Source organism: Bubalus kerabau, chromosome 7 (assembly GCF_029407905.1).
Source record: "Bubalus kerabau isolate K-KA32 ecotype Philippines breed swamp buffalo chromosome 7, PCC_UOA_SB_1v2, whole genome shotgun sequence".
Lineage (NCBI taxonomy): Eukaryota > Metazoa > Chordata > Mammalia > Artiodactyla > Bovidae > Bubalus > Bubalus kerabau.
The window spans coordinates 83,191,705-83,335,883 of NC_073630.1; positions in this window are offsets into that span (position 1 = coordinate 83,191,705).

The window sequence follows — 144,179 nt, forward strand, 5'->3', positions numbered from 1 at the left end:
TCATTTCATTAGCTTTATCTGAGAATTTTTCTTCAAAACTGTTTGATCAAAAATTCAGTATGATAAATAGCAGGGAATAAGCATCCATTTCAAAGTCCCCTTAAATTGCACCTTATGGGAACACACTGCTCAAGACAAAGGTGAAGAAATCACAAAGACTGGATCTACGTTCTTTGTTGATCATCTTAAATTTTCTGTTAGAAAATAAAATGGCAGATTGCCATGCTAAGTGCTTGGAAGATACTTTGACTCAGAAAAAAAAGAAAAATCACATACAAAATTAATAGCACTTAAGATCAAGTAATCAGCTGAACCCAGGAAGAGGACATTGCTATACCTAGGCTGGGCTTCCCTGGTGGCTCAGAGGGTAAAGAATCTGCCTGCAGTGCAGGAGACCTGGGTTCAATCATTGGTTTGGGAAGATTCCCTAGAGAAGGGAACACCTAGCTGCTCCAGTATTCTGGCCTAGAGAATGTCGTGGACAGAGGAACCTGGCAGGCTACAATCCACAAGGTCGCAAAGAATGAGACACGACTGAGTGACTCTCGGTTTTCTTTCATGTCTAGGCTAGAAAAAATACACCATCAAAATTGTAAGGAAAATAAACACTGAAAGAAAAATTATCCAATAGGATGACTCTTCTTTAAAGAAGTCGCCCCTCTTGTCTGCTCATAAATTCCTTAATGTAAAAGAAATGTAACTATAATATTAAAATCTGTTTTGCCTTTTGAAAAACATCAGTGAATAAATTGACCGTGGGGCTAGCCAAGTGAATTTCACACTTTAAATACCATGTCATAAATGAATTCCTTTTTTTATCTTGGCCAAGAGTCAAAGCTATACATACTGGCATTCCCAGAGATAAGATAGTTTATCAGTTCAGCTGTAAATTAACTCTCTACTATAGAATGAACCTCCTGACACTAAAACAATTTTTCTTAATTGTGAACTTCTATGGGCTTCCCTGGTGACACTGACAGTAAAGGATTGCCTGCAATGCAGGGACCTGGATTCCATCCTTGGGTCAGGAAGATCACCTGGAGAAAGGAATGACTACCCATTCCATTATTCTTGCATGGAGAATTCCATGGACAAACGAGCCTGGCAGGCTCCGGTTCATGGGGTCACAAAGAGTCGGACACAACTGAGTGAGTAACACTTTCATGATCATTTCTTCCAATGTATCTTTTGCAATACTTGTAGAACAAAAAAGGAAAAAGACAATTTTCAAGTACTATTTTTGCATCATCAAATGAGGTGTAGGTAAATCAGTCAAATTATCCTTACTTAATTACATCAATATTACACAAATAGAAATCACATTATTAATCTAAAATTATTACAGAACATGTCATTGAGAATTATAATAATATTTTTAGAGTTTCTTAATACATTTGATAATACAGTTCCTGCCCGTAATAACAAATGTTTTCATGGATTGTGATATAAGTCAGTAATCAACTTTTTGTTAATTTTGGATTCCAGGTCTCTTGTAGGGCATAGCCATAATACTGATATCATACTGCAAGATTGTATTGATGAGGTTTCATGATGAGCCTTGTCAGTTCAGTTCAGTTTAGTCACTCAGTCATGTTCGACTCTTTGCGACCCCATGAATCGCAGCACGCCAGGCCTCCCTGTCCATCACCATCTCCCAGAGTTCACTCAAACTCACGTCCATCGAATCAGTGATGCCATCCAGCCGTCTCATCCTCTGTTGTCCCCTTTTCCTCCTGCCCCCAATCGCTCCCAGCATGAGTCTTTTCCAATGAGTCAACTCTTCCCACGAGGTGGCCAAAGTACTGGAGTTTCAGCTTTAGCATCATTCCTTCCAAAGAAAACCCAGGGCTGATCTCCTTTAGAATGGACTGGTTGGATCTCCTTGCAGTCCAAGGGACTTTCAAGAGTCTTCTCCAACACCACAGTTCAAAAGCATCAATTCTTCTGCCCTCAGCTTTCTTCACATTCCAACTCTCACATCCATACATGACTACTGGAAAAACCATAGCCTTGACTAAACAGACCTTTGTTGGCAAAGTAGTGTCTCTGCTTTTCAGTATGCTATCTAGGTTGAGCCTTATACTTAAGTTTAATCCTTCAACCACCCCCCAGCCCCATTACTCAAAACACACACACACTCAAGTAAATTCCTGGTTAAACTTAATATGTTTCCAATTTCAACTCCTATTGTAGGTATATTTGTTTGTTTATACATGGGGCCTTGTCATTAGGGGGTCATCTATGCAAATTACATTCTCCTTTTAGGAATTCCCATGGGCTAACTGGACAATAAATCTTTCAATAAAGTCGATTGTTTTTACTTCTGTTTCCAAGATCCAGACCACTGCCCTTGAACTACCTCTGTTTTCATCTAACTGGGCATTCTTAATAGCCCCTCTTGCTTGGCTCAGTGTTTATACTGTTTTCCATCATTATTCCTATCATGCTATTTATTCTCTGAGGTTATTTTATTCATTTTCCAAAGAAGCATAATATGTCTAGTCTGGTGCATTCTTTTAATTTCTCCTAAAATAAATTCCCTTTTTGTGGCCAATAAAGGCCAATAAGACTTTTTACTCAGTATCTCTCTCCATAGTGAAGGAAAATCCAGCTTGCCCAAGGACTTTACCTGCCTTCTGAGAAACCTGTATGCAGGTTAAGAAACAATAATTAGAACTGGACATGGGAACAATGGACTGGTTCAAAGTTGGGAAAGGAGTTCATCATAGCTTTATTATCATCACCCTGCTTATTTAACTTATGAGTACATCATACGAAATGCTGGGCTGAATGAAGCTCCAGCTGGAATCAAGACAGCTGGGAAAAATATCAACAACCTCAGATATGCAGATGACGCCATCCTCATGGCAGAAAGCAAAGAGGAACTAAAGATCTTCTTGATGAAAATGAAAGAGGAAAGTGAAAAAGCTGGTGTAAAATCACATTCAAAAAAAGATCATGGCATCCAGTCCTATCACTTCATGGCAAATAGATGGGGAACAAATGGAAACAGTGAGAAACTCTATTTTCTTGGGCTCCAAAATCACTGTGGATGGTGACTGCATCCATTAAAAGGCCCTTGCTCCTTTGAAGAAAAGCTATGACAAATCTAGACAGTGTATTAAAAAGCAGAGATATCACTTTGCTGACAAAGGTCCATTTAGTCAAAGCTATGGTTTTTTCTAATAGTCATACATGAATGTGAGAGTTGGACTATAAAGAATGCTGAGTGCCAAAAAAATTGATGTTTTCAAAGTGTGGTATTGGAGAAAATTCTTGAGATTCCCTTGGGCAGCAAGGAGATCAAACCAGTAAATCCTAAAGAAAATCAACTCTGAATACTCATTGGAAGAACTGATGCTGAAGCTGAATCTCCAATAATTTGGCCACCTTATGAGAAGACTCAATTCATTGGAAAAGACCCTGATGCTGGGACTCCAGATATGCAGATGACACCACCCTTATGGCAGAAAGTGAAGAAGAACTAAAGAGCCTTTTGATGAAAGTGAAAGAGGAGAGTGAAAAATTTGGCTTAAAGTGCAACATTCAGAACACTAAGATCATAGCATTTGGTCCCAACACTTCATGGCAAATAGATGGGGAAACAGTGGAAACAGTGACTGACTTTATTTTTCTGGGCTCCAAAATCACTGTAGATGATGATTGCAGCCATAAAATTAAAAGACGCTTACTCCTTGGAAGGAAAGTTATGACCAACCTAGACAGCATATTAAAAAGCAGAGTCATTACTTTGCCAACAAAGGTCTGTCTAGTCAAGGCTATGGTTTTTTCAGTGGTCATGTATGGATGTGAGAGTTAGACTATAAGGAAAGCTGAATTGATGCTTTTGAACTGTGGTGTTGGAGAAGATTCTTGAGAGTCCCTTGGACTGCAAGGAGATCAGACCTGGGTGTTCATTGGAAGGACTGATGTTGAAGCTGAAACTCCAATACTTTGGCCACCTGATGCAGAGAGCTGACTCATTGAAAAGACCCTGATGCTGGGAAAGATTGAAGGCAGGAGGAGAAGGGGACGACAGAGGATGAGATGGTTAGGTGGCATCATCGACTCGATGGACATGGGTTTGGGTGGACTCCAGAAGTTGGTGATGGACAGGGAGGCCTGGCGTGCTGCGGTTCATAGGGTCACAAAGAATCGGACATGACTGAGTGACTGAACTTAATACTGAATATGTGAAGAGTTGATTCATTGGAAAAGAACCTGTTGCTGGGAAAGGTTGAAGGCAGAAGGAAAAGGGGATGACAGAGGATGAGATGGTTGGATGGTATCACGGATTCAACGGAAATGAGTTTGAGCCAACTCTGGTAGATAGTGAAGGATAGGGAAGCCTTGTGTGTGCCAGTCCATGGGGTTACAAAGAGTTGGACATGATTGAGTGACTGAACAACAAAGGACTCTTAGATTTGCCAGTTTCTCCTAGATTCCTTTTTTTTTTTTTCACTTTTATTTTTTTTTACTATTTTATTTTTCTTTAATTTTTAATATAAATTTATTTATTTTAATTGGGGGCTAATTACTTTACAATATTGTATTGGTTTTGCCATACATCAACATGAATCCACCATAGGTGTACACGTGTTCCCCATCCTGAAGCCCCCTCCCACCTCCCTCCCCATACCATCCCTCTGGCCCTTTTTGGTAGGATATTTTGGTAAATGTTGGTTTGGTTTATCTACTAAACATTTTGTTGCCTTAAAGTGTTTCTCTGATAATTGCAAATTTAGTACATATTTGGGACTAAAAATTGTTGAATTGTCCAGTGCAATATCACATGGAATACTGACATCAAAATATAAGTCAATTTGAGCATGTACAAGAGTTTCTTATAGGCATCTTTGGCAACCATTTAAACTATTAGAAGCAAAGAATACATGCCACCACACCATCCCTAAACTAATGCTGGCCTGTTTTCCAAGTGTCCTTTACCCTAAGTATTTTCCCTCTATCCACACACAAAAAATGGTCTATATGCAGTAAGACAGTGTTGATAAATCAGAAATGGAGCAGGTGATTTGACACAATGAGCATCTAGTGTGCTAAGTTAATTTCTGCCCTTCTATAACAGAAGCAGTTGCAACTAAATTGCAGTTTGAAAGTAGCAATTGCCCTTTAAATAGTGCATAACTTGAAGCTCACAATAAATTTTCCAAAATCAGGATGATTTTGGCTGGGTGGCAGTAACAGGCTCTCACTCAATGTCTGATCATTATGGACATAAGTTTTAGACACTTTCAAAGTCATTTAAGTATGGAGTTGGTAAATGCTGAATTATACTGTGTGTGTATTTGTGTGTGTGTGTGTGTGTATTTAATGCTATAAGGAAGCTTATTCTTGGAAGGGCAGAATCAAACTTAACTGTTTTCCTGGTAACTTTGTGAACAGATGCTAATAATATACCCAAATTTGTCATGCAATATCTTTAGAAACCAAACATCAATAAATCCGTATGCCTCTTAACTGACTTTAGAGATAGCAGAGAAAATAACTTATTATTTGTTGAGCAGTATCTCTACTGTCCCCCTATTTAAATACCAAGGAATTTTATCATTTGCTATGTGCTCCGTACTTATTGTGATTAATTAGCCATTCTCCAATGGTCACAGGATTAGTAAATATTTTAAATTATTCCTTGGATTAGTTTTCAAACCGAGATTAACATTTTATGATAGTTTACTGAATAATAGTACTTTCCAACTAAGCTTCAACTTTCTTCTAAACAGAGGTGGAAAAGAAGGCAAGTGCCAACTAAGCTATGTGCTTCAGTGTGTAACATATATTGAATTTTTGAAGTGTTTATACCATGTTGGTACAGCTGATACTTTTGAAGGCATAACTTTATGCTACCCTCTATGATCTACATTTCTTTTGCAAAATTCATTAGCTTACTATGGGCCATCCTGGACTATTAAACAAGGACTTTTGTGATACTAATTAATATATTTGCATCTAATAGTCCCTTTATTAAACTAGAATATTTATATCTCCCAGTTATCCTAGGTTATTTTAAAGGAAGCACTTGAGTACATTTATATTACTCTAAATGTTCCCCTGCAGGTTTTTCAATCAAAACAGCTTGAAAAGCAGATTTGTGTATCATCCCTTTCCTCTATATTTTGGATAAGGAATAACTACTCCATTTAAACATCACAAATATTCCAATATTACACTCTGGCAATAGTAAGCCAACACCCATAAATAACTTTTGTTTATAAATTCCTAATTTGAGCCATATTTTTTCCTGAAAACTTCCTATAATTGTATCACCAGATCCCACGACATTTGCTATCTTCTAACTTTTCATCGTGAGAAGGCAATGGCAACCTACTCCAGTACTCTTGCCTGGAAAATCCCATGGACGGAGGAGCCTGGTAGGCTGCAGTCCATGGGATCCCAAAGAGTCAGGCACGACTGAGCGACTTCTCTTTCACTTTTCACTTTCATGCATTGGAGAAGGAAATGGCAACCCACTCCAGTGTTCTTGCCTGGAGAATCCCAGGGATGGGGGAGCCTGGTGGGCTTCCGTCTATGGAGTCGCATAGAGTCGGACAGGACTGAAGCGACTTAGCAGCAGCAGCAACTTTTCATCAGCAGAGTTATAAAGGACAGTACACTAATACGAGTGTCAATCAATTCTAATAAATTTCCTTTGCCAGCTGAAGGCTATTGTGCCCATATCAAGGCAAATGACCTCTAGTCCCCATCGGGGATTGTCACAAGACCCTGACCCTCTTGTCAGTTAGAATTCTAATTCTCTCCTATTTTAATTGGCATTGACTCTGAAAGGATTGTAGACTTCAGTTTTCAGTAATAAGATTTTTTTTTTAATATATTAAGGCCAAGATGAAGTAAGTGAATTTGTCATAGTCTTTTTACAACCTGAACAGTTGGTAAGGCTGAATGACCTGGTCTCTTATAGTCATCCATTAAAATTTTAGTAGCTACTCCATCTACTTCTATTTCATGTCATTTTTAATTAAGCCTCTGAAGAATTCCACATAGTTTAATTCTACATTGTAAGTTTTTCTCGTATTTTCCTTTCCAATTGTTCCATTGTTTTTGGCATAACTCTGAATAATTTCCTGTCATTTAGTTCCATGCGGAGGCTTAAAATCCCTAACAGCTTTCTGCACATCATTTCTTCTCCTCAACAATAAAGTCAATGGGGGGCTCAAACAATTAGAGTCCCATTTATCAGAGCATCAGTCATTACTTGGTGAGGGGTATGGAGATAGTGGAAACCTTAATACAAGAAGTACAGGCCATAGTTTTACAGTTCTACAGCCTCCAGCTACCTGTTATCTTTAGTTTTACTAGGACATATTTTTAAAAAAATACATCACATTCTTGGCTGATGTATCATTTTTAAAAATTTATTTTGTAATACATTAGCTGTCCACCTTGCCCTGGATCCATAAACTTCCAGACTCATTTACAGTTTTCTTCCTGTCAGTGGATGTAATGCTTGTGCACCCAAAATCCAGAAATGGACAGGAAGTCAACCTGAAAACAATGATTCCTCCCCTTTGGCTCTATTTCTCTCCAATAGTATTATTTAAATTGTATTGTCAGAGATGGTTTCAGATATCCCATTCCCACTGCCAACTGCAAAGATTCCATATATTTTGATCTTTAAAAGGTCTCAAAAGTTGTACAGAGCATCCTTACACAAAGTCTTATTTAAAACAACAAAAGGAGTACAGCAATGGGATTCAAGAGGCATCCAGGTGCAAGCTCTCAGGACTCTTATTCACAAATATATTTTTTTGTCTCCAAATTGAGCCACCAATAATTGTATTACAATGAATCCTGACTTCAGAAAAATTAAATCAAGAATGAATTTCACTGTGAGGTTTTTATGTTCCTCTGTTCACATATTCAAGCCAAACTGCTTAAGCAGTTACTCAGGCAGAAAACTATCAGCAAACAACAACAACAAAAACAAAAACTAGTCCCTGTTGTCCCAGGGCAATGCCTTGGGAGGTATGCAATGGTGATCCCTCAGCATCTGGAGTAGAGCGTGACCTTGGGGAGCGATCTGGGGAGGCACTAGAGTAGTCAATGTGAAAGTTGAAAGTGTTAATTTCTCAGTCATGTCTGACTCTTTGTAACCCCATGGACTGTAGCACACCAGGCTTCTCCGTCCACAGGATTCTCCAGGCAAGAATACAGGAGTGGGTAGCCATTCCCTTCTCCAGAGGATATTCCTGACCCAGGAATTGAACCTAGGTCTCCTGCATTGCAGGCAGATTCTTTACCATCTGAGCCACATGGGAAAGCCCATGGTATTCATTACAAGTTGTCAATATTATCAATACTTCTAGGTTATGTCCTGAGATCAATATTTTTGCAGTATAAAGTGAGAAAAAGAAGATATTTGTTTAGTGCATCCTATGTGGCAGATGATACTATACTAAGGGCTTTATATTCATCATCCCTGATCCTAACACAGTAATTATTAGTTTCATTTTGTAAATGAGGACATTAAGGCTCATAAACCTGACTGGTAACTACTTGTCTCAGTCCCTCCAGCTAGATAAGTGGTAGAGCCAATTCTGATATCAAAACCAGCCCCTATAATCCCCAGTTCACCACACAGCACATGGAGCACATTCTCAGAATGCTTAGAAAGGAATTAAGGTTCAAAAACATTAATCTGATATTTCAAGATTCTTAGTCCTCAAAGAAAAAATTGTATTCACTAAACTGAGCTTCTTAAATAGGTAAAAAATTGCCAGGGCCAATTGATAAAATATTAAACAAGGACAAAAATGAAAAAGAACCTCTGGTGGCCCAGAAGTGGCTGAATAGATCAGCATGTTCACTGTGCATTATAGATGAAAGATAATTATTTTTTACTCTATTATTTTTAAGCAAACAGCAAAACAAAACAAAAACTAACTTTGGGACATCTTGAAGTCATCAGGGAGGTTTGGAGCTCAAATGGCACATCACAAATGACCTTACCCTTATCACGGACAAGAGCTAAAAGCTAGACATTTTGACATCTCCAGAGAAAAAGATAGCTTTCTCAGTCTCACTGAATTCACTCTCCCTTAAACAGGAAGGTTAAAAATTATCTATATTAAAACCAAAGATACTTTTTTTATCCAAATAGAGCATAATGGAAGAGAATATTAACCTTAAAATAGAAATAATATTGAATATAAAATTGAAAGAGTAATAGTTTCCATTATATAATTTGGATGCCTGCAAATAACTAAGAATAAGGCAAACAAATAATTTTATGTAAAATTAAAAAAAAAAAAACCTTAATACTTTATTCAAGAAGAAACTTGAAGAGCTAATGGGTATACAAAGAGATGCTTATCATCATTAGAAATAAATAAAATCAAAGTAAGTGATAAAAATTTTATCAACAGGAGATAGAGAAAATATTAAGTCTGAGAGTATCAATCATTGTCAAGAATTTGACACAATCAAAACTGTGTATCTCTGTTATAAATGCAAACTTATTATAGTGTATGTTATAAATAATTTATGCCAGTATTTTAGATGGCAATATAGACTTTTATAGTAAATTTAAAAATATGTATATTCTATTACTCAGCAATTCCACTTCTGGATATATACACTAGAACTGTTTTTTCTTTTTTTATTTTTCAAAATTTATAGTGAATTATGCTGCTGCTGCTACATCGCTTCAGTCGTGTCCGACTCTGTGCGACCCCATAGACGGCAGCCCACCAGGCTTTTATTTAATATTGCAACATTATAAACACATACATGCTTATAAGAATTTGTGTTCATGTATATGAAAACAAATGAAAATATTCCCCACAATATTTGTATGTATAAACAAAAGTCTAATGAAGTAATATTTATCACAACAATATGAGATGAACAATGAAACTAATGTATCCTGTTTACTTTTTTCTGTTCCTTTCTAATCCACCTCATTACGTTCACCAATGTAGAACATAATCCTCTATACCAACTTTATGACCCTCTGCAGTGCTGAGACTCAGACTGAAAAACATTACTCTGTATATGTGCATGGGATATGATAGTCTCGTACAAGTGTACTAGACAACATACATGATAATGTTACATGAGCAATGTTATAGTAAAAATGGTAAAGCATCTTTCAAAAGAGGTAAATTCTTATGACTACTATAGTATACCATGCATAATGAAAATAAAACACCTGGATCTAAACTACACATATGAATTTCACATATACACTATAGAGCAAAAAAGAAAGTTGCTAAAGTATGAAGAAAGTATAATTCCATTTATGATTTAAAATTTATATAAAACCAACCAGCATTTGTGTGTGTATATGTGAGAGAGAGAAAAAAAGAGCCAGGGGGAGGGCAGGAGAAAGATTTAGGAAAAAACAAAGGAGTGGTAGACAGCATATTGGATACATCAGTTGCTTTCTAGTGAGCCCTGGGTGGGGAAGATCCGCTGGAGAAGGAAATGGCAACTCACTCTAGTATTCTTGCCTAGAGAATCTCATGGACAGAGGAGCCTGGCAGGCAACAGGCAATGGGGCTACAAGAGTAGGACACCAGTTAGTGACTAAACCACTACCACCACCAAGAGCGTATATGTGATTTCAAAGACACAGTAGCCCAATTGTAAATTTTGATGTGTTTATCTGTGTAACTGGTATATCAGTGTTAATTGTAACCTTAATTGTAATATGTGATTTACATTTATCACCTTTGGTATTCAATAATAAAATAATTTTATGAATATATAATTTAACCATATATATATATATATATATATATGATTTTAAAGTAAATTTAGATGTGAAAGAAATAACAGATGTAAAAAGTGATGTCTGCTATAAAGAATATCATTAGCCAAGGACAAAACTGTTTCCTTTTTCTGACTATTAAAAGCATTCTACCTCAAATTAATCTCTTCTTTCTAATTATTCATCAAAAGACACAATGCTCCTTTATATATTCCTGAAAAAATGAATATGATTTCAAATATATATATTCTAGTACTATGATAAAAGGGAGATTTTATGCATTCAATAACAACAAGCATCCCTATTTAATATTTGTCATATGTCTTAAGTACATTAACTCATTTGAGCCTCAAGAACTCTGTGACATAAAGCTTATCTCCATAGCACAGAGAAGAAATTTAAGGCACAGAACAGTTAAGTAATTTATGCAAGTACACACAGCAAGTAAATTGAGGAATGATGGCTTGCTGCTGCTGCTAAGTCGCTTCAGTCGTGTCCGACTCTGTGCGACCCCATAGACGGCAGCCCACCAGGCTCCCCCGTCCCTGGGATTCTCCAGGCAAGAACACTGGAGTGGGTTGCCATTTCTTTCTCCAATGCATGAAAGTGAAAAGTGAAAGCGGAGTCGCTCAGTCGTGCCCGACTCTTAGCAACCCAATGGACTGCAGCCTACCAGGCTCCTGCGTCCATGGGATTTTCCAGGCAAGAGTACTGGAGTGGGGTGCCATTGTCTTCTCCAATGATGGCTTAAATGACTCCAAATTTCAGTTATAGAAAGAAAAAGCATAGGACACACTCTCACCCGGACTTTATATATTGCTAATAAAAAATTAGAAAACATTTGTAACTGATTGGGTTGTATGACCAATTTACATACTTGTAGTGATTAAATATGCTCTACTATTAAATATTCTAATATAATGTCCTTAAAATTTGCCTTATGCAAATACTTCTTATTTGACGTTAATCATATACATGAGCATGTCTACTTCTTTAGACATAGTATCATTTGTAAATATTTTTCTATAATACATACATATGCATACACATGTGATTCTCCTAATGAATGCAAAGTAAGAAGTTAAGAGATACCTGGAGAAACAGGCAAGTTTGGCCTTCAAGTGCAAAATGAAGCAGGGAAAAAGGTAAACAGAGCTTTGGTAAGACAACACACTGGTCATAGAAAACACCCTTTAATCAGCAATATAACAGATGACTCTACACATGGACATCACCAGAGGATCAATAGAGAAATGAAAAAGAGTATATTCTTTGCAGACAAAGATGGAGAAGCTCTATATAGCAATACCTGAAGTGGACTCTGGCTCAGATCAACAACTCTTTATTGCAAAATTCAGCTTGAATTGAAGAAAGTAGTGAAAACCAGTAGACCATTCATGTATGACTTAAGTCAAATCCCTTACAATTATACTGTGGAAGTAACAAATAAATTCAAGGGATCAGATCTGATTAAGTGCCTGAAGAACTATGGGCAGAGGTTTATAACTTTGTACAGAAGGCAGTAATCAAAACCATCCCTAGGAAAAAGAAATGCAAAAAGGCAAAATGGTTGTCTGAGGAGGCCTTAAAAATTGAGAAAAGAAGAAAAGTGAAAAGGCAAAGGAGAAAAGGAAAAATATACCCATTTGAAGGCAGAATTCCAAACAATAGCAAGGAGAATAAGAATGCCTTCTTCCGTGATTTAAAAAAAAAAAAATAGAGGAAAACAAGAGAATGGAAAAGACTCGAGATTCTTCAAGAAAATTAGAGATATCAAGGGAACATTTCATGCAAAGATGAGCACAATAAAGGACAGGTGGCAAGAATAAACAGAAGCAACTGTATAAAAAAAGGTCTTAATGACTCAAATAACCATGATGGTGTTGTCATTCACGTAGAGCCAGATATCCTGGAGTGTGAAGACAAGTGGTCTTTAGGAAGCATCACTAAGAATAAAGCTAGTGGAGGTGATGGAATTCCAGCTGAGCTATTTCAAATCTTATAAGATGATGCTGTGAAACTGCTGCACTCAATATGCCAGCAAATTTGGAAAACTCAGCAGTGGCCACAGGACTGGAAGAGGTCAGTTTTCATTCCAGTCCCAAAGAAGACCTATGCCAAAAAAAATGCTCAAACTAATACAATTACACTCATTTCACATGATAGCAAGATAATGCACAAAACCCTTCAGGCTAGGCTTCAGTAATCAAGAACTTCCAGATGTACAAGCTGGATTTAGAAAAGGCAGAGGAATGAGAGATCAGGTTCCCAACATCTGTTGGATCATAGAAAAAGTAAGGGAATTCCAGAAAACAAAAATCTACTGCTGTTTCACTGACTACACTAAAGCCTTTGTGTGAATCACTACAAACTGTGGAAAATTTTTCAACAGATGGGACTACCAGACCACCTTACCTGCCTCCTGAGAAACCTTATGCAGGCCAAGAAGCAGCAGTTAGAACTGGACATGGAAAAAACAGACTGGTTCAAAATTGGTAAAGGAGAACATCAAGGCTGTATATTGTCACCTGCTTATTTAACTTATATACAGAATACATTATGCAAAATCCAGGGCTGGATGAAGTACAAGCTGAAATCGATATTGCCAGGAGAAATAGCAATAATCTCAGACATGCAGTTGACACCACCCTAATGGCAGAAAGTTCAAGAAACTAAAGAGCCTATTGATGAAGGTCAAAGAGGAGGGTGAAAATCTAGCTTGACACTCACATTCAAAAAACGAACATTGTGGCATCTAGTCCTATCACTTCATGGCAAATAGATGGGGAAACAATGGAAACAGTGACAGACTTTATATTTTTTCACTCCAAAATCACTGCAGATGGTGACTGCAGCCATGAAATTAAAAGACACTTGCTTCTTGGAAGAAAAGTTATGACAACCTAGACAGAATATTAAAAAGCAGAAACATTACTTCGCCAAGAAAGGTCCATCTAGTCAAAGCTATGGTTTTTCCAGTAGTCATGTATGGATGTGAGAGTTGGACTATAAAGAAGGCTGAGCACAGAAGAATTGATGCCTTTGAACTGTGGTGTTGGAGAAGACTCTTGAGAGTCCCTTGGACTGCAAGGAGATCCAACCAGTCCATCCTAAAGAAAATCAGTCCTGAATATTCATTGGAAGGACTGATGCTGAAGCTGAAACTCCAATACTTTGGCCACCTGATGCAAAGAACTGACTCATTGGAAAAGACCCTGATGCTAGGAAAGAATGAAGGAAAGAGGAAAAGGGAATGACAGAAGATAAGATAGTTGGATGGCATCACCAACTCAATGGACACGAGTTTGGGTAAGCTCTGGATCTTGGTGATGGACAGGGAAGCCTGGTGTGTTGCAGTCCACCGGGTCGCAAAGAGTCAGACATGACTGAGTGACTGGACTGAACTGAACTGAACTGGAAGAAGAGTTATGACAAACATAGATGGTGTATTAGAAAGCAGAGTCATCACTTTGCTGACAAAGGTCTGTCTACTCAAATCTATGGTTTTTCCAGTAGTCATGTATGGATGTGACAGTTGGACCATAAAGCTACGTGAGTGCTGAAGAATTGATGTTTTTGAATTTGGTGCTCGAGAAGACTCTGGAGAGTCCCTTGGACAGCAAGGAGATCAAACCAGTCAGTCCTCAAGGAAATTAACCCTGAATACTCATTGGAAGGACTGATGCTGAAGCTGAAGGTCCAAAACTTTGGCCACAGGATGTGAAGAGCTGACACATTGGAAATTACCTGGATGCTGGGAAAGACTGAGGGCAGAAGGAGAATGGGGTGACAGCAGACAAGATGGTTGGATGGTATCATTGACTCAATGGGCACGAGTTTGAGCAAACTCCAAGAGATAGTGAAGGACAGGGAAGGCTGGCACGCTGCAGTCAATGGAGTCACAAAGAGTCAGACATGACTGAGTGACTGATTACCAACTACAATGAATGAAATGATGAATTCTCTCACGTTATTATTATATTGTTTTAGAGTATACCTTCCTCATGTGTATAATACATCAAATAGTATTTGATTTTTTAAAAATATTTTTAATTTAAAATGTCCAAACTGAATGATTTTGTTTCATAACAATATTTACCAATGGCTTAACCTGTAGCATAGGAAGATCACAAATACCATTTAAACACATATCTTATAATACAAAATTGTCACAAAACTATGAATTTGAAATCAGACCATGGAAATATAAGGTTAAAATTAAGGATTTTAAGAGAAAAACAAAAAACAAACAAACAAACAAACAAAAAAAGGTCTCGTGAAAACAGAAGTGAAGAGAGAAATACCAGTATTGTTTCCTGAATATTTGCATGTGAAAATGAAACCACAGATTTTTCCCCAAGAATTTTCTGCCCTCTCAAGTTTAAATGAAGGTGAAATATACTTGCTGCATGTGTGTATCTGTGAGTCAAATTAGCATCAATATTATTTTTGTCAACTGTGTTTTGTGTTTGCTTGCATGGATATTGATGGCATCTGTTGTGGAACCAATGAGAACAGGGACCTGGTGAGTCAAGATTTTGCCTTTTGTTCTGAATGTGTGTGCTTATGATCAGTCATCCCACAAAATAATAAGTTTCTTTTAAGCAGAATAGACCCTACTGTTTTTGGGCTTTGCTGTCTTAACACATTATTTTTTAAAGACATTTCAAGAAAAGATCCCTTTGAAGAAAAATAATTTAATATATACTATGCCGAGTAAAAGAAGTGTCTGTTACTGTAATTCAGTTTTTTAATAACTGTGAACAAACCAAACTTCTACTGTCTAAAAAATTTGAAATATAAAATAAAAGATCTCTCTCTCACCACACCATGCATATATTGTAAAAATGAAGGCAATTTCCATCAGCGTTACATGATAACATCTTTTGATAAACTGTCTTTCTTAAGTGTCAAAGCCCAAGAAAGAGTAAATTATCCAGAGGAAAATTCTGTAATGCAAAAAAAATTCCATAAGTTAATAAATTACTTACCTGTTTAATAAAAGAGTTTGAAGGATCCATAAGATGAATATTATGTGTTTTTTTTTGTTTGTTCTTTTTTTTTTTTTTTTTTTTGGCTTTTAGTTTGTCAGATTCTGGAAATCTTTCCTTATGCATAGTGTCCCCAGATCCAGAGGCATTCCAGTTTTCTCAGTCAATGGGGTCATCAGATTTTGCTAGGTACAGACTTATTAAATAACTTTTGATTCTAATCTATTCCTGTATGGGTTTGCCTATGTCAGTTTGACACCTTACCCTGCTTCCTGAGATGACTTAAACCCATAGTTTGTAATCCTGTCTGGATCTCTTTAGGATATACGTCTTGAGTCACAAGATATTTACTGTGGCCAGCATTTAGGTTTCAGCTCTTTCTGCTCTCCCAGGTGACATGCTGATTCTTCTAATTTCACTTAAACCTTCATCACCTATTGTCTCCTTTATCCTCTTTGTCCTTTAAAGTGAAATTCAGAAGGAAGAATGTATTAATTTTTCATGTTTAATTAGAAGTCTGTGCATGTTATTCCATGTTACTAACCCACTGGCCCTAAATTAAAAATCCCTCAGAAAAGTTGTTAAAATTTCTAGTATATATAGAATAATGCAATATAACAAATTTTAACCTTTCTATGCTGGTGCAAGTTAAGAGAATGAAAAATGATCTACTGACTAGCAGTGTGTAGTCCTCACTGGCTGAAATTCTGATAAACTCATATTGCTAGACCTAAAGCCTCTGAAAGAGACTTGTTATGTGCAATGGAGAAAAGAGTCTTTATTTTTCCCTCTTTATTTTAAAGGGTTCTAAGGTCCCCACTTTTATGTCACTGCTTAGCAAAGAATACTGTACTTTGGATTTCAGCTAAATCACATTGACATATTCAAACTGTACTACAACCAATAACATTCACATAGTTTGTTGTAATACAAAACCTTCCTGGCTGCCTTAATAATACTCAAGCATAAAGTTATATCAGTGTCATTAAAGAAATACATTTATGATTATTTATATTCAACACACATTATTTATATTCATTACTATTTAATATTCCATTACTGCTATAAACATTTAAATTATGAATTCAAACTGATTCATTTGAAATAATCTACTAAAGTAACTCATAGTTCAGTTGGTAAAGAATCTGCCTGCAATTCATGAGACCTGGGTTTGATCCCTGGGTCAGGAAGATATCCTGGAGAAGGAAATGGAAACTCATTCCAGAATTCTTGCTTGGAGAATCCCATGGACAGAGAAGTCTAGACCGCTACAGTCCATAGGGTCGCAAGAGTCAGATATGACTTAATGACTAAACCACCACTTAAGTATCTGCTAAAGTAAACTCCTGAAACTAATCAGATGGTGGAGAAATATTTTATTTTGCACATTTCTAAGGATAATCTGATATGTAAGATTACTTTCAGGTTACATTAATCAAAAATTCTTTATTCATTAATTACTGTGATATTTTGGTTTTCTTGTCTTCCCTAGTGCCTCAGACAGTAAAGAATCTGCCTGCAATACAGGAGTTTCAGATTCAGTCCCTGGGTTGGGAGGGTCTCCTGCAGAAGGGAATGGCAACCCACTCCAGTATTCTTGCCTGGAGAATTCCATGGACAGAGGAGCCTGGCCGGCTACAGTCCATGGAGCAGCAAAGAGTCAGACCTGACTGAATGACTAACACACACACACACACATATTCTGGTTTTCATTTATCTGGATTTACTATAATCACTGTACTTCATTATTAAATATCACAAAATAAGTAAGATCCCTTGCCTGTCGTTTGATCACTGATTTGACACACAAATTATGTGAAAACCATAATACCTTTAAAAATGCACTAAAGCAATATATTCTCTGTACTTCTAAACACTCTTCTTCCTCTAAATGGAGACTATCCTAGTGGTGAATGATTAGGTTTTTCACTGTACATAGAAAAAGGTAGTAAGACAATATTAAGAAGAAATAATAGTATAAAGTACTGAATTTAAATTCAAAAGGCTTAATTCTTATTGAGAGTGAAATAGAGAGTTTGAACATGCTGATGTAAAATATTTATTGTCCTTACACTTAGTGCAACTGAAGTCAGAGAATAATACTGACAAATATTGTGTGAACCACATGTGAAACAGTGAACAAGACTCCATAGATATTCAAATAAGTATACTATAACCTTCCTGCTATTTCATAACCCATACTACTGGTAGAACAATATTTTTCTAATATTAATATAAATCTTATAGTTATACTCTGCATAAAATCTTTCTTTTGCTTCTCATTCAAGAAAATACGTAAAATCCAAACCTCTTAAGATAGTGGAAAGAAGGCTGCACAATTTGGCCATTTGCTGTAACCAACTTTCTCAATCTCATTTGTTAAACTACTACCCCACCATTATATGCTCAAGGTACACAGCTATAACTACTTAGTCCATTAAATATCTTAAATACTTTCCTAACTGAAAATCTTAAATTATTACTGTTTTCTCAGTCTAGAACACTCTTCCAATCCTCCTGATATTTTTTAAGTCACTAACTCCTATTCATTTTTTTTAATGGTTTTATTTTTTATTTATTTTTTAAATTTTTTTAAATTTTTTCAATGTTTAACAAAAATGTATCTTTAAAAATAACATGAAAATACACAGTTTATTTGGGAAAAAAAACAAAACACCACATTATCCATGTTTCAAAATAAACCATTCATATTTTATCTCTTGTTAAAGCATAATCTTTTAAAATTATTACACTCAGGATATGGTGGTTTTTGAGCTCTTATTTATACTTTAGGATTCTATAATACTTTTTTGGAGAGGCTTAACTGGTGCTTCCACACTAAATCAGTCTTCATTGCCATTATGTCTTTATTTTCCTTCTTTTCCTTCATAGCACTTCTCAGTCCATAATGAAATAATTATTAGTGTGACTACTTGTTTATGCTTATTTCTTCTACTGAACTACGAGTGTTCAGGAGAAGTATATTTTTGTTCATTGCTGTATCACTAGTGATCTGGTCAGTGTCTGGTACTTCATAGGCACTTGATTATATGTGAAATAATAATAGTAAAGAAACACACAAATGCAATATCACTTGGATGATTTAAATATCTGAGTAGGTACTGTGTGGCAGGCTCACATGCTAGATTCTGATGGATTCTGATAGATTCTGATTTACTTACCAGGTAAAGAAAAATTTTTTACAATAATAATAAAAAAAAAAACTGTCCCTTTAAAAAGAAAAGAAAATCATATTCAAGTTTTGCATAGTCATTATTGATACTAAAGCTCATTGTTGATAACCAACAAGGACACACTGGGTAGCACAGGGAACTATACTCAATATCTTATTATAATCTATAATGGGAAAAAAATCTAAAAAAGAGCAGATATATATGTATGTATAACTGAATCACTTTTCTGTACACCTGTAACTAATGTGACATTTTAAATTAACTATATTTTAATAAAATTAAAAATTAAGCTTATAATTTAAATGTTTTAATAACTCATTTATTTTTTGCCATGTTGACCACACAAAATAAGACTTCCTCTTTCTCTCTCCCCAATTATCTAAATCTGTTTAGATTTTTGTCCCTTATTTTTAGACAATCATTAAATACCTTTAAACAAGGACAAAAACTACTATAAAGTATCATTTGAGACTTAGAACATATAATCAAACAAATGTACAAATTCATCATGTAGAGAATGAAAAATGGAGTGGCTAGGTTGTCTGGTGGCATTATGGTATTTATAGGCATATGAGCTCCCTCTGGAAGAATGAACCAGTGTTTGCTAATTAAAAATGAAGGAAACAGCAAAGAGATTCTATCTAACATTGTGAGAAGCTCCATGGAAAAAGGAGTGAAGAAAATGTGTGCAATTGAATTTTCCTTGTAATTAGTAGGGACGCAATTTAAAAAATTAGAGACTTAATGAGCTCATTTGTGTGTGTGCATGTATTAGAAAGACACTTCTGAAAACAGGATAAAGTCTTACTAATTCAATGTGGGGCCACATACCTCAACATAAGCATCTTCTGGGAGTTGGATAGATGAAGAATTTCAGTGTTGCCCCAAATTACTGAATTGGAAATCACATTTTAAGAAGATGCCAGGTGACTTTTATACATTCTAAAGTTTGAAAGTCACTGCTATAGAGGTTAGGGTAAGGCATATTTCTTTCTCATTATAGTAGTCTTGAAATATTTGCATTTAGTTTCTTGAATATGAAAGATATACATACAAAATCTTTTTTTTTTTTGGTGAGGACAAACTATGCACCTTCTATATTTCAAACTATATAACAAAGTATTGAAGGTTCTGAGAATATTTCACATATCCCATGATAACTTTATTTGAGTGGATATCTCCAAATTGTTTTGGTAAAAAAATCCTGCTAAGCTCCTTATCTTAGAAAAGGATAACATATGTTTGATCAGAGCTGTCAAACATTATAAACAATTAGCAGAACAGATTAATTTATTTTTAGTTTTTTAACTACTTAACTATTTAATGATGGCAACACTATTCAAAGTCATCACATAATCACTGTGCTGTGAAAATAAAAGTTAAACCCACAGTTAAATGTGTTGATCAGTAACCCTAAGTGTGAAAGAGGAGAAGTATTACAGGGACAAAGATCAGCTACTTTCTCAGGAAAGAGAGTTCAGTTCAGTTCAGTTGCTCAGCCATGTCCGACTCGTTGCAACCCCATGAACTGCAGCTCGCCAGGCCTCCCTGTCCATCACCACCTCCCGTAGTTTACCCAAACTCATGTCCATTGAGTCGGTGATGCCATCCAACCATCTCATCCTCTGTCGTCCCCTTCTCCTCCTGCCCTCAATCTTTCCCAGCATCAGGGTCTTTTCAAATGAGTCAGCTCTTCGCATCAGGTGGCCAAAGTATTGGAGTCTCAACTTCAACATCAGTCCTTCCAATGAATATTCAGGACTGATCTCTTTTAGGATGGACTGGTTGGATCTCCTTGCAGTCCAAGGGACTCTCAAAAGTCTTATCCAACATCACAGTTGAAAAGCATCAATTCTTCTGTGCTCAGCTTTCTTTATAGTCCAACTCTCACAGCCAATAGAAAGAACAAGAGGCAGGAGAGAGAGGAGGTGAAAGGATGAAAGGACGAAGAGTGAGATGGTGAGAGACAGAGAAAAGCAGGTCTGTTTATTGAACATGTGGCGTTCCCAAGAGAAAACTGTAAACATATCCCACTTTGCATTATGCAGCATTCTAATATGTGTAAACACTCTAATAAAATTAGCATGTATACTCTATGTATAAAATGTTAATTTTATGTCAAAGATGGTTCCTAAAAACACAATTAAGTCATTAAAATATACATTTTCATTATCATATTCAGAGTCTCAATTCTTACAGACTTGTTTAAGTTAACTGTCCAAGATTCACTAGCTTAAAATTCTGCTACTCATTTTCATCAGCATTTGAATTCTAAATTGAGAGGTGATAATTCACTCCTGCTACTATGTCAATTTGGAATCTTTTCAGAAATGAATTAAAAATTTAAATCCTTATTGAATAAAATAATTTATGGTATATTAATTAGTCTCAAGTTAACATCAAACTGTCTCTGTCTTTGCAGATAATTGTAACTCAACCCTCTTGGTCCAGGCTTTTAAAAATCGATGATATTTCTGCACTTTAAACCTAGAACAGGAAGGAGGAATGTTAAAGTGTTACAGTATGGAATAAAATCTTATTTACAGAAAAGATTATGTCAGTGTCCTCTGTTAATCTGATGTACCTAGTAATAGTTTACTATTTAAAACCAGTGTTTTATCCCAATAAATAATATTTTATATTGCTATTCAAAGCTTTTCTCAAATGCCAGTCTTACTTGGATATTTAAATCTGACAGAAACCATGTAGTTATTTCAGAAAATTATTTTCCCTTAAATATACAGGAAAACTGTATTGTCTACACTTCAGAACATGTCTACATGGTCAGGTAGGACCTTATGACTGAGTTCTGGACTCAGAATTTGAAAGTGGATGTAAATTACGTAGACCAATTATATCTCCTAAAATCTCTATAGCACACTTCATGTTTACTCTCTCCTTTGAGATAAATGTGCTTGCCTGTTAAGTTGCTTCAGTCATGTCTGACTCTTTGCAACCCATGGACTGTAGCCTACCATGTTCCAATGTCCATGGGATTTTCCAGGCAAGAATACTAGAGTGGGTTGCCATGCCCTTCTCCAGGGGATCTTTCTGATGCAGGGATTGAACCCACATCTCTTACGCCTCCTGCATTGGCAAGTGGGTTCTTTACCACTAGCATCACCTGGCAACATCAGGCTAACCCTGAAGCCATGTATTAGCAATAGCCGTGAGTGCTTGCTATGTCACTTCAGTTGTCTCCAACTCCTTGAGAGCCCTTGCACTGAAGCCCGCCAGACTCCTCTGTCCATGGGATTCTCCAGGCAAGAATACTGGAGTGGATTGCCTTTTCCTTCTCCAGGGGATCTTCATGACCAAGGGATTAAACCCAGGTCTCTTGCGGCTCCTGCACTGCAGGTGGATTCTTTACTGCTGAGCCAAAGGGGAAGCCATATACATGACCACTAGAAATGTAATGAATGAATGATTATGGATTATTAAATTATTTAATTATTCTCCAGGATAACAAAATTAGATTGTATAAAAGTAAAATTAAAACAAATCTAGAGATTACTTAAATATAGAAGTTATATAAAAGGAAGTTAAAAACTTCACTTTCATTGAATTTAAAAACAGCAGTAATAAGAAATTAAAATATGACAAGTGGTGGGATCAAGACGGCAAAATAGATCCTGAGATCACCTCCTCCCAGAAACATATCAAAGTACAACTATATATAGATCAACTCTCTCTGAGAACAGCCTGAAGACTAGAGAAACATCTCTTCTATAATTAAAGATATAAAGAAAAGAACACATTGAGGATACAATGGACAGAGACTCAGTCTAATCTGGATCCAAGGCCTATGTGTCATGACTACATTCAGCAGGGGTTATCACAGACATGGCAGTCCTCCCTAACCAGTAAGGGGCAACTTAACCCTGGAGATCTACAACAGGGAACTCAGCTCATAAAACATCTGGGTTTGAAAACCAATGGGATTTATAGTCCAGGAGAGCCAGAGGGCTATAGGAAACCAAGTGTATACATAAAATCTTACTTACTCTGAGTCCCAACCCAGAGGCATCTGGCACTCCAGCAAGCCTCTGGTGAGGTCCACTCCAGTTCCAGCCACCCCAAGTCAACTTCAGAGTGGTCCAGTGCACCCCAGGAATAACTTGCCATGTACAAACTCCAGATCCAGTCATCTAGCCAAGGCAGCCTCAGTTCGGCATACTCCAGGACACTCCAGGTTGTTTCTGTTCCAGGCCCAGTCCACCTGCCAAAGCTATCCAACACCTAGAGTCTACATAGGAAACATTCCTACATAAGGTCATTGCTTCCAAGATCAGGAGAGGTAACTGTTTTGCCTAATTTATAGAAAAAGAACACAGAAAGTCAAATTAAATGAGGAGGTAAATATATTCCAAATGAGATAAGATAAAATATCAGAAAATAACAATAATGAAACAAGTAATATATCTTATGAAGAGTTCAAGGTAAAGGTCATAAAAATATTCATTGAACTCTGCAGAATGAAGGAACACAGTGAGAATTTCAGTAGGAGTTAGAAAAAAATGTGTATATATATATATATATATATATATATAAACCTATCAGATCTGAAGACTGATAGTTAAAATTACACAGCAAGTAATAAGAAGATTAAGTGATACAGAAGAATGCAAAAGTGATCTAAAAGATAGACTTGTGGAAATCACCCAATCATAATAGCAAAATTAAAATAAACTAAAAATATATAGTATAAGGGACCTCTGGAACACTATAGGCATACTAACATTTCCATTTTAGAAGTCCTAGAAGGTGAAGAGAGAGAGAAAGATACAGAAAATTATTTGAAGAAACAATGGCTGAAATTTCTCTAGCCTGGGGAAGAAAACAGATACCAGGCCCAGGAAGCACAGGGAGGGAAACACCCCCCTCCCACCCCTCCCCCCCCAAAAAAAATCAAAGAGATTCACTTCAAGATATGTCATAGTTAAGATGAAAAAATTTCAAATTAAGAAAGAAATTTAAAGGCAGCAAGGTGGAAAAAAAAAAAAAATCTCACAGAAGAACCTCCATAAGGCTATAAGCAGAGTTTTCAGGCCAGAAGCAGTGGCATAATATATTTAAAGTGCTGAAAGGAAAACAATGCAATACAAAACAAAATTACACAACAAAGAATACTCTACCCAGAAAAGTTATCACTCATAATTGAAGCCAATTTAGGGTTTCCCAGATAAGCAAAAGCTAAAGAATTCATCATGAAACCAAAATAACAAGAAATGTTAAAGAGCCTTCCTTAAATTGAATAGTAAAAGCTATAATCAGACATAATAAAATATATAGAATAAAAAAATCTGCTAATACAGGCAAATATATAGTAAAGGAAGTGAATCAGTCATTTAAAAATTGCCATGAAGGTTAAAAGAAAAAATGTATAAAATCAACTATAATTGAAATAAGTGGTTAAGGGATACATTAAGTTGAAAGATTTAAAATACATTATCAGAAACAAAATATGGAGGGAAAGAGTAAAACTGCAGTGCTTTTAGAATGTATTTCAACTTAAGGGACTATTAGCTTAAAATAAACTGCTATATATACAGGTTGATGTGTATGAACTTTATTATACCCAAAGCAAAAACTTGCAATAAATTCTCAAAAATATAAAAAGAAAGGATACCAAATATACCACTAAAGTTAATCAAACTATACAGGAAGATAATACAAGAAGAAGGGAACAGAAAAGATATTAAAAAAAAATTAGAAAACAATGAACAAAACAGTAATAAGTACATCAGTTCACTTCAGTTCAGTTCAGGAGCTCAGTCGTGTCTGACTCTTTGAAACCCCATGAATCGCAGCATGCCTGGCCTCCCTGTCCATCATCAACTCCCGGAGTTCATTCAGACTTATATCCATCGAGTCAGTGATGCCATCCAGCCATCTCATCCTCTGTTGTCCCCTTCTCCTCCTGCCCCCAATCCCTCCCAGCATCAGAGTCTTTTCCAATAAGTCAACTCTTCGGATGAGGTGGCCAAAGTACTGGAGTTTCAGCTTCAGCATCATTCCCTTCAAAGAAATCCCAGGGCTGATCTCCTTCAGAATGGACTGGTTGGATCTCCTTGCAGTCCAGGGGACTCTCAAGAGTCTTCTCCAACACCACAGTTGAAAAGCATCAATTCTTCAGCACTCAGCCTTCTTCACAGTCCAACTCTCACATCCATATAGGACAACAGGATAAACCATAGCTGGACCTTTGTTGGCAAAGTAATGTCTCTGCTTTTGAATATGCTATCTAGGTTGGTCATAACTTTCCTTCCAAGGAGTAAGCATCTTTTAATTTCATGGCTGCAGTCACCATCTGCAGTGATTTTGGAGCCCCCAAAAATAAAGTCTGACATTGTTTCCACTGTTTCCCCATCTATTTCCCATGAAGTGGTGGGACCGAATGCCATGATCTTTGTTTTCTGAATGTTGAGCATTAAGCCAACTTTTTCACTCTCCAGTTTAACTTTCATCAAGAGGCTTTTTAGTTCCTCTTCACTTTCTGCCATAGGGTGGTGTCATCTGCATATCTGAGGTAATTGATATTCCTCCCGGCAATCTTGAGACCAGTTTGTGCTTCTTCCAGCCCAGCGTTTCTCATGATGTTCTCTGCATAGAAGTTAAATAAGCAGGGTGACAATATACAGCCTTGACGGACTCCTTTTTCTATTTGTAACCAGTCTGTTGTTCCATGTCCAGTTCTAACTGTTGCTTCCCAACATGCATACAGATTTCTCAAGTGGCAGGTCAGGTGGTCTGGTATTCCCAAATCTTTCAGAATTTTTCACTGGATGTGACTGGTGATAGAAGCAAGGTCCCATGCTGTAAAGAGCAATATTGCATAGGAACCTGGACTGTCAGGTCCATGAATCAAGGCAAATTGAAAGTGGTCAAACAAGAGATGGCAAGAGTGAATGTCGACATTCTAGGAATTAGAGAACTCAAATGGACTGGAATGGGTGAATTTAACTCAGATGACCATTATATCTACTACTGCGGGCAGAAATCCCTCAGAAGAAATGGAGTAGCCGTCATCGTCAACAAAAGAGTTCGAAATGCAGTACTTGGATGCAATCTCAAAAACAACAGAATGATCTCTGTTCGTTTCCAAGGCAAACCATTCAATATCACAGTAATCCAAGTCTATGCCCCAACCAGTAACGCTGAAGAAGCTGAAGTTGAACGCTTCTATGAAGACCTACAAGACCTTTTAGAACTAACACCCCAAAAAGATGTCCTTTTCATTATAGGGGACTTGAATGCAAAAGTAGGAAGTCAAGAAACACCTGGAGTAACAGGCAAATTTGGCCTTGGAATACAGAATGAAGCAGGGCAAAGACTACTAGAGTTTTGCCAAGAAAGTGCACTGGTCATAGCAAACACCCTCTTCCAACAAAAGAGAAGACTCTATATGAGGACATCACCAGATGGTCAACACCAAAAACAGATTGATAATATTTTTTGCAGCCAAAGATGGAGAAGCTCTATATAGTCAACAAAAACAAGACCAGGAGCTGACTGTGGCTCAGATCATGAACTCCTTATTGCCAAATTCAGACTGAAATTGGAGAAAATAGGGAAAACCACTACACCATTCAGGTATGACCTAAATCAAATCCCTTATGATTATACAGTGGAAGTGAGAAATAGATTTAAGGGCCTAGATCTGATAGATAGAGTGCCTGATGAACTATGGAATGAGGTTCATGACACTGTACAGAAGACAGGGATCAAGACCATTGCCATGGAAAAGAAATGCAAAAAAAGCAAAATGGCTGTCTGAGGAGGCCTTATAAACAGCTGTGAAAAGAAGAGAAGTGAAAATCAAGGGAGAAAATGAAAGATATAAGCATCTTAATGCAGAGTTCCAAAGAATAGCAAGAAGAGATAAGAAAGCCTTCCTCAGCGATCAATGCAAAGAACTAGAGGAAAACAACAGAATAGGAAAGACTAGAGATCTCTTCGAGAAAATTAGAGATACCAAGGGAACATTGCATGCAAAGATGGGCTCAAGAAAGGACAGAAATGGTATGGACCTAATAGAACCAGAAGATATTAAGAAGAGGCGGCAAGAACACAGAAGAACTGTACAAAAAAATCTTCATGACCCAGATAATCACGATGGTGTAATCACTGACCTAGAGCCAGACATCCTGGAGTGTGAAGTCAAGTGGGCCTTAGAAAGCATCACTACAAACAAAACTAGAGGAGGTTATGGAATTCCAGTTGAGCTATTTCGAATCCTGAAAGGTCATGCTGTGAAAGTGCTGCACTCAATATGCCAGCAAATTTGGAAAACTCAGTGTGGCCACAGGACTGCTAAAGGTCAGTTTTCATTCCAATCCCAAAGAAAGGCAATGCCAAAGAATGCTCAAGCTACTGCACAATTGCACGCATCTCACATGCTAGTAAAGTAATGCTCAAAATTCTCCAAGCCAGGCTTCAGCAATGCGTGAACTTTGAACTTCCTGATGTTCAAGCTGGTTTTAGAAAAGACAGAGGAACCAGAGATCAAATTGCCAACATCCGCTGGAATCAAGGAAAAAGCAAAGAGAGTTTCCGAAAAACATCTATTTCTGCTTTATTGACTATGCCAAGGCCTTTGACTGTGTGGACAACAATAAACTGTGGAAAATTCCAAGGAGTAAGCATCTTTAATTTCATGGCTGCAGTCACCATCTGCAGTGATTTTGGAGCCCCAAAAAATAAAGTCTGACACTGTTTCCACTGTTTCCCCATGTATTTCCCATGAAATGATGGGACCGGATGCCATGATCTTCGTTTTCTGAATGTTAAGCTTTAAGCCAACTTCTTCACTCTCCACTTTCAGTTTTATCAAGAGGCTTTTTAGTTCCTCTTCACTTTCTGTCATAAGCGTGGTGTCATCTGCATATCTAAGGTTATTGGTATTTCTCCCGGCAATCTTGAGTCCAGTTTGTGCTTCTTCCAGCCCAGCGTTTCTCATGATGTTCTCTGCATAGAAGTTAAATAAGCCGGGTGACAATATACAGCCTTGACGAACTCCTTTTCCTATTTGGAATCAGTCTGTTGTTCCATGTCCAGTTCTTACTGTTGCTTCCTGACCTGCATACAAATTTTTCAAGAGCCAGGTCAGGTGGTCTGGTATTCCCAGCTCTTTCAGTATTTTCCACAGTTTACTGTGACCCACACAGTCAAAGGCTTTGGCATAGTCAATAAAGCAGAAATAGATGTTTTTCTGGAACTCTCCTGCTTTTTCGATGATCCAGCAGATGTTGGCAATTTGATCTCTGGTTCCTCTGCCTTTTCTAAAACAAGCTCGAACATCTGGAAGTTCACGGTTCATGTATTGCTGAAGCCTGGCTTGGAGAATTTTGAGCATTACTTTACTAGCGTGTGAGATGCGTGCAATTGTGCAGTAGCTTGAGCATTCTTTGGCATTGCCTTTCTTTGGGATTGGCATGAAAACTGACCTTTTCCAGTCTGTGGCCACTGTTGAGTTTTCCAAATTTGCTGGCATATTGAGTGCAGTACTTTCACAGCATCATCTTTCAGGATTTGAAAGAGCTCAACTGGAATTGCATCACCTCCACTAGCTTTGTTCATAGTGATGCTTTCTAAGGCCCACTTGTCTTCGCATTCCAGGATGTCTGGCTCTAGGTCAGTGATCACACCATCATGATTATCTGAGTCGTGAAGATCTTTTTTGTACAGTTCTTCTGTGTATTCCTGCCACCTCTTCTTAATATCTTCTGCTTCTGTTAGGTCCATACCATTTCTGTCACTTCTCTTCTTTTCACAGCTATTTGTAAGGCCTCCTCAGACAGCCATTTTGCTTTTTTGCATTTCTTTTCCATGGGGATGGTGTTGATCCCTGTCTCCTGTACAATGTCACGACCTCATTCCATAGTTCATCAGGCATTCTATCTGTCAGATCTAGGCGCTTAAATCTATTTCTCACTTCCACTGTATAATCATAAGGGATTTGATTTAGGTCATACCAGAATCGTCTAGTGGTTTTCCCTACTTTTCAATTTCAGTCTGAATTAGGTAATAAGGAGTTCATGATCTGAGCCACAGTCAGCTCCTAGTCTTGTTTTATTGACTGTATAGAGCATCTCCATTTTTGCTGCAAAGAATATAATCAATCTGATTTCAGTGTTGACCATCTAGTGATGTCCATGTGTAGAGTCTTGTGTTGTTGGAAGAGGGTATGCTACGACCAGTGCATTTTCTTGGCAAAACTCTATTAGTGTTTGCCCTGCTTCATTCCATACTCCAAAGCCAAATTTGCCTTTTACTCCAGGTGTCTCTTGACTTCCTATTTTGCATTCCTGTACCCTATAGTGAAAAAAACATCTTTTTTGATTGTTAGTTCTAAAAGGTCTTGTAGGACTTCATAGAAACGTTCAACTTCTCCTTGTTCAGTGTTACTGGTTGGGACATAGACTTGGATTACTGTGATATTGAATGGTTTGCCTTGGAAACGAACAGAGATCATTCCGTCGTTTTTGAAATTGCATCCAAGTACTGCATTTCAGACTCTTTTGTTGACCATGGTGGCTATTCCATTTCTTCTGAGGGATTCCTGCCCTCAGTAGTAGATATAATGGTCATTGAGTTAAATTCACCCATTCCAGTCCAGTTTATTTCACTAATTCCTAGAATGTCTAGGTTCACTCTAGCTATCTCCTGTTTTACCACTTCCAATTTGCCTTGATTCATGGACCTGACATTCCAGGTTCCTATGCAATATTGCTCCTTACAGTATTGGACCTTGCTTCTATCATCAGTCACATCCACTACTGGGTATTGTTTTTGCTTTGGCTCCATCCCTTCATTCTTTCTGGAGTTATTTCTCCACTGATCTCCAGTGGCATAATGGGCACCTACTGACCTGGGGAGCTCCTCTTTCAGTATCCCATCTTTTTTCCTTTTCGTACTGTTCATGGGGTTCTCAAGGCAAGAATACTGAAGTGGTTTGCCATTCCCTTCTCCAGTGGACCACATTCTGTCAGCCCTCTCCACCATGACCTCCCCGTCTTGGGTGTCCCCACAGGCATGGCTTAGTTTCATTGAGTTAGACAAGGCTGTGGTCCTAGTGTGATTAGATTGACTAGTTTTCTATGATTATGGTTTCAGTGTGTCTGCTCTCTGATGCCCTCTTGCAACACCTACTGTCTTACTTGGGTTTCTCTTACCTTGGATGTGGGGTATCTCTTCACGGCTGCTCCAGCAAAGTGCAGCCACAGCTCCATACCTTGGACAAGGGGTATATCCTCACCGCCGCCCCTCCTGACCTTGAAAGTGGACTAGCTCCTCTAGGCCCTCCTGCGTCTGTGCAGCCACTGCCCCTTGGAAGTGGGGTTGCTCCTTCCAGCCGCCACCCCTGGCCTCAGGCAGGGGGTAGTGGCCACTGCCCCTGACCTCGGACATAGGGTAACTCGTTTTGCCCACTCCTGTGCTGTTGCAGCCCGGCACTCTCAGCCGCTGTACCTGACCTCGGACGTGGGGTAGCTCCTCTCAGCCATGCTAACAGGTCAAACCCAGTTACAAAATAAGTCATGAGGCTGTAATGAATAGCATATTCAATAAGTCAGTAATATTGTAATAACTTTGTATGTTGAGAGATAGTAACTAGTCTTATCATGGTAATCATTCCCCAATGTATAAACATATTGATTCACTATATTGTACATCTGAAACTAATATTGTAAGTTAACTATACTTTATCAGAAAAGAGCTTAATGCTGGGAAAGATTAAGGCAAGAGAAGAAGGGTGTGACAGAGGATGAGATATTTGGATGGCATCACTGACTCGATGGATGAAAGTTTGAGCAAACTCGTGGAGACAGTGAAGAACATTGAAGCCTGATGAGCTGTAGTTCATGAGTCAAAAAGAGTGGGACATGACTAAGCAACCAAATATCAACTACTATACTTCAATGAAAAAAAATATTATTTTACTTCCTCATTTTTTGTTTCATTGTAGATATGGGAAGGGAGGTGGGTGGGGGGTTCAGGATTGGGAACATGTGTACACCCATGGAAGATTCATATTGATGTATGGCAAAACCAATACAATATTGTAAAGTAATTAGCCTCTAATTAAAATAAATAAATTTAAATTAAAAAAAAGCCAGTAGACATATATAACACAAAAGAGAAGAAATTAAAAAAATATATTATGCAAAGATTTATGTAGTAACATTAATCATTAAGCCATATTATTGTAAAATACACCAATGTGTATACTTTTAGACTGAACAGAAATAGCTAATGTCCAGTTAAGTGCAATCATTTAATAGCTATTAAGCAATACTAGAAAATAGTATCAGTGTGATAAAAGGGATTATAAACTAAAATGTATATTATCAAATTTAACTTGAAAAACTAGATAAAACTATATTGTTAAAAAATAACAACAGTGCTTTTAACTACTGTGTATGAAAAACACGAATTGTCAGAGTTATTAACATGTTATAGAAAACACATGTCTCTAGGGTTAGAACATAAAACAAGTAAAAGGGCACTAAAAATTACATTTTGGGGGAGTTAGATTTCAGTCAGATAATAAAAGGCTTTGAAAGTTAATATGAAGAAGTTTTTACTTCGTTTTGAAAGCAATAAGGAAAGAGAATAATTTCAAAGATAACTTGAAATAATCATTTAAAAATATGAAAAATAATGTCTGCATATGGGTGATTAATACACTGAAGAAGTATGGGAGATGGGGAATTATGACCTTTAAAAGACTAGGACAGTAATGTCAATTTGATTTAGGTGAAGTTAACAAATTCAGGATAGCTGAATATTAATAGTAGATAGTGTATGCATTTTTGAAACATGTAACATTTATTAATTCATCAAATACTTGAGCAGCTACATTGTTCCAGCAAACACATGCTATTTTGGAGAGACAATGAGGGGACAACATCCTCTGCTCCAAATATGCTTAACAGAAAAAGGGAAAAATATTATCTTGAAAACCATTATATTGACACTGGGGACTGTTTTGATAAAGTAGATATGTGTAAGTACTATGCTTGAGTCACTTTCTTGTGTGATTAAATTATGGTAACTAATTTGGCTAAAGAAACAGAACTTTCCATAAATCATATTTGCAAAGTAGGTTTTCCTAGAAATGCAAAAGACTTGGAAATTAATATATCCTGTAAGAGGAAAGTATCTAATAAAGTATATCTATCTATATAGGATAGAAAGTATATCCTAATAAAGAAATGCTAGCTCTTCAGTGGTGCAGGAGTTGGAGGAAATATATCTCAAATAATAATAACAGCAATAGCCAATATTAAAACTCAATCATTAAAAGATGCTATAAAATGATGGTCCTCAAACTATCTGTTCTTGGGAACTCTTTATAATCTTAGAAAATATTGAGAGTCCAAAGAACTTTATGCATGTTAGATCTCTTATAATTTATAATAATACTAGAAGGTAATTCTGAAACAATTCAATTAAAACAACAGTAATAAAACCATTGCATACATAGAATATTCTATTAAAAATACTTACAATTTCCAAAGATACTAAAAGAGTGACATTGCTTTACATTTCAGCAAATTTCTTAATAAATTGCCCAATTAATAACTGGCATAGAGATTCATGTTTTCTTGCATTAAATCTGTGGCAATATCACTAGTCAGAAGTCTTTTGAAAAACCCATCATACACTCATGATGGAATACAAGTGAAAAAATAATTACCATGACAGTAGTTTTGACATCTGGTGGTCCCTGGGAATATAATTTGAGAGCCATTACTATAAAATATACCATAATGATACCATAAAAGGGAACATAAATCTCAGGAGATAGGTCACCTGTTTTGTAGGCTAGATAGAAACTGAAAAGATGACTGTAACTAGAATTAGTCCATGTTATTTGACATTACTTCATGCTGCTTATCACAATAGTCTCAGAATTCAATGCTTAATATTGACATATTTCCTCTGTTGTCTCATATAAGAGCGTGATTCACTATCTTATCTAGAAATCCTTTTCAGAAACCTTCCCATCTTGATGGGCATGGTTAAATATCAGTTTTATTAACACACTGCAGCCCTGTTTTATTCTTATGGAGGGAATTAAGATTTCAATGGCAGAAATTTAGGTTTGGTAAAATAACTAGCTGAACTATAATCCACCCCAAGTTCCTTACAGATCTGGATATATAGTTCATAAACATTTTGTAAAAAGTATTCTCTAAGGTATCCTCCCCCAAAACATTTTCTAATTAAAAATGAAGTTAATTATTCTTGTGACTTTTGCCCCTCATTTTCATTGAATTATTAGTAAAAATTATATAAACATTGTGCATCCACAGGACTGGAAAAGGTCAGTTTTCATTCCAATCGCAAAGAAAGGCAATGTCAAAGAATGTTCAAACTATCGCACAATTGCACTCATCTCACATGCTAGTAAAGTAATGCTCAAAATTCTCCAAGCCAGGCTTCAGCAATATGTGAACCGTGAACTTCCTGATGTTGAAGCTGGTTTTAGAAAAGACAGAGGAACCAGAGATCAAATTGCCAACATCTGCTGGATCATCGAAAAAGCAAGAGAGTTTCAGAAAATCATCTATTTCTGCTTTCTTGTCTATGCCAAAGCCTTTGACTGTGTGGATCACAATAAACTGTGGGAAATTCTGAAAGAGATGGGAATACCAGACCACCTGATCTTCATCTTGAGATATTTGTATGCAGGTCGCGAAGCAACAGTTAGAACTGGACATGGAACAACAGACTGGTTCCAAATAGGAAAAGGAGTTCGTCAAGGCTGTATATTGTCACCCTGTTTATTTAACTTATATGAAGAGTACATCATGAGAAACACTGGATTGGTGGAAGCACAAGCTGGAGTCAAGATTGCCAGGAGAAATATCAATAACCTCAGATATGCAGATGATACCACCCTTATGGCAGAAAGTGAAGAGGAACTAAAAAGCCTCTTGGTGAAAGTGGAGAGTGAAAAAGATGGCTTAAAGCTCAACATTCAGAAAACGAAGATCATGGCATCCGTTTCCATCACTTCATGGGAAATAGATGGGGAAACACTAGAAACAGTGTCAGACTTTATTTTTTGAGGCTCCAAAATCACTGCAGATGGTGACTGCAGCCATGAAATTAAAAGACGCTTACTCCTTGGAAGGAAAGTTATGACCAACTTAGATAGCATATTCAAAAGCAGAGACATTACTTTGCCAACAAAGGTCCGTCTAGTCAAGGCTATGGTTTTTCCTGTGGTCATGTATGGATGTGAGAGTTGGACTGTGAAGAAGGCTAAGCGCTGAAGAATTGATGCTTTTGAACTGTGGTGTTGGAGAAGACTCTTGAGAGTCCCTTGGACTGCAAGGAGATCCAACCAGTCAATTCTGAAGGAGATCAGTCCTGGGTGTTCATTGGAAGGAATGATGCTGAAGCTGAAACTCCAGTACTTTGGCCACCTGATGCGAAGAGTTGACTCATTGGAAAAGACTCTGATGCTGGGAGGAATTGGGGGCAGGAGGAGAAGGGGACGACAGAGGATGAGATGGCTGGATGGCATCATTGACTCGATGGACGTGAGTCTGAGTGAACTCCGGGAGTTGGTGATGGACAGGGAGGCCTGGTGTGTTGCGATTCATGGGGTCACAAAGAGTCGGACATGACTGAGTGACTGATCTGATCTGATCTGATATAATATACTGATCTATCATTCAGTTACCTTTCAACCATGCTAATTAATGATTAACTTTCTTAATACCGAGTGGACATTGTTTTAGCACTATATACATTTTTTTTTGCATATGCCTACTAATATGTCCACTAATATAAATTAACTTTATTAAACATCCTGTTTAACTAGGAAAAGATCAACTCTATAATACAGGTGAATAATAAATACATGAAAAGATGCTCAACATCACTTATTATTAGAGAAATGCGAATCAAACCACAGCGAGGTATCATTTCACACCAGTCAGAATGACCATTATCAAAAAATCTACAAACAATAAATTCTGGAGAGGATGGAGAGAAAAAGGAACCCTCTCACACTGTTGGTGGGAATGCAAGCTGGTACAGCCACTACAGAGAACAGTGTGGAGATTCCTTAAAAAACTGGGAATAGAACTGCCATATGACCCAGCAATCCCATTGCTGGGCATACACCTCAAGAAAATCAAAAGTGAAAGAGACACATGTACCACAGTGTTCATTGTAGCACTATTTACAATAGCTAGGACATGGAAGCAACCTAGATGTCCACTGACAGATGAAAGGATAAGTTGTGGTACATATACACAATGGAATATTACTCAGCTATAAAAAGGAACACATTTGAGTCAGTTCTAATGAGGTGGATAAAACTGGAGCCTATTATACAGGGTGAAGTAAGTCAGAAAGAGAAACATAAATACTGTATATAAAGGCAGAGGAACCAGAGATCAAATTGCCAACATCTGCTGGATCATCGAAAAAGCAAGAGAGTTTCAGAAAAACATCTATTTCTGCTTTATTGACTATGCCAAAGCCTTTGACTGTGGGGATCACAATAAACTGTGGAAAATTCTGAAAGACATGGGAATACCAGACCACCTGATCTGCCTCTTGAGAAAGCTATATGCAGGTCACAAAGCAACAGTTAGAACTGGATATGGAACAACAGAATGGTTCCAAATACGAAAAGGAGTACATCAAGGCTGTATATGGTCACCCTGCTAATTTAACTTCTATGCAGAGAACATCATGAGAAACGCTGGACAGGAAGAAGCACAAGCTGGAATCAAGATTGCTCGGAGAAATATCAATAACCTCAGATATTCAGATGACACCACCCTTATGGCAGAAAGTGAAGAGGAATTAAAAAGCCTCTTGATGAAAGTGAAAGTGGAGAGTGAAAAAGTTGGCTTAAAGCTCAACATTCAGAAAACGAAGATCATGACATCTTGTCCCATCACCTCATGGGAAATAGATGGGGAAACAGTGGAAACAGTGTCAGACTTTATTTTCTGGGGCTCCAAAATCACTGCAGTCATGAAATTAAAAGAGGCTTACTCCTTGGGAGAAAACTTATGACCAACCTAGATAGCATATTCAAAAGCAGAGACATTACTTTGCCATCTAGTCAAGGCTATGGTTTTTCCAGTGGTTATGTGTGGATGTGAGACTTGGACTGTGAAGAAAGCTGAACACCAAAGAATTGATGCTTTTGAACTGTGGTATTGGAGAAGACTCTTGAGAGTCCCTTGGACTGCAAGGAGACCCAACCAGTCAGTTCTGAAGGAGATCAGCCCTGGGATTTCTTTGAAGAGAATGATGCTGAAACTGAAACTCCAGTACTTTGGCCACCTCATGCGAAGTGTTGACTCATTGGAAAAGTCTCTGATGGTGGGAGGGATTGGGGGCAGGAGGAGAAGGGGATGACAGAGGATGAGATGGCTGGATGGCATCATTGACTCGATGGACCTGAGTCTGAGTGAACTCCGGGAGTTGGTGATGGACAGGGAGGCCTGGCGTGCTGTGATTCATGGGGTCGCAAAGAATCGGAAACGACTGAACAACTGAACCTAACTTAACTGAACGCATATATAGGATATTTGGAAAGATGGTAATGACGATCCTATATTCAGGCCAGCAAAGGAGACAGATGTAAAGAATGGACTTTTTGGACTCAGTGGGAGAATGGAAGGGTGGAATGATTTGAGAGAATAGCACTGAAACATGTACATTACCATATGCAAAACAGATGACCATTGGAAGTTCAATGAATGAAGCAAGGCACTCAAAGTCTGTGCTCTGGGACAACCCAGAGGGATAGGGTGGGTGGGAGAGTGGATCTCAGGAGTGGTAAAAGGAACTCAGGATGGGGGGACACATGTGTACCCATGGCCAATTCATGTTGATGTATGACAAAAACCATCACAATATTTTAAAGTAATTATCCTCCAATTAAAATAAATAAATTTTAAAAAAGTATAAAGTAGGATTTGGTACTTTGCCTGTTGTGATTATATTTAGCTGTTCAAGTTCAATTGCAGTTTACATTTTGATAAAAGTATTTTACAAACATGTGAAACAGAAGGATGTTTGACATTTCAGGACTGGTAGAAGCTGGATATTTAAGGTAAATTATTCTTAGAAACAATATGAACAAAACTTCTTAATGATATATAGAGACAATTAAGCCTATTTTAAATAATTTCATTAATAATATAAAATGACTTCTGTTCATTCCTTTCATACTACATCATTAAATATTATTGTGTTAAGTCCTGACATTTTATTCAGAATTATGTTTCTGGCATTTAAGTACTCAGCTCTAAATGTTAAGGATGTCAATTATATAAGCATCCATCTTTTTCACTATGGTCTCCCATCAAACATTAATGGTAGAAGACTTAATTCATTTCAAGTAGTCTCAAATATCTGCCCTGAAGAAGGCTGATACTCTACAAATGCTCCGACAATCTCTGCTAAGTAATTACTATTTAAAATATCTCGGTAAATTCAACTCATTCCCAGAGGCATTTTAAATTAGATGTCGTTAAAGTGGAATGCTTTTTTCAAATGACAAGGTCATGCCAAAAAGCAAAACTACACTCTATTTTTATCTGAGGCATATCCACTCCAATAAAAATGTTACAACTTACACTTCAAACCCAGGAAATGAGTTATGCTCTACTGAGAGATGCAGTAACCAAGGTAAACTATTATACACACCAATAATAAATCAATACTATGGTCTTATTCTGCTTGAAAAACATTCAATGTGTGTGAAAAGTAGAATACTACGTGTTTTGATATAACTTGGGACAAAAATGTGCTCACAAAACTTCAGGATAAACTGTCACTACCTAACATTCCCTCCTAATATTTCAGCAATTTCCTTCTTTTAGATAAATATTCTCTAAGTCTGAAAACTTAAAGTTACATGCAATTTCAACTCCATGTTTAAATGAATATATATATATGAAGGAAACCTTGTAAAACAAACTAATCATCATATATTTTTGCACCTCATAGTACAAGAATAAATACACAATCCAGAAAAAAATCAAAAAGGAGCTTTGGGAAAAAGTAACGCAATTCCAGTCTTACTCTCCAGAACAGAAATATTTTTCTTAATAAAACTATTTTGATAATCTAGAAATAATTATGGATTTATTTTCTTAAATTGTGACAGGATACTGATTAAATGCTATCTTTTTTATTATCTCCCTCAATTCAATCTACTAGAAAAACTAAATGATGTCTGTCTATGTAAACTGCAACCTATAATGATGATTGAAACATACTAAGCTTAATGCTTTACTTCTATAAGAATCTGATTTTGAATTTTAAAAAGAAAAATACATAATAAACAAAATAAATGTTCATTATATGATCTATTTTAAATATGAAAAAATATACAGGAATTATGGTTTTAATCTAGATGATTTTTAAATGTTTGTGTAATATCAAGTCTTACTTGAATAAATCACTTCTAATATCTTTTTTGCAAATCACTTCTAATATCTCTTCTGTATTCAATAAATTGAAATACAGTATTGGCCATCTCACACAAGTTCATCCAAAGAAAAGTAATAGTTGGAATTCTATTTCTGAGGACACTGGAGCAAAATGAACAAAACAGTAAAACATGAAAGGGACATCAAAAGAAAGGAAAATTATCAATCAATTTTGCTCATGGATCTAGATGTAAAATCTTAAAATACTATAAGTCAATACAGTAAAACATAAAACATTATTAAAATGAAAATTATTCCAGGAGTTGAAGGTTTTTTGTTTGTTTGTTTGCTTGTTTTTTGCCCCCAGTGTGTTCACTACATACTAAGAAATGGAAAAAAAAAAAAAAGAGTGCTCAGTTTTGACAAGCTGGAGAACATTTTATGAAATAAAATACAAAGTCACAATAATATTAAAAAGCAAGATTAAAAAAAGAACTTTTATATACATGTTTAGAATATTAAGAACAAGCCTAGAGAAAGCGTAACACCCATAATGAATTAACTATCAAAAAAAATTTTTTTAACATTAAAATAAGAAAACTTATATGCAGAGTATATCATGAGAAACACTGGACTGGAAGAAACACAAGGTGGAATCAAGATTGACGGGAGAAATATCAAAAACCTCAGATATGCAGATGATACCACCCTTATGGCAGAAAGTGAAGAGGAAAGAAAAAGCCTCTTGATAAAAGTGAAAGAGGAGAGTGAAAAATTGGCTTAAAGCTCAACATTCAGAAAACAAAGATCATGGCATCCGGTCCCACCACTTCATGGGAAATAGATGGGGAAACACTAGAAACAGTGTCAGACTTTATTTTTTGGGGGCTCCAAAATCACTGCAGATGGTGATTGCAGCCATGAAATTAAAAGACACTTACTCCTTGGAAGGAAAGTTATGACCAACCTGGATAGCATATTCAAAAGCAGAGACATTACTTTGCCAACAAAGGTCCGTTTAGTCATGGCAATGTTTTTTCCTGTAGTCATGTATGGATGTGAGAGTTGGACTGTGAAGAAGGCTGAGCACAGAAGAATTGACGCTTTTGAAGTGTGGTGTTGGAGAAGACTCTTGAGAGTCCCTTGGACTGCAAGGAGATCCAACCAGTTCATTCTGAAGGAGATCAGCCCTGGGATTTCTTTGGAGGGAATGATGCTAAAGCTGAAACTCTAGTACTTTGGCCACCTTATGGAAAGAGTTGACTCACTGGAAAAGACTCTGATGCTGGGAGGGATTGGGGGCAGGAGGAGAAGGGGACCACAGAGGATGAGATGGCTGGATGGCATCACTGACTCGATGGACTTGAGTCTGAGTGAACTCGGGGAGTTGGTGATGGACAAGGAGGCCTGGTGTGCTGTGATTCATGGGGTCACAAAGCATCAGAAATGACTGAGCAATTGAACTGAACTGAACTGAACTGAAGATGAAGACCACTATAAGCACTTCTATTAGGCACTGCATGGGATACCACAAAAAAAGAGTAAGAAAATTACAAAAAGGGATTTGGGGTTGGGTAAAATAGATGAAAGGGGTTTAAGTGCATGGTGATAAGTGATAAGTAGAATTTTTGCGATGATCTCTTTGTAATGAACACAAATATTTAATAATAATGTTGTACACCTGAAGTATTAAAATGTACCAATTTTACCTCAATAAAAAATGATAACAACAAGCATCAGTATTCAGAAAAAGGAAATATATTATTAGTCACAGATAACAAAATTGTATATGAAGAAAATCTAATATTATCTAGAGAAAACAGCAACAGGTGAATTTATCAAGATCAGACACCAAATCCATATAAATAAATCTGTTTAATTTCTATATACTGGTAGTGAACAATTAAAAAATAAAAACAAGGTTTATAGGAACATGATGGGAAGATTTGGGAGAATGGCATTGAAACATGTGTAATATCATGTATGAATCGAGTTGCCAGTCCAGGTTTGAGGCAGGATACTGGATGCTTGGGGCTGGTGCACTGGGACGACCCAGAGGGATGGTGTGGGGAGGGAGGGAGGGGAACATATGTATACCTGTGGCAGATTCGTTTTGATGTTTGGCAAAACTAATACAGTGTTTCAGGTTTAAAAATAAAATAAAATTAAAAAAAATAAAATAAAATTCCTAGGAATACATTTAACCAAAGATGTACAAAACCTCCACAATGTAAAATATAAAACAATGCTTGGGAAAATGGAAAAAACCTTCTAAATAAAATACATGTGTGGTGGTTAGTCCTTCAGTCATGTCCAACTCTGCGACTCCATGGACTGCATCCTATCAGGTTCCTCCATCAATAAAAGTATCAATATGTAATTTTAAAAGGACTGGAAATTGAAACTTTGATAAGGAAGGGTTTATGAACATTGGTATCATTGACATTTTAGTTTGAACATTTTGATATTGTTGGAGGGGTCTACCTTATACACTGTAGGATATTAAGCAGCATTGTTGTCCTCAATCTCATTAGATACAGTGTCCAAATCTTGCCATCTCATGAACCGTAGCCCATAAGGCTCCTCTGTTCATGGGATTTCCCAGGCAAGAATACTGGAGTGGGTTGCCATTTCCTTCTCCAAGGTAGTCCTGACCCAGGGATCAAACCTACATCTCCTGCTTGGCAGGCAGATAGTTTACCACTGAGCCACCAGGGAAGCCCATATGATCCTTCAATCCCACTCCAGGGCATATATCTGGATAAAATCTTAATTTCAAAATATACATGAACCACCACATTCAAAGCACCACAATTATCCAAGACATGGAAGAAATGTAATGTCTCTCAACAGATGAATGGATAAAGAAAACCTACTGAATAGTTCTTGAAGATCCCGATTCAAAGTCGAGGTCGCTTACAGCTTATGTCCTCAATCTGTGGTGGTTCCGAGATTTTAATGTTAATCCATTTTTAGTCCTTCACCTGCTCATTTGGGAATAACAAATACTCCTTTGAGAAAAAGAGGCTCAAAGCCTGGCTTTCATCTGGATTCTGTGTTCTTTTGAATCTTGGCAAAGTGGTTAAGTAATAGTTAAGTAATCCCTATAAAGTTATTTAATGTCTTCACGTGTGTGTGTGTGCATGCATTGTGACAAACAGAAAAGGCATCATTTGATATTTTATAACATTTCCATCAAACTAATATATATTAGACAAAGATTATTTTAAAAGAAAATGTGTCAAATATGCCAATATATAAAGTACATGGTAAGCAATCCTATGTGAAAGGATGAAACGAAACAATTATCTAGAGTGAAAAACAAACTGTTGTAGAATTTAGCTAAAATATCATGGAGATATAAACTATAATAACTTACTGACAAATGAACCAAGTATGCCATAAAAGGGAGAAATTTACTTGTTTAGATGTGTTAGCTCTCTAGTACAATGATGTCATTTGTAACATTTGATTTACAGGAAGGTGAACAAAGAATTATACTTACTTTTAATTGCCTAATGTACAAATAACTTGAAAAGTATTGATTCTTAACTCTTTCATCCACATAATTTTGGCGACACCTTCAGAGCAAAAAATCAACTGCTATGTCCATATTTATTCTATGTTTTATAAATTTTTAATCAATTGCCTTAGTTTGGTTAACAAGATGCACACACAGACACCCAACTTTTATATGTTACTCTTCACTGACTTCATCTTCATGAAGTAGGGCAAGAGCTCATGAAACAAAAATAAAGTTAAAATCCACACACTGATAATTTTATTTTGACATAAATTTTAAATCATCTACTGACATTTTTGGTAAAAGGATGCAAGTAATGCATAACTGAATTTAGAAAAGGCAGAGGAACCGGAGATCAAATTGCCAGAATCTGTTGGATCATCGAAAAAGCAAGAGAGTTCCAGAAAACATCTACTTCTGCTTTATTGACTACACCAAAGTCTTTGACTGTGTGGGTCACAACAAACTGTGGAAAATTCTTCAAGAGATGTGAATACCAGACCACCTTACCTGACTCCTGAGAAACCTGTATGCAGTTCAACAAGCAACACCTAGAACCAAACACAGAACTACAAACTGGTTCCAAATTGGGAAAGGAGTATGTCAAGGCTGTATATTGTCACCCTGCTTATTTTAATATCTGTGTAGGGTACATCATGTGAAATGCCAGACTGGATGAAGCACAAACTGGAGTCAAGATTGCAGGGAGAAATATCAATAACCTCAGATAGGTGGATTACACCACATTTATGGCAGAAAGCAAAGAAGAACTAAAGTGCCTCTTGATGAAAGAGGAAGAGGAGAGTGAAAAAGTTAGCTTAAAATGCAACGTTCAGAAATGAAGATCATGGCATCCAGTCCCATCACTTCATGGCAAATAGGTGGGAAACAATGGAAACAGTGACAGACTTTATTTTCTTGGGCTTCAAAATCACTGTAGATGGTGACTGCAGCCATGAAATTAAAAGACTCTTGCTCCTTGGAAGAAAAGCTATGAGAAAACTAGACAGCATATTGAAAAGCAGAGACATTACTTTGTCGACAAAGGTCCATCTAGTCAGCTATGCTTTTTCCAGTAGTTGTGTATGGATGTGAGAGGTGGACCATAAAGAAAGCTGAGCAACAAAGAACTGATGTTTTTTAAGTGTGGTGTTGGAGAAGACTCTTGAGGGTCCCTTGGACTACAAGGAGTCCCTTGGGTTGCAAAGAGATACTAGTAAGTATGTGTCTATACATACACACTCATATATAAGTGCACAAACATGAATATATTTTCAAGTTTGTACCACACATTAAAATATTATGTGTATAAACTTTATTTGTATTCTAAATTTTGACTGGTTTGACCCTTTTGAGATTGTACACAAAATAATAAAAACAAGAAAAGTAAAATGATCAATAAATCAAGATACAACCCATAAAAATTCATTATTGACAGTATCATTAGAATATTTTACAAAACATGTTTTATTAAGGTTCACATACTGTATTTTTTGCTTGAAAAACTAAACATTGATCATCTGCCATAGGAATCAATATAAGTTTTATCCATGTATGTTATCAGGATTTCCCTTAAAATCTGTAGTTGACATATAACTGAAGCAGGTGTAAATATCTGTTATAAATTCATTTTTGTTGTCATTTAATCCTTCAGTTCAGTTCAGTCACCCAGTCGTGTCAGACTCTTTGTGACTCCATGGACAGCAGCACGCCAGGCTTCACTCTCCATCACCAACTCCTGGAGCTTCCTCAAACTCATGTGCATCAACTCTGTGATGCCACCCAACCATCTCATCCTCTGTCATCCCTTTCTCCTCCTGCCTTCAATCTTTCCCCAAATCAGGGTCTTTTCCAATGAGTCAATTCTTCATATCAGATGGTCAAAGTATTAGAGCTTCAGCTTCAACATCAGTCCTTCCAATGAATATTCAGGATTGAGTTCCTTTAGAATTGACTGGTTTGATCTTCTTTCAGTCCAACGGACTCTCAAGAGTCTTCTCCAACACCACAGTTCAAAAGCATCAGTTCTTAGGTCCTCAGTTTTCTTTATATTCCAAGTCTCACATCCTTAGGATTAAATAATTAATTGATAAAAATATGCTTTCAGATCATGGAAAAAGCAAGAGAATTCCAGAAAAACATCTATTTCTGCTTTATTGACTATGCCAAAGCTTTTGACTATGTGGATCACAATAAACTGTGGAAAATTCTGAAAGACATGGGAATACCAGACCACCTGTCTGGCCTCTTGAGAAACCTATATGCAGGTCAGGAAACAACAGTTAGAACTGGACATGGAACAACAGACTGGTTCCAAATAGGAAAAGGAGTACATCAAGGCTGTATATTGTCACCCTGCTTATTTAACTTCTATGCAGAGTACATCATGAGAAACGCTGGACTGGAAGAAACACAAGCTGGAATCAAGATTGCCGGGAGAAATATCAATAACCTCAGATATGCAGATGACACCACCCTTATGGCAGAAAGTGAAGAGTAACGAAAAAGCCTCTTGATGAAAGTGAAAGAGTAGAGTGAAAAAGTTGGTTTACAGCTCAACAATCAGAAAACCAAGATCATGGCAGCTGATCCCATCACTTCATGGGAAATAGAAGCAGAAACACTGGAAACAGTGTCAGACTTATATATATATATTTTTTTTTGGGGGGGGTGTCCAAAATCATTGCAGATGGTGATTGCAGCCATAAAATTAAAAGACACTTACTCCTTGGAAGGAAACTTATGGCCAACGTAGATAGCATATTGAAAAGCAGAGATATTACTTTGCCAAAAAAGGTCCATCTACTCAAGGCTATGGTTTTTCCAGTGGTCATGTATGGATGTGAGAGTTGGACTGTGAAGAAAGATGAGCCTTGAAGAATTGATGCTTTTGAACTAAGGTGTTGGAGAAGACTGTTGAGAATCCCTTGGACTGCAAGGAGATCCAACCAGTCCATCCTAAAGGAAATCAGTCCTGGGTGTTCATTGAAAGGGCTGATGCTGAAGCTGAAACTCCAGTACTTTGGCCACCTCATGCGAAGAGTTGACTCATTGGAAAAGTCTCTGATGCTGGGAGGGATTGGGGGCAGGAGAAGAAGGGGACGACAGAGGATGAGATAGCTAGATAGCATCACTGACTCTATGGACATGAGTTTGAGTGAGCTCTGGGTGTTGGTGATGGACAGGGAGGCCTGGTGTGCTGTGATTCATGGGGTCACAAAGAGTTGGACGCGACTGAGTGACTGAACTGAACAGATGCTTACAGAAAAATTATGTACTCTGTGCTGTGCTTAGTCACTCAGTCGTGTCCGACCCTTTGCAACCTCATGGATGTATCCTTCCAGGTTCGTCTGTTCACGGGGATTCTCCAGGCAAGAATATTGGAGTGGGTTGCCATGCCCTCCTCTTGGGGATCTTCCCAAGCCAGGAATCAAACCCAGGTCTCCTGCATTGCAGGTGGATTCTTTTTGGTCTGAGCCACCAGGAAAGCCTTTGTAAAGGCATTTAAATCACTCTGATTTTTCATTTATCAACATTTCTAAGCAAGATGATTTATGCAGAATGTTTTGAATTATAATAATGCAGACCTAACAAATCCAGATAATGGCATGTGTCCTAATTATAACACCAGTTCAGCTATCCAAAACAATATTTTCTTCCTTCAGTTGGGAGTGTGTTTACATAGTTAAAGAATCATCCTGATAATGCCAACTTCTGAGTAATATAATAACATAAAATGGTGGCACTAGGAACAAGTCTCTCGCAAAGTTCATTTTAACTTAATAGAATTAGTACACGACTATTCATGGACTGAATTTGTCATATCTAATTTTAACAAACAATATTCTAGAAAAATAATATATCATATTTTAGAATAAATGCCAAAGTCTTTAATGGCATTAAATACATTAAATTTACTACATTAAAAAGACTGGTGACTTTTCTGAGAAAACTTCTTTGTTAATGTATGGCAAAACCAATACAATATTGTAAAGTTAAATAAAATAAAATATTTTTTAATTTAAATTTATTTATTTTAATTGGTGGCTAATTACTTTACACTATTGTAGTGGTTTTGCCATATATCAAAATGAACCTGCCACAGGTATACATGTGTTCCCCATCCTGAACCCTCCTCCCTCCTCCCTATCCATACCATCCCTCTGGGTCATCCCAGTGCACCAGCCCCAAGCATCCAGTATCGTGCATCGAACCTGGACTGGTGACTCATTTGATATATGATATTATACATATTTCAATGCCATTCTCCCAAATCATCCCACCCTCTCCCTCTCCCACAGAGTCCAAAGACTGTTCTATACATCAGTGTCTCTTTTGTTGTCTCGTATACAGGGTTATTGTTACCATCTTTCTAAATTCCATATATATGCATTAGTATACTGTATTGGTGTTTTTCTTTCTGGCTTACTTCACTCTGTATAATAGGCTCCAGTTTCATCCACCTCATTAGAACTGATTCAAATATATTCTTTTTAATGGCTGAGTAATACTCCATTGTGTAAAAAAATAAAAATAAATAAATTTTTAAAATTACAGTTATCTAATCCTTAATAACCTTTCTCACTCATCTACCTACTTCATAACCATCCTTAATTTTATTTAATACTTATTAAAACAGTTTCATCAAAAGCAACAATTATTTATTTTACAGAATTTAATAATATATTGAACACTCAATCCATATGAAATAGATCTTAGAATCAGGAAGACTTTGTTTCAAATGCTTTCTTAGAAACTATATGTTACTCAACTTAAGGGTTTTAATTTCATGTCTTGAGCTTTATGTTCTTCATCTTAAAAATGGAATAATAATAAAATCCAATTAATATGTTTGCAAAATGAATTTGGTGAGAAACAGCTTGGTGGTTGGCAGAGAAGCAGCATTCAAATAATAATTTATTACTGCTATTAAGGATGATTATTAGTAATGCACACAAAAGTTAGATGGATTATTCTGGAGAGAATTTTTTTTTTTTTAACAGAATTGTTTACTAATGATTTGGCTGTATTTTCAGAAAGTGTACTCAAAGTCTTATAATACATAACTCTGAGTAATCTGTTATTCATTTTTCAAGTGTGAACTAATATTGTTAGCTATTAAATATTAATAAGTTTAACCAAAGCCATGATTAATTCTTATTCTTCTGTATTTAAATTACATTTTTATGATGAAATGATAGTGTTAAATATATTAAAAATCTTTTAGAAATATGCACACAAATAAGACAACTGTTATATACTCCAAAAATCCAGTTACTGCCATTCAGTGTTTTGCTTGTCATTTCCTTCTTTTGCACATATTAACTTACAACTTTTTGCAAAGACATCAGAAATGGCTTTCATGAAGTATTTAAAATGAAGGCTGCAAACTGGTTGAATTCCTCAAAGCCAGATAGAAAAAGCTAATGACAACAAAAGGTCAGACAGTGAGTGTTTTGGGGCATCACACACATAGCAAAGCAAGCAGTACATACCTAGGAAGAAAAAAAAATTGTCTTTATTAGTCATTATGTCATACTCAGATTTGTGAATTAAATAAAAACTTGAGAAATGAGGAAGTCAGATAATACAGAAATGCAAGTGTTGTGGGATGGCAAGAGGCTTAAAATCAAATGCATTCTGTTAGAATAGAAGGAATGAGCAGATGAAGAAAGACAAGAAACAGAAATAACTTCAAATGTTCAATTCTACATGACTTGGAAACAAAAAGACCGTAGGAAGAGAATGAGATTGAGTCAGATTTTGCCTATGTTGTAAGGTTGCCTATAAAGGTAAGTTACAAGAAAGTGAAAGTGAGAAGTGTGAAAGTGTTAGTCGCTCAGTCATGTCCGACTCTTTGCAACCCCATGGAATGTAGACTACCAGGATCCTCTGTCAAAGGGATTCTCCAGGCAAAAATACTGGCGTGGGTAGCCATTCCCTTCTCCACAAGATCTTCCCAACCCTGGGATTGAACCAGGGTCTTCAGCATTGCAAGCAAATTCTTTACCATCCAAGCTACTAGGGAAGCCCCAGAAAAATAAGTGAAAAATATTAAGAATAAGTCATTGGAGAGTTACAGATTTTTCCAGTATGGCAATAATTAGATATAATAACAAAATGAAATTATATAATTAATTTTCCCTTTAATTATTTATCTCAAAGATAAATACATATATGTTATCATAGTAATAGTTTTTAAAGATCCAGAATAAGGATTTTTTTTTTTAGCATCCCATCTTCTAAATGATACTGTTAATTTTAATAGAGGCAATGATATCAAAGAAACTTGTAAATCATGGGTAGACATAAGTCAATAGTATAATTCTCTTTGCATTTTCACTAAAATACCAATCTTTATCTTCCATGGTCTATCTTTTGATGAGTGAACCAGTACAAATTTTTTCATAAAGAATTTTTTTACAGGTATAGCATCAGCAGTTTATATAAGGATCCTCTTACAGCATACCAGTTTAAATATTATTTCAGAAATGTGAGAAGAAATTCAAACTAAAACAATGTTAACTATAAGTGTTGGTTGGCCAAAATGTTTGGATTTTTCCCTAAGGTGTTATGGAAAAATCCAAACATACTTTTGCCAACCCAATAATAACATCCTCAGGGTCTTCCTCATGCTTAGCCCAGTAGACACCACCATTTCTGCCCTCATCACTAACACAAGATAATGAGATTCCGAGAGCTTCACCCTGAGTGGAGATGGAGAAGGGCAAACATAACACACTGAATGTCTTATGATTTCATTTCATCACTCATACTGTTATGTTAGTTTCTGACTTTTTGTATTTTTTTTCTTTTAAATTGAATTCTGTCCTTGCTGATATGCTTTTATTTAAAATATTAGAACACTCCTGAACACTATACATAAAAATAAACTCAAGATGGATTAAATGTAAGGCCAAATACTATAAAACTCGTAGAGGAAAACATAAACAGAACACTCTCACATAAACTGCGGCAAGATCTTTTGAGGGCTACCTCCTACCTCCTAAAAACAAAAATAAACAAATAGGACCTAATTAAACTTAAAAGTTTTTGCATAAAATAGGAAACCATAAATGGGATGAAAAGACAATCATTAGAATGGGAGAAAATATTTGCAAACAAAGCAACTGAAAAGAGATTAACCTTCAAAATATACAAGGAGATCATGCAGCTCAATATGAAAAAAACAAACAATCCAGTGAAAAAATTGGCAGAAGATCTAAACAGACATTTCTCCAAAGAAGGCATACATATGGTTAACACACACATGACAAGATCTTCAACATTACTAATTATTAGAGAAGTGCAAATCAAAACTACAATGAAGTATTACCTCATAGTCACCAGAATGGACTTCATCACAAATCTATAGCTAATACATGCTGGAGAGAAGAACCCAACATGTATTGCAGAAAAAGGAACCCTCTTACAGTGTTGGTGGAAATCTAAATTGATATAGCAACTATGGAGAACAGTATGGAGGTTCCTTAAAAAACTGAAAACAGAACTACAATATGACCCAGCAATCCTACTCCTGGGCATATAGACAGAAAAAACCATGATTCCAAAAGATACATGCATCCCAGTGTTCACTGAAGCACTGTTTACAACAGCCAGGACATGGAAGCAACCTGAACATATATCAACAGAGGAATAGATAAAAAAGATGTGGTACATATACACTATGTATTATTAATCAGTCATTAAAGGAAAGGAACTGTGTTATTTGCAGAGACATAGATGGACCTAGAGACTGCCAAACAGAGTGAATTAAGTCAGAGAGAGATAAAAACAAATATATAATATCCCTTATATGTGGAATCTAAAAAAATTATACAGATGAACTTATTTGCAAAACAGAAATAGAAACAAAGATGCAGAGATCAAACATATGGATACCAAGGGGAGAAGGTGAAGATGGAATGAATTGGGAGATTAGGATTAACATACATACACTACTACGTATAAAACATAATTAATGAGAACCTACTGTATAACACAGGGAACTGTACTTAATGCCCTGTGGTTACCTAAATGGGAAGGAAATTTTTTAAAAAAAGAGGGGCTTTATGTATGTATAGCTGATTCACTCTGCTATGCAGCAGAAATTAACAAAACATTGTAAAACAACTCTATTCCAATAAAAAATCATCAGAAAATAAATTAAAAATTATATCATTTTGCTCCAATTGCTATTTTTCTTATACAACATTGCTTCATTTTTAAAAATGTTTTTTATATTTTGTTAGTAGAAATACCCTTATTAGAAAAAATACAATAGTAATAATTTTTAGTGGGGGCTTCCCCAGTGGTGCAGTAGATAAGAATCTGATGATGCAGGAGACATGGGTTTGATCCCTGGTCCAAGAAGATCCCACATGTCCCAGAGCAATTAAGCCTGTTCACCACAACTACTGAGCTTGTACTCTATGCATGGGAGCCATGACTACTGAACCCTGCATACTCTAGAGCCCATGGTCCATGAAAGAGAAGCCACCACGATGAGAAGCCTGAACATGGCAATCTAGAGAGTAGTCTCTACTTGCTGCAACTAGAGAAAAGCACACACAACAACAAAGACCCAGCACAGCCCAAAATAAATAAAGTTATTTAAAAAGAAGAATGTTTAGGCTTTTCCCTAACATATTTGTGTATTATTAAAATTTCAGGTCTTATTATTCTTCTCACCTTCCATCTTGATAATAAATACTGCAGAGAGAGGCCAGTAAATAACCCTCCTGTATACTCTTTTCTCACCAAATTAATAATAAAGATGATAATACAATAATAATCAACAACAGTAAACAATACCTGGAAATATGCATCAAATACAACTTAAACACTCCATACTTCTAGAATTACCTCAACTCCAAAAATATAGAAAGAGGAGGACACTGGAGGTTGGAGAGCATGCTTATCAGAGCCAGAGAAGTTATCTAAATTTATAAAATTTCATCAACATCTCATTAGCTATTGGTCCTTTAAAAACTGGGATGACCCAGAGGGATGGTATAGGGAGGAAGATGGGAGGGGGATTCAGAATCCATTCGTGGTGGATTCATGTTGATGTATGGCAAAAACCAATACAATATTGTAAAGTAAAAAAAAAATAAATAATAATAATTTTTAAAAATAAATAAAATGATAGTAAAACAACAACAACAAAAAAACCATGTTAGCTCTTTGAGTCTTGTTTGTGTCCTCTATAAAATTAAAATGACAGTAAAAACTAGAGTATTCCAGAGAAACATGTAATAAAGTAATGTAAATAGCCATTTTATAGTAAAATATAAAAATATATATATATATATATACACACACACACAAATATACATAACAATAAATACCTAAAATAATGAGAATTTTGTAAGGTTCCTATGCATTACATTATATGATGTTTAGTTTAATAATGGTCAGGAATAGTCCATTTGTTTTGTCATTTATTCTACCACTTGTTCATCTCCTTGATTTGAATATAAATGCCATGAGACATGGACCATCCTGTTCACTACTTTATTCCCAGCATTGGGACAATGCCTTGCATCAGTGGAGTATGAACAAATGATAGAAAGATGGAAACATGGTTATCAGATGAAAACAGTGAGATGACAGGAGTATGCATGACAGCTGAAGCACTGAGACTGGAAAATAAGTTGAAAGACATTATTAAGGTTTTGAGGTAAGATGATGAAATTAAAAAAAAAGAAAACCTGATCACTGATGTGATATTAATGTTATAGTAGAAGAATGAGACAAACAGAAATGTCTTTAGAGGTGTGAAAAGTAGTTGAAACATTGACAGAAAAACATTAAAGGGAAGCAAACTGGAATGACAGAAAAGAGATTTACTTCACAGTAATTTAGGAGATAGTCAAAGGAAAAGTTATATAAGAACTGAGTTATCAAAGAATTGAGCTCAGGTCAAGATTAAAAGCTGAAAAAAGGAAAATATGGGTGCCAAAAAATATAAAACAGAATACCGGTAAAGCAAAGACCTTACCATTTAAAATCCTGTAGGGTAGTTCAAGAATCTTGGAATATCTTCTAAGAACAACATGTAGTCCCTGAAGGATTTTAAGCAAAGAAGTTAAAAGGAAAGTTTTGTTTTGATAAAATACAATGAAAACTATAAGAATTAATATGGGTAGACTGGGAGGGGTATATGTTTTGGGGGGCACAGGTAAAGAAGATGCAGTCTTGATGTGTCAGTAGCTAGCAAGGAAAAAGTGGATGATTCAAGAGTAGCTTAGAAGAGGCCTAGGTGTGAATTGGTAATTTATATAAAGTTTATGTAAAAATGTCATCTGGAATATATCCTTAGATTTCTTAGTCTAAGCAAGCATGTGTGGTAATGACAATGATTTACACTGGGAATACTAGACAATAGAGTGATTACAATTTCTCACTCTTTTAGGTACATTTGTTTGAGGTATCAACAAGACATTCAATTGGAGAATTAAGTTATGTGACAGTTATATAGATTTGAAGTTCAAAACTGTGGACTTGTTTGGAAATAAATGTGAGGAAATTTCAGTATTAGATGGTAATTGAAAAAATCAAAGTGGAGGAATTGAAGTTTTATGTATTGATATATGTGGTTAGGCAACCCAATGATTCTATATTTTAATTTTTAAAGATAACTTCAGATATTGACAAATTCTATGTATTAATACATTAATGAACAAAACAAAGAGTGATATTTTCAGTCTGGTTGGTGCCTCTGATTTACCTGAGATTTTTATATTATAAAAGATAGATTTTTAGTAACACTCACTCTTCAGAAAGCATTTAACAACGTTGCTGTGTGCTCAGTCATGTCCGATTCTTTGTGACCCCATGGACTGCAGCCCACTGGGCTCCTCTGACCATGAGATTTTTCACTCTGGGAGTGGGTTGCCAGTTCCTTCTTCAGGGGATCTTTCCAATCCAGGGGTCAAACCCACATCTGCATACCAGGTGTATTCTATACCTGCTGAGCCATCTGGGAAGACCTTCAAAGATGTCATGAAAAGTGTGAAAGTGTAAACTTCTTTGATGTAATTTAAAGATGTTACATTACAACAAACAAGTTAAAGATGTATTTTCCATATTAAAAAATGGTTCCATTGTACATAACTCAAGATTTTGTGGAACACTGACTTTGCTCATTACTAATGCTAACATGGCAACAACTTTTAACCATGAAGATAAATAATCACAACTGCGAGGATATCAATATGCATCAAACATTCCAAAAATACATCTCACTGTAATATGATTAATCTTAAACATACTGATTATATTTAAAACAAAAGCATTATTAAAATCAATTTTATTCTATGGCAGAGTTTCATGACTGGAGTTCTGTTTATAATTTCAATTTCTGGAGAACATACTGAATCTTTAACATTTATAATTCCACATATTTTTCTTGGTCAGTTACTTTATACTAATGATCATTCTATTTAACTTTGTAGAATAAAGATTCATCTTAAAATAAAGATAACTATATGTCACAAATGGAATAATACCTTATACTAAATGATGACAACTTAATGTTTTCTTCTTGGTAGATAAATTTTGGTAATTGAGGAAGCTACTCTGTAGACATGGAGTTCCATAAATCTTTAATACCAGAATGTCTCCCCTCATCTTAAACTGCCTGATGTGAAAATTTTTCTATCTACTTATTTTTGTAATAACAAACTAATCACATTGTAAATCTATTCTATGTACATAGTGAAAAAGCAAAGTTAAAGGTATGAAAACTGCAACAAAAGTAATTTTCGAGCATAAATTATGAAAAGTTTCTAAGAAGCATATGTGTCTTCATTCTTTTGTTTTAGAAAATCATGCTTACAAATATGTATATTGCTCTGATACATCAATTACTGACTTTAACATATTTTGGATATTTTTATGCATCACTAAATATAAATCTACATTTCAGTTATTTTAATAGCTGTTCAATTTCAATAACAGAAGTTTAATTTGACAGTAGTGATGAAAGTGTGGCAAATGCCAGCTTAACCAAACTGGAGAGTTATACAATAACCAGCTTAAGAGGTCTTAAGGCTTGACAAGACATTTTTGTTGAACATACAAAACTCAGTTTCTACCCTACCATGTAATAATTCAGCACTCCATCAATGTTACTTCACCATTTCTTTTTGTTATCTTTTGAATGGCCAGAGCTTACAAAATGTTTCTTTCATTCATATCTACAGACATCATTCTTATTTTATGCTAATTTGTGTGCTGTATGAATCTTAGGTTATTATTTTATGTTAAATTAATTATGGTAGCATGTGGTCATTTATATGTTCACATCTTTATTGATTTTGAGACAGTATGAACTCTCAAAAGACCTGCATTTTGTTTCCAAAACTAACAGATCACTTCAAAAGAAGCAAAATTTCCCTTTTGCAAGTGAACTTTCTGTGCCTGAAAGTTGAGACAGGGACATTAATGTGTTTGAAAACATATTTTCCAAGGTTTCTGAAAAAAATAAAATGAATGTTAGACTACTTTGTCAAGTCAAACCATCACAAATCAAAAGCACTACTGCTTCTACAAAATATTATTTTTGAAATACATAAAAATAAAGCAGTACAGTTACCAATGCACAATAGATTAAAAACTATAAGCCAATATTTAGCCAAATTCATTAAAGAAAATTTATTCTATATAACTTTTATAAGACTCAGTTCAGTTCATTTCAGTTAATCAGTTGTGTCCAACTCTTTGCGACCCCATGTATAACAGCACACCAGGACTCCCTGTCCATCACCAACTACCGGAGTTCACTCAGACTCACATCCATCGAGTCGGTGATGCCATCCAGCCATCTCATCCTCTGTCGTACCCTTCTCTTCCTGCCTCCAATCCCTCCCAGCATCAGAGTATTTTCCAATGAGTCAACTTTTCGCATGAGGTGGCCAAAGTACTGGAGTTTCAGCTTTAGCATCATTCCTTCCAAAGAACACCCAGGACTGATCTCCTTTAGAATAGACTGGTTGGATCTCTTTGCAGTCCAAGGGACTCTCAGGAGTCTTCTCCAACACCACAGTTCAAAAGCATCAATGCTTCAGCGCTCAGCTTTCTTCAGAGTCCAGCTCTCACATCAACACATGACCACTGGAGAAACCATAGCCTTGACTATATGGACCTTTTTTTGGCAAAGTAATGTCTCTGCTTTTGAATATGCTATCTAGGTTGGTCATAACTTTCCTTCCAAGGAGTAAGCATCTTTTAATTTCATGGCTACAATCACCATCTGCAGTGATTTTGGAGCCCCCCAAAAATAAAGTCTGACACTGTTTCCACTGTTTCCCCATCTATTTCCCATGAAGTGATGGGACCAGATGCCATGATCTTAGTTTTCTGAACGTTGAGCTTTAAGCCAACTTTAAGAGATTGGAATACCAGACCACCTGACTTGCCTCTTGAGAAACCTTTTCATGGACATGGAGGCCTGACATCCTGCGATTCATGGGGTCACAAAGAGTTGGAAATGACTGAGCAACTGAACTGAACTGAAGCCAACTTTATCAGATTAACTGCCTTAATACTTGAACTCTTCCATTTAAAAAAAAATAATAATAAAATAAATAACAGCCCTGGAATATATTTCTGACAAAATATTCAATGTTTTCTTACTTTATTAAATTCAGTGATATAAAATTACTGGAATTTGCCAAACCAGACTTTCTGAATTCTTGTAAAGAATGACAAGCCACCCTTTCAAGCAAAAATGAGGTGAGACAATTATGTTTCCATCTATATTTTACAATAAGAACACTTTTCCTGAAAAATGACCAATTATATTTCAATATTCTCTCATTCTAAAGTTCACCACTCAAAGTTCAAACTTGGTCTAACCTTTGGGAGTCAGTTTTGAAACAGGCCTTCAGAATTTTCTGCAGGTTGAGTTAAATGAATAGTCAGAGAGCTGATAGGTCATTGAAACATGTTCAACATTTAAAGACATATTTCATAGTTTGTTCTCTCTAGTATGTCAAATAACCTAATAGAAAAAAAAGTTCTTTTTTTTTAATAGAGAAAAGAATTGTGCTAAATAAGGTCAACATTTCTGTTAAAAGGCATATTCATTTTGACAAATATCTATAATGTAATGATATAAGCAGATCTGCAGAACTAAATATCAGGTATTAGACAAGTGACCATTATAATAATTTATGAGCCTCAATTTTCTCAGCTGTAATGTCAGTCATTTTATTAGTTGATTTCTTATTTTCCTTCTACCTCTATGATTATATCATTCATATGATTAAATCAAAAGGTGTAAAACCTTGCTAAAAAACTGCCTTTAAACAACAATCTGCATTTTTTTAATTCATATTTTCTTGTTACAGACTTTCCATGATGAAATTACTAGTAACTAGAGTCTGAAATGTCTTAAATTTTTTTTGTTGTTTTTGCACTTATTATCAAACTTGAGTTTAAATTTGAAGTAACTAAAATTAGAAAATTATTGAATATATTAGAGTGGTGGTGGGAGAAGGGGCCAAGAACTATATTAAAGGAGGGGATGAAAATCAGTAACAAACGAAACAAGAATCAGTCACTGAACATCTCTCTCTTCAAATGTTTGCAGAAAACAATGGTTTCAATATTCTGAGTGAATATGATTTGATGGTAAAAGTACACTCTCTTAGCTGAATAAAACCATATCATGTTTTCTCTTGCTTTAATTGTAAAACCACCTTTATTCTGTTTTATTTCAAAGCAATTCTTCCAAAAATGCGAGTGTGATTATGTCACTCCCAACTTAAAACTATTCAATGCCCTTTCATTTCATTTAGAATAAAAACATTCCTAAAAATTATCATGTCATTAATGGTATAATTCCTACTTAGTTATCTTTTCAAGTTTTGTTCCAATTAGTGTTTTCTTTTTTTCATTGTGACAAAAGTGTTTTCCTCTGGTTTTAGCTTCTAACCTGTTAGAACTTAAAACTCAGTATATATAAGCCAATTTGAAATGCAGTCTAATGATATCAACAGATACCATATCAAAGAAGATATACAGATGGCAAATAATGTGAAAAGATGTTCCGCATTATATGTCATCAGGAAATGCAAACCAAAACAATAAGAAATCACTACAAACCTATTAAGAAGGCCAAAATCCAGAATACTTAGGACCAAATGCTAACGAGGATATAGAGCAAAGAAACACTCACACATTGGTGGGAATACAAAATGATATAGCTACTTTTGTAAGAAAAAAAAAAACTGAATTTCAGACTAAAAACACTCTTACTATACAACCTGGCAATCATACTCCTTAGTATTTAACCAAATAAGTTGAAAGCATGTCCACACACAAACTGATATTTTAAATAAGCTGATACTTATAGCAGCTTAATTCGTGACTGTCAAAACTTTGGTGTGACCACAATGTTACTCAGTAAGTTAACAGATAAACTATGGTACAGTCAAACAATAGAATGTTATGAAGTGCTAAGATGAAATAAGCTATCAAACCAGGAAAAAATAATATGTATTACTAAGTGAAAGAGTGAAGGCTATATGATTTAAACTATATGATATTCCAGAAAAGATCTCTGACTATGAAATCAGTAAAAAAGATCGGCGGTGTCTACAGTTCAGAGGGAGAGCAGGAATGATTAGGCAGAGCACAGAGGAGTGTTACACCAGTGAAACTTTTCTGTAAGACATTAAAATGGTGGATACATGTTATTATGCATTTGTCCAAACATATGCATAGCATCAAGAACAAACCCTAATGTAAACTACAGACTCTTGGTGATAATACTATACCTGCACTGATTGTAAAATATGTACCACTCTGGTGGGAGTGATGTAACAGACTGACTGACTGGTGGGAGAATCTGATTAAGAGGGTAGCAAGGCACATGTTGGGCTTCCCTGGTAGCTCTGTGGTGAAGAATCCACCTGCCAATGCAGGAGAGCCAAAAGACGTAGGTTTGAGCCCTGGGTCGAGAAAATCCTCTGGATGAGGAAATGGCAACTCACTCCAATATTCTTGTCTGCCCAATCCCATGGACAGAGGAGCCTGGGGGGCTACAGTCCACAGGATTGCAAAGATTTGAACGCAACTGAGTGTGCACAGAGGGTACTCAGGAATTCCATACCTTACTCTCAAATTTACAGTGAACATAAGACTTCTGTAAAAAAAAGAAATCTAATATATACTAGACTTTATATATAATATATATATTTTTGTTGTTTCTTATTGTTTAGTTGCTAAGTCACATCCAACTCTCTGCAACCCATGGACTGTAGCCCTCCAGGCTTCCTTTATCCCTGGGATTGTTCAGGCAAGCATATTGGAGTGGGTTGCCATTTCCTTCTCCAGGAGATATATATTTTATATACTACATACACCCACTAGAAAATACAACATTTTAAAAAAGACAAAACACATACAAAGCAAAGATATGTTCCTTTACCAGAAATTTCATACAGTGAAGAAGAAAGTAAATGAGTAGAATCATCTTGGGAGACTGTTTAGCATTGTCTATTAAAGCTGAATTTATGCAAACCCTATGAATCAGAATTTCCATTCCTAGGTATAGAGCCTATAGAACAGGTACATATATTATAAAAAAAAATAGGAATATGAATGTTTATACCAGCACAACAGAATGAAAAATATGGGTACGTAAATTTCAATATAATTATCTGGAATATTGTAAAATAATAAGAATGATCTAGAACAATATGTGACAATATGTATCTCACAAACATAAAGGTGAGTTAAAGCAACTAGATAAAGAGTGTACTTTATATGAGGCTATTTATATAAAGCACAAAACAGTCAAAGTTAATATATTCCATGAGAAGTTGAAATATTAATTCTCTAGGAAGAGTTGCCAGTCATTACTTGAAGGATGACAGAAGGCTACTTGCATTCTAGTGCAGTATCTCTTTTTTAAGCTGATTTGTGGTTTCACACTATTGTTCAGTCTGTGAAAAGTCATTGATCTAGATGCTAAAGTTCAGTTTTCTATAAAATTTTAGAAGTCTTTTTAGAGAAGTAAACCCTAGTATTAATAAGATCCTCTTTTATATAATGAATATAATGTAAATATATTTCTTTTACTTTGATAAAATGTGATTTTCATTGTAATATATAAACACCTTTAAAATTTTCATTTATTACATTTTAATTTAACATAATATGTTGATGAAAGTATTAGTGCAGTTCAGTTCAGTTGCTCAGTCATGTCCAACTCTTTGCGACCCAATGGACTGCAGCACGCGAGGCCTCCCTGTCCATCACCAACTCCCAGAGTTTACCCAAACTCATGTCCATTGAGTCAGTGAAGCCATCCAACATCTCATCCTCTGTCATCCCCTTCTCCTCCTGCCCTCAATCTTTCGCAGCATCAGGGTCTTTTCAAATGAGTCAGCTTTTCGCATCAGATAACCAAAGTATTGGAGTCTCAGCTTCAACATCAGTCCTTCCAATGAACACCCAGGACTGATCTCTTTTAGGATGGACTGGTTGGATCTCCTTGCAATCCAAGGGATTCTCAAGAGTCTTCTCCAACAAAAGATAATATTTTATCCAAGGCTCATCAACTGATATGCTGCATCTGCAAACTGAATTTGAAAGTTTCTCTCTATGCTGCTTCTGTCATCAATTTTCTCCAATTACTACTGTTACTATTTTTCCCATATTAAAAATATAGCAACATATAATTTAAATCTAAAATGCTCAGAATACCCCCACCTAATATAATTTGCAATATGCTATATTGGCTTTAGTTTGTACTTTTAACACTCTAAAGTGGCGATTATAATCTACATGCCCATTGTTGTTCAGTCTACAGAATCTACATGCCCATGAGACATCTTCTACTTTAAGTTGAATTCATTTTCCATGTTTGTTCATGAAATTCAAATGCTCATCTTAAGAACTTCATATTATCTGAACTAGCAGGTCTGTTGGAGCATACTCAAACATTTTGCTGTATTGGTCATTTTGGTTTGTTTACTTAGTTGTTTCTTCCTTCTTTCTTCCCTCCTCTCACTTCTTCTATTCTTTCTTTTCTTTTCCATTGTTCCTTTCCTTTTTCTTTTATAGGTATTAAATCTCTCTTTCTAAATAAAAAAAATACGATAATGATTTAACGTCTGTGTGTGTGTCACTTAAGTCATCTACAATTCTGAGACCCAGCTGACTGCAGCCCACCAAGCTCCTCTGTCCATGGGATTCTCCAGGTAAGAATACTGGACTGGGTAGCCATTTCCTTCTCCAGGGGCTCTTCCCCATCCAGGGATCAAACCCAGGGCTACCTCACTGCAGGCAGATTCTTTACTGTTGGAGCCATCAGAGACACCCTAAAGATTTAACATGATTATAGTCATTTGAGCAAACTCTGGGAACAGTGGAGGACACACGGGCCTAGAGTCATGCAAAACATAGGTCTGCAAAAAGTCAGACAGGACTTAGTGACTGAACAGAAACAAAAATAATGATTTAATTCAAGAGAAGAAAATGTTAGGAGTAAAACTTACAATTAATAAGTCAAAACCTTTCCACATAAATAAATGTGCTGAGTCGCTCAGTCATATCTGACTCTTTGTGACCCCATGAAATGTAGCCCACTAGTATCCTCTGTTCATGGGAATACTCCAGGCAAGAATACTGGAGTGGGTAGCCATGCTCTCCTCGAGAGAATCTTCCCAACTCAGGGATCAAACCCAGGTCTCCTACACTGCAGGTGGTTTCTTTATCAACTGAACTACCACGGAAGCCCAAGAATTCTGGGGTGGGTAGCCTATTTCTTCTCCAGGGGATCTTCCTGACCCAGGAATTGAACTGGTGTCTCCGGCAGGCAGAGTCTTTACCATCTCATTTACCAGGGAAGCCATGTATATTTTTTAATTTCCTTCCAGCATAGTTTCTTCATGACCAAGATAATCATGATGGTGTGATCACTCACCTAGAGCCAGACATCCTGGAATGTGAAGTCAAGTGGGCCTTAAAAAGCATCACTACAAACAAAGCTAGTGGAGGTGATGGAATTCCAGTTGAGCTATTTCAAATCCTGAAAGATGATGCTGTGAAAGTGCTGCACTCAATATGCCAGCAAATGTGGAAAACTCAGCAGTGGCCACAGGACTGGAAAAGGTCAGTTTTCATCCCAAACCCAAAGAAAGGCAATGCCAAAGAATGTTCAAACTACAGCAAAATTGCATTCATCTCACATGCTAGTAAAGTAATGCTCAAAATTCTCTGAGACAGGCTTCAGCAATACATGAACCATGAACTTCCAGATGTTCAATCTGGTTTTGGAAAAGGCAGAGGAACCAGAGTTGAAATTGCGAACATCCACTGCATCATCGAAAAAGGAAGAGTGTTCCAGGAAAAATCTATTTCTGCTTTATTGACTATGCCAAAGCCTTTGACTGTGTGGCTCACAATAAACTGTGGAAAATTCTGAAAGAAATGGGAATATCAGACCACCTGAATTGCCTCTTGGGAAACCTATATGCAGGTCAGGAAGCAACAGTTAGAACTGGACATGGAACAACAGACTGGTTCCAAATAGGAAAAGGAGTACGTCAAGGCCGTATATTGTCACCTTGCTTATTTAACTTATATGCAGAATACATCATGAGAAACACTGGGCTGGAAGAAGGACAAGCTGGAATCAAGATTGCTGGGAGAAATATCAATAACCTCAGATATGCAGATGACACGACCCTTATGGCAGAAAGTGAAGAGGAACTAAAAAGCCTCTTGATGAAAGTGAAAGAGGAGAGTGAAAAAGTTGGCTTAAAGCTCAACATTCAGAAAATGAAGATCATGGCATCCGTTCCCATCACTTCATGGGAAATAGATGGGGAAACAGTGGAAACAGTGTCAGACTTTATTTTGGGGGGCTCCAAAATCACTGCAGATGGTGACTGCACCCACGAAATTAAAAGATGCTTACTCCTTGGAAGGAAAGTTATGACCAACCTAGATAGCATATTGAAAAGCAGAGACATTACTTTGCCAACAAAGGTCCGTCTAGTCAAGGCTATGGTTTTTCCTGTGGTCATGTATGGATGTGAGAGTTGGACTGTGAAGAAAGCTGAACACTGAAGAATTGATGCTTTTGAACTGTGGTGTTGGAGAAGACTCTTGAGAGTCCCTTGGACTGCAAGGAGATCCAACCAGTCCATTCTGAAGGAGATCAGCCTTGGGTGCTATTTGGAAGGAATGATGCTAAAGCTGAAACTCCAGTACTTTGGCCACCTCATGGAAGAATTGACTCATTGGAAAAGACTCTGATGCTGGGAGGGGTTGGGGGCAGGAGGGAAAGGGGAAGACAGAGAATGAGATGGCTGGATGGTATCACTTACTCGATGGATGTGAGTTTGAGTGAACTCCGGGAGCTGGCGTGTTGCAATTCATGGGGTTGCAAAGAGTCGGACATGACTGAGTGATTGAACTGCACTGATAGTTTACTAGATTCCATTCTAACACAAAATTTCATAGTCCTCTGATCTATTTTTTAATTGTTTTCACTTGATAGAAAATTGCCAAATGATGGTCTTTATAACTTGAGCTTAATCATCTTCAAACTTATAATCATTATTATTAACATAACATCTCCTCTCACCACCACTTTAGAACATTATATTCCAGCCACCATTCATATCTTTGTTGACCAAGTTTTCATAACACTCCATTTTCAAATGTCCCCATTTTGTCCTCAAAATAGTTTTTCCAGAAAAATTCCCTCTTTCAGGAATTTCCTCAACTGGGTAGAATTTTCCCCATCCTCAATACATAGATTTAGTTTTTATATAATATGTGAAATGTTCTTATTTTCCATCAGCCAGAACAATTATTACCATGTTTCATGCTACTCTATTTTTATCACTGTATGATTATTTTAAATAGAACTTAAAAGGCCCTTTCACAGTCTTTGGTACATAATAGATTCCTAGTGAAGACTAAATAACAAAAACAATATATCCTTATGATGTTATTAGTAAAATGAGAAATACATTATTATAATACAGTATTTCCCTTCTACGAGACGTTGAGTTCATTTGAAAATACAAATAATGCTTCCTCAGTTCAGTTCAGTTCAGTCGCTCAGTTGTTTCTGACTCTGCAACACCATGAATCACAGCACGCCAGGCCTCCCTGTCCATCATCAACTCCCGGAGTTCACTCAAACGCACGTCCATCAAGTTGGTGATGCCATCCAGCCATCTCATCCTCTGTCATCCCCTTTTCTTCCTGCCCCCAACCCCTCCCAACATCAGAGTCTTTTCCAATGAGTCAACTCTTCACATGAGGTGGCCAAAGTACTGGAGCTTCAGCTTTAGCATCATTCCCTCCAAGGAACACCCAGGGCTGATCTCCTTCAGAATGGACTGGTTGGATCTCCTTGCAGTCCAAGGGACTCTCAAGAGTCTTCTCCAACACCACAGTTCAAAAGCATCAATTCTTCAGCGCTCAGCTTTCTTCACAGTCCAACTCTCACATCCATACATGACCACTGGAAAAACCATAGCCTTGACTACACAGACCTTTGTTGGCAAGGTAATGTCTCTGCTTTTCAATATGCTATCTAGGTTGGTCATAACTTTCCTTCCAAGGAGTAAGTGTCTTTTAATTTCATGGGTGCAGTCACCATCTTCAGTGATTTTGGAGCCCCCCAAAATAAAGTCTGACACTGTTTCCACTCTTTCCCCATCTATTTCCCATGAAGTGATGGGACCAGAAGCCATGATCTTCGTTTTCTGAATGTTGAGCTGTAAGCCAACTTTTTCACTCTCCACTTTCACTTTCATCAAGAGGCTTTTTCATTCCTCTTCACTTTCTGCCATAAGGGTGGTGTCATCTGCATAACTGAAGTTATTGATATTTCTCCTAGCAATCTTGATTCCAGCTTGTCCTTCTTCCAGCCCAGTGTTTCTCATGATGTATTCTGCATATAAGTTAAATAAGCAGGGTGACAATATACAGCCTTGATGTACTCCTTTTCCTATTGGCAACCAGTCTGTTGTTGCATGTGCAGTTCTAACTGTTGCTTCCTGACCTGCATATAGGTTTCTCAGGAGGCAGGTCAGGTGTTCTGGTATTCCATCTCTTTCAGAATGTTCCACAGTTTATTGTGATCTACACAGTTAAAGGCTTTAGCATAGTCAATAAAGCAGAAATAGATGTTTTTCTGGAACTCTCTTGCTTTTTCGATGTTCCAGCGGATGTTGGAAAATGAGTTAATTTGAAAACACAAATAATGCTTCCTATATTACTATAAATACGTATCTATATTTTAATGTATAAACACAGATACATCCCCATCCAAATACATATTTTTCAGATATTCTAGATAATTTAAGATGATAACTTTTTATTACATCAAAATGATATCCAATAGTGGATTCACTTCCCCCTTCCTTTTGTTGAAACTGATATTTATTCTGAGAGCTAAATCTGAAGAAAATAAAATCTTTGTAAAGTATTCTTTGAATAATGTGTTGAATTTACTTCTCTTTCTGGTTACTAGCAATCTCAAATCAGAGAGCTTATCTATATTATCTCTGGTGCCCTCATTTAAGCAGAGGTCAGTTCATCTGAAGTTCTTGGTAAATATAAATTGTCATATGAAATATAAGGTAATAGGTCTCAGACATTTGAAAGCAAATTTCCTTAGTTTTATCTCTTTATTATACCATATATTTTTATAAATACACTGTACACTGTGAATGTATATACAGATATATGTGTGTATATTATTTGTCCTATATGTTTAATTTCAAATAGTTTGAAAATGTGTTATGGAAGCTATCTGCTTTTATAATTATTTCAGATATAGATTAAACTTAGAAATATAAACAACATAAGAACGGACTTTATATTTTGTAACTTATTTAACTATTTCACACTTTCTATTAATGAGCAGAATTATCCTTCCTTGGATACTTTTTTTTTAATTCTAATATCTCTATAGGTTAAGTACTCAAACCTATCTATTTTATATCCAACATTTGCTTTTCTAAACATGTATAACTTTGTCTAAAATTATAGCTTTTTTCTTTTTTATTTTAATTGGATAATTGCTTTATAATGTGTTGGCTTCTGGCATACAACAACATGATTCAGTCATAAGTATACATATATCCCCTCCCTCTTGAGCCTCTCTTTCAATCCCCCATCCCACTCCTCTAGGCTGTCCATGAGCATTGGGCTGAGCTCCCTGTGCTATATAGCAATTTCCCACTAGCTATAGATTTTACACGTGGCAGTGTATATATGCAGTGGTGCTCTCTCAATTTTTTCCATCTTCTCCTTTTGTCCAAAGGTCACACCCTAGATGTTTAATTTTTCCTATTAAGATTTTAAAAGTGGCAAACTTATCTACTGATACGTAATTTCAAAAAAAATATTTATCAAATCTATGATGTGTAAAAGCTTCCCAGGTGGTTCAGTGGTAAAGAATCTTCCTGCCAATGCAAAAGACATGTGTTTCATCCCCAGGACAGAAAGATCCCTGGAGAAGGAAATGGCAACCCGCTCCAGTATTCTTGCCTGGAAAACCCCGTGGACAGAGGATCTTGGGCTATAGTCAATGGGGTCACAAAAGAGCCCATCGTGACTTAGCGACTAAATAGCAACATGATGTGTTATTTTTTTAATATATATAAATGATTAAGTTCCTAAGCATCCTTTTATCAAATATATACCAATACCAATACACAGATTAATTTATTTGTAATTTGAATAAAGAATAACTCCCTGATTAAGGGAGAATGTAGCTATTGAAAGACCAAAGCTAGTAAAAACAGTAGCAACAGTGACAATAACACTACCCATACTGAATCATCAATTCAGACCTAGAAACTATGGAATCTCATACTAACTATGCAAACTAGCATGTTCCATTACCAATATTTCTTTCCCCATTAACTAAGAAGATGATTCAGGAAGAATGAATCAAAGGAAAGATTTTAGTCTAGCATTTTTTCTTTTAAAAAGATTTTTAGTAATTTTTCAATATAATTTAAAGCTGGAAATTTAGAAAAAAGTAAAAGTAAAAACATTGTAAGTTGTACTTGACTGGCATTGATTTAAGTAATGTGTTGACAGTGTTTGGCACAGGATTTCAAACATGTTAGACATCCACAAACACAAAGATCAATCAGCATTAAATATTAGCAGGTGTTATTTTTGGAAGTAAATTATTTTAGAGTGAGTTTTTTTTTAAGTATTTCAATAATTAAATTAACTAGACATAAGCACATTCATGGGCTTCCCAGGTGATGCTAGTGGTAAAGAACCTGCCTACCAATGCAGGAGATGCAAGAGACATGGGTTCGATCTCTGGGTAGGGAATATCTCCTGGAGGAGGGCACTGGCAACCCACTCCAGTATTATTGCCTAGAGAATTTCATGAACAGAGGAGCCTTACTTACTACAGTCCACCAGGTCACAAAGAGTCAGACATGACTGAAGTGACTTAGCACAGCACTGCTGCTAAGCTAAGTCACTTCACAGCACAGCACAAATACACTTACTAAATAAACCACTAAGAATAGAATACCCTATGCTTAACAGAGGACTTCCCTGGTGACTCAGTGGTAAAGAATACCCCTACCGATGCAGGAGACCTGGGTTTGATCACTGGGTTGGGAAGAACTCCTGGAGAAGGGAACTGCTACCCATTCCAGTATTCTGACCTGGAGAATTCCCTGGACAGAGGAGCCTGGCAGGCTATACTCAATGGTATCAAACAGTGTCAGACACAACTGAGTGGCTTTCACCAATTCAGGAGCTGCAGTTTCGATCCCTGGGTCAGGAAGATCCCTTAAAGGAAATGGCAACCTATTCCAATATTCTTGCCTGGGAAATCCCATGGACAGGGGAGCCTGGTTGGCTACAGTACATGGGGGTCACAAAAAAGTTGGACACAACTTAGCAACTAAACAAAACATGCTTAACAGACCCAGAGAACTAACTACTTTCTCCACTAATATATAAGATGTGTAAGATCTTATATATCTTTCAATATAATCTTTCAATAAACCCCACTTAATTATTGGCATTGTAATAATTGCACTTTTTGTGTCTCAGTTTAGCATAGAACATCAGTTTATACTTGAATACTTATAGTTTTGAGTCTCAAACATGCTGGGCAGGCTAGCAGGCTACAAAGTAAGGTAGGGTTTCTATGTTATAATAGTCTTGAGACAGAATTCCTTCTATTCTGAAACATCTGTTTTTCCTCTTAACTCCTTGAACTGGATGAGACCCACCCACATTATGCAGGATAATCTCCTTTACTTAAAATCACCTAATTATAAATGTTAATTAGTCACATCTATTGATACAAGATATCTTCACTGCAACACTTTAGTGCTTTAGCAAACATCTGACCATAAAAGCCTAGCCAAGTTAACAGGCAAAATCAAGTCACCAAGACAAAGTCACTCATCTTCCTGTGGATGAAGTGAAGTGAAGTCGCTCATTCGTGTCCAACTCTTTGCAACCCCATGGACTGTAGCCCACCAGGCTCCTTGGTCCATAGTATTTTCCAGACATGAATACTGGAGTGGGTTGCCATTTCCTTCTCCAGGGATCTTCCCGACCCAGGGATCGAACCCAGGTCTCCCACACTGTAGGCAGACGCTTTACCATCTGAGCTACCAGGAAAGCCCATCCTGTGGATGAGTTGCATGATATTCACTGTTGTTACTTTTAGTTTTAAGGCCTAGGCTTATCCAGAGATTATATAAATTACCATGAAGAGAAAATAGATCAGAAAGCTTCACAACATTTCTGTTTTCTTGTGGAATTTGCTATTATTCTGTTTCCCACATGGATTGAATATGTGGTAAAAATATTAAAATATATCTCCTTTCAATCAACTAATCTTCTTTACATCATAAGGACCTCTTAAATTTGTTTTGAAAACATATTTCCTCTTTCTGAATATTTTCTAAGATTGGCAGATTTAGCAAATTAAAAAAAAATCTAGAACTCCAGGCTAACCTGAATTTGTGATAACCAGCAGATAAAATTTTAGTGTAAGTATATCCCCAATACTGCAAATGATATATTCATTATATCCCAAATAGTCCAAGATACCAGAAAACTATTTGCTGTTTACCAGAAATTCTAATTTAACTGGGCATCCTATATTTTCTCTGACAGCCCTATCTTGTTTTCTCAGTCTTCAGAAGTAGACTCTCTGCTGCTTTGGCATGTTACCTGCTACTCCCCAAGGCATCAGCTGCCTCTCCCACCTGACTAGAATGTATAAACTCACATGAAGTGAAGTGAAGTGAAAGTCGCTTTTCTGCTGCTGCCAAGTCGCTTCAGTCATGTCCGACTCTGTGCGACCCCATGGACTATACAGTCTATGGAATTCTCTAGGCCAGAATACTCAAGTGGGTAGCCTTTCCCTTCTCCAGGGGATCTTCCAAACCTGGGGATCTAACTCAGGTCTCCTGCATTGCAGGTGGATTCTTTACCAGCTGAGCCACCAGGGAAGCCCACATTCACATGATATCTGATTATATTTTTGAGCTTACAAGCAGAGATAATGTTCTATTCTTCTCTGCACCTACAGCACATACAAAATACCTTTATCTTAAAGAGCAATTGGTTAATCTTTGTTCACTAGATTAATATTCTGTTTGTTCCTCCTTCCTATTTAGCACTAGCCTTTGAAAGAAAGAGCAACTCCATGGATTATACAGTCCGTGGAATTCTCCAGGCCAGAATATTGGAGTGGGTAGCCTTTTCCTTCTCCAGGGGATCTTCCCATCCCAGGAATCGAACCCAGGTCTCCTGCATTGCAGGCAGATTCTTTACCAGCTGAGCCATTGCAAAGAGTTGGACACAGCTGAACAACTTTCATTTTCACTTTGAAAGAAAGAGCACAAAAATAATATGAATACTAATATTCTTGAGTGTTCTCTATTTTCTAAGCATTTTCCATGTACTATTTCTGCTGTATTAGTATACATGAGTTGAAACAAAACCTTAAGGTTTTGCAAAATCATGCACTGAATATAAGCTGAAGATTAGAGAATCCAAATCATACACAATTTTGCAATCACAGAACTAACAAAAACAGTAATGAGGACTTCTAAGTGAAGTGGCTCAATGGTAAAGAATCTGCCTGCCAATGCAAAAGACACATGTAATGTGAGTTCAATCCCTGGGTTGGGAAGATCCCCTGGAGAAGGAAATGGCAACCCACTCCAGTATTCTTGCTGGAAAATTCCATGAACAGAGGAGCCTAGCAGGCTACAGTCCATAGGGTCACAAAGAGTTAGATACGACTGAGCAGACACACTAACAATTATACTAGGGCATAAGAAAGACAGGTTACCTTCTTAATAAGTAACAATATACTAAGGTAAATAAAGTATTTGTTTACTTATTTATTTACCTATCTCAATATACATTGAGATGAATAAAATTATGGGAGACTTGATATAAAGAGAAAAAGGAAGTGTGCTAGTTGTTTAGTTATGAAGATATGAGAAAAATAATACAAATCTAATGGAACTATGAAATAAGCATATCCAGGAAACAGTGTGCTATCAAACTGAGCAACACATGAGATGCCTGGGCATCATGTACAATACTGCACTGTGTTAAGACTTGCTGTTTCCTGTTGCATATTTCACTTTGATTATAGCTGCTTTTCTCTGGAAAAACAAAAAAATAAATTTAAAATGTTGATAAGAATTTAATATGGACCAACATAAATTCTTCTGATATGTTATCTTAACATCTCTATTTACCAATTGCATGTAAGCTATTTTACATTACAGAAACTCATTAAGGTGCTGTATTTTATGAGTTGTTATTTTTTAAAAGTCTATTCACTTAAGAACTAGTTTTTATTATCATTTTACAGAGAAAATATCTTGGGAAAAATGTTTTGTAATATAACCATGGATCATAGCTAGTGAAATTGGAGTCAGGGTTCCAATCTAGACCACTGGCGCACATAATCCTCACTCTTATCTATGAAGATGTGTTTGTCTTTTTGAATAGTTGCCTTTATACTGATGTTGTAGATATTGACATTAATATTTTAAAATTACACAATTCATATATCTGGAAAATATTTAAAAATTGCTACTTTATGTCCTCTGCTATATACAGAACACAAGAGCATATAAAATTCAACATGTCAATCCCATTCTTGTTTCTAAGGTCACGTTTTTGAATTACATCATTTCAAAATCAAAATGCTAAAAGTGGTTTGTAATTTAATAATAGCTTTATGACACTCCATCCTCATTTGTCAAAGTTCCATTCTTTGAGATATGCCCTCATATCTATGGAGATAAGCCCTTGAAAGCCATGTGTAAATTTTATAAACTTTTCTTCCCTGCCTTGAGCTACAGCTGGACACATTATTCAAGTAGAATAATCATAATCTTTCTCTGATATTTAGAATTTCAATCCATAGTTTTCACTCACACTTTGATATGACCAGCATTATATTATATAAACTTAGGAAAAGTGGGGCAATCATACCCTATTATATAAATTTAAAAAGCAGAAAAATTAGTCTGCAATATTTACAAAGGAAGAGGTGTGCTTTCACAGTAATAAGGGATATGAGACAATACAATTGCATTTTCTTACATATTGATGATTTACTACTTCCTGGTCCATTCCAATATTTAGCTGATCTTTTGTTCTTAATTTATAAAAACTGCCTGCAATGCAGGAGGCCAGGGCTCAATCCCTAGGTCAAGAAGATCCTTTGGAGAGGGGAATGGCAACCCACTCCAGTATTCTTACCTGGGAAATCCCATGGACAGAGGAGTCAGGAGGGCTACAGTCTGTGGGGTTGTAAGAGTCAGACATGACTTAGCAACTAAATTACAGCAACACACACATACATAATAAGAAAATATTATTTTATATACTAAATATATTTTATATTTTACAAAATACAAAAATTTTATATATAAAAATACACAAAATATTTCTTTCAAATATACATGTTTTTACTTTGGTAAAAGGTAATTTTTAAAAGGTAAAATATAATTTTATAATACTTTAGTGCAATAAAATATTTTTTAGTGCAATAAAGATTTTTTTCAGTGCAAAGACTATTTTGTTTGAAGATAAGTTACTTTATGGGATTTTAGCAGTTCTTCTTTGATACATTAAATAAAGAAATACTCACAAATATTTCTGGTTAATTTTGCTGGATTTTTACAGAAATTAATTATAATAGTTGGTAATAAAAACTGACTCTTCCTATAAGTATTTTTATTTTAAAAAGGGCTTTAGAGGCCATCAATACTAAAAATTTTATGCAGATTAAAAAAATGGGATTTATCTAGACAGAAATTTGACACTGCTAATGTTTCCAGTGGGGAAACTACTTTCTACTAGTATTTGCTATGTATCTTTAATAATGGCATGACTGTTATAGAAAATTTGCATTAAAAAATGAAATTCTTAGGCTTCTTTGAAACTTACTTGTAGCCTCTCAAAATCTGTATACTTGTTAGGCTTTAGAGTAGTCATACTATTGATTATTTTTATTTAACTTAATGCCAAGCATTATCATATAGTACAATCAAGATAGAATGTAATTTTCTTCTGATACCAAGTTCAAATCTGACTTCTGTCCATTATAAGAAAAAAAAAAAAAAAAACACAGAGACAGGGAAAGAAGAATGCATGATTTATTCCAATGCAAAACAAACAAAACAAAAGAACATAAAACTCTACAAAGCTGACAAGGACATTTCCCAACAGTGGCAGGCAGTAGACATCTGTCAGAAGCAACAGTCAAGCAGTCTAAATGCCTGCTTTAAGACAGTGTTCACAACATAAAATGAATCAATGAATTCAACCAAACAAGTTATTTTCTTCCTCTGTTTTAAGATGTTTTTCTATTGGCAGTGTGATTCTCCTCAAGCAGCTCTATAAGTAATAAGAACTTTAAGCAATTCAGAACCAAACTTATATTAGGTTACACTGAACTTTTCTTGTTTTTAAATAATGAAACTGTTATGATAATCACTGAAGTCTACTACTTGTAACTTTGCTCTACAGAAAGCCTGTTGTATACAAGTGCAAGTGCTTGCTGCCGCTGCTGCTAAGTCGCTTCAGTCGTGTCCGACTCTGTGCAACCCCATAGACGGCAGCCCACCAGGCTCCCCTGTCCCTGGGATTCTCCAGGCAAGAACACTGGAGTGGGTTGCCATTTCCTTCTCCAATGCATGAAAGTGAGAAGTGAAGTCGCTTGGACGTGTCTGACTCTTAGCGACCCCATGGACTGCAGCCTTATCTTCCCATAAATTCAGGAAACAATCCAAATTTGTGGTTAGATGTAGCATAGTACTCTTTCTTAAATTTTGTGCCTTTATAATGTGTAGCATTTTATTCTACTTAATGACGAAGGCCTAAAGTACATAAACATTTCAATGGCTGGTCATGGTGTTTATTTGAAAGGCTGTTTATGCAAATTATGTATAAACTAATTTGAGTATGAATTTACTGTTAATTTTATAGCTAAAAATGTAATGTAATTGCCACAGTTTTGCCAAGAGGAATATTTTTAATGATTTAAATAATTCTGAGTGAAATAATATGTGAATTACACTGGAGGCTCTCTAGGCTTTTTCATATAGTATAAGCTATTGGGATGCTTTGAAGGTATCAATGTACTACCTAATGATATACTTTTATTAATATAATTAAAAACAAAAAATCAAAACAAATTTTATAAGAACTGGTAAAGTTCTAGTGTGGTGATATAGAACCCATTTTTTAAAAATTCTTTATTTATTTGGCTATGTCAGGTCTTAAGTTCAGAATGTGGGATCTAGTTCCCTTATTGGGGAATTGAACCCAGTCCCCCCACAATGGGAGCTTGGAGTTGGCCACTGGACCACCAGAGAAGTCCCTAGAATTCATCTTAATAGCTCTTAATTTTACATATCATTGTCAAATAGAAAATTGCACTCAGTCAAGATTTTTTTAATGTATTAATTAATTTATTCATTGATTGATATTCACTTAATACATTTGTGCCAGACATTCTTCTAGTCCCTAGGGATACAGCAGTGAATAAAAGAAACATATCTCATGAAGTTTATATTCTAGCAGAAGAGAAAACGAGGGCAGGGAGTAAATAAGCATGCTGTTAGGTAGTAGTAAGTTCTCTGGAGAAAACTGATGTAGATAGAACAGTCTTATGGACTCTGTGAGAGAGGGAGAGGGTGGGAAGATTTGGGAGAATGGCATTGAAACATGTAAAATATCATGTATGAAACGAGTTGCCAGTCCAGGTTCGATGCACGATACTGGATGCTTGGGGCTGGTGCACTGGGACGACCCAGAGGGATGGAATGGGGAGGGAGGAGGGAGGAGGGTTCAGGATGGGGAACACATGTATACCTGTGGCGGATTCATTTTGATATTTGGCAAAACTAATACAATTATGTAAAGTTTAAAAATAAAATAAAATTAAAAAAAAGAAAGTCTGGTAAAGCATAATAGGGTAGAAAGCATTTATTATTCAATGAGGAACAGAGAAGTTTTAAGGATTGGGGGCAGGAGGAAAAGGGGATGACAGAGGATGAGATGGCTGAATGGCATCACCAACTCAATGGACGTGAGTTTGAGTGAACTCCGGGAGTTGGTGATGGACAGGGAGGCCTGGCGTGCTTTGATTCATGGGGTCGCAAAAAGTCGGACACGACTGAGTGACTGAACTGAACTGAACTGAAGTAAAAAAAAAAAAAAGCATCAATTTTGAGTAAAAAATAATTTACAATGTTTTTAAGTAAAAAATATCCATCCAACTGGATGAAGATTAGGAAGAAAATTTTTAGATAAAGTATTCCAAGACAGGCAAAAGCCTTGGGAAAGTATAATATCTGGTATGCTTTATGAACAGCAAAAAGACCAATATGGCTCAAGAATAATAGTGATGGTGGTCAAATAACAAAAAATGATATCAAAGAGGAAACAAGGTGGGGAAGATAGGGAAGATTTGAACTTACATACGGTTTGGCTCTTCTCTAAGTGCAATGCAAAGAAGGTTTGCTGGGTGTGTACAAAGAGTCCCATCATATACTTTGACAGGATCACTGAAGTTGTGCTGAGGCTAGGATGAAGTTAAGCAATGCTGAAGTAAGGAGACCATTAATACAATGTAGGTAAGAGACGTAGATGATATCTATGTAGTGATAATAAGTCAATTACAAATATATTTTACAGAGTCAACCAATTTTGCTGACAAATTGAATGAGAAATGTTTAGAAAGCAAGATGTCAAAAATACTCCAAGATTTTGGACTAAACCACTGGTACACATTAACTGCTAATAATAACATTCGATAAAACTGTGGAAGTAATATTTTCATAAAATGGGGGGAGGTAGGATAAAAGAGTTTAGTTTTGAACCTGTTAAGTTTAAGATGCTTATTTGCTATGTGTATAATGATTTGAATTGATGGGGAACATTTTAAGTCCGAGATAATCTGACTTACATTTTATTTAACAGCATATCTAGTTTGCTAAGACTAGAAGAGAATGTAAAGTAAAAGTCCAAGCTAATGTTAGAAATAAGAAATTGGCTGTTATCAATGTAAGTATCAAACACAATGAATACATCATCCATTTCCAACTAAACTACAAAAGTCAGAAATGTATTGGTTACTACTGAGATCTGAAAAAATAACCAATAAACATGTCTTAAACTAAAGATTCAAGTTGAAAACTTTTTATAAAATAACCTCTACAGGAAACCAATAGTATTCAAAAAGACCAAGCCCCTATTATTTACATTGTTCATAATTCTGACTAGCATTTGTAACATATGTTCAGAGAGAGAGAGAGATCAGGTATCAGTTGCTCAGTCGTGCCCGACTCTTTGCGATCCCATGAATCACAGCACTCCAGGCCTCCCTATCCATCACCAACTCCCAGAGTTCACTCAGACTCACGTCCATTGAGTCAGTGATGCCATCCAGCCATCTCATCCTCTGTCATCCCCTTCTCCTCTTGCCCCCAATCCCTCTCAGCATCAGAGTCTTTTCCAATGAGTCAACTCTTCACATGAGGTGGCCAAAGTACTGGAGTTTCAGCTTCAGCATCATTCCTTCCAAAGAAATCCCAGGGCTGATCTCCTTCAGAATGGACTGGTTGGATCTCCTTGCAGTCTAAGGGACTCTCAAGAGTCTTCTCCAACACTACAGTTCACCAGCACACAAATGATAATGCTGAAGTTTATTCAAAATTGTATTATATAAGGTACAATAGAGCTTAAAGTTATCTCACTTTAGAAGTTAGGTTTGTCTAAGGAGGTTGAGTGGTTTCATCCATCTCAATTCTCTGGTGAAATTTTAAGGGGATTGAATAAAACTAAGTACAAAGCTGACAAGTAAAAGAGCCTCAAGTAGTTCTGATCTTGAAAGCTATTGATTTATAACTTGATTACCAAGGGTAAAATATCACATTTTCCAAAGATTATTCATCCATCAATAACACCAAACAATACACCAAATATGGGGATTTCTTACTAGGTAGGAAGTTAGGCATGAGCAAGGAGGAGTAGCCTAGCTGAAAAAGATTCAAGATAATCTCTAAAGCCCATCCAAATACTGCTCCAGTGTGCCCAGGAGAGTGCACAGATATACTACAAAATAACCACAGAGACTTTTTCAACTCCAGTGCATGCTCCCTAGGCACTAGCACAAACTATCCACTGGGGCTTCTCTAACTCCTGCACATTCTCTCCTTGATGCACAGCTGTGTGCTCAAGTGACCTCAGACAGCCAGGAGCCCATTAAGGGTTCATAAATGTTCTATGCATATATACACCTGACTAAAACAGACTCTTTTATGCATGAAAGACATGCACAATAGAGCCCATTGTTATGTAACTTGCAACTGTCGATCAAAACTGTTAGTCCATAGTCACCTAGATGAACATAAAACCCTGTCTTGAAAAATCCATCATTTCCACTCCAGTGTCTCTCTCGGCTTGGCCCACATCTCCCTTGAGGCATTCTCTCTGTTCTTTTCTTAATAAACTTGTTTTCACCTTAGTTAAGACCTCAGATTCTTCTTTATGTCCTTAGCAAGAACCGAGACCCACAGGAAGGTCCTCTTTCGGGTTCCCTGGTAACATTTCTTAAGTCATCTTTAATCTCTACAAGTTTTTACTTGACTGTATTTTTATACAGTTGAGTGAGTGACTTAAGTTAGTCTAGTAATAAATTGGGTTGAAAGTTTTTGTTTTTGTTTTTGTTTTTAAAGGAGTGAGTTTTATGGTATGTGAATAATATCTCAAAGTTATTTTTCAAAAGACTCATGGAGAGAAAATGGAGAATTTCAGCCTCCCCCATCTCAGAAATCAGATCCTACATCTTCAATCCCACCAAAGACTGCCCAGTGAAACCAAAAATCAACCCTGAACAAGCCCCTGGTGGCTTTACCACCATCTCCACTATACCCAACACTAAAGAAGCAGCAGCTTAGGAAGACAGGAGATAATATTCCAAAGACTCTCCACCCAACAGCAGCTCATGTCTTAGCACATAAAGTTATATCTCAGCCCTGCATACATCTCTCCATACCCCAAACAGCAGAAACCTCAAAGAAGCAATTTGGGTACACTAGACAACCCAGAAAAGCCTCCTCTTGGGAGGGGGAAAAAAAAAGTGTCCTTGGGCAGAGCAAGGCCACTGCCAGTCATGAGCTGTAACCAGAACAAAAGGTCTGTGGCCCAGTCCCCAACTTCACCCCCAACACCTGACTGATCCTCCGGTCGAGTCCTTTCAACAGGAGCAGGAATGGCAGCTGGGGAAGAGCTCCCATGACAGCAACAACAGTTCCACCTAAGCTTCTTGGAAGACCAAGGGTAAAACAGTATTCACCTCTAGAAGGAAGTGTAGATCCACCTCTAACTAGGAAACCCCTGAAACCGCCCAACACTCTCTTCTAATCATACAGTCTTGTGATATATCAATCAATCAACCAATAAACCACCCAAAGGTGTTTATATATAAACCCAAAGGTGGTTTATACATTGGGGTAGGGGAGAGATCATCAGATTAAAGGTCAGAAGGCCTGGACCCTAATCTCGATCCTCTGTTCAAGTGCCCAGACAACCAAGGAAGCCAACAGGCTGCCACTCAGCCTCCTTGACTTTCAACCCTGCCAGAGGACCACACAAGTTCAAAACAACCTCTCAAAAACAGGGCTTTCCAGTGCTCCCCTTTACCTTTGAGAAGAACCTGGGACTCAGAGAGAGCAGCCTGGCCCAGGTCACACTGCAGGCCTGGACTGTCCAGAGCATCTGGAGGCCTGACATTCACAGTCATTGGGGCTTAGGGTACCCTTGGCAAACCCCCATTCAGTCAGTCGCTGCTCAGGATAACAAGGCTATGACCAGAGAGGGACGGCCCTGGGCCTGGGTCACACCTCCAGCCAGGGCCCAGCTAGTGTCTCCTCTACTAGGATGCAAATCCTGGGAACGGACTGGTTTGTCAGCCCAGGTAGCCCACAGGGGTACTTGCACAAGGGGTGAGGGTAGGGGGTTCAATGGATGCCCTAACCCAGTGCCCCCTGAATAGATGGTACACTGGGGATAAAGAGGAATGTTAGGTACCCAGCATCGACGCAGGCGTCCACTGTCCCTGCAGAAAGACTGAGGCTGGGAGGATGGCCGCAGAAACTTACCAGGCAAGGCGCAGCCAAGGCAGGGTTGATGGTGCGCACGGTGGCAGGGGAGCTAGAACAAGCAGGTGTTCCCCTCATTGAGTATTAAGTTTCCTTGCTCCTAGCCTGGACAACCACGGCCAATAGCTGTGAAGTCACTTCTCTGTGCTCTGCCCACCCGGATTAAAGGAGCCTCCGTGCTTCAGGTTTTCAGCCCACACCTGACCCCCTCCCCCACCTCCCACCACTGGAAGGAAAGCTGTGTGGCCGGCTCCATGGTCTCCACAGCTAGAGCAAACAGGTCAGGCAGCCCACCGACGGGGCTGCCAAAGGTTCTCTGTCCACTTTCACTCATTTACCCTGAGAAATTCAAAAGACTTCTATTTAGATTTACTATTGCTTTCTTGAAAACAGTTGGTTTCAAAGAACTCCCTATTAAGCCAAGAATACAGACCTGAAAGGCAGTCTTTATATATTTAGTGTGTTTAGAAATTATGTTGGCTACATTGGTCTCCCAGGCTACCTAATTACCACTGATTACACCCAGCCTTAGTAAACAAACTTAGGTGCCAGACAACTAAAAGGTTCTCCATTGGCGTGTGCAAGAAATTACACCCTCCTTTGCTCATGATGCTTGCTAGAAGTTCGGCTAAGGAATTATGCTGGATTTCTTTAAAAGGAACCAAAACAATACGCTTCAAGGAAATAAAGTCTATTAGCTTGAATCAGTGCTATTGTGGCAAATAAGAACTGAGAAATGTGGGTGGAAAGGATCATGACGCTGATAGAAGGGGCTGCATTAGCTATATAGCTAGGTAACTGAGCTATTGATCACCATCTATTTTCCAATGCAATTCACCTTGCTCTGTTTTGTAGGCATTCCTTAGCAGAATGAGTTGTCATTGTTTCCACTGCTTCACCTACATTTTGAAGGACTGAAATCTCCTTAAATGAACTGTTACCTAACTTAGAAATTCTAGGGAAAAAAAGTTAATTGTCAAAACCTAAATCCCAAAATACCTCCCTGCTCTTGCCCAAGAAGATACTTGAATCCACAAGTATCCATGTATAACAAAGTTTGAGTCTTAACACACAAAAAAGTAATTATTAAACACTGAGCTCAAATTAAAAATGTATCATTAATCAGTTTCTAAGTACTTAACTGTTCCCACTCCTTTTCAGTGGAGGGGGGTGATAAAGAAAGTGCACAGGTGGAACTGAAGGTATTCAAGAACATGTAGTCATCAGATGTGAAAGGAGACCTGCTATGATCAGTAGGGCAAATAATTTTTCTTAAATTAATTGTAAAATTATTTTCCACAAAAATTCTATTAGTATAATCCTAATATATAAATATGTATAAATATATATTTGTATATTACAATTTTAAAAACCTTATATTAACTGAATTTAAAAAAAAATCAATGTATTAAACACTTATAGTAAATATAAATTTGGCTATACCCGAAAATTTTAATACTTGATCACATTTCTATTACATTGGCCAAGGATGTCATTCTCAGGTTAGAAAAAACTTATTGGCTAATTCTAACCCAAAAAACAGAGATAAAGAGATTCTTGGAGAACCATGACAGTTTTTTTCCTCCACATTGGAAAGAATTAGGTAGGGATAACACTGAGCTACCGATTACACAGCACAGTCCATCTCCTCACAAACTGGGGAGATAATGTGCATCTTCATATATATATATATATATAAATAGAGAGAGAGAGAGAGGGGAAATGGCAACCCACTGCAGTATTCTTGCCTGGGAAATCCCCTGGACAGTGGAGCCTGATGGACTACAATCCACCCGGTCACAGAGTTAGACATGACTGAGTGACTGAACACACACACACACATATGTATAAGTGTGTTCATGCTGCATGTTAAGTCTCTTCAGTAGTGTCTGACTCTGTGTGACCCTATGGACTGTAGTCTACCAGGCTCCTCTGTCCATGGGTTCTCCAGGCAAGAATACTATTGCCATGCCCTTCTCCAGGGATCTTCCCAACTTAGGGATATAACCCGCATCTCCTGCATCGTAGGCAGATTCTTTACCACTGAGCCAAACATGAAGCCTGTATATGTGTATATATATTTATATTTATTATATGTATTTTATAGAGAGACATAAAAGATATACTACATATATAAGATACACATGTAAATATTATATATATTATATTTGACTTAATAGACAAGTAACAACATACTTCCACCTAATATGATGTAAATCTTTCATACCACCAGTCATGATTACCTCTCTCATAAAAGCAGGCATACTTTCCTATATGCCAATTTATTAATTCATATTTATTCCTCTTCTAGCTCATTTACAATCTGAATGAGCCATTCTGTCTAAAAAGAAATGAAGCATTGAAAAATATGATCACTCATTACTGAATTCTTATGTAACGAGATGAGACAAAAATAAATAAAAAAAAATAATTGGTTTCATATACTTCATAACCATTAACACACACATGCACATGTTGACATATACACATATATGTATTCTGTGCTGTACTTAGTCACTCAGCCATCTCTGTCTCTTTGTGACCTCATGAACTGTAGCCTGCCAGGGTCCTCTGTATATGGGGATTCTCCCAGAAAGACTATAGGTGTAGGTTGCCATTTCCTTCTCCAGAGGATCTTCCCAATTCAGGGATCGAACCCACATCTCCCACATTGCAGACAGATTCTTGACTGTCTGAGCCACCAGGGAAGCCCAAGAATACTGGAGTGGGTAGCCTATCCCTTATCCAGAGGATCTTCCCACCCAGGAATGAACTGAGGTCTCCTGCATTGCAGGCAGATTCTTTACCAGCTGAACTACCAGGGAAGTCCATACATATATATATATATATATATAAAAGCAGTTGCTTCCCAGATGGTACTAGTGGTAAAGAACACACCTGCCAATGCTGGAGACATAAGAGATGTGGGTTCAGTCCCTGGGTTGGGAAGGTCCCATGGAGAAGGAAATGGCAACCCAATCCAGTTATTCTTGCCTAGAGAATCCTATGGACTGAGGAGCCTGGCTGGCTATACAGTCCATGGGGTCGCAAAGAGTTGGACACAACTGAAGTGGTTTAGCACGCATGTACATATAGATAAAGCAAAGAATAAATTTGTGTGGCAATTTCTAGTGAATAATATGGGGTACAGTGAGACATACCTATATCCACCATTTAGTTTTATGATCTATATATATTAACTGTGAAGAAATAACACTATTTGTTGCTGGTTTAGATACACTACTGCTTGGGACTAAAACTAAGCATTCAAACATTATCCAATTTTCCTTTCAGGCCATCTGCTTTATGTAGCACCTAGTAAAACAAATGAATTCTTTGACCTAGATACTATTGCCTTGAATTATAACAAGTTACATTTAGCAATAAGCTTCATTTTAGAAGCAATGATGTATGGAATGTATTCTATGAATAAATATGTTAGGGTTATAGCAAGAGCACTGTGGATAAAGGAAAAAATATAATAGTATCTTAACATATGACTTCTGAAATAGTAGAATAAGGATCTCAGCAGAATAACAATTTAACTGCTGATTATTATAAAAGTGTTGAAAAAATATATACATATATATATATATATTTTTTTTTTTTAAATCTCTGGAAATTGGCCTAAGGCCATATAATAAATAAAGAAATGTGAACGTGAAACATGAAAATATATTACATCTTGAAAAGGATGGTGAAAGTCTGTGGCTTCTGAGGTATGATCTACCATCTTTGGCTTTCCTGGTAGCTCAGCAGTAGAGAATCTGTCTGCATGCCAATGCAAAGAGCTAGACAGGACTTAGCAACTAAACAATAACCGCTGTCTTACCACATGTCCCTCCCTCATTGTTTCCCTGTTATGGAAAATCTATCCCAGACCCCTCATTGTTTCCCTGTTATGGAAAATCTATCCAAGACATATGCAGCCACAAATACCAAGACTCCCCTGAACTTCCCTGGTGGTTCAGATGGTAAAGCATCTGCCTACAATGAGGGAGACCTAGGTTCAATCCCTGGGTTGGGAATATCTCCTGGAGAAGGAAATGGGAATCCACTCCAGTATTCTTGCCCGGAAAATCCCATGGATGGAGGAATCTGGTAAGCTATAGTCCATGGGATCGCAGAGTCAGACATGACCGAGCGACTTCACTTCACTTCTGTCCTTCAAACTCCCTGTCTCAATATACAGGTTCAGGCTATTGTTTCTTTATTTTTCTTTCTTTCTTTCATTTTAATTGAAGGATAATTTGCTTTATAATATTGTGTTGGTTTTTGCCATATATCAACATACATCAGCATTAGGTATACGTATGTCCCCTCCCTCTTGAACCTTGATCTCTGTGTTGTAGAGGCTCTACTCACAGAGGCATGGGTGAGGGAGCAGTTCTTTATCCCAGTCAAGTCCGTACTTATAGAGCAGAAATCTTACTCTAGACACATCAGACAGAAAACACTAGAATTCCATATCTTCCTTTCCAATAAAATACTCCCCTTTCCCCTGGCAACCACAAATCTGTTATGTCTGTGAGTTTGTTTCTGTTTTGTGGGTAAGTTCATTTGTGTCATATTTAGGTTCCATGTGTAAGTGTTTTCACATGATATTTGTCTTGTTTTTCTCTGACTTATTTCACTTAGTATGATCATCTCTAGGACCATCCAAGTAGCTGCAAATGGCATTATTTAATTCTGTTTTATGGCTGAGTAATATTCTATTGTATATTTGTAGCACAACCCCTTTATCCATTCACCTATCAATGGACATTTGGTGGTTTTCATGTCTTGGCTATTGTAAACAGTGCTGTTATGAACATAGGGGTGTAGTTATCTTTTTAATTATAGCTTTGTCTGGGTATATGCCCAGGAGTGAGATGGCTAGATCATATGGAATCTCTATTTTTACTCCATACTCACTGCACCAATTTACATCCCCAGTAACAGTGCAGGAGGGTTTCCTTTTCTCCACAACTTATCCAGCATTTGTTATTTGTAGACTGTTTAACGATCGCCATTCTGACTGGTGTGAGGTGGTACCTAATTGTAGTTTTGATTTGCATTTCTCTAATAATTAGTTATGTTGAACATCTTTTCATGTAGCACTGATTTCCTTGACATGATATCTAGAGCAGAGCAAGCAAAGAGGGGGTTCAGGATGGTGGGACACATGTACACCCATGGCTGATTCATGTTGATATATGACAAAAACCACCACACTACTGTAAAGTAATTAGCCTCCAATTAAAATAAATAAATTAAAAAAATATATATATAATTTTCAATTTATCAAGTTTTTAAATTAAAACTTTAAAAAGGATAATCATAAGTAAGTGACAAGACAAACCACATGAAGGAAGAAAATATTTTTAAATTATGTATCTAATAAAAAAAGTTGTATCCAGAATATAAAGCAAACTTTTAACTCAATTTTTTAAATGGTTAAAAGATTGGAATAGATCTATTTCCAAAGAGGTTACACTTATGGCCAACATAAAATGATATTGAATGTGATTAGTCATTAGAGAAATGCAAATAAACATCACAATAAATTCCATTTCACATCCACTGGATAGCTAAAATAAAAAAGAAGGACAAAAATAAGTGTTGAGGATGTTCAGAAATTAGAACCATCAAGCATTGCTGGTGGGAATGTGAAATATTCTGAAACAAAATTGTGATTGTCGTTGCAAAACCATGTGAATATACTAAAATCATTGAGTGGTATAGGTGAATTATATGATATGTTAATTACAACTCAAGTGTAATGTTAAGTATTAATTACTAAAAAGAAAAAAAGGTAAGGATATTCCAACAAAGGTAAAAATGTCATGAAGGAAATGGTTCAGTGTAATCAACCTGCTTTCATATGAAAAGCAGGTTGAACTTGCTCTTTCTCTATGGAATGGTGCCATATTAGGAATTTATTATAGTTTCTACTGTTAGGTATGACTAGATCAGCCTTCTTGAATGCAAATTATTGTTATTGCACTCAGATATAACCTCCTCCCTATTGTCAGCACATTGAAATGAGTCTATTAAACAAAATCAAGAGAGCTGGAGAAGATTACTGGCTATATTGATAGGTTATTCTGATCGCCTGATAACTGAGAGCTTCCTTTTTCCCTATGATTTACTTTGATGTGCACTCTTTTGAGGAGAAGACAATGGCAACCCACTCCAGTACTCTTGCCTGGAAAATCCCATGAATGGAGGAGCCTTGTAGGCTGCAGTCCATGGGGTCGCTAAGAGTTGGACACAACTGAGTGACTTCACTTTCACTGTCATGCATTGGAGAAGGAAATGGCAACCAACTCTAGTGTTCTTGCCTTGAGAATCCCAGGGACAGGGGAGCCTAGTGGGCTACCGTCTATGGGGTCGCACAGGGTCAGACACGACTGAAGCAACTTAGCAGCAGCAGCACTCTTTTGAGAAACAAGCATCCTCAATTTGCCAAATTTAGGGGACCATTCACATAATCATTCTCCAGACCTCTTTATCATGAAATTCCAATCTTGCTCCTTTCAAGTCCTTGACCATTAGTCAAATTGTTAGATACAGTTCATGGGTTAATGTAGATTTATACTTTTACTCAGTGCTCTCTCAAGATAACAATAGCCACCAAACGTGTAGTGTAAAGTTTATCCTACTTAGGAAGATTTCCTTACATGATTTGAGATATTTCTTCCCCTCATTCCTTTCTGGCAGGCTTGTTCTGTTTATTGTGTCACATGTACTTTGGTCAAAAGGCACAACTTCTTTCAGGTGGCCCAATTTGCCTACAAAACTCTTATGTCTCTCTCTCTTTCTCTTAAATACTCATATCCATAAATATCCAGTCAGATAATCTTTCTCATCCTTCATATTACTCCTTAAATGAAGTGAGAGGTAGCAGCCTCCTGCTAGTATTCTTTCCAGGATTCCTCATTCCTCCCTGTGCTTTTCTTAAATATTCCCCTCACATTCTAAACATCTTTGAAAACAATCAAATTCAGCATGCTTTCTCCCTCATAATAGAAACCTGAAGGATATAACTGAATATTATCATTGCATTTTAGTAGTTTACAATGTTACTAATAAAATACTATTTTAATTTTTACTTGCTTATTAGTCTTGCTGTTTTTCATTTTATTGATGTTATAGTATTACTTCCTATATTGTGGACTTCCCAGGTGGTACCAGTGGGAAAGAATCTGCCTGCCAGTGCAGGAGACACAAGAGATGTGGGTTCAATTCCTGGCTCAGGAAGATCCCTGGAGGAGCAAATGGCTACCCACTCTTGTGTGCTTGTCTGGAAAATTCCATGGGCAGAAGAACCTGGCAGGCTACAGTCCCTGGGGCCACAAAGAGACGCAACTGAGCGACTGAGTACACATTCCCATATTATAGCATAACTCAGATTCTTTTTACTATTGCTGTGGACAACTTTTGTTTTTGTTTTGGCAAGTATTCAAGGATGTTTTAATGACAAAATTACTAGACTGCAGAATCTTTAGTTCTGAAGTCTGCCTAAGCTTTTGTTTGTCTGCACAAACATTTGTGCTTGAGACAGGTGTCCAAAGTTTCAGCATAAGTTCATCTATCTGTTACCGCAAAAGGTGTTGTGCAGGTTATCAGTAAAAAAATCAGACAAATAAAAGCAGATTTATCCAACAATGCTACAAACATTAGAAACCATATGCTCCCTAGAAGAAATAGCACCAACTATCCCAAGAGAAATTTCATCTTTACAGAATGTGTCTAATATTATAGAGTGAAAGTTAATTACTGCTTCCTACAGTGAAAGGTAGGTATTTATTGGTTGTGACTTCCTACAATGTCCAATTTCTCTGCCTAAATATAAGACTGCCACTAAATTTCCTCATCTCATAGAAAAGAAAATGTTTTGATCTTGATAATGAAAAGTTTATTATACCTAGAGATAGTGCAGCAAGATGAACTGTTCAGGGAGCAGATAACCTCAGGCTGATGCAAGCCTTGGCTGTGCTTGTCCTTAGATATGTAACTGGGGAAAGTAATTTTATCATTGGCAAAGTGAGAATTTCCACTTGCAAATTTGTTTTTCAGACTAAAGTAAATCATAGACAAAATTGAAAAATATTTTATATATCAAAATATAGTAGCAATTCAGTGGTAGAACAAATATTTATGCCAATATTGAGTACAGTAGTCATTAAATTAAAATTAGGAATTATTTTGGAACTATTTTCCAAAAATATAATATTTTAGATTTGAATTTTTAACACAAATATTATAGGCTAATATCTCTATGATGAAAGTAGTTCCTAACATAATCATAAGACTTTAAATAAAATTATTCTATTTAGAGATTTTCTTAATATATTTTACACATATCTAAATCATAGGACTTTAAAGTAAGTTGTAAAAAGTAGAGACTCTGTGACAAATAGTTTGAAAAATAAGAATATATATTAAGGAAGAAAATGTTTTCTATAAACTTTGTTTTTGTTTATGCCTTTACTAAATAAATACTTGAAAGTTGTTCAGTTCAGTTCAGTAGCTCAGTCATGTCCAACTCTTTGCGACTCCATGAATCGCAGCACGCCAGGCCTCCCTGTCCATCACCAACTCCCGGAGTTCATTCAGACTCACATCCATCGAGTCAATGATGCCATCCAGCCATCTCATCCTCTGTTGTCCCCTTTTCCTCCTGCCCCCAATCCCTCCCAGCATCAGAGCCTTTTCCAATGAGTCAACTCTTCGCATGAGGTGGCCAAAGTACTGGAGTTTCAGATTTAGCATCATTCCTTCCAAAGAAATCCCAGGGCTGATCTCCTTCAGAATGGACTGGTTGGATCTCCTTGCAGTCCAAGGACTCTCAAGCGTCTTCTCCAACACCACAGTTCAAAAGCATCAATTCTTCGGTGTTCAGCTTTCTTCACAGTCCAACTCTCACATGCATACATGATCACTGGAAAAACCATAGCCTTGACTAGACGAACCCTTGTTGGCAAAGTAATGTTTCTGCTTTTCAATATGCTATCTAGGTTGGTCATAACTTTTCTTCCAAGGAGCAAGCGTCTTTTAATTTCATGGCTGCAATCACCATCTGCAATGATTTTGGAGCCCCCAAAAATAATGTCTGACACTGTTTCCACTGTTTCCCCATCTATTTCCCATGAAGTGATAGGACCGGATGCCATGATCTTTGTTTTCTGAATGTTGAGCTTTAAGCCAACTTTTTCACTCTCCACTTTCACTTTCATCAAGAGGCTTTTTAGTTCCTCTTCACTTTCTGCCATAAGGATGTAATAAATTTTAAAATTATATTTATGTTCTAAGTACAACTATTCCAAACTGAAAATTTAACATCAAGAGGGAACAGATATATTTAGACAAGAAAAAAAGACCAGGACAAAACAGAAAATGTTTTCTCTAAGAAAAGATGCTGGAAAGTGTCTTAGTGAGCATAATTTCTGTACATAGTACATATGAAAAATTAGCTTCTAAAACAAAATGAAACACTAAAAGAAAGGTACCATTAATTTGCTGTCACAAATACAAATTGTAATTACTGTTAATGTGTTTTGTTCATGCTCAGTTACTTTAGTCATGTCCAACTCTTTGTGACCCTAGGAACTGTAGCCCACTAGTCTCCTCTCTCTATGGGATTCTAGAGGCAAGAATGTTGGAATGGGTTGCTATCCCCTCTTCCAGGGGATCTTCCCGACCCAGGCATTGAAGGTGTATCTCCTGCAGCTCCTGCACTGCCTAAGGATCCTTTACTACTGAGCAACCAGGGAAGTTGGTTAATGGCTCACATGGCACTAAAAAAAGTGGAATCAAACACATTCAAGAATATTTTAATTTCCAGAAAACTAGTATCTATGTAAGATAAATTCAAAATTTGATTTTACTTCTAGTAAAATTATTTTATAATGTGAATAATGAAAATATCCATCAACATTTTTATACACATAGTATACATTAATATTTATCTAGCACAGAAACAAGAAACTACAGCTAACAGACTAAACCTAGTGCTCCACTGATTTTGTAAAGTTTTATTGAAACACAGGAACTTTACTCATTTAAGTATTGTTAATGGCTGCTTTCCTATTCCAAAGGCAGAGTAGAGAGTATGTCAGAGACTAAAAGGCATATGAAGTCTAAAATATTTACTATATAGCCTTTCACAAAAAAGTCTGCCAAAACCTGATTTAGGATTTTGTCTAGAACATAGTGGGCTTCCCTGGGGCTCAGTGCTAAAGAATCTAGCTGCCAATCCAGGAGAGGCAGGTTTGACTCCTGTGTCAGGAAGATCCCCTGGAGAAGGAATGCCAACCCACTCCAGTATTCTTGCCTGGGAAATCCCACTGACAAAGGAGGCTGTTTGTGCTACAGTCCACAGGGGTCACAAAAGAGTCAGGCACAACTTGGAGATGCACAACTTAGAGACTAAACATCAACAATAACAACTAGAACATAAGAAAAATTAAAATTTTTTCTGAGGCCAAAAATATTTAATGAGGTAAAACATCTGAATGTAAAGGCTGAGAATCAGACTCAACAGAAAACTTTCATAAAATAATGTAGTATGGAAAAACATTTTTTGGAAAAGCAGTATTACACTATATATAAACAGCAGTAGAAATGTGGAAACAGGTAAGGTAAGGTAAGGTAAGGTGAAGTCGTGCAGTCGTGTCTGACTCCTTGCAACCCTACAGACTGTAGCCAACCAGGCTCTTCCATCCACAGGATTTTCCAGGCAAGAGTACTGGAGTGGGTTGTCATTTCCTTCTCCAGAGGATCTTCCAGATCCAGGGATCAAACTCAGGTCTCCCGCATTGTAGACAGACACTTTACCGTCTGAGCCACCAGGGAAGTCTCTAGAAATGTGCAAAGATTTTGTTATAATCATTATTCTCTTGAAAATCTATTGTGAAAAACTTGAATTGTGTAAAAGGCACTAAAATGTTCCTAATATCAGTATTTTTTACATTTATAAAAATGTTTAAAAGGTAAAGATGAATATCATATTCTAATGCATATATACAGAATCTAGAAAAATGGTACTGAAGAATTTATTTACAGGGCAGCAATAGAGAAAGAGACATAGAGAATAGACTTATGGTCATGGGGATAGGGGAGGAGAAGGTGAGATGTATGGAAAGAGTAACATGGAAACTTATATTACCATATGTAAAATAAATAGCAAATGGGAATTTGCTGTATGGCTCAGGAAACTCAAACAGAGGCTCTGTATCAACCTAGAGGGATGGGAGGGAGAGGGAGAAGGGAGGGAGGTTCAAAAGGGAGGGTGTATTTGTATACCTATGACTGACTCATGTTGAAGTTTAACAAAACAAAATTCTGTAAAGCAATTATCCTTCAACAAAACAATTAAAAAAATAAAAACAGGGAAAATTTGTATTATATTTTATTCCTTGGATGGTATAGTATATAGCCACTATGAATTACACATACTAATAATATGTAATAATGCTGCTACTGCTGCTGCTGCTAAGTTGCTTCAGTCATGTCAAACTCTGTGTGACCCCATAGATGGCAGCCCACCAGGCTCCCCCGTCCCTGGGATTCTCCAGGCAAGAACACTGGAGTGGGTTGCCATTTCCTTCTCCAATGCATGAAAGTGAAAAGTGAAAGTGAAGTCGCTCAGTCGTGTCCGACTCTTAGCGACCTCATGGACTGCAGCCTACCAGGCTCCTCCATCCACTGGATTTTCCAGGCAAGAGTACAAGAGTACAGTGGGTTGCCATTGCCCTCTCCGTAATAATGCTACATATAAATAAATATAGTCACTGATTTTATGTAATCAATAATTTTATGTAATTCAATGATTATAACTATAAAAACAAATAAAATCAAATGATTATGGTACTTTTGAAGCTAGTGAATTTACGTATTTTTCCCCTCTATTTTCCAAAAGTTCTGTTATATACTTAAGATTATTCTTAAAATAATACTTTTATATTATAAAGTTTTAATACTTTATATGAATTGCATATATTTATGTACATTAACATTTTGGCTACATTACATTTAGTTTCACAAAATCTTGCTCTTAGACACAAATTTAGATTAACTAGCCTAATCTTCCAATCTAATTTGATACCTTTTTCTGGATAGCTACTTGCAAAGGAGTTTTCCATCCTTCCCTTTATCAGTTCTGTAGAAAGAGCTTATACTCAAATACCAATACCTTAAGCTGGAAAATAATCTCCCTTCAATGTAACTATCTACTTAATTAATCTTATGGTGCTTATTTTCCAAAATGATGACCTTTTACATTATGAGATGAAAACAGTTTATATATCCTCAAGTATTTCAGTTTCCTATCTATGACATCAATGTATTTCAAGATGTGCTCCATGCATTTAATAAAGGTTTTGATGAGTTTCCTCAGACTACAGTCATGTCTCTGGGAAATGCAGGTGACAGATTGCATAAAGGTCAGTACTATCAACCATTTCTTCAAACTTGATAATGTCAATAAATCCTATTTATTGTTTTAGGATGCTTGGGATATGGTTTTGTCTTCACAAGGACTGGATTCATGTTCTTTAGTGTGTGTTCATATTTGTTGGGTGGTTCTGTAAATAAGAATGCAATTTTTCTGTTTCTTTTTCTCCTTTGTGACACATGAGGTTATCTTAAATACTTAAATGCAAGAAAGACAATTGGATCCTTATAAATTACAGAAATAGGAACATGGTTGCAAATATCAGATATATTTACTTGGTTTCGATATCTGCCCTTAAAGTCCTAAAGGGTACTTCTTAAATCAGAGACATTTGTAAAGGGAAAATTGTTAATTGATAAGCCTAAAACCCATAGTATAAAATAAAGTTACTTTCAACTGCAAATAGTTTTCCCTATAGATATGGAGCAAAAAATTAAAAACAACTTAAGAATCGGCATGGATCCAATATTGATTCTCATTGCTTTATGCTAAGATATTGAAAGAAAAAAAAATCTTTTGGCTAGCCTCTGAATTGGCCTCATTCTTTTTCTTGTCATTTAAAAGAAAAAAAGCCATTAGTATATGCTTTCAATTTCTGTTTCTGTAATGAAATATAGCCTGTTGTGTTTTGCTACCAAACCCATTAAAAATTGTGTTCTTACTTTTTTGTTTAAAAGTGCTAAGACTTTAAGTGTGCAAATTTTGCCTTAATTAGAAACATGCAAATGTATCATCCTAGCACTTGCAAAGGCATTGTCATTGGTGTTACTCTAGACATGCAATTAAAATATAAATAACTAACATGCAAAATCACTTTGTATACATACATATGTTTATTTTGCTTTTCATCAAGCAAATATTTTATTGACTTGTGGAAATCATGGGAAAAAGTATTGCTCTAAAATAATCCTATATATTTTTTTAATATAAATAGATTTTTAAAAGAATCTTAATTCACTATTTGGGTAAACTTCAATTCAGTTCAGTCACTCAGTCAATGTCTGACTCTTTGCAGTGCCATGGACTGCAGCATTCCAAGCCTCCCTACTCAAACTCATGTCCATTGAGTCAGTGATGCCATCCAACCATCTCATCGTCTAGCATCCCCTTCTCCTGCCCTCAATCTTTCCCAGCATCAGGATCTTTTCAAATGAGTCAGCTCTTCGCATCAGGGGGCAAAAGTATTGGCTTTTCAGTTTCAGCATCAATCCTTCCAGTGAATATTCAGGACTGATTTCCTTTAGGATGGGCTGATTGGATCTCCTTGCAGTCCAAGGGACTCTCAAGAGTCTCCCAACACTACAGTTCAAAAGCATTAATTCTTCAGCACTCAGCCTTCTTTATAATCCAACTCTTACATCCATACATGACTACTGGAAAAACCATAACTTTGACTAGAGGGACCTGTGTCAGCAAAGTAGTACCTCTACTTTTTAATATGCTCTCTACATTGGGAATACCAGACCACCTGACCTGTCTCTTGAGAAACCTATATTCAGGTCAAGAAGCAAAAGTTAGAACTGGACATGGAACAACAGACTGGTTCCAAATAGGAAAATTAGTACATCCAGGCTGTATATTGTCACCCTGCTTGTTTAACTTATACATAGAGTACATTATGAGAAACGCTTGGCTGGAAGAAGCACAAGCTGAAATCAAGATTGCCGGGAGAAATATCAATAATCTCAGATATGCAGATGACACCACCCTTATGGTAGAAAGTGAAGAGGAACTAAAAAGCCTCTTGATGAAAGTGAAAGTGGAGAGTGAAAACTTTGGATTAAGGTTCAACATTCAGAAAACTAAGATCATGGCATCCAGTCCCATTACTTCTTGGGAAATAGATGGGGAAACAGTGGAAACAGTGTCAGACTTTATTTTTGGGGGCTCCAAAATCACTGCAGATAGTGATAGCAAACATGAAATTAAAAGATGCTTACTCCTTACTCCTTGGAAGCAAAGTTATGACCAACCTAGATAGCATATTCAAAAGCAGAGACATTACTTTGCCAACAAAGGTCTGTCTAGTCAAGGCTATGGTTTTTCCAGTGGTCATGTATGGATGTGAGAGTTGGACTGTGAAGAAAGCTGAGTGCCGAAGAATTGATGCTTTTGAACTGTGGTGTTGGAGAAGACTCTTGAGAGTCCCCTGGACTGCAAGGAGATCCAACCAGTCTATTCTAAAGGAGATCAGTCCTGGGGTTCATTGGAAGGAATGATGCTGAAGCTGAAACTCCAATATTTTGGCCACCTCATGTGAAGAGTTGACTCATTGGAAAAGACCCTGATGCTCGGAGGGATTGGGGGTAGGAGGAAAAGGGGATGACAGAGGATTAGATGGCTGGATGGCATCACCAACTCCATGGACATGAGCTTGAATGAACTCCGGGAGTTGGTGATGGACAGGGAGGCCTGGTGTGCTGTGATTCCTGGGATTGCAAAGAGTCGGACACGACTGAGTGACTGAAATGAACTGAACTGAACTGAACTGACGTTGGTCATAACTTTTCTTCCAAGGACCAAGCGTATTTTAATTTCATGGTTGCTATTACCATCTGCAGTGATTTTGGAGCTGGAAAAAATGCTGTCAGCCACTATTTCCCAATCTATTTGCCATGAAGTGATGGGACCAGATACCATGATCTTAGTTTTCTGAATGTTGAGCTTAAAGCCAAGTTTTTCACTCTCCTCTTTCACTTTCATCAAGAGGCTCTTTAGTTCTTCTTCACTTTCTGCCACAAGGATCATGTCATCTGCATATCTGAGGTTATTAATATTGCTCCCAGCAATCTTGTTTTCAGCTTGTGCTTCTTCCAGCCCAGCGTTTCTCATGATGTACTCTGCATATAAGTTAAATAACCAGGGTGACGATATACAGCCTTGATGTACTCCTTTTCCTATTTGGAACCATTCTGTTGTTCCATGTCCAGCTCTAACTGTTGCTTCCTGACAGGCATACAGCTTTCTCAAGAAGCAGGTCAGGTGGTCTTATATTCCCATCTCTTGAACAATTTTCCACAGTTTATTGTGATCCACACAGTCAAAGGCTTTGACATAGTCAATAAAGCAGAAATAGATGTTTCTCTGGAATTCTTTTGTTTTTTATGATGATCCAGCAGATGTTGGCAATTTGATCTTTGGTTCCTTTGCCTTTTGTAAAACCAGCTTAAACAGTGTTAATAACTGGATTGGTTTGCATAGATACTTAAACAGATATTCTAACTCATTGACACTGTTATGAATTTGTTAAATCCTACATTCCCCTTATTTAAAATTAGCATTGTAGGTAGTCATGCAAACTTACAAACATTATAGAAAAGATTACAGAAATGTATAAAATTCTACAGTGGGGTCAAAATTTAAAGACAACTTTGGAGAGTACATGTTTCTGTTTCCAATATAATTTATAGAAATTAAAAATGTTTTTAGGGAGGAAAGTAGCCAGGTACTTGTGATTTAAGGGGTCTATGTCTGAATTCAAAAAATAAAACTTTGCTCACACACAAAGAAAATTTTCATACATTAAATGCTTAGGTATGGGCTATATAGAAAAGAATTTCTCCATTTTAAACAAAGGAGCCTGGCGTGCTATATGGTCCATTCAGTCACAAAGAGTAGTACATGACTGAGTGACTAACACTTTCACTTTCACTGTGCATGCTAATACATATCAGTGAATAATAGTAGTAATATCTTAAATTGGGATAATATACAGATAAATATATCAACTACTTGCCTCCATCATACAAAAACTCTCAACACTTTATTTTCATTATTTCTTTCCCTTTAATCTTTTTTTGTAGGATATGTAAATGTATGCCTCAAAAGGCCATATATTGAATTACTGAAATGTAACATAACGATGGATAATATTTATTGAGTGCTAACTATGTGTTCAGGCTCCTGGTTATCTAAATGTCCTTTAACTTCATTTAATAATGAATGACAGACAAAGATTCAATGTAGAGGCAAATATCAGCATTAGGATTTCCCATATAATGAAATGAAAAATTAAAAATAAAATAGTTGCTTTATTATGCTTACATAATTTATAATTAATGCTGATGAATTTCAAACTCAGAAAAATAAAAACTTAGACACAAACTCAGTGAATATACTCTTAAATACCATGATATTTTCTCTCCCAAGTAAGTTTTGATATCAAATGAAAACAAAAGTACATGAAACCAGCACTTGCCTGCTTCAGAAACTTGATGGAAGAAAAAAAAAAGAGTAAATGTATAAAAGACACATTTATGTCACAATTTAGAAAGATCATTTTTCTATTCTTATTATTTACTTCAACTACAGCTATAAAATTTATGTTGCTATTTCCTTGAATTATTGGAGTAAAAATATATTTCAAAGAGCAGGTGCTAAGTATATGTATCTTTTAAATGCACATTTTTACCCTATTGCAAGCCACATAATGATTGAAAAACAAACCTCTATTATTATTATCATTATTATTAAATTTGATTCTCCTTTGCATCTCATAGAATCAAGTGAACGTTTCTAAATAGTTATAACCTAGTTATAAGAGTGTAGTTTATTCATGGATTTACTTTTTTTTCTCCTAACCTGGGGTGTTATGTAATTAAAGTGACTGACATTATGTTAATAAACTTATAATGAGGAGTGCAAAGCAGAATTCAGAAGTATAATAAGTGTTCAATTAATGTTTGCAACATGAACTCACATGCAAACAGAATTTTTTATAATACCAATATTTGCTATATTTATATTTATTTATATATTATATAATTAATATGTATATTAATTAATAAGCAATAATATTAATGATTAATATTAATATATTACATATTTATAATATAGCAAATATTGTAATATTTGCTATAAATATAATGCTATATTTATGTAACAAATATGTATACACATTTATGATCTTATTTTCTAATAAATACATTTTTAATGAAAAGTGAAAATCTGTCTGGACTATATCATTGAATAATAGAAGAAGCTGAAGTTGAATGGTTCTATGAAGACCTACAAGACCTTTTAGAACTAACACCCAAAAAAGATGTCCTTTTCATTATAGGGGACTGAAATGCAAAAGTAGGAAGTCAAGAAACACCTGGAGTAACAGGCAAAGTTGTCCTTGGAATATGGAATGAAGCAGGGCAAAGACTAATAGAGTTTTGCAAAGAAAATGCACTGGTCATAACAAGCACCCTCTTCCAACAACACAAGAGAAGACTCGATACTTGGACATCACCAGATGGTCAACACCGAAATCAGAATGATTATATTCTTTGCAGCCAAAGATGGAGAAGCTCTATACAGTCAGCAAAAACAAGACCAGGAGCTGACTGTGGCTCAGACCATGAACTCCTTATTGCCAAATTTGGACTTAAATTGAAGAAAGTAGAGAAAACCACTAGACCACTCAGATATGACCTAAATCAAATCCCTTATGATTATACAGTGGAGGTGAGAAATAGATTTAAGGGACTAGATCTGATAGATAGAGTGCCAGATTAACTATGGAATGAGGTTTGTGACATTATACAAGAGACAGGGATCAAGACTATTTGCATAGAAAAGAAATGCAAAAAAGCAAAATGGCTGTCTAGGGAGGCCTTAAAAATAGCTGTGAAAAGAAGAGAAGCAAAAAGCAAAGGAGAAATGGAAAGTTATAAAAATCTGAATGCAGAGTTCCAAAGAATAGCAAGAAAAGATAAGAAAGCCTTCTTCAGCGATCAATGCAAAGAAATAGAGGAAAACAACAGAATGGGAAAGACTAGGGATCTCTTCAAGAAAATCAGAGATACCAAAGGAACATTTCAAGCAAAGATGAGCTCGATAAAGGACAGAAATGGTATGCACCTAAGAGAAGCAGGAGATATTAAGAAGAGATGGCAAGAATACACAGAAGAACTGTACAAAAATGATATTTATGACTCAGATAATCATGATGGTTTGATCACTGGCCTAGAGCCAGACACCCTGGAATGTGAAGTCAAGAGGGCCTTAGAAAGCATCACTATGAACAAAGCTAGTGGAGGTGATGGAATTCCAGTTGAGCTATTCCAAATCCTGAAAGATGATGCTGTGAAAGTGCTGCACTCAATATGTCAGCAAATTTGGAAAACTCAGCAGTGTCCACAGGACTGGAAAAGGTCAGTTTTCATTCCAATCCCAAAGAAAGGCAATGTCAAAGAATGCTCAAACTACCACACAATTGCACTCATCTCACACACTAGTAAAGTAATGTTCAAAATTATCCAAGCCAGGTTTCAGCAATATGTGAACCGTGAACTTCCTGATGTTCAAGCTGGTTTTAGAAAAGGCAGAGGAGCCAGAGATCAAATTGCCAACATCTGCTGGATCATAGAAAAAGGAAGAGAGCTCCAGAGAAACATCTATTTCTGCTTTATTGACTATGCCAAAGCCTTTGACTGTGTGGATCACAATAAACTGTGTAAAATTCTGAAAGTGATGGAAATACCAGATCACCTGATCTACCTCTTGAGAAATATGTATGCAGGTCAGGAAGCAACAGTTAGAACTGGACATGGAACAACAGACTAGTTCCAAATAGGAAAAGGAGTTCGTCAAGGCTGTATCTTGTCACCCTGCTTATTTAACTTCTATGCATAGTACATCATGAGAAACCCTGGACCGGAAGAAACATAAACGAATCAAGACTGCCAGGAGAAATATCAATAACCTCAGATATGCAGATGACACCACCCTTATGGCAGAAAGTGAAGAGGAACTCAAAACCTCCTGATGAAAGTGAAAGTGGAGAGTGAAAAAGTTGGCTTAAAGCTCAACATTCAGGAAACGAAGAACATGGCATCCAGTCCCTCCACTTCATGTGAAATAGATTGGGAAACAGTGGAAACAGTGTCAGACTTTATCTTTCTGGGCTCCAAAATCACTGCAGATGGTGACTGCAGCCATGAAATTAAAAGAGGCTTACTCCTTGGAAGGAAAGTTATGACCAACCTAGATAGCATGTTCAAAAGCAGAGACATTACTTTGCCAACAAAGGTTCGTCTAGTCAAGGCTATGGTTTTTCCTGTGGTCATGTACAGATGTGAGAGTTGGACTGTGAAGAAAGCTGAGCGCCAAAGAATTGATGCTTTTGAACTGTGGTGTTGGAGGACACTCTTGAGGGTCCCTTGGACTGCAAGGAGATCCAACCAGTCCATTCTGAAGGAGATCAGCCCTGGGATTTCTTTGGAAGGAATGATGCTAAAGGTGAAACTCCAGTACTTTGGCCACCTCATGTGAAGAGTTGACTCATTGAAAAGACTCTGATGCTGGGAGTAATTGGGGGCAGGAGGAGAAGGGGACGACAGAGGATGAGATGGCTGGATGGCATCACTGACTTGATGGACGTGAGTCTGAATGAACTCCGGTAGTTGGTAATGGACAGGGAGGCCTGGCATGCTGTGATTCATGGAGTCTCAAAGAGTCGGACATGACTGAGCGACTGATCTGATCTGATCTGAAGTATATTTATCTAGCACCTTCTTTGACAAACTATACCTATATCTTGAATTAGTGGCATATTACTCTAAAAACACACACACATTTGAAATCACATTTTAAAAAAGTCAATATTTTAGTATTTATGTAAATATTAGTTAATATTTACATTACACTGCATTAATGTAAGCTCTGCTGTCTATAAGATTAAACCATGTTTTAAGTGAAGTCAGTTAAAAGTCACTGGGCTTTTATAAAATAGAAATATTCAGATTTTTAAAAATATAAAAATGTTAATGCCTCATAACTTCATACTCAGGATTTCATAAAGTTTTTCTCAGGACAAAATCCCTTTAGCAAAAGTGAAGCTAAATGAGAACTCTTTGAAAGTCATGGTATATTTCTGATACCAGCAATGGAAATGAACAGATGAAGTATCTTTAAAAAAAATAAATAAATAAGCTCCAAAAACATAATGAGCAAATTATTTTTGCTCATTATGAGCAAAATGAGCAAATTCTCAGATGTGGAACAGAAATAAATTTGAGTGCACCATCCAAAAAGATAAAAGAAAAAACTCTCCAAACAGTGATTTTTTTAAGTTGCCATAACTTTCCTGGTAACTTGTCAGTCTTAATAAGAAGTGTAAAAATCTCTGTGTGACACAGAAACATCACTCTTAAACCTGAAGCAAAATCATATTGAGCAGAAATTGTTTTAAAAATAACCAAAGGAAAGTCCAAATGCTTTGGTCATATTGACTCTAAATTTAATGGAAAACTTGCCTATAACAAAGTGTTCAAACTCTAAGAAACAAGCAAACATTATTTCAAGCAAAATATATTATATTTTTCAGAATATTTATTAATTTAGTCAACTGAAAGTCTCCATAAACTAGGACTTTGGCAAATTATTTCTAGGAATATCTCAGTGCAAGCAAATAAAATTCTACTACAATAATTCAAAAATGCTATGCCATGAATTAAATTCTATAAACAAAATAATTATAATATTTTTATTACAGTACCAATGAAACTACAAATGAATAAATATCTAGGAAAAGAATTCCTTCTTACATATGTTTTTTGCTGTATTTATAGAAAATTGATGTGGGCTTTCCAGGTGGCACTAGTGGTAAAGAACTTGCCTTCCAATGCAGGACGTAAAAGACATGGGTTTAATCCCTGGGTCAGGAAGATATGGGTTCAATCCCTGGGTTGGGAAGATCCCCTGGAGAAGAGCATAGCAACCCACTCCAGTATTCTTGCCTGTGGAATTCCATGGACACAGGATCCTGGAAGGCTACAGTCCATGGGTTTGCAAAGAGTTAGACATGAGCATTGGAGAAGGAAATGGCAACCCACTTCAGTGTTCTTGCCTGGAGAATCCCGGGGACAGTGGAGCCTGATGGGCTGCCAGCTATGGGGTCGAACAGAGTCGGACACAACTGAAGTGACTTAGCAGCAGTAGTAGCAGCAGACACAACTGAAGTGAATTAGCATGCATGATGTGAGAATAACAAGTATTTTCAAAAGCCAGTTATATATACTTTATTACTTCAATGAATATGGGAATAATAACTGACTCATGAATATTGTGGTCAGACTGTTATTAATTATAATTGGACCTAGAGTCTCAAAGATTCTAAATAGGAAAAGTTTCTCTAAATTATTATTTTTACCTTTCTTCTTTTTTCTTTCTAGCATTACTTACTAATAATTCTAAAAACTCAATGAAGCTATGAGACGCACCATGCACAGTGGGTCATAGTAGAGTTCTGACAAAACGTGGTCCACTGGAGGAGATAATGGCAAACCACTCCAGAATTCTTGCCATGAGAACCCCGTGAACAATATGAAAGGGCAAATAGATATGACACCAAAAGATGAGCCCCGCCACATCAGAAGGTGTCCAATATACTACTGGGAAAGAGCAGAGGGCAATTACAATAGCTCCAGAAAGAATGAAAAGGCCAGGCAAAAGTGGAAATGACATTCAGTTGTGGATATGTCTGGAGGTGAAAGTAAAGTCTGATGCGGTAAAGAACAACACTGTATAGGAAGCAGGAATATTAGGTCCATGAATCAAGGTAAATTGGATGTGGTCAAATAGGATGTGGCAGGGAGTGAACACCAACATCTTCAGAAACAGTGAACTAAAATGGACAGGCCTATAGCCAGACATCCTGTAGTGTGAAGACAAGTGGGCCATAGGAAGCATTACTGCAAACACAGCTAGTGGAGGTGATGGACTTCCAGGTGAGCTATTTCAAATCCTAAAAGACAATACTGTTAAAGTGCTGCACTCAATATGTCAGCAAATTTGGAAAACTCAACAATGGCCACAGGACTGGAAAAAGTCAATTTTCCGTATAATCCCAAAAAAGGGCAGTGCCAAAGAATGTTCAAACTACTGGACAATTGCCCTCATTTCACATGTTAGTAAGATTATGCTCAAAATCCTTCAAGCTAGGCTTTAGCATCATGTGCACTGAGAACTTCTAGATGTACAAGCTGGGTTTTTAAGAGGCAGAGGAATCAGAGATCAACGTGTCAACATTCTTTGGATCATAGAGAAAATGAGGGAATTGTAGAAAAAGATATGCTTATTTTTAAAAATAATTAATTAATTTTAATTGGAGGCTATTACTTTACAATATTGTGGTGTTTTTTTTTTTTTTTTCCCATACATGAACATTAATCTACCATGGATGTACATGTGCCCCACCATCCTTAATCGCCCTTCCACCTCTCTCCCTACCCCATCCCTCTGGATTGTCCCAGGGCACCAACTTTGGGTGCCCTGCTTCATACATCGAATTTGCACTAGTCATCTATCTACTCAAAAACCTTTGAATGTGTGGAACACAACAAACTGGAAAATTCTTAAAGAGATGGGGATACCAGACCACCTCACCTGTCTCTTGAGAAACCTGTATGCAAGTCAAGAAGCAACATAGAATCCTAAATAGAACAACTGACTGGTTCAAAATTGGGAAAGGAGTTCAATAAGGCTGTATATTGTCACCTTGCTTATTTACCATAGGCACATCATGCAAAATGCCAGGATGGGTAAAACACAAGCTGGAATAGAGATTTTGGGAGAAATATCAACATCCTCAAATATGCAAATGATACTATTCTAGTGGCAGCAGGAGAAAAGGGGTCGCAAAGAGTCGGACACAACTGAGCGACTGATCTGATCTGATCTGAAAGAGCACCTTGATGAAAGTAAAAGAGAATTAAAAATCTGTCTTACAGCTCACATTCAAAAAAACTAACATCATGGCATCCAGTCTCATTGCTCCCTGGCAAATAGAAGGAGAAGTAGAAACGATGACATATTTTATTTTCTTGGGCTCCAAAATCACTGTGGGTGGTGACTGTAACCCTGAAATTAAGACAATTGCTCCTTGGAAGGAAAGCTATGACAAACCTAGACAGGGTATTAAAAAGCAGAGACATCAATTTGCTGACAAAAATCTGTCTAGTCAAAGCTGCTATAGTTTTTTTAGTAGCCATTTACAGATGTGAGAGTTGGACCATAAAAGAGGCTGAGCTGAAGAACTGATGCTTTTGAACTGTGCTGCTGTAGAAGCCCCTTGAGAGTCCCTTGGACTACATGGAGATGAAACCAGTTAATTTTCAAATAAAGCAACCATGAATATTCACTGGAAGGACTGATGCTGAAGTTCTAATACTTTGACCACTTGATGCGAAGAGCAAACCCATTGGAAAATACCCTGATGCTAGGAAAGATTGAATACAAAAAGAGAAGGGAGTGGCAGAGGATGAGATTGTTGGATAGCATCACCAACTCAATGGACATGAATTTGAGCAAACTCTGGGAGATGGTGAAGGACAGGTAATCCTGGCATGTTGCAGCCCCCGGGGTTCCAAAGAGTCTGACAGGACTTAGCAACTGAACAATGACAACAATGTTCAAAAGGTATAATATTATTAGAGCTAAATATGGTTTTTCTTGTAGACTGTTATATGTATATTACACTTTCAAAAATATTTCAAAAAATATTCATGAATCTGGACTGAGTAGGAACCTGCCTTTACCATAAAATTATGTTATCAATTGTGTCCAATATTGTATAAATAAATTCTGGCTATGTGAAACCTACTCTCAACTATGTCACTGGAAAAAATGAAAAAAATAAACGAACAACTAAAAACCTGTACTAATGGCAATGCACTATAAAAGATGCTATTTAAACAGTATATAATATATTTAGAAGGAATATGAGTTGTATATCCATTCTTCAAGTACAATCATCAGTACATCTGTCAACAAAATAAATGATGACAGGACATAATATCTTGTGACATTTCAATACCAATGATGCAAATAATAAGTTGGATAAAGTATAAAAATCCTCTTGTTAAATATAGAAGAGAAGATTGAAATAGCTCAATTAAAGCCATACATTTGTTAGGTGAAAAACAGCACTCAAACAACATCTGTCTACTAAAACATGCTTTATGAAAACGCAAATATATCAAAAGTAAAGCTTAGTAAGACAAAGCTGACATGAATAGATTAATATTCAGTACATTATATTTTAAAGAAAAAATATTAAAAGGGATAAAGAAGTTCACTGAATAATGAAAAAAATGTTCAATGTATTAGAAGAATATAATAATTCTAAAGATTTATGTCCATAACAAGAAAGCTTCAAAATACACGAAGCAAGTGAATCAATAAATAAATCATTGGATATTCATATGATAAAATACTATTCAGTAATATAATTAAATAAACTATGGATACCCTCAACAACATGTATTCATGTTAAAATAACTACACTGAGTGAAAGAAATTAGTTCTTTTAAAATGCCTCTCCTGTTTATATGAAATTCTAGAAACAAACTAATCTTTAGTGACATAAAGCAGGTTATGGGATGCCTTTGGGCATTGGGAGGGGCAGACAAAGGGGATTATGAAGAGGTATGAGACAATTTTTAGGGATGATTATTATATTCACTCTTAATTGTGGTGATAATTTGACAAAATACTTATGTCAATACTACAAGACTACAAACTTTAAATTGGTAGAAATTTATTTTATGTCAACTATAACTTAATAGTGAAGAAAATAAAAGTCAGCCAAGTACAGGGACATTCAGTACTTCATTGTTACTGGCAGCAAAAATAAAAAATAAATAAAACTACCTAAAGGACTACCAAAGAGGTGATATTTGAGGAAACATTGGTTCATGTAAATCATTATATATTATGTTGCCGCTAAAAAATGAGCTAGATATTTTCTCTTGTAAATGAGAAAAACCAAGATGTATATATAGCCTAGAATGTGACCTGTTTTCTTAAACATCAAAAATCAATGTATGTGTTCATATATTTTATTATGATTATAGGAATATGGAGAAAGCTATGGAATTATATACACCGAACTTTTAATTGATGCCTTGTGAGCGCCGAAGAATTGATGTTTTTGAACTGTGGTGTTGGAGAAGACTCTTGAGAGTCCCTTGGACTGCAAGGAGATCCAACCAGTCCATTCTGAAGGAGATCAGCCCTGGGATTTCTTTGGAAGGAATGATGCTAAAGTACTGGAATGATCCAGTACTTTGGCCACCTCATGCTAAGAGTTGACTCATTGGAAAAGACTCTGATGCTGGGAGGGATTGGGGGCAAGAGGAGAAGGGGACGACAGAGGATGAGATGGCTGGATGGCATCACTGACTTGATGGACGTGAGTCTGAGTGAACTCCGGGAGTTGGTGATGGACAGGGAGGCCTGGCGTGCTGCGATTCATGGGGTAGCAAAAAGTCAGACATGACTGAGCGACTGATCTAATCTGATCTGATCTGAACTCATGAGGAAGTGACAAGCCAGCAAAAAGTCGAAGAGAAAGAATGATCTGTGAAGAAAGCTTAAGTGATTGTTGGTTATGTCTCTTATCACTTCTAACTCTAACAAGAGTTTCAAAGTTAATTTGTTCATATTAACTTTGTTCTGGAAATTGTACTCCTGAGGTTCCCCAAAGAAGCTATATCTGTCCTATATATAGATTTTACTTAGAACATATAAGACAGTCTCAAAAAGCTCTGATACACACACTCTTGCCAACTTTCACACTGACAGTTTCATCCCACTTACAATCTAGTATTTGTGATTTTTTTGTTTTTTGTTTTTTTTTGGAAAGAAAACCTGCTGATAAAAATAGAATCATCCTTGGCTACTGTAGAACATGAATGTTTTCCCATCACAGCTTTCACTTCTCTTTTCACTCACACACATGTTCACATACACATACACTATACACACACTGACTTTAGAAAATATCTCTCCAGTTTAGTGATTTCATTTCTCTGTAAATGAACTCTTTTGTTTCTTTTAAGATTTTAAAAAGAAATTGTCCTTTCATAAGAAAATTGTTGAGGTCACAATGAGAGACAGAATATTTTGGAATTTAAACATCTGACACTCATATTTCAAATAACACTCATAAAATGTCCAACAAACAGAAATTAAAATCCCTGATACTTTCCATTTCTATTATCTTGCCTGTCACTTTTAGTAGAAAATTGAGATACCCTTAACAAAAAATAAAGGGAACCATTTTACTTCTGTCAACAAAATGTACAGTTCAAATTAAAATTTCTGGCCTAACACGTCTTTTTCAATGATAGATCCAATGACTCAATGGTGTTAAAGGAACTTATATTTATAACACCATTAAAATTAAATGTGTATATGTATTTATTGGGTCAACTAAAAAGTTAGCCATAAGATGTTAGAAAAGTTAAAGTGTCAGTAGCTCAGTTGTGTCTGACTCTTTGCAACCCTGTGGATTGTGGCCCACCAGGTTCCTCTTTCCCTAGAATTCTCCAGGCAAGAATATTGGAGTGTTGCAGCCATTCCCTCTCCAAGGAATCTCTCCAACCAAGGAATCGAACCTGGGTCTGCATTGCAGGCAAATTCTTTACCACCTGATCAACCAGGGAAGCCGCATAATGTGCTAGGGGAAAATCTAAATGAATTTTTAGGTCAATCCAATATAAACAAATGTGTCATATATAATTTTTATATTATATATATATATATTATTTATATTGTATGTAAGTTATATATTACTTAAAATATGTGCTTAATGTTGTTCACTTTTTCTTTCACTTCCCCATCAAAGGTACCTTTTCCATTGAAACCATTTTCCCTTTTTATTGTCTGATAATCTTTCTATAAATTCTGCAGTCCAAAGGAGCTTTCAGCATATTTCCTAACAGTTTCAAACACAAAGAATAAAATCATTTTATATCAATATTCAACCAAAATTGTTATAAATATTTGACATGTCAAATATTTTTTGGAAATTTTGCAGTATCATGAGTTGTCGGAGGAGTTTGAAATTTCCTTGGTTATGTCTCATCACAATAAAAATTTGAATCAATGGACAGACCAGCATTACAGCCCTCGGATGGACCAGTGTTACAGCTCAGTTTTATTTACAAAGTAAAGGAAAATACATTCTCGAGGCATGAGGGCATTCCGACCCAAAAGATGTGAAGAAAAGAGAGGCCCTTGGCCCAATTTTGACTCCTCTTTTTATATGTTTCTCCTCCCCCCTGGGCCTGTGCTATGTAAATTGGGCTAGCCAGGAGTGCTGTTTGTTTTGCCTGAGGTCCTCACTCTGGTCCTCAGACCTTCCTTTGTACTATTTTCACAGGCTTTTCCCTTCCGTGTTTTTTAGCCACTGCCATTCTGGACTCCTTTTTTCCTGTTCTAACTACCTAGCATTCCCCCCTCAAGAGATAGGAGGTCCAATTCTTTGGGAATAAGGGTGCTGATGTCTTTCTGACTACTTCCTGCTGAACTGGGACTGTGAGGGGCATTGGGCCTCCCTCTCTTGCTAGTCTCAAGCCTAAGAGTCCTTATAGTAGTGTCCATCTAAGGGTGGGTGATATTTTCTGTGGTTGGCTATAGTTTTATATATCCTTGTTGAACTTGCACTGCATGTTGTAACTTGCTGACCTGTGCAGAGACAAAAAGGGTTAGACAATTGATAATACGGGGAGCAATCACAAGCAGCATCAATATGGTGATGACAGGGACTAGTAGGGCATTCAGTTCAGTTCAGTCTCTCAGTCGTGTCCTACTCTTTGTGACCCCACGAATTACAGCATGCCAGGCCTCCCTGTCCATCACCAACTCCCAGAGTTCATTCAGACTCACGTCCATCGAGTCAGTGATGCCATCCAGCCATCTCATCCTCTGTCATCCCCTTCTCCTCCTGCCCCCAATCCATCCCAGCATCAGAGTCTTTTCCAATGAGTCAACTCTTCACATGAGGTGGCCAAAGTACTGGAGTTTCAGCTTTAGCATCATTCCTTCCAAAGAACACCCAGAGTTGATCTCCTTGTTGTCCAGAGGACTCTCAAGAGTCTTCTCCAACACCAGAGTTTAAAAGCATCAATTCTTCGGCATTGCTGCTGCTGCTGCTAAGTCGCTTCAGTCGTGTCCGACTCTGTGCGACCCCATAGACAGCAGCCTACCAGGCTCCTCTGTCCATGGGATTCTCCAGGCAAGAACACTGGAGTGGATTGCCATTTCCTCCTCCAATGCATGAAAGTGAAAAATCAAAGTGAAGTCGTTCAGTCATGTCGGACTCCTAGCGACCCCATGGACTGCAGCCCACCAGGCTCCTCCATCCATGGGATTTTCCAGGCAAGAGTACTGGAGTGGTGTGCCATTGCCTTAGCCAACTTCAAATTTCTCATTGCCAGGAAGATCCCCCAAAGAGATACTGTAGCCATCCCAAGAACTCTCTAGCTCATTCTTTGAGATCTTGTAGGGTCTGAGTGTTTTTCTTGAGGACTGTGAGACTTTCTTTAACTTAGCAGGAGGTATAGACCAAGAAACAACACATCTTATTCAAGATTGGCTCAAGACCCTCCTTGTTTAGGGATCAGGAGATCTATCTCCTGTCTGTTTTGGAGTACAATCCTTGCCAAGCTGTGTTGGCTCTTTAGAGCTGTCCTGAGAAATCTTATCCCCAGAAACTTAATTTTAGGGGTGTTCATTAGAATGGCCCTCATTTGTAGCTTTAAATAGGTATCTGAGATCTCCCAGAGGCTCACAGGTATATTGAGTGTCCTCTTCTGTTTTCTTGCATGGCTTGACTCATGAGTAGTAAATCCAGGAGTCATGTCTTGGTACCTTGATTGCTGTGGGAGTAAAAGCACTACAGGATAGGGGCCCTTCCATGTGGGCTGGAGTTGAGCCTTGGGCCATCCATCTTTCCAGACTTTAATTTGTATTTGAGTCCCTTGAGCATATAGTGATGACTCTTTACATCGTTTGGGTCCTGGTTGACACGCCACATGGTATATCCTGTTGGAATTGCCCAATGGCCATGCTATAGGACAGAAGTGTCTGAGCCTCTGGATCTAGGAAGAGGTCATTGATGTAAACAAAAGGTCTTCCATATAGCATCTCATAAGGATTAAGACCAACCTGTTCCTTAGGGGCAATATGGGTGTGGAGGAGAGCTATTGGTAAAGCCTCCTTCCATCCCAGGGAAGTCTCTTCTTTTTTATTGCCGACTTTAAGAATTGGTTGGCTCTCTCTACTTTTCCTGAAGACTGAGGCAGGCCTCCAGGAACACTGGAGATAATAAGTAATGCCCAATGCTTTAGAGACCCCTTGGGTGACCTTAGAAGTAAATGATGTTCCATTGTCACTTTGTAATGACCCGAGCTGACCGAATCGCAGAATGATTTCATTGAGCAGTTTGTTTGTTTGTTTGTTTTTAACCACCTCCTCAGCCTTCTCAGTATGGGTGGGAAAGCCTTCAATCCATCCTGGGAATGTATCTATCATGACTAATAGGTATTTATACCCTTGAGAAACTGGCATCTGGGTGAAGTCCATCTGCCAGTCCTCTTCTGGGTAGGTCCTACATCATTGGATAGGCTGGGCCAGCTGGGGTTCAAGCTCCTTGGGAGTTGTTTAATTGGCAAGTGGAACAAGAGGAAACTACTTGCCTTATAGTTGTTTGGAGGCCTGTTTCTCTCAAGGATCTTTCTAGCAATCTTTGGAGGACCTTTTCCCCTAAATGAAAGTGGTGGCATATAAGGAATTAACCAACTTTCATTGGAGGTTCCCAGGCAGAAAAAGGAGTCCTTCTTTTTGGAACCACCTCAGATGATCTTGAAAGCCCTCACTCTTAGCCTTATGAGTCTCACCTTCAGTATATGAAGAAGTTTATGGCAAATTAGTCTGTGGAACTAAGGTGTCAACCTCTATTAGGTCATTGTTCTGCTATGTTGCTCTCTTAGCTGCCTGATTCCCTCGTGCCACTTCCATGCTCCCTTTGTGGTGTCCTTTGCAGTGGGAGACTGAAACCTCAGTGGGCAGATGAACTACCTCCAAGAGCCTAAGGATTTGATCACCATATTTGATGGGGGACCCTCGGGTGGTCAAGTAGCCTCTTTCTTTCCAAATATCAGCGTGTGCATGTAGCACCAGAAAGGCATACTTGGAGTCAGTGCAAATGGTTATTCTTTTTCCTTTTCCCAGCTCTAAAGCTTGAGTCAGGGCTATGAGCTCAGCTAATTGGGCTGAAGTACCTGGTGACAAAGGTTTAGTCTCTATGGTCTCAAAATTGGAGACTACTGCATACCCATCCAAGACAAAGCTGCTTTCATCAGTATACCAGATTTCCTCAGGATTGGTCAGAGGATCTTCTGATAATCCCTCCTGGGGTTTTGTCTAGTGGTCCAAGGTTTCTAGGTGAGAATGAAAGGAAAGAGAGCCCTCGGGGGTAGGCAGGAGGATGTAAACATTAAGAACCTCACGAGGGGATATAGTTAGGCCTGGATTTCCCATCAACATTACTAAATGGCCTCTCCCATTTAGGAGTTGTTTCACTTGGTGGCTGGTAAAAATAGTTAGTTTGCCCCCAAAATAGTTTTATAGTATCTTCTATCAGGATTGCAATAGCTGCAAGATTTCGAAGACAGGGAGGCCAGCTTCAGGCAGTTGGGTTGTGCTTCCTAGAAGCTATAGGCTGGGGCTCAAGTCGCAACCTTTGTGTTAATTCTCCCAAAGCTATTCCTTCTTTTTCATGGACATAAAATTGGAATGCTTTTTCTGGGTCTGGCAACCTCCAGGAAGGTGCTTGAGTTAAGACTTGTTTTAGTGTAGCCTCTGCCTTCTTTTGAGGAGTTCCCCACATCAGTGAGACTGAATAATCCTGTCCCTTCAAGCTTTCATATAAGGGCTGGGCAATTAGACCATAGCTGGGTATCCAGATTCTACAGTACCTAGTTAGTCCCAGGAAAGCTCGCAATTGTTTTCGAGTCTTGGGGGAGGGCAACTGGACAATTCCTTGTCCAGTTGGCTATGAGAGGATAATCTCCTGGACCTGTGTGTAATCTGAACTCCCAGGTAAGTGAACTTTGTCTCCACCATCTGTGCCTTAGCATGGGAGACTTTATATCCCCTCTCTACCAAAAAGTTTAGAATCTGAATTGCATGTTGTTGGACATTTTTCTCATCTGGAGAGCATATTAGTAGGTTATCTGCATATTGTTATATTTTCCCCTTAGGTCCCAGGTTCAGATCTAGGAGATCCCAGCTAACAGCCTGCCCAAACAGGTAGGGGCTATCTCTGAACCCCTAAGGTAATACTGTCCAAGTCATCTGTTGGTGTTTTTCTATTGGAGCTTCCTACTTGAAGGCAAAAGATATCTGGATTCTTTAGCCAGTGGTATGCAAAAGAATGCATCGTTGAGATCCAAGACTGTAAACCACTTGGCACTGGGTGGGATTTCTCCCAAGATTACATAGGGATTGGATACTGTGGGATGGAGGGGGACTACTGCTTCATTTATGATCCAGAAATCTTTAACCATTCACCAGGTTCCACCCTTTTTCTTCACAGGGAGGATTGGGGTGTTACACAGCGAATTGGTAGGGATCAATAGCTCACAGGCAAGGAATTTATTTATTAGAGGGTATAGTCCTTCCCAAGCTTCTCTTCCGAGGGGATATTGTTTCCAATTAGGAAACCAAGTGGCAACTCGGAGGACAATGATGACCAGTCTAGCTTTGTGGGCTCATCCCCTGGTCCCACAACTGGGGGTTAATTTTGTCCTCCCAAAGTTTTGGTCCCTCTCTATTGGAGAGGGTGTAATGGGTTCTTTAGTAGTAACCAGAAGCTGTACGGCTCTGGGGACTGAAAAGCTTCCCATCACAAGGGTAGTCCCCAGTTTATTGAGTATATCTCTTCCCAATAAGGGGGTAGGACACTCAGGGACTACCAGAAACTGGTGGGAAAATATTTGTCCATCCCAGCAACAAAGAAGTGCTTTGGTGAATCTTTTAGTAATTGTTTTCCCTGTAGCATCCAAAATAGTATAGGTCTGGGAGGAGAAGGCTCCACAGTAGGAGATCAGGACAGAGTAGGTAGCCCATGTCAACTAGGAAATTCTCAGACCTACCCGCCACATTCAGTTGCACCCTTGGCACCAACCCCATGATGGTTATCTGTGACAGTGGGCTGGCTGGAATAGTCCTGTTAAACCACCATGACAGACAGCTTGGCACTTGACCTTGAGACTCTTGGGTCCTGAGGGCAGAGTGCTACCCTATGTCCCAATTGAGGGGATTTGTAGCAAGCCGTTTTAGGAGACTTCTCACGGTTTGGACACTCTTTGGCCCAATGTCCCGCTAGTCTACGGATTAGGCATTTGCCTCATGCCTGTCCTTTAAAGACTCGGGGTTTGCCATAGGGCTTCCCTGGAGGGTGGCCAGCATCTGGGCATGCCTTGTCTCTTTCCTTTTCTCCCTTTCCTGGGCCTTGGCCTCCCTCTCTTGTTCTCTTTTATAAAAGGTATTGGGGCTATCTGGACCATCTTATCTAAAGAGGCATCAGGGTCCTGCTGCTGTAGCTGTTGTAACTTTATCCTGATATTGATGCACAATGGGACAAGGATTTGTCCTTTAAAATCATCTGTCCCTTGTAAGAGTCTAAGTCCAGATTGGTAAACTTTAGGAGGGCCTCTTTTAGACTTTTCAGAAAGGCAATGGGGTTCTCGTTGGACTCTTGAGTTATTGCTGAGACCACACACAGCCCATAACTAATAGGCTTCCTTCTATTTTAAAAATTGGACTTCCCTAGGGGTGAGCCTTTTTAAAGCATATCCTACCCAGTACTATTGCAACCTGAGAGGCAGGCATCCCCAGATCAGGGTGCAGATCCCAGGCAGGCTGAGACATGACAGCCTCCTGGAAATCGAATCCCTGTGCAGATGGAGTCAGGTCAGCCTCCCAAGAACTGGGTCCCTTGGGCAGGTCAAGGCATGCCGACCTCCTGGGACCCCCAGACTGGTGGATCCCCAAGCAGGCTGAAATGTGACAATCTCCTGGGGACCAGATCCCTAGGCACATCGAGGCAGGTCAACCTCATGAGAGTTGGACATCCCGAGTGTCTCCAGCATGACCGATGCTGGGTAGGATTAACCGGTTGTAATTTTAACTTATTGTCTATTTGTTAACCACAGAATGGGAATAGATATCATGATGTAAAGCAGTCCAAGCCTGTGCCCTGAGACTGGGAACTTGGTGAAGCAGCCATAAGACTTATCCTCTTATTGCTCTGAGGGAATGTATCTCACTGATTTCCTCACCTAGGCAATGGCACCCCACTCCAGTACTCTTGCCTGGAAAATCCCATGGACGGGGGAGCCTGGTAGGCTGCAGTCCATGGGGTCGCTGAGAGCTGGACACGACTGAGCGACTTCACTTTGACATTTCACTTTCATGCATTGGAGGAGGAAATGGCAACCCACTCCATTGTTCTTGCCTGGAGAATCCCATGGATGGAGGAACCTGGTGGACTGCAGTCCATGGGGTCTCACAGAGTCGGACATGACTGAATCGACTTAGCAGCAGCAGTAGCAGTCCTCCATAAGAGCAGTTTTGGGTGTTTCCAATGGTAAGAATTTCATTGTCAGACCCACTTTAGGTAATAACAGAAGTAATGACAAATGAGTGGGTTATCTTGTCCTATTAAGGGCATTAGAGTATTTTAATGATAAGCAGGGTGGAGGGATCTTGCATACAAGAGTGCAGGGTCCTGATTGTATGAGTTAGTTAGTAAGTGGCTTAAGAACAAATTGATAAGAGGCAACAAACCAGATGTTTCATAAAAGTGGAGTGGAGATTTGACACAGGGGTATGTTTGTAATTTTAGGAGAAGAGTGGTAAGAGTGTGGGTCCAAAAGGCCTGTAGGGCTAACTCCCAAAGTGGCAAACATTGTCCCTGGAAGTCAAATTGCCCTTGAAGGGATGCCACCAACAGATGAACTTCTAGCAGGCATTGTGTTGTGTGTCTGTCACCTGCCCTAGCGGGTTGACTGAGAGAAGCTGTTGTTGCACATGTTGTAGGAAACATGGAAGATGAAGGCCTGAGTATCTAGAGAGATTGAATATTATAGAGCATTTTCCTCCCAAACGCCACCTATTTTTCTGGTTGTCCCTCCAGAAGGTTGTAGAAGAATTGTGGCCCCAGACTGGGCTCAGAAGAAGAGCATGAACCAGGAGGGAAGGGGGCAGGGCACAAGTTTTGAAAGAATGACATAGCCCAAGGGTATAACATAAACTGATTAAAATCAAATGGGTCCAAGACAACGAGTCAAATTCAGCTAAACCTCGATTCTCAATCTACAAGCTAAATGACATATCCAGAGGGGCCAGGACAGTTCCAGCTGAGCTCAGTTCAGTCGCTTAGTCTTATCCAACTCTTTGTGACCCCATGAACTGCAGCACGCCAGGCCTCCCTGTCCATCACCAACTCCCATAGTCCACCTATACCCATGTCCATCGAGTCGGTGATGCCATCTAACCATCTCTTCCTCTGTCATCCCTTTCTCCTGCTTCTCTCAACCTTTCCCAGCATCAGGGTCTTTCAAATGAGTCAGCTCTTTACATCAGGTGGCCAAAGTATTGGCGTTTCAGCTTCAACATCAGCCCTTCCAATGAACACTCAGGACTGATCTTTAGAATGGACTGGTTGGATCTCCTTGCAGTCCAAGGGACTCTCAAGAGTCTTCTCCAACACCACAGTTCAAAAGCATCAATTCTTCAGTGCTCAGCTTTCTTCACAGTCCAATTCTCACATCCATACATGACTACTGCAAAAAACCATGGCCTTGACCAGATGGACCTTTGTTGACAAAGTAATGTCTCTGATTTTTAATATCATCTCCAGGATGGTCATAACTTTCCTTCCAAGGAGTAAGCGTCTTTTGATTTCATGGCTGCAGTCACCATCTGCAGTGATTTTGGAGCCCGAATATATAAACTCCATCACTATTTCCTCATCTATTTCCCATGAAGTGATGAGACCGGATGCCATGATCTTAGTTTTCTGAATGTTGAGCTTTAAGCCAAGTTTTTCACTCTCCTCTTTCACTTTCATCAAGAGGCTCTGTAGTTCTTCTTCACTTTCTGCCATAAGGGTGGTGTCATCTGCATATCTGAGGCTACTGCTATTTCTCCCCAAAATCTTGATTCCAGCTTGTGCTTCCTCCAGCCCAGTGTTTCTCATGATGTACTCTGCATATAAATTAAATAAGCAGGGTGACAATATACAGCCTTGATGTACTCCTTTTCCTATTTGGATCCACTCTGTTGTTCCATGTCCAGTTCTAACTGTTGCTTCCTGACCTGCATACAAGTTTCTCAAGAGGCAGGTCAGGTGGTCTAGTATTCCTATCTCTTTCAGAATTTTCCACAGTGCAGCAGCTGTACTTTACTGGAGCAGCCATGAAGAGATACCCCACATCCAAGGTAAGAGAAACCCAAGTAAGATGGTAGGTGCTGAGAGAGGGCATCAGAGGGCAGACAGACTGAAACACAATCACAGACAACTATCCAAGCTGATCACACAGACCACAACCTTGTCTAACTCAATGAATCTAATCCATGCCATGTGGGGCTACCCAAGATGGACGGGTCATGGTGAAGAGGTCTGACAGTATGTGGCCCACTGGAGAAGGGAATGGCAAACCAGTTTATTATTATTGCCTTAAGAACCCCATGAACAGTATGAACAGTATGAAAAGTACAGTTTCAAGGCATTGTCACAATACTGAGGGGTGGGTAGTTCCCCAATTGTTGAAATGATTCTCCCACTCATTAACATAGGAAACCACCCAGACAGGTAAAACTAACCACACCACACTCCATGGTCCCTGCACTCTCCTCTGCAATGGCCTACACCCTGTGGAATATGCCTTTCTCTAAATCTGAACAAATCCACCTCTTACCTGTTGCTGTGTCTCTGAATTTTGCAATGAGACATCAGAGCTGGAGCTTCATTAGGTCCTGAAGCCAGGCACCATGGGTTTTGGCCAGGCTCAAATCCCAGGAAAGAGGAACTTAGGGATGGGAGGAAAAAGCAGTGGAAAAAATGTGCAGAGGAATCCCCTTTATAACCTTCCAGAAAATCTGCTAAATACCTGACCTCTGCTCACAGTTTTCATTGGCCTAATCATTGACACATGAAGATTAAAAACAGAAGAACCCCCACCTGCTTGGGCATCAGTTACTGGGGCCCAGCAGATAGTGAAGCCTTTGGGATACACTGAGGAGTAGCCCCTGCCAGAGTCCCTCAGTTGCACCCACTGCTGCTCGCCTGTTCACCTGGAGCGGGGGGGGGGGGGGCGTGGTGGGGAGGTTGGTTAGAGGAAACAAGAACCGAGAGATTGTAAAGGAATTAAGATTTTGTTAGGCATATGTCCTTCTAGCCATAGGAGCAAGGACCTCCTACCTTAACCAGAGGTCTTCTGGAATCTGAGACTGAGCTGTGTGAGCTTTCTGCTGAGTTTGTTTTTCACTGTCCCAGTTTCCAGCACACTGGGCTTCTTGTCACTTCCCCTGTACTTGGTTTTCTTTGCATTCAGCTTTCACCGCAGGAGCATTCGCTGAGTTGGGCTCAAGCTGTGTTGGCCTCCTCCTTGCGGGGGTTCAGCAGAGGTTGAATCAGCCAGGTTTAATCCTAGAAATGACACCATAGATGTCGGGGGTGTTTGTAATTTCCTCTGTTCTATATCATCGCAGCAAAAATTTGAAGCGATGGACGGACCAGCGTTATAGCCCTCAGATGGACCTGTGTCACAGCTCCGTGTTACAGCTCAGTTTTGTTTAGAAAGTAAAGGAAAATACAATCCTCGAGGCATGAGGGCATGCCGACCCAAAAGATATGAAGAAAAGAGAGGCCCCTGGCCCAGTTTTCACTCCTTTCTTTATATGTGTTTTCTCCTTCCCCTGGGCCTGCCTATGTAAATTGAGCTAGCCAGGAATGCTGTTTGTTTTACCTGAGGTTCTCACTCTGGTCCTCAGACCTTCCTTTATTCTATTTTAACAGGTTTTTCCCTTCCTTATCTCTTAGCCACCGCCATTCTGGACTCCTTTTTCTATTCTAACCACCTAAATTTTTAGGCCAACCTAATATAAAGATCCAACAAGTCCATTCTGAAGGAGATCAGCCCTGGGATTTTTTTGGAAGGAATGATGCTAAGGCCGAAACTCCAGTACTTTGGCCACCTCATGCAAAGAGTTGACTCATTGGAAAAGACTCTGATACTGGGAGGGATTGGGGGCAGGGAGAGAAGGGGATGACAGAGGATGAGATGGCTGGATGGCCTCACTGACTCGATGGTTGTGAGTCTGAGTGAACTCCGGGAGTTGGTGATGGACAGGGAGGCCTGGCGTGCTGTGATTCATGGGGTCGCAAAGAGTCGGACACGACTGAGGGACTGAAGTGAACTGAACTGAATATAAACAAAGAGTTTTGTATATAATTTTTTATATTATATATATATTATTTATATTTTATGTAATTTATATATTACTTAAAGTATATACTTAATGGTGTTCACTTTTTCTTTCACTTCCCCATCAAAGGTACCTCTTCCATCAAAACCATTTTCCTCTTTTCTTGTCTGATAATCTTTCTATAAATTCTGAAGTCCAAAGAAGCTTTCAGTACATTTCCTAACAGTTTCAAACACAAAGAATAAAAATCAATTTATATCAATATTCAAACAAAATTGTTACAAATATTTGACATGTCAAATATTTTTGGAAATGTGGCAGTAATCATGAGTGATTTAATTTAGGCATCAAGATCTACATCAGAGAAGGCAATGGCAACCCACTTCAGTACTCTCACCTGGAAAATTCCATGGACGGAGGAGCCTGGTAGGCCACAGTTCATGGGGTCGCTAAGAGTCGGACACGACTGAGCGACTTCACTTTCACTTTTCACTTTCATGCATTGGAGAAGGCAATGGCAACCCACTCCAGTGTTCTTGCCTGGAGAATCCCAGGGACGGGGGAGCCTGGTGGGCTGCCATCTATGGGGTTGCACAGAGTCGGACACGACTGATGAGACTTAGCAGCAGCAGCAGCAAGATCTACATGGAGTCCTTTTAAATCCCTCAGAGTAAGCCACTAGTGACCCTGCTTATATAAGATCGAATATGAATCAGGCAAAGTTATGAAAAATACTGAGATTCTTAAACTAAAGTGTTTTTGAATATATAGTTCCTGTCATATAAATGGTGCTTAGATCAACATTAAAGTTTACACGGTAGCACAAAATTACCAGTAACCACAATATTGTTACTAAAAACAATTAACTCCAAATTAAAAATTTTGACTGTACTCAAAATTTCTTCTCACTGAACTAAATAAGGAACACAATTTTAAAATCTCACTTTCATTTGCATTTGTGAAAATTAGGCACCCTAAATTGTGGCTATGTAACTTTTAAAAACTATTTTAGTGTTCTCCCTAATAATTGAGAAATTCATTACTCATTTTAATATTCAAAGAATGCAAACAAAAGCCATCATTATTAATCAATTAGGATTATTGTAATCACATTAATCTCTTCTTTAAAGAAAGCTACAAAATTTAAATTTTACATCCTGATTTAGATTCTTGCAAATTGCATATACTTTCATTAAAGAAATAAACTACTCAGGATGTTGCTTGTGTGCCTGCCTTATGGATAAATGCCAGTATCCTTTGCAGATGAGAGAAGAAGGTTGCAGATAAGTCATAACTTTCTCAATATTAAGAGTTGTTATCTGCTAGAAAATGTCCTCTAGCCTACCCTATAGTGATAAATGGCAAAGTGATGGTGCATACAATGGCAAGATGATCAGTTGCCTGAAGAAGCATAGGAATATAGTAGGTCATCATTTCCATTTTTATTAGAATTCTTTTTTTCCTCAAAGCATCTTCCTTTCGGCATTAACCGAGCCGCTTTTAAGCTCTAAGTCCTTGAGCAGATATAATTTCCATGTTGTCAAGTTCTTCTTTATGAACTTTTAAAAAATTTCATCCAGGAATTTTTGAAAGTGCTACCACACTTTCTTCCTTAAAACGACATTTACAACAACTAAACTATAAAAGTAATTTCTCTTTAAAATGCATATGAATTATGGCCCATATTCAAATTTTAAAAAATCATATCAGAGGATGTTATCTGATGATTCCTAATCTATCCTATTTTTTTTATTGGTTTATTTGTTGTTTATTCTTTCATTCATCCATCCCTTCATTCACTGGATGTAAGGCATCTAACTAAAATAATTATCTTAGAAAAAAAAAATACATAAACTGACAAAAGGCAATAAGGAAAATGAAAATAATTTTTTCCTCTGTTTATTTTCTCCTTTAATTCTTGGAAGACAGTATATGCTAGCCACAATCTTGCCTAGAACTGCCAGGCTCCAATAAACAAAGACCTGATATCAGGCAACAGTTTTCACCTTTTTTGAAAGATGTTTGTTCCTACAATTTTTTTATTAGCTCTAAAATATCTAAGAATTGACAAACATTTTTTTGGACAAGGAACCATTTTCCTAGCATGGACCAACTGCATATATATAGTGATAGAATGATTGAGGTTCTGTCTTGCTTCATTTCCTCAGTAATTGAAAATAAGCATAACATTAAGAATTATTAGAACTAGGTTTACATATTAACTCTACGGTCAACACTGAAATCAGATTGATTATATTATTTGCAGCCAAAGATGGAGAAGATCTGTACAGTTAGCAAAAACAAGACCAGGAGCTGACTGTGGCTCAGATCATGAACTCCTTATTGCCAAATTCAGACTTAAATTGAAGAAAGTAGGGAAAACCACTAGACCATTCAGGTATGATGTAAATCAAATCCCTTATGATTATACAGTGAAAGTGAGAAATAGATTTAAGGGCCTAGATCTGATAGATAGAGTGCCTGATGAACTATGGAATGAGGTTCACGACATTGTACAGGAGACAGGGATCAAGACCATTCCCATAGAAAAGAAATGCAAAAAAGCAAAATGGCTGTCTGGGGAGGCCTTACAAATAGCTGTGAAAAGAAGAGAAGTGAAAAGCAATGGAGAAAAGGAAAGATATAAACATCTGAATGCAGAGTTCCAAAGAATAGCAAGAAGAGATAAGAAAGCCTTCTTCAGTGATCAATGCAAAGAAATAGAGGAAAACAACAGAATGGGAAAGACTAGGGATATCTTCAAGAAAATCAGAGATACCAAAGGAACATTTCATGCAAAGATGAGCTCGACAAAGGACAGAAATAGTATGGACCTAACAGAAGCAGAAGATATTAAGACAATATGGCAAGAATACACAGAAGAACTATACAAAAAAGATCTTCACGACCCAGATAATCATGATGGTGTGATCACTGACTTAGAGCCAGACATCCTGGAATGTGAAGTCAAGAGGGCCTTAGAAAGCATCACTATGAACAAAGCTAGTGGAGGTGATGGAATTTCAGTTGAGCTATTCCAAATCCTGAAAGATGATGCTGTGAAAGTGCTGCACTCAATATGCCAACAAATTTGGAAAACTCAGCAGTGGCCACAGGACTGGAAAAGGTCAGTTTTCATTCCAATGCCAAAGAAAGTCAATGCCAAAGAATGCTCAAACTACTGCACAACTGCACTCATCTCACACGCTAGTAAAGTAATGCTCAAAATTGTCCAAGCCAGGTTTCAGCAATATGTGAACCATGAACTTCCTGATGTTCAAGCTGGTTTTAGAAAAGGCAGAGAACCAGAGATCAAATTACCAACATCCATTGGATCATAGAAAAAGCAAGAGAGTTCCAGAAAAACATCTATTTCTGCTTTATTGACTATGCCAAAGCCTTTGACTGGGTGGATCACAGTAAACTGTGGAAAATTCTGAAAGAGATGGGAATACCAGACCACCTGATCTGCCTCTTGAGAAATTTGTATGCAGGTCAGGAAGCAACAGTTAGAACTGGACATGGAACAACAGACTGGTTCCAAATAGGAAAAGAAGTTCATCAAGGCTGTATATTGTCACCCTGTTTATTTAACTTCTATGCAGAGTACATCATGAGAAACGCTGGACTGGAAGAAACACAAGCTGGAATCAAGATTGCTGGGAGAAATATCAATAACCTCAGATATGCAGATGACACCACCCTTATGGCAGAAAGTGAAGAGGAACTAAAGAGCCTCTTGATGAAAGTGAAAGTGGAGAGTGAAAAAGTTGGCTTAAAGCTCAACATTCACAAAACTAAAATCATGGCATCCAGTCCCATCACTTCATGGCACATAGATGGGGAAACAATGGAAACAGTGGCAGACTTTATTTTCTTGGGCTGCAAAGTAAATGCAGATGGTGACTGCAGCCATTAAATTAAAAGACACTTGCTCCTTGGAAGAAAAGCTATGACCAAGCTAGACAGCATATTAAAAAGCAGAGACATTACTTTGCCGACAAAGTATGGTTTCTCCAGTAGTCATGTATGGATATGAGAGTTGGACCATAAAGAAAGCTGAACACTGAAGAATTGATGCTTTTGAACTATAATATTGGAGAAGACTCTTGAGAACCTCTTGAACAGCAAGGAGCTCAAATCAGTCAATTCTAAAGGAAATCAGTCCTGAATATTTATTGGAAGGATTGATGCTGAAGCTGAAGAGCCAATACTTTGGCCACCTGATGCAAAGTACTGACTCACTGGAAAAAGACCTTGATGCTGGGAAAGGTTGAAGTCAGGAGAAGCAGACAACAGAGAATGAGATGGTTGGATGGCAAACCTGACTTGATGGACATGAGTTTGACTAGCTCTTGGAGCTGATGATGGACAAGGAAGCCTAGTGTGCTGCAGTCCATGGGATTGTAAAGAGTCAGACACTACTGACTGAACTGACTGACTGACTGATTGCAAATTTCACCTTGTGCATTGAATATTTTATATTGTTATAAAGTTTTTTGAGCTGGGATACAGTTAATTTACTTGGAATCTTTTTGACTGTGTTGAGATCTTGTGCATAACCTTTATAAATCGGGGCAGAAACAGGTTTTACTTTAGGACTAATTTTGCAGTACCAGCCAGACAAAGCTTTTCTAAACTTTTTAACCAATACACCAGGGGTCCCAACACCCTGGTTAGGAATCAGGCTGCACAGCAGGAGGTGAGTGGCAGGCAAGCAAGCAGTTTCATCTACTTCTCCCCATCGCTCCCTGTCGCTCTCCTGAATAGTGTTCCTCTTCCACCCTCTTCCATGGAAAAATTGTCTTCCACAAAACCAGTCCCTTGCACCAAAAGGTTGGGGACTGATGCAGTAAACTATGAAATACAATACTTTTCTCTTTCACTGGTGGGAAAGAAACCATTCCCTTTCCTGTGTAATTTTGGTGCATTGTTCCCTGAAATCCTTTTGTATGATTCTTTCTCCTTTATGTTGTTTCCTCTCTTCTGTATCATATTTAGTATTTGGCTAAAGAATCAAGGGTGCTTCACTGGTGGCTCAGCGGTAAAGAATCCACCTGCAATGAAGGAGATGCAGGTTTGATCCTTGGGTTGGCAAGATCCCCTGGAGAAGGAAGTGGCTACCCACTCCAGTATTCTTGCCTGGGAAATCCCATGGACAGAGGTGCCTGGCAGGCTTCAGTCCATGGGGTCGCACACTAAACAACTAAAAGAATCAAATGAAAGTTTCCCTTTCATATCTCAAGAGTTCGTTCCGTCTTATGTGTTCTCTCTGTCTGTACTGCATTTCCTCTCTCTGCTATACTCTCATCTTTCTCCTGTTTGATATCCTTCCCATGTTAATCATAGCTTCCTCTTCTCTTCAGATCCCTGATGCATTTAAAGAACAATTCTTGACTCAGTTCTGGGCTCTTTCTTTCTAAGCTACATCATAGATACTTTCTCTAGGAGGTAAACTGAGGTATTTGTAGAATTTGACTCTTTCATTTCTCATCTCTCAGGGATTTTTATTCTCTTGTCTGATATCCAATATCCAATATAAATGTCTGACATATATTTTGCCAGTGGTTTTTGTTTTTTGAGGTGTTTTAGGTGGGAAAGGAAATCCATTTTCCATTACTCTATTTTTGTTTCATGAATTTACATCTGGTTTATAAAGTTTATCATAAAACCAGTCTGCATAATCAATTTAGAAGCTTCAGTATTACATTTCATTATGGCATCTAAAATTATTCTTCAGGAATTCACAGACATTATTTTAAGAATCCACAAGTTAGCTTTATAGGGATCAGTGTTTTTATTACTGGACAAAACAAAGTTTTGGTTTCTTACAGAAATGTGCATTTTCTAGATGTGTTCTACTTTTAGAATGAGATCATTCTTAAATGGTTCATTTAAGCTTTAAGTTTCATACTGTGGATATAACTAAGCTGAAAACGTTGAACTGCCTTTAATATGCAGTCCAAAATATGTGTTTGCTATTTTATTTACCTATATTTATTTTGTGTCTGCATTAACAGTACTTGTATTCAACTGATTAAGAATCATTTTAACAGTCCATGCAATTTAGATACATCCTATAAAAAATAAAGCCATACTTGGGAGGATATTCTCATGAGTGTTATTTCATTAAAAAGTAGGTCATTTTGCTTTTTCTGGATATATATGAGGTTCCAGAAATTATAAATTTTTCTCTGTTAGATATTAATTCACAGCCCCAAAATATAGAATATAAATTACTGTTTCATGTTGCATAGAGCATGGAAACATCTGTTTGTTATTAACATAACATTAGAATCTGACAGAATTTAGTTCTGGTTTGTAAAGCTCATTACAAACATTCTGTGATTAATTTACAAGCTTCATGATTATATTTTATTAGGTTATTTAAGATTATTCTGAAATTATAGGTTTTTTTTTTTCCTTTAGGACTTTTAAAGCATTTTTTAATGTTTTGATATTAAAAACTAATAAAGTTATTAAAATCACAAGCCACTCATCTTGAAAGCCTATTTGATTTTTATTTACCTTCATTATAAAAACACAGTAACATTTGCAAAGCAAGTGTTAGAATACTTGGTAACTTGTAGAACACTTGGTTACCTTATGTGGCCTGAGAAAACTGACCACACACTGAGTGATTTCATTTACCATTCTGGTGGATTAACAGGAGTTTGGACATATATTTATTTATTTTTATTTATATAAATGTAATTTATATTGTTTATTATGTTGAGGTCAAAGGGCCTCAACAAAGTAGTTCTTTTTTTCAACCTTGTGATCTATTATTTTTCTTTATTATAAAATCATTAACTATTTACTTGTATTTTGTTATAACTTATCTTTATTTTTGCTTAAAATATGACATACAAAAATAAACTCAAAATTGATTAAAGACCTAAATGCTAGACTGGACACTACAAAACTCTAAGAGGAAAACACACGTAGAACGTTCCTTGATACAAAACACAGTAATATATTTTTGGACTTGGTCTCCTGAAGTAATGGAAATAAAACAAAAATAAACAAATGGGGCCTAATTAAATGCAAAAGTTTTTGCACAGTAAAGGAAACCATAAACAGAATGAAAATACAATATACAATATAGGAAATATATATTTGCAAATTATGCAATCAACAAGGAATAAATCTCCAAAATTTACAAACAGCTCACTGCAGCAGGATATAAAAAACAAACAAACAATCAAATATATTAAAAAAAAGAAATAATAAATAAATGAATGGATAAATCTGTAAAAAAAAAAAAAAGGTCAGAAAACCAAAGGAGACTTTTTTTCCAAAGTAGACATACAGATGGCCAAGAGGCACATGAAAAGATACTCAATATCACTAATTATTGGAGAAATGCAAGTACAAACTACAATGAGATATCATCTGGCACCAATCAGAAAGGCCATTATGATCAAGTCTACAAATAATAAATGCTGGAGAGGGTGTGGAGAAAAGGGAACCCACCTAGGTTGCTGATAGAAATGTATTAATAAATTGGTACAGCCAATATGGAGGACAGTACAGAGTTTCCTTCAAAACCTAAAAAGTTGGCTACCATATGATCCAGCAATCCCACTCCTGGCCATATATGTGCAGAAAAACATGGTTCAAAAAGATACATGCACCCCAATGTTCACTGCAACACTGTTAAACAATAGCCCAAACATGGAAGCAACCTAAATGTTCATAGACAGAGGAATGAATACAGAAGCATGTGGAACAATGGGATATTACTCAACCATTAAAAATAATGAAATAATGCCATTTTTAGCAACATGGATGAGCCTAGAGATTGTCATACTGAGTGAAGAAAGTCAGACAAAGACAAATATCATATGACATCATTTACACGGGGACTCTAAAAAGAAATGATACAAATAAACCTATTTACAAAATAGAATCAGACAAAAAGAGAACAAACTTGTGGTTATTGGGAGAAGGTTGGGGATAGGGACAGTTAGAGAGTTTGGGATTGACCTATACCACTGCTATATTTAAAATGGATAAACACAAGTACCTACTGAGAGCACAGGGAACTCTGCTCAATATTCTATAACAACCTAAATGAAAAAAAAAGAAAAGGAATAGATACATGTATATGTAAAACTGAATCACCTTGCTGTACACTTAAACTAATACAATGTTATTAATCAACTATAATTTAAAATAAAAATTAAAACAAAGTATTTCTAATATTTTAATTTGTTGGAATTTAGAAATTAATATCATATAATATTAATAAATACTCTGTATTTATAATAGTAACAATAATACTAGGTACTATTGTATTTTTGTATCAAATTTATTCTTAAAAAATAAAGTGCTTAAGTCAAACATCAAACTAAATTTCAGTTTCTTAGAAATACTTATCTTCATAAAAAAGGTTGGCTGCATTGACAGAAGTTATATGAAGGCACGAGTAAAAGTCAGAGAAAACTTCACAAATATTTTATGGATATCCTAGTCTTTCAATTCCTTCTCAACTGAGCTCTGTTCTAGGCATGTGCCAAAATACAACTAATACTTAACCTTTAATAATATCAAAAGGGGCACTAAAGAACATTTTTACTTCCATTCAGGGATTATATCAGATTTTCTTAACTTTTTAAAGTATTTGCCCTTAATATCCTAGAAAATATGGCATTATCATCTAGAAATATTTGAATTTTACAATACTTTGAGGCTGAGGTAATACTCATAACTACATGTGATCACCTAAAGGTTCCACTTGTTACTTACATTCCTCTGTTATAAATAATTCTATAGAACAAAGACAAGTAAATAATCATTTCATTATCTAACAATAAGAAAATTACATGTGAAGCCAAAATGCGTTTAAATTTAAAAACTAAAATTTCTCAAGACTTAAATAAAAAAAAAAAATTAGGCTGAAATTATGAGTCATCAAATTATCTAACAAGGGAAACAAGGTTTAAAAAAATGTCCAGAGTTTATTTTAAAGCAGTATACTGTTTAAACCAGGTACCCAACAAAGATTATCCTCATTTTATTTCAGAGTTTCTCACTCTGGGTCTTCTTTATATTGGCTCATCCTGTTCCTTTCTTTCACTTGTTACTTTTTGAAAGCACAGACTACTAGCTTTGTCATGTATTAAAACACTTAACTGTTGATCTCTACCTCTGGGAAGATGATGAGGAGGTGCTTTTCCTTATTTCTCCCACTAAGAACAACTAAAAATCTTTGACACTGTAAATAAAACAAATATAAGAAGATTCTGAAGACTAGAGAGAAATCACATGAGTAAGGGAAATTAGGACTGGAGGAATCACATGGTGGTAAGTTCCATGGGTTTTCTCAAGGCTTGTAGTTGAAGCAGCTGGCAACCCAGAAAAGCCAATGGATGTAGACAAAAAAAGTGCCAACAAGTATCTCTTCCTTTTAGATAAAAGGGACAGAAAAAGAAAGCTTTTGGATAGTCATTTGCTCTACACCTGCCCAATGTCACAGAAAAAAAAGAAAAAAAAAAAAACTTGGCCCCTGTCCCAACTACACATGCAAGGGCAGAATCGAGATCCTAGATCTTTAGCCTTTCATTACAGTTTAGTGATGGATTACTACTCCACTAAGATAGTGTCAGAAATGACAAGTAGGGAGCCAAGACTTTCATCACTACTAGCCTATAATGAAATGCCTCCCTGTTTTGAATTAGTGGATCATATAAGGAGCTTGGTATCCTACCTCCAATGGCAATGAGACCTATTTTCCTTTCTGAGGTGATATGCTGTCCTGTGCTTAGTTGCTAAGTCATGTCCAACTCTTTGCAACCCCATGGACTGTAGCCTGCCAGGCTCCTCAGTCCCTGGGGATTCTTTAGTCAAGAACACTGGAGTGGGTTGCCATGCCCCCTCCAGGGAATCTTCCCAACCCAAGGATTAAACCCAGGTCTTCCACATTGCAGGTGGATTCTTTGCCATCTGAGCCACCAGGGAAGCCCAAGAATACTGGAGTGGGTAGCCTATCCCTTCTCCAGGGGGTCTTTCCTACCCAGGAATCTAACCGCGGTCTCCTGCATTGTGGGCAGATTCTTTACCAGCTGACCTACTAAGGAATCCCCTGATCTGTTGCAAGAGAAGACTAATGGACAGTCAGGAATTTCACCATTGCTGTTAGTAATGAGGCCATGATCACACAGTGTCAGAGGAGACCTCATTGGGAATGAAAGCTCCAATCCTACTCTGCTCTGAAAAGGACCATCCCCACTGGAATGATAACGAAGACCTACTGGGGAACCACCCCCACCCCCACGCTTTGGTAGTAAAAGGCTAGAGTTCTCTTCTCTTCTGCTAGAGCAGCAGAAGGAAAAGCTAATTTTTAAAAGTCTTAAATAAAAATAAAATCTCACAGCATAATAAGAACATGTATGATTTCAAAAGGAAATTGCCTGTCACAGCAAGAACTAGTAAGATCTTAAACTGAACTGAAAAAAAAGATAATCAAATAGATGTCAACACTGAGATGACAGAGATGTTAGAAGTATCTAAGATTTTAAGTAGCCATGAAAAAATGCTTCAAGTGACCAATTAAAAACATACTTAAAAAAAAAAAAAAAAAGTCTAGAGAAAGAAAGAGCAACAAAATAAGAGGTATAAGGAAGAACCAAAATCTTCTGTACCTAATTTCCAGGTATGGAGTCAGAGAATATGTGCATGCACACTTTACTAGGGTGCACAGTCCAGCCAGGAGGCACCTGGCTCTCTAGATCTATAAGAAAGCAGCCTGTCTTGGCCCACTAAGCCATCTGCCAGGGACCAGTAGTCCCCCGTACAGTGCCACTGACCAAGAAGCTGCAAAAGAGGTTTCAGTCAGACCCCATAAAGCTTTGCTGTCTTTAAAGGACTTGAGGTTTGTCTGGAATTCATGGTTCCCAGGTGTCTTTCATCACTTGTGGCCCTGGTCAGATTTAAATGGCTTGAGATCCGGCTTTAAGGGAACATAATGTCTTTGTTTCAGAGCCAGATGGACCTAGGCACGATAGGTTCCCTGAAGTCCCTGCCTATTTCTACAGAGCTCAGAAACAAGGATCTATTCCGGGACATGAGGGTGAACATGGGACAGCAAGCACATGCACAATTTGTTCTGCAGTGCCCAAGCACCTACTGTCAGGCATCCAGGCCCTCTGTGTTAGTCAGTCCTGTCCAACTCTTTGCAACCCCATGGACTGTAGCCCACCAGAATCCTGGGGATTTTCCAAGCAAGAATCCTGGAGTGAGCTGCCATTTCCTTCTCCAAGGGATCTTCCCAACCCAAGGATGGAAACCAGGTCTCCAGTATTGCAGGCAGATTCCTTACTGACTGAGCCACACAGGGAAGCCCTCCAGCCCCTCTAGCCAAATGTGATTAAAGGCCCCGCCTGCCAGGCAGGCCATACCCTAAGGCCAGTGCTTTCCTGCAGAACTGGAAAGGTCCTTACTGGTAGAACCCTTATTACCACTCAGGTGTATCTTAAAAAAAAAAAAAAAAAAAATTCCCTATCTCTGTGAATGCTCTCCAGTCCATCTCTTGGTAGGTAAAACGTAAACACTAATCTTTATTATCCTTCTCTATGGTGACATGCGATCAATCTGTCAAATAGTGTAACTATTTTTTATCCTAATATACCTAAAGTATATTGTTTTCTCTTTGTTTAAAATGTGTAATATTATTCATGGTTGCAAACCAAATAGTAAATTCTTATTTATCTGAAAAGGCAACTTTCTTGCATATATCTCAAATTGGCTATGCAGTCTGAAATCAAAGTTAGAAATGAGAAGAAATTAAGGCACTTCCAGGGAATTGCTTCCCTGGTGGCTCAGATGGTAAAGAATCTGCCTGCAATGCAGGAGACCTGGGTTTGATGCCTGGGTCGGGACGATCCCCTAGAGAAGGTAATGCACCCTACTGCACTATTCTTGCCTGGAGAATTCCATCGACAGAGAAGCCTGGGAGCTGGAGTCCATGGAGTTGCAAAGAGTCAGACAGGACTGAGCAACAAACACTTTCACTTTTCACTTTCAGGGACTTAATTAATAGAAACTTCTCAACAGCCTCCTGGGGAACTACCTCTAGAGTTAACAAACTCCTCCACTATCCACTGATTCTAATGTAGATAACATATCTCTAGGCAATTGGCTTATTTCCCTGGGATATGATATTGGAGTTTAAATATAATTATACTACTAGCAAATTAACTACTCAGCACCTTTATAAAGGGAAAGTCCTTTGTGTTGATACCATCATGATCTGTGTCTTTAGCTCTGTAGTCACTATTTTTGATTCCATAATGCTAACTTTAGTGTGGCTAAGGAAGATGTTCCACTGGCATCCATTGAGTGGGCTGTCTTGACCTCCTAACCATGAAGACCTTCTCTCTAACATTTACATTTGGCAGAATTCTCTTTTATTCTGGACAGGTTTTAGAATATTCAAGCTGCTATAATGGAATACCACAGACCGTGTGGTTTATAAACAACAAAAATTTATTGCTAACCGTTCTGAAGGCTAGGAAGTCCAAAATTAAGGTACTGGCAGAGATGGTATTTTGTGAGTCCACTTTCTGGTTCATAGCAGGCCACCCTCTGGCTGAATCCTCGCATGAAAGAAAGAGCAAAGGAGTTCTCTGGAACCTCTTTTATAAAGGCACTAATTACTTCCCTGTGAACGTGCTTAACTCAATATGCCAGCAAATTTGGAAAACTCAGCAGTGGCCACAGGACTGGAAAAGGTCAGTTTTTATTCCAATCCCAAAGAAAGGCAATGCCAAAGAATGCTCAAACTACCGCACAATTGCACTCATCTCACACGCTAGTAAAGTAATGCTCAAAATTCTCCAAGCAATATGTGAACCGTGAACTTCCTGATGTTCAAGCTAGTTTTAGAAAAGGCAGAGGAACCAGAGATCAAATTGCCAACATCTGCTGGATCATGGAAAAAGCAAGCGAGTTCCAGAAAAACATCTATTTCTGCTTTATTGACTATACCAAAGCCTTTGACTGTGTGGATCACAATAAACTGTGGAAAATTCTTCAAGAGATGGGAATACCAGACCACCTGATCTGCCTCTTGAGAAATTTGTATGCAGGTCAGGAAGCAACAGTTAGAACTGGACATGGAACAACAGACTGGTTCCAAATAGGAAAAGGAGTATGTCAAGGTTGTATATTGTCACCCTGTTTATTTAACTTATATGCAGAGTACATCATGAGAAATGCTGGACTGGAAGAAGAACAAGCTGGAATCAAGAGTGCCAGGAGAAGTATCAATAACCTCAGATATTCAGATGACACCACCCTTATGGCAGAAAGTGAAGAGAAACTAAAAAGCCTCTTGATGAAAGTGAAAGTGGAGAGTGAAAAAGCTGGCTTAAAGCTCAACATTCAGAAAACGAAGATCATGGCATCCGGTCCCATCACTTCGTGGGAAATAGATGGGGAAGCAGTGGAAACAGTGTCAGACTTTATTTTTCTGGGCTCCAAAATCACTGCAGATGGTGACTGCAGCCATGAAATTAAAAGACGCTTACTCCTTGGAAGGAAAGTTATGACCAACCTAGATAGCATATTCAAAAGCAGAGACATTACTTTGCCAACAAAGGTCCGTCTAGTCAAGGCTATGGTTTTTCCTGTGGTCATGTATGGATGTGAGAGTTGGACTGTGAAGAAGGCTGAGCGCCAAAGAATTGATGCTTTTGAACTGTGGTGTTGGAGAAGACTCTTGAGAGTCCCTTGGACTGCAAGGAGATCCAACCAGTCCATTCTGAAGGAGATCAGCCCTGGGGTTTCTTTGGAAGGAGTGATGCTAAAGCTGAAACTGCAGTACTTTGGCCACCTCATGGAAGAGTTGACTCATTGGAAAAGACTCTGATGCTGGGAGAGATTGGGGGCAGGAGGAGAAGGGGACTACAGGAGATGAGATGGCTGGATGGCATCATTGACTCAATGGACGTGAGTCTGAGTGAACTCTGGGAGTTGGTGATGGACAGGGAGGCCTGGTGTGCTGCGATTCATGGGGTTGCAGAGAGTCGGACACGACTGAGTGACTGATCTGATCTGATCTGAATTACTTCCTAAAAGCCCAATCTCCACAAATTTTAAGGAGACAAACACTCAGTTTATAGCAGAGCCCTTCCTTTGTGGTAATTTCATTGACTACTTCTGAAAAAATTGAAACCCATATACCAAATATATTCCTTTTTGTTCCCTGTTCAGTGCTTATAATTCTGAATAAATATTAGAGTTAGACAAATTAGAAATGTTTAATGTAGTCATTGAAAGAATTTTACTTTTCACCTGCCCTTTAGGACCGCATTCATTTAAAACTATAGAGCAAGCTGAGTAGTGTTTGATTTTTATCCAATAGAAATTAAAGAAAAAATCATCAGAAGTTAGGCTAGGGAGGCTATGGCTGTCCAAGGAATTTGCATAGTATGACAGACCACTCATGAAACTTAATCATGCTGTAAGAACTACCTTTTACTTTATTTGAAATACACTATTTTAATTATGAAGTGCAGTTTTAAACTCCTGATTGCTAGTTGGAAACTCAGCTCACAAGGAGAAGGTTACATCAAAGAATGTTCGTATGCCCTATAGCAAGGTTTAAATTTCACAGCCTAACAAGACGTAACAAATCTAAGATTTAAAAAAAAAAAAAAAAGAGAGAGAGAGAGAAATTATTTTTCAAACTGAGAATAATTTGTTTATAATTTATGAACCTCATGATTCTCAACAAGTGAATTAACATGGCACAAATATATTGTTCCCGTTTGTTAAAATCCATTCCTACAATATTGCATTCCAAAAGAAAAAGCTGTTAACAATGAGGTCAGACAAGCTAGAGCAGCCATCTTATTTTGTTCCTCATTAAACTAACAGTTAAGTCAATTAGGTCATCCAGGAAATGATTCAAATAACAAAATAAGCAACAATAGTATCTGCAAAATCAAAAGTAAGTGATCAAGATAGCTGTAATAGTCCCTCAACTTGACTAAACTTTAGAAAGACTCTTTCAGGACTCTAGGCCCTGACCTTACTTTTCTTAGAGAATTTACTTTGGAAAAGTTTTAACAGTAGGAAATTTCCTGGCAATACACTGTTAGCAATCTGGGCTTTCACCGTCATGGCCTATGCTTGATCCCTGATCAGGGAACTAAAATCCTTCAAGCTGAGTAACATGGCCAAAAGACAAAAAAAAAAAAAAAAAAAAAAAAATGACTCCCACTACCCCCTCCAAAAAAAACAACAAAAAAATATAACTGTATATTAATTCTCTGTGGCTTTGAGATCTAAATATTTTTAAAAGATCTTGCCTGTTTTACAGCCTAGGAATGTCTTTCTCAAGGATCTGGGAGCCATCCCTTTGAAACAGATTCATGTATAAATTTCTTGGGTAGGATGGGAACCTAACTCCAGTGGAAGCTAATTCACAAACACAGATGGCCTAATCCAGAGAAATAAATCTGCAAACTCAGGAATAACTCAGTGTATTCAATACATCCCATTAAGCAATCTCTCCACAAATGTCCTTAATACTTATCCACTAGCTCATTTTAGCTCTTAAACTGCCAACCCCCTTACATCTTTTGTTTAATTAGAGTTAAGATGAGGCTGAGTTCTGTCTTATTGCAATAGTAAAGTCTTTGTTTCCAATTTACCGGTTTAACTTCGTCCAGCACAATTTTTGCTTTGGCATGAGCCACCAATAATGATATTTCTTTCTCCACTTTTAGTGCTCTATCAATATAAGTCCTAGTGAAGCACCAGAAATTTAAATAAGGTACATATTGATCATAATAATCTCCCATTCTTCATTGTTTGTCTCTGTGTAAGGCATCTAAGGTGACTGCATGTTTTATCAAAAGGAGCTCATCAATACAGTGAGTCAGCACACTGTCCTGCAAGACAGTAAACTTCCTAAAATTTATAATGAGGATTAATGTTGATATTTTCATAGGAGTACAATATTATGCTTTCTAGGTAAAAGCACCATTTTAAAAATATTTTATCTTCACACAATGGAGCAAACGTCTCCCTTGATGCAGCATCCATACTGATTTATTACAATAAGACCTACATCTGTAACATCAGATGCAGTTTGAAATATGACTTGATTAAATACAGTTATGTAAAGTTTAAAAATAAAATAAAATTTAAAAAATAAAAAAAAAATGCAAAAAAAAAAAATTCACTATCATCCCTCCAACTTCATCTCTTTCCTGATGTAAATAAACGTTAAAAATAAATGAAGATATGACAAAAATCACAAATATACATTTCAAGTATTTGGTGCTGGCACCAATATGCACACTGAATGAACCCAATGATACATAACACTAGAAGAATTTGATAACCCTTAATTACCAATCTCTACTGAAGCAACTTAGCAGCAGCAGCAGCAGCAGAAGAAACTAAGGTAGCATGGGAGCCAGGAAATACTGCTGCAGAGTACTAAAGTCAGAAGTGTAGAGCAGATAACAGAAAACTATGTCCCTAGAGCTGAAGATTTATATGAATTACAAATAAATTTTGTAGATAAAAGGAAGATAAAAGGCAGAGAGGAAATGATAGAAAACTAGTGAGCCTTAGTCAGAGAAGGGAGGGATACATAGTACCAACTGTGATTTGGCTGGATATGCAGGTAGATGACAGAATTTGCAGTACCTTGAAGACTAGGTTAACCTGGTTTATTTTCATCCAAAGAGCAGTAAGTAGCAAGGAAAGGTATTAGACATAGAAAGGTTTTAAAACTGATATAATCAGCTTGCATTTTAATATAATTATACATGTTTTCCACACTTCAGTTGAGATGCCATCCCTTTTGAGAACTTTCTAAAGCTTTCATTACATATAAAATCAAAATATGTTTATGAGCTTCAACTATTCACATACATACCACACTGATTAGTCTTTCACAGTATTTACTAAAAATATAATATACTTTAAATTTTCACTTTTTTTTTTTTTTTTTGCCTCTTCTGCACCATAGTTACTGTGTCTTACTCATATGTGTCTCATAGTAGGAACTCAATACGTTCTTAGCAAAAACAAGATTGTTTAACCCTTAAGTATGTCAATCACTATAGTGATATATTCTGTGCCAATACTCCAACTTCATATTAGCTATTGTCTCCTGGTAGTGACTCCCTGTATCATAGGAAAAGTTCTGATATCTCATGTCTCATATCTTTTTTGTAGTGCAATGGAAGAAATTTTCTGCAAATTTATTAAATTCTAAGTATTTCAACTGTAAGTAAAAACAAAACTAAGAAAACTTAGCTCAAATATAATTTTCAATGATTTGTGTCATAATCCAATAAAATAATTAATCACAATCAAATACCCTCATATGATACTCTCTATAACATAATTTATCTTAATTATAATCTACTCAGAATATCTTATTTCCAAGTTTACAAGTTTGTTGTGTAAAGTTCTTATTTTACTTTATCATCAAGTTAAAAGAGAAAACAAAGCACTGGAAAGTGAGGACAAAATGTTATTATAATTTAATATATTATGAGACCTAAGAAGATAATTTCATGCTGTGACTTTGCTTTGTTTGCACTAATTTGTTTTCTGAAATGGGTCATATTTCCCATTAAGCTATTTGTAAAATAACCTCAACTATATTTTCCCTTTGTTTTAAAACCACCATCAAATTAGGCAAATTAACAATTTTCACTATTGCTTATTTTGAGTAATTTATCAATCTATCTTTCATGTTAACTAGTACATTGCTTTTACAAAACAACCAGTATTATGTAATTTAAGATAGCAGGCATATCAATCTTAATTTGCTTTATTTTTATGTATACTATTGCCCAATGGGGACCAGGCAATGGCACCCCACTCCAGTACTCTTGCCTGGAAAATCCCATGGACGGAGGAGCCTGATGTGCTGCAGTCCATGGGGTCGCTAGGAGTCGGACTCGACTGAGCGACTTCACTGTCACTTTTCACTTTCATGCATTGGAGAAGGAAATGGCAACCCACTCCAGTGTTCTTGCCTCGAGAATCCCAGGGACGGGGGAGCCTGTGGGCTGCTGTCTATGGGGTTGCACAGAGTCGGACACGACTGACGTAACTTAGAAGCAACAGTAGCATTGCCCAGTGATATCCAAACACCAAATCTAGATATGATTTACTTATTTATTTATAGTTGAATAGATTGTGCTTTATTTCCATTAGGACTGCTGCTGCTGCTGCTGCTAAGTCGCTTCAGTCGTGTCTGACTCTGTGCGACCCCATAGATGGCAGCCCACCAGGCTCCGCCATCCCTGGGATTCTCCAGGCAAGAACACCAGAGTGGGTTGACATTTCCTTCTCCAATGCATGAAAGTGAAAGGTGAAAGTGAAGTCCCTCAGTCGTGTCCGACTCTTAGCGACCTCATGGACTGCAGCCTACCAGGCTCCTCTGTCCATGGGATTTTCCAAGCAAGAGTACTGGAGTGGGTTGCCATTGCCTTCTCTGTCTATTAGGACTAGAGATTATATAATTTAAAAATAATACAGAGTAGAAGGAATACTAGACCAACAGTAAAATCAATAAGCAAACCATTGACTCTATCTCAGTTCCTGGTCAAAGTCAGAGATTTTATGCTATTTTAATTTCAAATATGTACATTATTTTGCTTTTATCCACTTCATGTCTAGCTTTCCTTCCTTATTGACAGCTAGTTTGATCTATAGAGTCACTGATCTAAAGCTGCTTGCAGATGAAACAGTTTTACAAAGGTAATAGTGTAAGCCTTATAATAAATGATGCAAATGACTTTGAGAGTTTGGAAAGTATTATTATAAAGTTTCAGGATAGCTTCAGGTGTCTAGTGTTCTGAGGTTTTGGAAATATTACCAAAAATGTAAAATAGGAATTATTGCATCTGATTTCTTTCACCACTAAGATGCAATCCCAATGCCTAACATGCTTCTTTGGGTTCTGGAGGCCGCATGTTCTACAGTTAGGGACATAAATTTGACCCACATACCAGCTGACACAAAGTGCTGGTGAGGCAAAGGTAAACTGCTAAGTGGCTTAGAACCCAATATTACCCACGACTGTTGTACTGGTGCCTGTCTCTCAACCACCTCAGACCTACGGTGACTTAGGTATCCCTTATGACTAGCATACTGAAAAAAAAAAAATGTTTTTTAAATAGATAGTTTCACTAAGAATGTGGAGGAAAAATGATTAGAGCTGCACTACAGTCCCTGTTGGAGATGGCCCTGAAAGATAGCATGGAATGAAAACCCTCCCAGCTGGGCATAACTTTAGTGGTACATCCTATCACTCACTTGTGGAAGGAGAAACAATCCAAGGTGAGAATAAATAAAAAACCCAGACCTTCAGAACTCATAATTTCACATATCAAATCCTTGTCACCTCACTTGTCTTTTATTCACATCTCTTTAGAAGTCACTCACACATAAATTCCCTACCTCAATTTCAACACATACAAAATATCTTCCAGCTTCAAATTTATTGAAATTTATGACCAACCTAGATAGCATATTGAAAAGCAGAGACATTACTTTGCCAACAAAGGTCCGTCTAGTCAAGGCTATGGTTTTTCCAGTGATCATATATGGATGTGAGAGTTGGACTGTGAAGAAAGCTGAGTGCCGAAGAATTGATGCTTTTGAACTGTGGTGTTGGAGAAGACTCTTGAGAGTCCCTTGGACTGCAAGGAGATCCAACCAGTCCATTCTGAAGGAGATCAGCCCTGGGATTTCTTTGGAAGGAATGATGCTGAAGCTGAAACTCCAGTACTTGGGCCACCTCATGCGAAGAGTTGACTCATTGGAAAAGACTCTGATGCTGGGAGGGATTGGGGGCAGGAAGAGAAGGGGACGACAGAGGATGAGATGGCTGGATGGCATCACTGACTCGATGGACGTGAGTCTGAGTGATCTCCGGGAGTTGGTGATGGACAGGGAGGCCTGGCGTGCTGTGATTCATGGGGTCACAAAGAGTCAGACATGACTGAGTGACTGAACTGAACTGAACTGATCAATTTCCCCCTCAAAGTGTTAATATTTTTCAGACTACAAAGGTTAACACCTTTCACAAAATAACTTTGTAATATGCTTCATTTTTTAATTTTTATTACATATGTTCTATTTTTTATATTAATGGACTGAAAACCTCACTGATCATCAGGGAATCATTAACTGAAGTGAATGAGCTTTGTACAGGGCAATAGATACTTAGGCAAATGTGTTTTAATGCCTGAAAATGGGCCACTTTGATTGATACCAAAGTATGCCTTTTTTTCATGATATTTAAGTTTATCTTCTTGCCATGCCTCATAGAGTATATCTTGGCAAGCTCTTGTTCCTCTTCTGTCCTTCCCAGGGCACTTGCTATCTGAAGCTTATTAGCTTAGCTGAGGGAATTGGCAGGATCTAGGAGTGGGGCTTGGGTTGGGTCTCCTGGGGTTCTGCTTCAGTGTTAGAGTTGGTCTAACGATTCCACAGTCGAAGCAACATAGCCCTCTTTCCCTATCCCTCCCTTGTCTGAAGTATTGTTCCCCATACTTAATTTTGTACTTCCTGAATTGGGTTCAGTCTCCCCTTTCTTGCATTCCCGAACTGTAATGAGGAGTCACTAATATCTTAAGGTCAGCAGTGTTGCTATTTCCCCCCACAGTTAACACTTTTGTTCCATTGTAGAAAAAGAAAAATTAGTTCACTGCAGAAATGTCTGTTGAACAGCAGGGATAGAAAGATTTTTGCTCCCAGTTTTTTTCTCACACCACCCCTACTCGGCCCAAGTCTACATCAACATGGACACTTACCAGGGCTTTTCCTGATCTTTTCTCCTCTCTACCCTGTGGAATCATTGTGAAGATCCTATAAGGAGCAAAGACGTCCCATTTCTAGGTCTCCAGGGTTTTCACAGTATCATGGTGTTCCCAATACAACCTTTTACAATTTGTCAGAGCTCCTAGCTGAATTATTCTTACTAGCATCCTGTTATATCGACCCCAGCTGCGACTGTGTTCTAATCTCCTCTCTCCCTAAAGGTACTGTTTCTCTTTAGATTTGGGGTCAGTTGTTTCCTTTCCTACCTCAAATCCATGATGAATATGGGATGGGGGGGAAACCAGCAATTTGAAACTAACTTTTTTTTTTTGATGAAAGGAGGTAAAGAACCTCATTTCAGTTCTTAATATGCCAGGACAGAAAGTGACAACTGCCTTAATTTTGAAGCTTTTTGTTATACACAAAATTCTAGAAAAGGCTTTGCTTCAACACTTTAAAGATGCCATTCCTTTGTTTTAAATTTAAATTTTTTATATACTAAGAGCAAGTATATACGTCTACATAATCACAATAAAATTCACTCAAAAAATTTAATATGGTGTTACTTAATATAGTCTATATTCTAACTTCTCCAATTGTCTAAAAACATATGTTTTATAATATCCCTTATAATAATCTTTAATTGAGGTTCAATCAAGGATCCTATCAATGATTAATAATTCTAGAATCATTTTTCAATTTAAATTTTTACTTTCATTGCATTAACATTTTAGAAGAGTCCAGGAAAGATAGGAGGTAAAAAAAAAAAAAAAAAAAAAAAAAACCTAGAGTAACTAAAGAATAGCATGTCTGAAATTGAGGTTACCAAAGAACTGCATTTTTCAGAAATTGCAAGATATAAAACTAAGCTGTCCAATATAGTGGTAACAATAGTCACATATAGATGATTACATTTAAATTAATTATAAAAATAATTAAAAATAATTCAATTCCTAAATTGCACTAGCCACATTTGAAATGTTCAAAAGCCACATGAGGCTAGTGGATGACATACTGTATGGTGCAAATACAGAACATTGTCTTTACTCAGAAATTTCTGTTTTACAGCTCTGGTATAGAATATAACAGCCATTTGGATGGCTGAAGTGAAACAACTACATGTGCAGTTAGGTAAGATAGAGCTTATAATTGGTAACAAAAGTGACCTTAAAAATGATAGTTATTTAATATCTTGACTTACTAATCTGATTATTAAGAAGTATAAGTCTGATAAATACCTTTAAAATGTCAGTAGAAGCATAGTATCTTTTTTCCTATTTCTCTGTTGTACTTAGTGCATATCTTCATCATCCCTTCTCCATATTAGCACCAAAATCCAGATTTAAAAGTGAAAGAAAATAAGAGTACTTCTCTTTCCTTTAAAGTTAAAACACAGAAACAACATATGACTTCCACTTGTATTCTATTGGCAAAAATTTGGTCATCTCTCCAAAGCGTGTGTCATTAGTTAAGCAGTTATGCACCCACCAAAGTCGAGAGATTATGAACTTCAATGGGAAAAAAAAAAATGATGGAGGACAGTCATTATTATCTGTCAAAGTAATGGACCAAGAATAACAATCAGGAAAAAACATTAACTATCTTTTTTATATTCCATTACAATGGCGTTGAGTTTCAGTTCAGTTGCTCAGGCATGTCTGACTCTTTGCGACCCGATGGACTGCAGCATGCCAGGCTTCTCTGTCCATCACCAATTCCCAGAGTTTGCTCAAATTCATGACCATCGAGTCGGTGATGCCATTCAACCATCTTATCCACTGTCAACCCCTTTTCTCCTCCTGGCTTCAATCTTTCCCAGCATTAGGGTCTTTTCCAGTGAGTAAGTTCTTTGCATCAGGTGGCCAAAGTATTGGAGTTTCAGTCCTTCCAATAAATATTCAGGATTGATTTCCTTTAGGATTCACTGGATGGATCGCCTTGCTGTCCAAGGGACTCTCAAGAGTCTTCTCCAACACCACAGTTCAAAACATCAATTCTTTGGTGCTCAGCTTTCTTTACAGTTCAATTCTCACATACATACATAACTACTGGAAAAACCATAGCTTTGACTAGACAGAACTTTGTCAGTAATGTCTCCACTTTCTAACATGCTGTCTGGGTTGGTCAAGGTTTTCTTCCAAGGAGCAAGTGTCTTTTAATTTCGTGGCTGAAGTCACCGTCTGTGGTGATTTTGGAACCCAAGAAAATAAAGCCTGTCACTGTTTCAATTGCTTCCCATCTATTTGCCAAGAAGTGATGGGACCAGATGCCATGACCTTAGTTTTTTGAATGCTGAATTTTTTTTTTAATTTTATTTTATTTTTAAACTTTACATAATTGTATTAGTTTTGCCAAATATCAAAATGAATCTGCCACAGGTATACATGTGTTCCCCATCCTGAACCCTCCTCCCTCCTCCCTCCCCATTCCATCCCTCTGGGTCATCCCAGTGCACCAGCCCCAAGCATCCAGTATCATGCATCGAACCTGGACTGGCAACTTGTTTCATACATGATATTTTACATGTTTCAATGCCATTCTCCCAAATCTTCCCACCCTCTCCCTCTCCCACAGAGTCCATAAGACTGTTCTATACATCAGTGTCTCTTTTGCTGTCTCATACACAGGGTTATTGTTACCATCTTTCTAAATTCCATATATATGCATTAGTATACTGTATTGGTGTTTTTCTTTCTGGCTTACTTCACTCTGTATAATAGGCTCCAGTTTCATCCACCTCATTAGAACTGATTCAAATGTATTCTTTTTATTGGCTGAGTAATACTCCATTGTGTATATGTACCACCACTTTCTTATCCATTCATCTGCTGATGGACATCTAGGTTGCTTCCATGTCCTGGCTATTATAAACAGTGCTGCGATGAACATTGGGGTACACGTGTCTCTTTCAATTCTGGTTTCCTCAGTGTGTATGCCCAGCAGTGGGATTGCTAGGTCATAAGCAGTTCTATTTCCAGTTTTTAAAGGAATCTCCACACTGTTCTCCATAGTGGCTGTACTAGTTTGCATTCCCACCAACAGTGTAAGAGGGTTCCCTTTTCTCCACACCCTCTCCAGCATTTATTACTTGTAGACTTTTGGATTGCAGCCATTCTGACTGGCGTGAAATGGTACCTCATAGTGGTTTTGATTTGCATTTCTCTGATAATGAGTGATGTTGAGCATCTTTTCATGTATTTGTTAGCCATCTGTATGTCTTTTTTGGAGAAATGTCTGTTTAGTTCTTTGGACCATTTTTTTGATTGGGTCATTTATTTTTCTGGAGTTGAGCTGTAGGAGTTGCTTGTATATTCTCGAGATTAGTTGTTTGTCAGTTGCTTCATTTGCTATTATCTTCTCCCATTCTGAAGGCTGTCTTTTCACCTTGCTAATAGTTTCCTTTGATGTGCAGAAGCTTTTAAGGTTAATTAGGTCCCATTTGTTTATTTTTGCTTTTATTTCCAATATTCTGGGAGGTGGGTCATAGAGGATCCTGCTGTGATGTATGTCAGAGAGTGTTTTGCCTATGTTCTCCTCTAGGAGTTTTATAGTTTCTGGTCTTACGTTTAGATCTTTAATCCATTTTGAGTTTATTTTTGTGTATGGTGTTAGAAAGTGTTCTAGTTTCATTCTTTTACAAGTGGTTGACCAGTTTTCCCAGCACCACTTGTTAAAGAGATTGTCTTTAATCCCTTGTATATTCTTGCCTCCTTTGTCAAAGATAAGGTGTCCATATGTGCGTGGATTTATCTCTGGGCTTTCTATTTTGTTCCATTGATCTATGAATGCTGAATTTTTAAGCCAGCTTTTTCACTCTCCTCTTTCACTTTCATCAACAGGCTCTTTAGTTCTTCTTTGCTTTCTGCCATAAAGGTGGTGTTGAGTTTGGTACATTATTAAATCTATATTCAAATCAAATCCCTTACAATTATACAGTAGAAGTGACAAATAGACTCAAGACATTATATCTGTCAGACAGAGTGCCTGAAGAACTATGGACAGGTTTGTGACATTGTACAGGAGGCAGTGATCAAGACCATCCACAAGAAAAAGAAATGCAAAAAGGCAGAGTGGTTATTTAAGGGACCTTACAAATAGCTGAGAAAAGAAGAGAAGTGAAAGGCAAAGGATAAAAGGAAAGATATACCCATCTGAATGCAGAATTCAAGAATAACAAGGAGAAATAAGAAAGTCTTCCTCAGTGTTCAATGTGAAGAAATAGAGGAAAACAATAGAACGGGAAATACTAGAGATCTCTTCAAGAAAATTAAGAGATACCAAGGGAATATTTCATGCAAAGATGGGCTCAATAAAGGACAGAAACAGTATGGACCTAACAGAAGCAGAAGATATTAAGAAAAGGCAGCAAGAATATACAAAAGAACTATACAAAAATGATCTTAATGACCCAGATAACCATGATGGTGTGATCACTCACCTAGAGCCAGACATCCTGAAATGTGAAGTCAAGTGTACCTTAGAAAACATCACTATGAACAAAGCTAGTGGAGGTGATGGAATTCCAGCTGAGCTATTTCAAATCCTAAAAGATGATACTGTGAAAGTGCTGCACTCAGTATGCCAACAAATTAGGGAAACTTAGCAGTGATCACAAGCCTGGAAAAGGTCAGTTTTCATTCTAATCCAAAAGAAATACAATTCCAAGGAATGTTGAAACTATCACAGAATTGCACTAATCTCACACACTAACAAAGTAATGCTCAAAGTTCTCCAAGCCAGGCTTTAAGAGTACGTGAACTGAGGACTTCCAGATGTTCAAGTTGTATTTAGAAAAGGCAGTGGAACCAGAGATCAAACTGCCAACATCCACTGGATCATCAAAAGAGAAAGAGGGTTCCAGAAAAATATCTACTTCTGCTTTATTGACTATGCCATTATTGACTATGCCAAAGCCTTTGACTGTGTGGATCACAATAAACTGTGGAAAATTCTTCAAGAGATGGGAGTAATAGACCACCTGACCTACCTCTTGAGAAATCCATATGCAGGTCAGGAATCAACAGTTAGAACTGGACATGGAACAATGGACTGGTTCCAAATGGGAAAAGGAATATATCAAGGCTGTATATTGTCACCCTGCTTATTTAACTTATATGCAGAGTACATCATGAGAAATGTTGGGCTGGAAGAAGCACAAGCTGGAATCAAGATTGCCAGGAGAAATAGCAATAGCCTCAGATATGCAGATGACACCACCCTTATGGCAGAAAGGAAGAGGAACTAAAAAGCCTCTTGATGAAAGTGAAAGAGGAGAGTGAAAAACTTGGCTTAAAGCTCAAGATTCAGAAAACTAAGATCATGGCATCTGGTCCCATCATTTCATGGGAAATAGATGGGGAAACAGTGTCAGACTTTATTTTGGGGGGCTCCAAAATCACTGCAGATAGTGATTGAAGCCAAGAAATTAAAAGACGCTTACTCCTTGGAAGGAAAGTTATGACCAACCTAGATAGCATATTGGAAAGCAGAGACATTACTTTGCCAACAAAGGTCCATCTAGTCAAGGCTATGGTTTTTCCAGTGGTCATATATGGATGTGAGATTTGGACTGTGAAGAAAGCTGAGTGCCGAAGAATTGATGCTTTTGAACTGTGGTGTTGGAGAAGACTCTTGAGAGTCCCTTGGACTGCAAGGAGATCCAACCAGTCCATTCTAAAGTGTGACAGACCTTGCAGAAGCGTGCCGGCTGTGATGGACCCCACAGAAGCCTGGCCGAGAGGAGCTATTCCTCACCCAAGGTCAGGCATGGTGACCAAGAGCGACAGGCTGCAATGGTGCAGGAGTGGCCAAGAGGAGCTACCCCACGTCAGAGGCCAGGGGTAGCAGCTGAGATGACCATGGAGAAGTGTGTCCAAGACAGCCAAGAAGCGTGGCTGAGAGGAGATACCCCTTGCCCATGATGGGGGTGGTGACAAAGAGCACCAGGCTGTGATGGCTCAGGAGCGGCTGAAAGGAGCTTACTCCATGACCAAGATCAGGGGCGGCCGCACAGAGGAGCTACCTCACTCCCGAGGTCAGGGACGGCAGCTGAGAGGAGCAACCCCCATCCAAGGAGTGGTGGCTGCCCGGGAGCAGGAGGGCCCAGAGGAGCTACTCCACGTTCAAGGTCAGGAGGGGTGGCCCTGAGGAGATACCCCTCGTCCAAGGTAAGGAGCAATGGCTACACATTGCTGAAGCAGCCGTTAAGTGATACTCCATGACCAACATAAGAGAAACCCAAGTAAGATGGTAGGTGTTGCAAGAGGGCATCAGAGGTCAGAAACATTGAAACCATAATCACAGAAAACTAGCCAATCTGATCACATGGACCACAGCATTGTCAAACTCAATGAAACTAAGCCCCAAGATGGACGGGTTATGGTGGAGAGGTCTGACAGAATGTGGTCCACTGGGGAAGATAATGGCAAACCACTTCAGTATTTTTGCCTTGAGAACCCTATGAACAGTATGAAAAGGCAAAATGATAGGATACTGAAAGAGGAACTTCCTAGGTCAGTAGGTGCCCAATATGCTACTGGAGATCAGTGAAGAAATAACTCCAGAAAGAATGAAGGGATGGGGTCAAAGAAAAAACAATACCCAGTAGTGGATGTGACTGGTGATAGAAACAAGGTCTGATGCTGTAAAGAGTAATATTGCATAAGAAACTGAAATGTTAGGTCCATGAATCAAGGCAAATTGGAGGTGGTCAAACAGGAGATGGCCAGAGTGAACGTCAACATTCTAGGAATCAGTGAACTGGAATGGGTGAATTTAACTCAGATGACCATTATATCTACTACTGTGCACAGGAATCCCTTAGAAGAAATGGAGTAGCCATCATGGTCAACAGAAGAGTTCAAAATGCAGTACTTGGATGCAATCTCAGAAACAACAGAATGATCTCTGTTCATTTCCAAGGCAAACCATTCAATATCACAGAAATCTAAGCCTATGCCCCAACCAGTAATCCTGAAGAAGCTGAAGTTGAACAGTTCTATGAACACCTATAAAACCTTTTAGAAGTAACACCCCAAAAGTATGTTCTGTTCATTATAGGGGACTGGAATGCAAAAGTAGGAAGTCAAGAAACTCGTGGAGTAAGAGGCAAATTTGGCCTTGGAGTATGGAATGAAGCAGGGCAAGGGCTAATAGAGTTCTGCCAAGAGAACACACTGGTCATAGCAAACACCCTCTTCCAACAACACAAGAGAAGACTCTCCACATGGACATCACCAGATGGTCAATATAGAAATCAGATTGATTATATTCTTTGCAGCCAAAGATGCAGATGCTCCATACAGTCTGCACAAACAAGACCGGGAGCTGACTGTGGGTCAGATCATGAACCCCTTATTGCCAAATTCAGACTTAACTTGAAGAAAGTAGGGAAAACCACTAGACCATTCAGGTATGACTTAAATCAAATCCCTTATGATTATACAGTGGAAGTGAGAAATATATTTAAAGAACTAGATCTGATAGAGTGCTTGATCAACTATGGACAGAGGCTCATGACATTGTACAGGAGACAGGGATCAAAACTATCCTCAAGAAAAAGAAATGCAAAAAAGCATAATGGCTGTCTGAGGAGGCCTTACAAATAGCTGTGAAAAGAAGAGAAGAGAAAAGCAAAGGAGAAAAGGAAAGATATAGCATCTGAATGCAGAGTTCCAAAGAATAGCAAGAAGAGATAAGAAAGCCTTCCTCAGGGATCAATGCAAAGAAATAGAGGAAAACAACAGAATGGGAAAGACTAATTTTTCTTCAAGAAATTTAGAGATACCAAAGGAACATTTCATGCAAAGATGGGATCGGTAAAGGACAGAAATGTTATAGACCTAACTGAAGCAGAAAATATTAAGAAGAGGTGTCAAGAATACACAGAAGAACTGAACAAAAAAGATCTTCACGACCCAGATAATCACGATGGTGTGATCACTCACCAAGAGCCAATCATCCTGGAACATGAAGTCAAGTGGGCCTTAGAAAGCATCACTATGAACAAAGCTAGTGGAGGTGATGGAATTCCAATTGAGTTATTCCAAATCCTGAAAGACGATGCTGTGAAAGTGCTGCACTCAATATGCCAGC